At 39.1% G+C, this 144,179-nt stretch overlaps 5 protein-coding genes across 9 annotated transcripts; 3 read left to right on the top strand and 2 right to left on the bottom strand.

Annotated features, from left to right (window-relative positions):
* Window positions 1-34,174: 34,174 nt before the first annotated feature.
* LOC108425069 (transmembrane protein 198-like) lies at window positions 34,175-50,061 on the top strand. Its single transcript, XM_017693455.2, has 5 exons — window positions 34,175-34,445; window positions 42,848-43,220; window positions 45,411-45,989; window positions 47,935-48,068; window positions 49,318-50,061. The coding sequence occupies exons 2-5, from the start codon at window positions 43,067-43,069 to the stop codon at window positions 49,468-49,470; spliced, it is 1,020 nt and encodes a 339-aa protein (XP_017548944.2). The 5' UTR covers window positions 34,175-34,445; window positions 42,848-43,066; the 3' UTR covers window positions 49,471-50,061.
* A 1,153-nt stretch (window positions 50,062-51,214) lies between these two features.
* Window positions 51,215-59,919, bottom strand: LOC108425035 (matrix metalloproteinase-19-like). The gene is made up of 9 exons (XM_017693413.2): window positions 59,723-59,919; window positions 59,430-59,521; window positions 58,218-58,348; window positions 56,211-56,423; window positions 55,584-55,829; window positions 54,806-54,913; window positions 52,532-52,696; window positions 51,932-52,056; window positions 51,215-51,643 (listed from the first exon to the last, which is right to left on the bottom strand). Exons 1-9 carry the CDS (start codon window positions 59,801-59,803, stop codon window positions 51,404-51,406), a joined length of 1,401 nt encoding a protein of 466 aa, XP_017548902.2. The 5' UTR covers window positions 59,804-59,919; the 3' UTR covers window positions 51,215-51,403.
* A 5,790-nt stretch (window positions 59,920-65,709) lies between these two features.
* Window positions 65,710-71,847, bottom strand: pym1 (PYM homolog 1, exon junction complex associated factor). The gene is made up of 3 exons (XM_017693454.2): window positions 71,782-71,847; window positions 69,571-69,664; window positions 65,710-67,063 (listed from the first exon to the last, which is right to left on the bottom strand). Exons 1-3 carry the CDS (start codon window positions 71,810-71,812, stop codon window positions 66,559-66,561), a joined length of 630 nt encoding a protein of 209 aa, XP_017548943.1. The 5' UTR covers window positions 71,813-71,847; the 3' UTR covers window positions 65,710-66,558.
* Window positions 71,848-73,397: 1,550 nt separating this feature from the next.
* On the top strand, window positions 73,398-99,070 carry spats2 (spermatogenesis associated serine rich 2). Of its 3 annotated transcripts, none has more exons than XM_017693410.2 (13): window positions 73,398-73,509; window positions 79,227-79,306; window positions 86,515-86,594; window positions 87,460-87,568; window positions 89,225-89,274; window positions 89,862-90,099; window positions 91,081-91,290; window positions 93,247-93,382; window positions 94,895-94,953; window positions 97,195-97,304; window positions 97,703-97,805; window positions 97,881-98,047; window positions 98,199-99,070. In XM_017693410.2, exons 2-13 carry the CDS (start codon window positions 79,282-79,284, stop codon window positions 98,469-98,471), a joined length of 1,560 nt encoding a protein of 519 aa, XP_017548899.1. In that variant the 5' UTR covers window positions 73,398-73,509; window positions 79,227-79,281; the 3' UTR covers window positions 98,472-99,070. The 3 variants fall into 3 exon arrangements, with proteins under 3 accessions (XP_017548899.1, XP_017548900.1, XP_037391604.1); XM_017693411.2 differs by lacking the exon at window positions 73,398-73,509 and adding an exon at window positions 74,275-74,341; XM_037535707.1 differs by lacking the exon at window positions 73,398-73,509 and adding an exon at window positions 78,107-78,291.
* Window positions 99,071-106,027: 6,957 nt separating this feature from the next.
* On the top strand, window positions 106,028-122,641 carry zgc:136971 (S9 family peptidase). Of its 3 annotated transcripts, none has more exons than XM_017693451.2 (22): window positions 106,028-106,308; window positions 107,100-107,232; window positions 107,501-107,627; window positions 109,779-109,866; window positions 110,146-110,221; window positions 110,347-110,486; window positions 111,290-111,424; window positions 111,510-111,601; window positions 111,683-111,720; window positions 112,688-112,809; window positions 113,018-113,078; window positions 113,346-113,440; window positions 114,616-114,685; window positions 118,100-118,188; window positions 119,301-119,430; window positions 119,552-119,635; window positions 119,751-119,831; window positions 120,023-120,111; window positions 120,675-120,868; window positions 121,650-121,752; window positions 121,861-121,967; window positions 122,099-122,641. In XM_017693451.2, the coding sequence occupies exons 2-22, from the start codon at window positions 107,106-107,108 to the stop codon at window positions 122,205-122,207; spliced, it is 2,157 nt and encodes a 718-aa protein (XP_017548940.1). In that variant the 5' UTR covers window positions 106,028-106,308; window positions 107,100-107,105; the 3' UTR covers window positions 122,208-122,641. The 3 variants fall into 3 exon arrangements, with proteins under 3 accessions (XP_017548940.1, XP_037391782.1, XP_017548942.1); XM_037535885.1 differs by lacking the exon at window positions 106,028-106,308 and adding an exon at window positions 106,344-106,756; XM_017693453.2 differs by lacking the exon at window positions 106,028-106,308 and having other exon boundaries at window positions 109,756-109,866.
* Window positions 122,642-144,179: the final 21,538 nt, after the last annotated feature.

The following is a 144,179-nucleotide window of genomic DNA, read 5'->3' as shown; positions in this document are numbered from 1 at the left end:
TGAACCCAACTGAGAACTTGTGGGCAATTCTTAAACGGGAGATTTACAGTGAAGGAAAACAGTACACCTCTCTGAACAGGGTCTGGGAGGCTGTGGTTGCTGCTGCACAAAAAGTTGATCGTCAACAGATCAAGAAACTGACAGACTCCATGAATGGAAGGCTTATCACTGTTATTGAAAAGAAGGGTGGCTGTATTGATCACTGTTTTTTTTTTATATGTCAGAAATGTTTATGGGAAAGTTTTGAGTTGTTTGTTTATAATTCTCACTTGAACATATGAAAATAAAAAACGTGAGATGGGAAAACGTGTGTTTTTCATTTAGCAGCGTAATAATTCTGCACAATAATAGTTGCCCAATAATTGTGCACATATAGATTCTCCTTAGAATGCCAAAAACTCACTTTTACTTTCGTAAGCATTCATGTTTGAGGTTTATTAACATTTTGGATTAACCCAGAGCACTGTAGTTGGTCATTAATAAAAATAATCCTCAAAAATAAGACTTGCTAATTATTGTGCACACAGTGTATAAGCAACGTTAACATGTCACACTTTTTACCACAACTCATTTACATATCGCTCTCATCATCAATTGTTTCATTCAGGGGCATGTTCACCCCCTTCTCAAACCCCAATGCAGCTATACAGTATACGAGAGAGATCGAAAGAGAAAGAGAGACAGAGAGAGAGAGGGGGAGAGAGCAAGACAGATGTGTAAGTGCATGATACCTTCATAAAAAGCCAAATCCACTTAATGCTGTTTTTGAAAAATGTTTACTGTTTTTTGTGCCTCATTGGTCTCAGGTTGGTCAGTGTAACATCCTGTCCTGCTTTGTCCTTGTATTTTTCTCATTTACCTTCCATTGTGTCTCTGGCCATGTGCTTCTGTTTTTATTCTGGATTTCCTGCTCCTCCCTTGCTCCAGCCACTTTTCTTTGCCCCTCACCTGTGTCTGATCTGTTGCTCTGCCCTGTAATTGTTCCCAGGTGTTCATTGTTCAATGACTGGATGGACTGAGGAGTGAATGGTACATTTTGAAACTTTAAGGATGTTTACATATTCAAAGCCATGATGATATGAGCCTTTCAATAACCTAAATACAATCTATAGCCAAACCATTGTGCATGACTGACCATCACACCTATCTGAGCTTGTTAGAAAATCCACTCCAAAACCTCCAAAAAAAATGGGGATTAACTTGGAGTTGGCCCCTGCTTTTCTATGAAGGCTTTCCATGAGATTTTGGAGTACATCTGTGGGAATTTGTGTCCATTCAGTCATAAATCTTTGTGCAATCAGGCAGACTTATTTCATGAGAAGACATGGTCAAGTGATATTGCTGTTTATCCCAAAATGTGCTCAGTGAGGTGGTAGTCAGGGCTCTGTGTAGGCCACTGGAGTTCCTCCACACCAAACTCAGATTCTTCCATCATACTGGCAGTTAATGAAGAATCACTCCAGAGAATACATTTCCACAACCTCAGAGTCCAATGGAACCCCATTCCTGTTGGCAGTGGCATAGCAATAGTGATCTTAGGCTTAAGTGGGGGGTACTCTTGTGCTAATGTTGCCTTTAGAGGCAGTTTGTAACTCTGTAGTAAGTGATTTAACAGGGAACAGGTGATTTCTTATTCTACACGCTTCAGCACTCATTGGCCCCACTCTGTGATCTTGCATGGTCCATCGCTTCATGGCTGAGCTGTTGATGCTCCTGGATGCCTTCATTTCACAATAGCAGTGTTTACAGTTGAGTGATGCAGATGTAGCAGGGCAGAAGTTGATGTGTGGCGAAGGTGGCATCCTGTGACAATGTAACATTTCAAGTCACTGAGCTCTTCAGTACAACCCATTCAACTTCCAGTGCCTGTGTTTGTCTATGGAGACTCTATGGCTGTGTGCTTGATTTTATCCACTTGCTAGTGTGATGAGTGTGGCTGAACCACCTGAGCACAAAGAAATTTGGAGGCGTGTCCACATTTAGCCCATATAGTGTGCTTGATATATTAAACAAAACATGTAAAATACCTTTTGGTGTCTCTTTTGCAGTATTTAAATCAAATTTAAATCAATAATCAAAATAAATGTATACAAATGAACAAAAAGCATTAACATAACAAGTGATTCCAAACTTTTGAACAGTAGTACATGTGTAGAGTCCTCTCCTGTGGAGTATTTCTCCGTGTCCACGCATACAGCACTATATATAAGCTGATAGTATGTCTGTCTGGGAATCTATTGCTCTATTACATATGACCAGTGGTCAAGTGCAACTACTGTGCTGTAGTGTCTCTGTTCAGCACTCTGGTGTGCGTGCGTGTGTGCGTGTGTGTGTGTGTGTGAACAGGGTCATGAGAGTAGCGCTTCTCCATGATTAACAACCCCAACCGCCTCGCTCATCTCAGTGGCGATTGGAGGGGACCGGCACGTCCTTATCCGCCCGCGCCTTGGCCACAGAGCACAAGATAAACCTCCGCCCCAGTGACAGCCCCGTCAACCGTCTCATAGCAACAGCCTCTTTTAGCTCCCTCATCATCCCTGCCATTGTGATGCTAATAAACAAGCTGAACAAAGTCCTCCTCTTCTCTTCTGAGAAGGAAATAAAGTAGCGTTAGTCAGTGATACAAAGAAACTTGGCAAAAAAGGGGAAAATCAGAACAGAACCCTTGGAGAGGTTAATTATTAATATTAAAATGTTTGTGTGAGTGGTGTGTGAGAGGGCTCTTGAATCAGGGCTGATGCGCCAGGCAGGAACAGTGTGTCTGCTGTGTTCTGAGCTGAGTCTTTTCATTCGTCTTGCTATGGATGGCTAGAGGAAGGAAATAGATCGGATTAGAAAAACAACTCCAAAAATCGGTACCTACCCCTAGGGTCCCTATGAAGTGCTTAGAGAGAGAAGCATTCACGCACCGAACTGGAGAGAGAAAACTGGTTAAAACTGAATTGGGAAATAAACAAATGTAAATATTAAAGGGACCATGTCATATTTTTTTTACACTTGTGACATTTGTGTGGTTTTGTATGGTTTCAAAAATTAAAGAAACCCCTTCGTTTGTCTGATTTCCAGTCAAAACCCATTAAGTACAAGTTAATTTTTCAGTGAAAAAAAGCAGAAAGCATAGCATCGCTGTCCAAAGAAAAACATGTATCTCCATTTTTTGTGATTTTCACTCTTCCACATCATGTGAGCACAGCAGCCATTCTTTACATTGTGTTAAACTTTCATGATGAATGGGCCAATAAAAATGCACCAAAATTACTTTTAATTACTTTTTAATTAAACAGAAGCCTCAACAGCTAAATATAATATGTAAATAAAATATAAATAAATATAAGTAAAGCTTAGTTTCCATATATGGACGGTGTGGACTGGAGACTGAATGGCATGTTTTGAAGCTTCAACAATATTTTTATTCTATATTGAAAACCAAGAAAAATTAGATTTTCCATGATAATGGCCCTTTAAGTGAAATACTGAGAGGTTGCTTTGCCTAAAAGCACTTTTAGCTCAGTTATAATAAAGAAAAAGTACATTACAGCTGTGAGACACCCACCCAAAAAAATGTTGTTTCAAGATTTCATTAAAAGACATTTATTATTAAACCATTTCATGCTGCAGGGAAAACACTGGTAAATTATGTTATAGGTAATTCATCAAGAACTGTCTGTTCTTAGTCACACATTGCTAGCCAATTAAAACCTTTTTGCTGGCATCTGAAGGATTGAACAATGTGTTTAATTTGCTTCAGCATTTTATTTGCCAGCCAGAACTAATTTCCATGGACAGCCGTAATGCACTGTACTCTTACCCCAGCTGGAGAAGCATCATTCTTATCTGTTTTCTGCAGGAGCGGTTGGGTCTGCCTCAGTATATTAGGACAAAAGAGAGAGCAACAAGCATAAAAATGATGAATACAAAGTGGACCTGGAGCGTTCCACAATTTTTTCATAACTGTCATTTATCATTGTAATAAATGGTGGCAGGTGAGAGATTACTAAATGGCTTTGATGTATTATGGAACATTACTGTATTGCATGTGACTTGCTGATTAGTATGGATTTATTCATATTATAACTAACTCACACATTTATTATCCTTTCAACAACCACATTAAAGCACAGAGACTGGGTTTACACAGTAATTGTCATGCATGCAACTTTAGTTGCTTGAAACTTACATGCAACTAAATTGCACTTGAGTTGCATAATGTAAAACATTTTGTGACTTGTTTGAAACTCAGCCATTAATAAAGGCAAGTGAATAAATGCCATTGTTTCAGTGTAATACACATACATAAGTACAGTGTTTGACATCTCAAGCCAACTGATGTAAACCGAGGCTCATTATAAATACAGTGATATGTAAATCATATGTTTAAATGATCAAGAACATGCAGCCATTTCTGAGGATTACATCCAAGCAAATTTGGTGAAAGACAGAAAGAACCTTATAATACCAATTTTATTTTGGGATTATATTGGCATTTTCAGGAAAGAACCTTTTACTATTTTAAATACAGACACTACAATGCTTGTGGTAAAAAAATATCCCCACAGTATCAATACATATGCAGTACACTGTTTGACATCCATTTTATTTTCAAATAAATGTACAGGTTTCGTGAGTCACCTCTGTATCATAAGCTTGTTGAACATGAGCCATCGCTTGTTAAATAACTGCTTCTAGCTTGAATAAATCTATATTTTAAATTAGTTGATCATATGGCAATGTTACTACCCTTTCACTTAATTTTTGCTACTATGATTTCTTACTAAATTGTTTAAAAGTCTAAAGGCTCACTTAACTATGCTTTGTAGCAAAGCTAAGCCCTGTAAACCATAGATATACGTACAAAGATGCTTATTTGGGTTTAGCCAGGTATGTCAATCACACCACCCTATTTGTATTTACTTTTGCGATATACTTTTATGACAGCTGCTTTAATATTAATATTCAGAAATGTTTATATCTAGATCATAAACATGCTGACTGTTATTTTCTCTGTTCTCTTTGTTTCTGTTTGCTCAGGAGAGATCCCATCACTGCCTTTAAGCATCAGATCAATGTCAATTTTAATATTACTTCACTGGGACACTTCCTATGGCTCAATCAGCTTCTTTATTTAAATTTTGTTAGGTCTCGTATGGCCACCTGATGTAAACCGAGGCTCATTACAAATATAGTGACGTAAATTATACGTTTAAATTATATACAACATGCAGACATTTGTGAGGATTACATCCAAACAAATTTGGTGATAACACCCACTTAGAATGCCATTTTCAAGAAAGAACCATTTACTTTTTTAAATACAGACACTACAATGTTTGTCGCAAAAAATATCACAGTAACAATAAACAGCATTAAATTCTTGACTATATGCACAATTTTTGACAAAAATGGTCAGCTAGGACCTTATAATTTACAAACTTAAGTATGTAGAAGAGAATGCTCATTTTGCTAATGGAGTAATATAATGTGTTATGTGCAACATTGTTTTTGAATATCTTTGTGTTATCTGTAGATTTCACAGAAATTAAGTTGCATGCAACTTGCAACTAGTTGCATTAAAGGGTAACACTTTACTCTAGGGTACTATTTATAAGGCTACATGGCACCTATATAAGCTTGTCATGAGAAGTGGCATAACCCAACATAAACGTTCATAAATATTTATTCCAATAGGTCATTTGCTGTTAACATTACATCTGCCAATTTTGATCAAAGTTATCAAAAGTAGCCTGTATGACAGATGATGACTATTGGAATAATCAATTACAAACATTTATGCAGGGTTATGTCGGTTGTCATGACAAGCTTAATTTAGGTGCCATGTAGCCTTACGAACAGTAGCCTTACAGTAAAGTGTTATTCATTAAAGTCTCACCTTGTAAAGCCAACCTAAAGTACACTACACACCAAATGTGTGCAGCATGTAAACATTCTAATACATTTGCTTTCAATGCTGATGTTCAGAAGCAGGCAGTGATTCCAAGGACTGTTCCATTTTGTCATTGCTAAAGTAAATTAAAGCCATATCAAAACCACATAATGCCAGATTAGACAACATATGCCTTGGAATTTTCACAGATAAAGGAAGAAAGTCAGTCTTTCAGATAAACAGACAAATACTAATGGCATGTTATCTTAGCTAATGGTATTCAATTTTTCACCTTGTATCTTTAGGTTGTGTGGAGGTGGTGCAAAAAGTGGTAAATTATGTTGAAAGACATATTTCTTTAAATGTGTATGAGTAGACTGTAAAAATGTGATGCTACACAGCTGCTGCTACACAGTGATGCTATATGATGCTACATGGTGTGGCTCAATGCACTTTATACCTGCTAAATGATGCTACTTGGCACAGCTCAGTATACTTTGTATCTGCTAAGTGATGCTACTTGGCACAGCTCAGCAGATACTTTGTATCTGCCATGTGGTGCAAGGTGGCATGGCTCAGTGCACTTTTTATCTGCAATGTGGGGCGTGGTTTAATGCATCCGATCTTAGGCCTGAAGAGGAATTTTAAATTCTGTTCTTTTTATAAAGCAGCCACACTAACTAGATTTCTTCCTAAACATGAATATCATATTCTTATTATTTTGTCCTCCAACTGTAATGATATGAGTGCTGTATCCCTATCCAATCAGAGCTATTTGCCCTGCACTGCCAGAACTTCCATATTTCTTATTCCAATTTTACTAAGGACCCTTTGTAAAAGGCTTAGCATCCACGGCGTGTCCAGACAGCAAAATTATCTTTCATCTAGTACAAAAGGTTCTCAGCTGCTTATAATGGCTAGATTATATAGCTGATTTGATTATGATGAGCGATATTTTTCTCTGGCTTGGTTGTGTTTAATTTACCCAAAAAGCCTATGTGTTCCAGAACTCACAGCAAAGCTGTCTGGTTAGAGAGCTGAAGCCCTGTTGTTTGTTTGCGTGTAATGCATCTCTGGCTCTTCTGGTAAAATCTCATAGTATTTTGTATTTCTATTTGATCCAGTAATATTAAACATATTCCCTTTGGCTTCCAGTACTTACCACTTTTTAAATAATGCAGTTAGTCATAGATCTTGTTTTTAGCATTATTCCAAAAGCATAATGTGGATAAAGCTGTCTCAGTATTTAAAAATCCCACATCTGTTCTTCTTCATATTGTGTCAACATAGAATGATAAACTGTCTAAAAAGACCATAAATACATATAATATGCTAATATCTTATTAGATTACCGTACATTAATGTTTGCTCTTAAGCTACCGTTTTAAAGACACAGGGGGTTTGTTACGAAAGTGATAAAATGCATATACATATTTGTAAGTTATCTTTCAGGCTCAGTTAGATAACAGAGAATGTACAACTGTCTCAGATATTGTCTTTTTTGGTTTATAGTTCTTTATTAAACTTTTATTTTGGTAACATTGTATTGAAATGGAATGAATTCAATAAAACTGAAATTACAGAACTAATGCAGCGATTGACTGAGGTGGTTCCCCCTCTCCTGGGTTTTACTATTTTGCCAGTTTTCCTACTTAAAATTGTTGTCCATCTGAACTTTGTGTTCTTTACTCAGAAGGTATCCACACACTGTTGGTGAATGCAGCTACTAGAAGGTGCACCTACTGCATGTTGGCTAATTATATCATAAGATTTATTAAGCTCATGTATATGCTTTGCTAAATCAAATCAAGTTGCCACACACACACTTGTTTTTACACTAAAATTAGTATTCACTAAATATTTACACCCTATCTTAAAGCATGTGTAAGGACTGATGAAACCAGCATGAATCACATGGATATCACCCATAAGACAAAAACATACCAAACTAGAAAGGGCTAATTGCTAAAGCCACTTTTGTGCCATGTTTTTACTACTTCATTAGTTTAACTTGCATCTTTAAATATGAAACTATCATCCACAGCTCCAATTCAGGGAGACCACAGCTAATATCCAAAGCTCCAATTCAGAAAGACCACAGCTATATACCCAGCTCCAATTTAGTAAGATCCATAGCTAATACCCAAAGCTACAGTTCAATGAGACCATTGCATATGACCAAAGCTAAAGTTCAATGACATCATAGCTAATGTACAAAGCTCCAGTTCAGTAAAACCATAGCTAATGTACAAAGCTCCAGGTTAGTGAGATCACAGCTACTTTTAAGTGGGTAGAATCTGAAAACTGGTGCTACCCTGCCCCAGCCTCACTAATGTGTGAACAAACAGAAGAAATTGATTTCAGAAGAAGCACTGGATGAGCAGCTGTCTAGAAACTTTTGGACATATAGTATGTCTTGGGTATCAAGGTTTTGGCTTTTACAGACCATCTTACAATCTCTAAAATTGAATTGTATGATGGCATTGCATATTTCAAGCCTTCCATTTAAGAAATACATTTGAAAGTAAATTCAAACTATAGGAAAATGACACAAAGGGAGAAAGAGATAAAAGAAGATTCAGTAAAAGCCGCCATATCCAAACACAAAGATACACCTGCCATTGTTCATGTGAATGGAAGTTGAAGAAGAGTGATTCACCTTAGTGTTGTTGTTACTCCCTGTTAGCACTTAGATTGAGCTTGTTAGTGTTGTTATGCTGATGAGAATGGAGTAGCTCAGAGGACCAATCACCTCACTGAAAATGGACTGTGGGAGTCACATGATAAGAGCATAGCCCACAGAAAAGTATGTATGTGTGTGTGCACAGATTAGCAGGGGAAAAACATGAATAGAGTTGGAACACTCATGAATCTCAAACGCTTGCTCTTGAGGTAAAATCATGGACAAGGTTATTACAGAGCCCATGTTACAGGAAAGGACAAAAACAATATGAAACCATAATATATATGAATATAGTCCTATAAAAAACTTTTTTGTGATGCAGTCGTATTTGATATGTCTCATTTGATTTGTGATTCTATTCTTATTCACATACAGTGCCTTTATTTGTATATTTGTCACACTTAATTGGTTGACAACCTGAGCAAACACAAAATACAGTTTTTAAAAAACGTTACCCAACACCAACTGACCCTATGTGAAAAATAACTTGCCCCCTTAGTAATTCAATCAACCAATTAATTAAATTTCATTGATAACTGGGATCAAATCAAACTAAACTCACCAAGGCTTGATTACTGCCAGCACTAAAGCTAAACATCACTTAAGTAGAACTCAGTAATGTGAAGGAAACTAAAAGGTCTTGCTGCAATCAAAAAAAATTCTGAGAGGGATAAGACAGAAGGTTATTGAGATATATCACTCTGGAAAGAGCTACAGAGTCATTTCTAAGTTTTGGGACTCCAGCAAACCATGCTGAGAGCTGTTGTCTCCAAATGGAGAAAACTTGGAACAGTGTTGAATCTTCCCACCAGGTTCCTGGCATCGGCAAATGCCTTCGGTGGCAACTTGCCAGAGGCAGCACCAGCGCTCCAGAAATCATGTAGTGGGTCTGTGTGCCTGCAGTCCTTATTCATTAAACTATCCTACTCATTACCTTTTCATCAACAATCAACAATTTTGAGTAACCATAATCAGGATATGTTCTTAGAACTGGTTGATATATATAAAAAATATTGTGTTGTTTAAAAATAATAAACATCTAGTTAAAAAATTGGGATTATTGATTAGATCACCACCCAATTGACCTCCCCTCACACCCCCTCACACCCACACCCGCACTCTAAAATTCAGCCATGGATATGTGTGGAAAACAACTATATTTTTGCTTTTAAATTATCTAAACATATTAGCTGAATGGTGAATACCACACTAAGAAACACGGGACAATGGGACACGCTGGGGTAATACCCAGGTTTTTGGCACTTTCTCCTTTGTGATAAGGAAAGCTAGAATAGCATGTTGGTGAAGTACCTGGAATTTATTGCTGATTGTTCAAAATGAGAGTGCAAAGGTTCAAATGTTTCAAATGTTAAAACTGAGAAATTTTAGGGTTTTTTTGTTTGTTTGTTTGTTTTTAATATATGCCCTTTTTGTATTTGATGCCTGCAAAGTGTTTTAAAAAAAGTTGGGATGGGGGGGCAACAAAAGACAAAATGATATTTATCAAAATGAAAAAGTTGTGGGGTTCACCACTCTGTGGAAGACTACACAGCCAAACAATTCAAGAATAATGTTTCTCAATGTAAAACAGCAAGGGACTTGGAGATTTCATCATCTACAGTATATAATACTGTATCATTTAAAGATTCAGAGAACTTGGAGAAATCTCTGACAAGGCTGAAAACCAGTACTAGTTATTGCTGATAGTTCAAAATGAGAGTGTAAAGGACAAAAAGGGGAAAAAAGAGCATTTTGCATCATGGCATCATACAACAATGCACTACAGTAATCATAATAAAGTGCCCTCAAGGTCAAACCTCCACACATACACAATATCAGAAATAAAAGCTTTTACTTACCTACTTTATGAAGATCTGTGGTCCAAATTCAATCAGTTTTGTTTATGCTTTTTTTTTTCAAAACACAACTCAGTCAAAATGTTACTTGCATGCCAGTCCCCATTTCTGACCTGACCATTTTATAGTTACAGCACTTTACTCGTTCTGTAAGGAAGTAGCATATTTCTACTCTATTTTTTGTGACAGACACACGTGGTTGTCTTATATCAGTGTTTGAAAGGCAGAATGCAGGCAACAACTTAATGATTAGGCTGTGAGAAACGTGTTTTCCTGCTGTATTTTGTGGCCGATTTTAATTTAATATTAAATGCAATGGTCACTGTGAGTGTTACAGGAAACCTCTTAAATCCTAAGCTATATTTCTTGGTGTTCCAGTTCTTTCTACCCGAGAGCCATATTTTCCAGAAATCTCAGCAACAATAACAATCAAAAGATTAGTAATGTATGTGTTCAGTAATTTTAGCAGTACATCATGCATGGCTGTCATAGAGTGGGGTTGTATTTCAAGCTGATGCATGAGGCTGAAACTACTCATATGGAGAGTTTCAGAGTAAAATTGTTTTTCAAGCATCATTAGCATGCATAGTATGCAATATCAGAAAAGGGCATTTCAGGAGTGTGCTGCTATCTTGTCTGATGCTACGCATACTTGCCTTTTCCCTTTCATTTTGAGCAATGCTCGTCTGCTGCAGTTTTTGGCCTTATGCTGCAAACTAATAATTTTTGGCATTTTTTGTTGAAGTTGAATGTGCTGACAACAAAATCACACAAAAATCATCAATGGAAATCAAATTTATTAACCAATGGACGCCTGGATTTGGAGTCACACACAAAATTAAAGTGGAAAAACACACGACAGGCTGATCCAACTTTGATGTAATGTCCTTAAAACAAGTCAAAATGAGGCTCAGTATTGTATGTGGCCTCCATGTGTCTGTATGACCTCCCTACAATGCCTGGGCATGCTCCTGATGAGGTGGCGGATGGTCTCCTGAGGGATCTCGTCCCAGACCTGGACAAAAGCATCCGCCAACTCCTGGACAGTCTGTGGTGCAACGTGGCGTTGGTGGATGGAGCGAGACATGATGTCCCAGATGTGCTCAATCGGATTCATGTCTGGGGAACGGGCGGGCCAGTCCATCAATGCCTTCATCTTGCAGGAACTGCTGACACACTCCAGCCACATGAGGTCTAGCATTGTCCTGCATTAGGAGGAACCCAGGGCCAACCGCATCAGCATATGGACTCACAAGGGGTCTGAGGAACTCATCTCACTACCTAATGGCAGTCAGGCTACCTCTGGCGAGCATATGGCTGTGCAGCCCTCCAAAGAAATGCCACCCCACACCATTACTGACCCACTGCCAAACCAGTCATGCTGAAGGATGTTGCAGGCAGCAGATCGTTCTCCACGGTGTCTCCAGACTCTGTCACCTCTGTTCCGTGTGCTCAGTGTGAACCTGCTTTCATCTGTGAAGAGCACAGGGCGCCAGTGGCGAATTTGCCAATCCTGGTGTTCTCTGGCAAATGCCAAGCGTCCTGCACGGTGTTGGGCTGTGAGCACAACCCCCATCTGTGGACGTCGGGCCCTCATACCATCCTCATGGAGTTGGTTTCTAACCGTTTGTGCAGACACATGCACATTTGTGGCCTGCTGGAGGTCATTTTGCAGGGCTCTGGCAGTGCTTCTCCTGTTCCTCCTTGCACAAAGGCGGAGGTAGCAGTCCTCCACATCTCCTGGTGCACTGGCCTGTCTCCTGGTAGCGCCTCCAGGCTCTGGACACTACGCTGACAGACACAGCAAACCTTCTTGCCACAGCTCGCATTGATGTGCCATCCTGGATGAGCTGCACTACCTGAGCCACTTGTGTGGGTTGTAGAGTCCGTCTCATGTTACCACGAGAATGAAAGCACCACCAACATTCAAAAGTGACCAAAACATTAATGCAGCATTAATGCGCATGACATGGGTGATTTGCACATCTGCGAAGGCACCATTAATGCTGAACGATATATACAGGTTTTGGAGCAAATTACAAAATCCTTTTTAGGAAAGTCCTTGCTTATTTCAGCTTATTTCAGATTTCTGTTTATATTACAATACCTTTGCTCAGCAATAAAAGGGTCTGGGTGCTAAACCGGCCTGCTTGCAGTCCAGATATGATACCCATTAAAAAAAATTGGGTACATTATGAAATGAAAAATACAATAAAGGAGGCCCTGAATTGTTGAGCAACTGAAATCCTATATCAAGCAGGAATGCTTCTCTTTCAAAATTGTAAACACGTATACATGCCCCCTTCACAATTTTTAAAAAAATGTGTTGCTGGCATCAAATTCAAAATTAGCATATATTTTTCAAACAACAATGACATTTCTCAGTTTCAACATTTGATATGTTGTCTTTTTATGTTGTACTATTTTCAGTTAAATATTAGGTTTAAATAATTTCATTATTGCATTCTGTTTTATTTCAATTTTGTGTCCCAACTTCTTTGGAAATGGGGTTGTATCATATACAAAATAGTCAAAAGATTACACCCTCAGCACTCTCAACCAAGAACAGATTCCACCAAAATATATTTTCCCATATGCTGGCCTAAGGCCATCTTCTTCTAAAGCAGTATCTATGACGGAAATAGCAAAACCGGTCTCAGATCAGTGGCTCTTGGACCACAGTGGTGATCCATCAGCTCAGTGACAGCACTGTTTGCTGATCTGAGGGAAAATTAGACAGGTAAAATATGGCCACTCTATGTCATGGGTGGTGAGTAGGGAACTGTTTTTTTACCTAGCCAGCAGTTTTGGAATCTGCTATTGAAAGATCTCCATAGGTTCGATATTCACCCTCCGTAGAGAATTTTCATTTCTCTCTTTGTTGCTGGTGAAGCCACTCATCGCTCTCCTGCCATGGGAGATATATCTCAGGCATAAATAACACCCTAGAGTGCTGCTTCCCTTTAACATCCCTTATGGGACAGAAACCCACAGGCTGAAGACCGGATTGTTCTTCACAGCAAAACAAGGCCAAGCAACACATGGCATAGCAATCCAATTGTGACATTTCACAGCACAAGTATCAAGTTCAGGAGAACCTTTTCCAGAATATACAGAATATAGAATGGAAATGGCAAATTACAATGCTGTTACAGTTTTTTAACAATTTTCATATTCAACTTGTGATGGTATAGGCAAGGGTTGGCAACCCAAATGTTAAAAAGAGCCATTTTGTCTATTCAATAAAAATCAAACCACCTTGGGAGCCACTACATTTTATGCCCATTTTAGCATCTTGGCTATAAATATGTTTTGTATGAACTAATGCGCTAGAGTATGCCAACAAATAAAAAATAAAAAAAAAAAGAAAAGAAAAAAACACAGACTTGCTTTGTTCTGCATTAAGCTGTAGCTCAGCTATATCTGCTTTTCTCACATTTTCAGAAGACTTTTCCCCATTGTAAAACATCTCACATTTTTTATGAGGCTGAAGTCAGCTTCTTATTCGCCAGCAGTTACATTCTTGCATCTCAGGCACCATTTAAGGTGGAACAGGAAAATTTGAACCAAAAAATGACTTCACCTTCATGACTTTTAGTGTTTGACAGTTTGTCATTGTAGATTAAATGTATCAGAAAACTAGCTGGAGGGATTATGAATGCAAGAAAGTAAATTTTCATCTGATTATGGATGTTTGTCTTAAATCTTTCTCTTTACTGTTTCATTAGTGAATGACTAACTAAGACTGCTGTTATATTATGATGTGTAGGGGTAGGTGAATTTCAAAACAGGACAACAAAAACAAACCTCTGGAAAACACATGAGCAGGCAACCAACACATGAGGATATCTCATACAAAGTCACTGGATGCTTCAAAGTAAGCTATTGTATACCTTTTAAATTAGCTTCACAAACTTTAAAAGTCTTTAGTAGGTCACTCAAAATCTTTGTCTTGACTTGAACTTGATTTGTTCATGTTTTGGCCTTGACACAGCAAAACTTTCATGGAACATATTGTATGGCAACTTCATTTTCCTGTAACTGGCTATTTCATTTACAACTTGACAGCTATCCAAAGCAATTGTACAACAATTAAAGTTGCACACAACACATTCAGTTACTCCACTAGTAAGACAAATTAGCAGCTTTTGATACACCATATGGTTATCACTATAAGGTCACTATAAGGTCTGTACTATATATTTGAGTTTTTGTTTGTTTTGTTGCATGTTAAGCATTTGAAAATGTAAGGAGCCATTATGTTTACAACCTAATTGATGTCTCACTTATTCTTACCTAGAAGCACAGCAGGTTCATCAAGAACTGTATCTCAGTGTCCTTTGCTGTATTAATTTTCCTCCTTTGGATCCCAAATGAATCTGAGGTCTGTCTAAAATTAGTGGACACTGAACAGGTGACATCAGTGTCTGAAAGTATATCATTGAATGTGATAACGTGATGTGTTTTTGCTGTTTTAATTGTCTCATAAAACGTATTCCACAAAGTTGAGGCATTTGCATCAGTTGCAGCTGAATTTCAAGTGAGGTGTAGGACACTTTACGTTATGCAACTTAAAGGACATTTAGTAGAAATCTTTTGCTGTGATATGAATTTAATGAGGGTATTTTTATAGTGAGTCTTTCTCTTTAGAAACAAAAAAACATGTTTTTTTACCATGTGTTTATCATTCATTAACATCAAAATGAATAGAAATAAGTCAGAAATACATACTCGAACATGCTTTATTGATACTGAATGCAAATTGAATATATATGTGATTCATTGTGTAATTAATAATGTGATTGTGATGTAATAATGTTATTTTAATGTTAAATTATATAGCCAAACCATCCCTAGACATCTAAAACTGCTAAAAACCTAGTTGAAGTATATGACCATGTTCATAAGACAGGGGGACAAAGGAGTATTTTATATTGGAGGATTCTACAACACAGTATGTCTAGTTCCACTCAGTAGTTACTGAGAGAGAGAGAGAGAGAGAGAGAGAGAGAGAGAGAGAGAGAGAGAGAGAGAGAGAGAGACAGAGACAGAACTATCATTATGGGGGTCGGCCACTGTGCAGACTTAATGCTCCATGACAGGTCGATTTGGACTCTGATTTGGAAGGTACTTTGGACAGGGATTTCTGAATTAGAGACATACAGTGCAAGACTGCAATCCAGATAAGAAAGTGTCCACTGTCACATGCAATCTGCTCCTGCTCACTGACCTCTGTCATGTTAGATGCATCATTAAACCCCCAGTCAACCTGCCAAACAGATGAGGAAACATCTGATGTGAGACTTTTGGTTTGAGATTGCTTTCATTTATCAGATTTTTTTTCCCATTCCATTTTTTTTAATTACATGCTTTCTGTTTTTTAAACCTCCAAACAGATGCTGGTATGAGGTTCTGCTAATTTAGCTTCATTTTTCTTCAGTTTATGTATCTCATCTTTCCTGTCAAACCCAAATGCAGTTTGCATTCTGTCCACTCAGGGTTTGGAAATAGACAAGCTGCAGAATTGCACGAACACAAATTTCCACGTTCTTATTTTTATAATATAATATAATATAATATAATATAATATAATATAATATAATATAATATAATATAATATACCTCTCCATGGATCACCACCTTATCGTGGTGGAGAGGTTTGTGTGCTTGAAGGACCCTAGGAGCTATGTTGTCTGGAGCAAAAGCTCCTGGTAGGGTCTCCCATGGCAAACTGGTCCTAGGTGACAGGCCAGACAAAGTGTGATCCATAACCACCCCTATGAGGACAACAAAGCAGGACTTGTGTACCCTGCCTGGATCAGGGTTACCGGGGCCCCACCCTGGAGCCAGGCCTGGGGGAGGGGCTCGCCAGCGAGCGTCTGGTGGCCGGGCATTCACTCATGGTGCCCGGCCGGGCCCAGCCCGAAGGAGCTACATGAGTCCCCCCTCCCATCGACCCACCACCGATGGGAGGGGCAGTAGTAGGGGTGCGGTGCATTGTGGATCGGGCAGTGTCCGAAGGCGTGGGCCTTGGCGTTCTGATCCTCGGTTGCTGAAACTGGCTTTTGGAACTTGGAACGTTACCTCACTGGCGGGGAAGGAGCCTGAGTTGGTGCGCGAGGTCGAGAGATACCGGCTAGATATAGTCGGGCTCACCTCAACACACAGCTTGGGCTCTGGGTCCAATCTCCTTGAGAGAGGCTGGACTTTTTTCTTTTCTGGAGTTGCCCATGGTGAGAGGCGGCGGGCAGGTGTGGGCTTTCTCATAGCCCCTCGACTCGGCGCCTGTATGTTGGGGTTTTCCCCGGTGGACGAGAGGGTAGCTTCCCTACGCCTTCGGGTTGGGGAACGGGTCCTGACTGTTGTCTGTGCTTATGCACCGAACAGCAGTTCAGAATACCCAGCCTTCATAGAGTCCTTGGAAGGAGTGCTTGAAAGTGCTCCTCCTGGAGACTCGATTGTCCTACTGGGGGACTTCAACACTCACGTGGGCAACGACAGTAAGACCTGGAGTGGTGTGATTGGGAGGAATGGCCTCTCTGATCTGAACCCGAGTGGTGTTCAGTTTTTGGACTTCTGTGCAAACCACAGTTTGTCCATAACGAACACCATGTTTGTACACAAGGATGTCCATAAGTGCACATGGCACCAGGACACCCTAGGCCGCAGTTCAATGATTGACTTTGTAGTCGTGTCAGCGGACTTGCGGCCATGTGTACTGGACACTCGGGTAAAGAGAGGAGCTGAGCTGTCAACTGATCACCACCTGGTGGTGAGTTGGATCAGGTGGTGGGGGAAGATGCCAGTCAGACCAGGCAAACCCAAACGTATAGTGAGGGTTTGCTGGGAACGTCTGGCAGAAGAACCTGTCAGATTGATCTTCAACTCACACCTCCGTCAGAACTTTGACCAGATATCGGGGGAGGTGGGGGACATTGACTCAGAATGGGCCATGTTCCGCTCCTCCATTGTTGAAGCGGCTGACTGTAGCTGTGGTCGCAAGGTAGTTGGTGCCTGTCGGGGCGGTAATCCTCGAACCCGGTGGTGGACACCCCAGGTGAGAGATGCCGTCAAGCTGAAGAAGGAGTCCTACCGGACATGGTTGGCCTGTAGGACACCAGAGGCAGCTGGCAGGTATCGACAGGCCAAGCGATCTGCGGCTTCAGTCGTTGCCAAGGCAAAAACCCGGGTGTGGGAAGAGTTCGGTGAGGCCTTGGAAAGTGACTTTAAGTCGGCTCTGAAAAGATTCTGGCAAACCGTCAGGCGACTCGGAAAGGGAAAGCAGTGTGCCACTAGCACTGTATATAGTGGAGATGGTGTGCTGCTGACTTCGACTGAAGACGTCATTGGGCGGTGGAAGGAATACTTTGAGGACCTTCTCAATCCCACCAACACGTTCTCCAGTGAGGAGGCAGAGTCTGGGGACACGGGAATAGGCTTGTCCATTACTGAGGCCGAAGTCGCTAAGGTAGTTAAAAAGCTCCTTGGCGGCAGGGCTGCAGGGGTGGATGAGATCCGTCCCGAGTTCCTCAAGGCTCTGGATGTTGTGGGGCTGTCTTGGCTGACACGCCTTTTCAACATTGCGTGGACATCGGGGGTGGCGCCACTTGATTGGCAGACTGGGGTGGTGGTGCCTCTTTTTAAAAAGGGGGACCGGAGGGTGTGTTCCAACTACAGGGGAATCACACTCCTCAGCCTCCCTGGTAAGGTCTATGCAAGGGTACTGGAGAAGAGAGTCCGGCTTATAGTCGAACCTCGGATTCAGGAGGAGCAGTGCGGGTTCCGCCCTGGTCGTGGAACACTGGACCAACTCTTTACCCTCTCCAGGATTCTCAAGGGTTCATGGGAGTTTGCCCAACCAGTCCACATGTGCTTTGTGGATTTGGAGAAGGCATTCGACTGTGTTCCCCGGGGTATTCTGTGGGAGGTGCTTCGGGAGTACGGGGTACATGGCTCTTTGCTACGAGCCATTCAGGCCCTGTACAAACAAAGCAGGAGCTTGGTTCGCATGGCCGGCAGTAAGTCAGACTTTTTCCCAGTGAGAGTTGGACTCCGTCAGGGCTGCCCTTTGTCACCGATTCTATTCATAATTTTTATGGATAGAATTTCTAGGCGCAGTCAGGGGATGGAGGGTGTCCGGTTTGGTGACCTCAGGGTCACATCGCTGCTGTTTGCAGATGATGTGGTCCTATTGGGGACATCAGGCCGTGAACTTCAGCTTTCACTGGATCGGTTTGCAGCCGAGTGTGAAGCGGCCGGGATGAGGATCAGTACCTCCAAATCCGAGGCCATGGTTCTCACGCGGGAAAGGGTGGAGAGCCCTCTCTGGGTCGGGGATGAGCTCTTGCCTCAAGTGGAGGAGTTTAAGTATCTCGGGGTCTTGTTCACGAGTGATGGTACAAGGGAGCGGGAGATTGACAGGCGGATTGGTGCTGGGTCAGCAGTGATGCGGGCTCTTTACCGGTCTGTTGTGGTAAAGAAAGAGCTGAGCCATAAGGCAAGGCTCTCGATTTACTGGTCGATCTATGTTCCCACCCTCACCTATGGTCATGAGCTTTGGGTAATGACCGAAAGAACGAGCTCGCGAATACAAGCGGCTGAAATGAGTTTCCTCCGCAGGGTGGCTGCACTCTCCCTTAGAGATAGGGTGAGAAGTTCGGTCATCCGGGAGGGACTCGGAGTAGAGCCGCTGCTTCTTCACGCCAGTTGAGGTGGTTCGGGCATCTTGTTAGGATGCCTCCTGGACGCCTCCCTTGGGAGGTGTCACAGGCAAGTCCACCGGGGAGGAGACCCTGGGGTAGACCCAGGACACGCTGGCGTGACTATATCGCCCAGCTGGCCTGGGAGCGCCTCGGAATCCCTCCCAGGGAGCTAGTGGAAGTGGCTGGGGAAAGGGAGGTCTGGGCTTCATTGCTCAGGATGCTGCCCCCACGACCCGAACCCCCGAAAAGCGGAAGATGATGGATGGATGGATGGATGGATGGATAATATAATATAATATAATATAATATAATATAATATAATATAATATAATATAATATAATATAATATAATATAATGTAAAGTATACAAACCCAATTCCAAAAAAAGTTGGCATAGTAGGAAAATATAAATTAAAACATATATGAATGATTTGCAAATCCTTTTTGACCTGTATTCATTTGAAAACAACCAGTTTCAATTTTCAACTAATTATCTCCACTGTTTATTGTGTGTGTATATATATATACAATAAACAGTGGAGATAACTAGTTGAAAATTGAAAATGGTTATTTATATATATATATATATATATATACACACACACACACTTATTTCTGAATTTCATGCCTGCAACATGTTCCAGAAAAGATAGGACAAGCATGTTTACCACTGTGTTACACTACCTTTCCTTTTAACAACATTCAATAATTATTTAGAAACTGAGGACACCGATTATTGTAGCTGGCCTAATATAACACATCAACTGCTGAATAATCTATTGCGTATCATAGTGTGCCATACGTTTTCAAAAGGTGACAGAACTAGACTGCAAATCAGGCAGTTCAGCGTTTGAACTCTCTTACGCGGAAGCACATGTAGGATGTTGCTTGGCCTTATCCTGCTGAAACAAGCAAGGCCAGTCCTGAAAAAGATATCAGTAAGATACAGGAATCTCACTAATACCCTCATACCACATCAGACGCTGGCTATTGAACTTTTGCTAGTAACAATCAGAGTGGTCCTTTTTAACTTTAGTCTGGAGGACACAACATCCATTATTTCCAAAAATATTTTGAAGGTGCCCTGCGATGGACTGGCGACCTGTCCAGGGTGTATCCTGCCTTCCGCCCAAAGACTGCTGGGATAGGCTCCAGCACCCCCCGCGACCCTGACAGAGAAGCGGCTTAGAAAATGGATGGATGGATGGATATTTTGAAGGGACTTGTCTCATTTCCATTTTGTGTCAGTTCATTTCAGGTGAGCTGTAGAAATTGGCAGCATTTCTGGATGTTGTTGATGTATGGCTTCTACTTTGCATAGTAGAGTCATAACTTGCATTTGTTGATACAGCAGGAAACTGTGTTTACTCACAAGAGTTTTACGAAGTATTCCCAAGCCTATGTGGTTACATTCTTTACTGAAGCATGTCATGTTTTTGTTGTGTTGTTATTGCAGTGCTGTCTCAAAGACCAAAGGTCAACACCATTTCACCTGTGCAATACTCAATACCAAACTGTACTGTTCATATGTGTAATAATAATAATTGTGTGCAATAACTCAGAGGTGCAATAATTTGAATTGCTTTATACAAGATGTTTCATTATTATTATCACAGCCACTGACACTTTGCTGTATTCATAAGAACTTAAATCTCATGTGCATATTGCAAATTTCTCTTTTTGTTTTAAATTATTAAAGTGTTTATTCTTTTACATAAATGGTTGCAAATGTAAAAACTGCAATTTCCCTCTGGGATCAATAAAGTGTTGATTCTGATTCTGATTAATAACAAAATACCACTCAAACAATATAGAAAATGTATATTTAATTTTATCTATTCATTAAAGGAAATATCTATGTACTTATTTATTTTTACAGTTGGGCCCATGTAATCCTAGTTGCCCTACTGGAATCAGTCATCTGGATATACACTTGATAACAACATTAGGGTTGAAATTTTGTTATCAAGGCAAACCCATTTGGATGTGTCACTCTGAAGAGATCAAGGCTGTTTCCTCTTCGCTTCACCCCAACACCATGCACCACCAGTTTCAGGAGGAAACTCATTTCAAAAAGGACTTTTTTTCCACCTAATAAATCATATAACTACCAGTGGTGTATTTCAGACTATGATGGATAGAGAATGATGGATGTCAGTCAGGTGTTTTCCATCTGTGTAGGGTGCTTAATCAGATTCCACAGTGAGTCCAGAGCAACATAGAATTTTGTGGTGTGTTTCTCCTGCTCCTGAGGGGAATGCTAGCACTTTATTTAACTATCATGAACCTCTACTGAGGGGGTTGAGAGACACAGCACAGGGGCCTTGAGAAAAAGAAAATGCACAGATTAACTGCTTCAAACTCTGAATACAGTGGGAATAAAGGGTATTTTGAAGATGCCAAAGAAGAACTACTGTTGGTTCCATAAAGAAACGTTCAATGCATGGTTCTTTCATAGGGTTCATATCCAGGGCCAGTTTAAGATTCTGTGGTGTACTTGAACATTAGAACTGTAGCACCCTATCCCTGCAAACCCAACAATAATAATTTAAGATTGGATGAAAAGGTCTTGGTTTTCCTGAAGGCTGAACTGAGTTACATCCTCAGCTAAGACCTTGAAGAGTCTTATGCTGCATTAGGAATCAGTCTCAGCCTATCACAGAAATAGGTCACTATATAGTGTGCCAACCATTTTGTAGTGTTGTTTGAGATTGCAAACTTCAGTCTATATATAGTTCACTTTTGATCATCCATAATGCATCGCAAATTTTAGTGTACAGTCATACACTACAAATTCAATGTATTCCAGAATGCAGTGGTAGCTTAATAAAGTAGGTCTAAGAGTGGTAGGAGTTTGGAATGAGACAGGTATCCTCAGAGCAGGAACACACATAGACAGCAGAGGGAGCAATATGGTAATTCTATCTACAAATGTAAGTCAATATTATTTTTACTAACAAAAATAAAAATAATTCCCAAAGAAAAATGCTTTTTTGTCACATTTTCTTATCACCTAGGATGCCTGATTTCTGAGTTAAACACTCATCAGAAGAAAGAGCTTAAGATAAGCATTTGAAGATGTTCTGGAGATAAATTAAAAGATTTAAGATTTTCTGCACTGATAGATACTGATAAGATTTCTGAGATGTTGAAGAGAGCTATATAGATAAAAAAATAAAAGCAGGGGTCTGTTATTTACACAATACTTGAACAGTGAATAGCAAAATAAAACAAGATTGCATATTGAGAAATGACCTTTTGGTGCCTCCCGAGTCAATTCAAATGCTATATAGTTAATAATGAATGGGTGAACCATTCTGAACACAGCTTTAGACGGATCAGGGATGCCAATGAGAGGGAGAAATCACTATAAAATGCCAAAATGTGTTACACACAGAAGCCACTGTGTGCCCAATTTACGCAGTCATGCTTTTTGGGTATTTATGGATAGATGACTGTTATTATGTGTGAATAGATTTAACATGAACTGAATGTTTTAAGCTAGCAGTCAACTAGGCCACCCATACGGCAGATCTGGTCATATGATGGAATTCATTTTTGAATTCATTTTTGCGACGTCACAAAAACTAGGACATTTTCATGCTGTTTATCTGCTTATTATGTAGTAGTTTAGCCCCACCCATTCATGCTGACATTATAAAGACCCAGGCACACTAGCATTTGCTACTGAAATTTTCACAGTTTTTCAAAGTGTGTGTGAAACTGCCTGTGAAACTTTGGTGAACTTTGACACACAAATTTGCGTCTTTGACCAAAAGCATTAGTCCTTTGGCTGTATTTGGATAGAGCAGCGATGAAGATCCAAATTGGAGAAAATGCTAATTTAAACAGCATCTAAGCACATCCCTTTTTACTTCTGCTCCATTGGCTATAAATAAACACACAAAAGAACAGAGAGTGTATGATACAAAGTCAGATACAAGACTCTATTATTAACTTTACTTTTGTGTTTTTACTGTTGGCTTGTTAACTGCAATGTTAGCTCCTTGGCTGACCACAGCTGCTTACTCCACTGCCGCCAATCATGTCAGGTATCTATTATTTTTTTGATACAGATCAGAAAAATTATGTTCAAAGGTTTTATTTACAGTAGGCAAGTTAGTCGGCTTACTAACTACTATGTTAGCACTTTGAACTACTCCACAGTGTAGGAAAGGTGCTATGCCAATAAACTTGCCTGGCCTTGCCTTGTCTATGTTAGCTCCACAGCTAACCACAGCTGCACACAAGTCACTCCACTGCTATCAACCATGGCAGTTATCTACACTGTTTTGCTACAGAGAATAGCATAGTGTGCAGCACTATACTCTCACAAGCACATAATCTCTATTTACATTCAGTTTTGTGTTTTTACTGTTTATGGTTAGCGAGTAAGCTAGTTTACTAACTAGTGAAACATAAGGCAGCCAATATAAACAGAGATCATTTAAATACAATTGCCTGTAAAAATGGACACCCCTGGTCAAACGTCATGTTGGTTTTCTAACAGAGAATATACTTCTGCACATTTTAATGCATATTTCACATGTATTTACTGAATTTAACATATTGGAGGAAAATAAAGCAAAATATTTGGCCTGTGCAACAGTTACAGCACATTTTATATTTTATGTTTTTCCAATGTGTTAAAATCTACAAATAAATAGAAACTGTGCTAAATCTGCTAGTTTGCAGATTTGCAATGCCACATTTAAGTGTGTTCCCTGTAGAAGATGTGTTAACTTATTTCCACTCAGAAAATCAAACTGTATATTTACATAGGACTGTAGATCAGTCTTAAAAGCACAGCCTGTAATATATTCTAAGTGATAAAGAGGGTTTGAAGAGTGGTCATATAAAAATGAACTTCAAAGAGAAACAATAAAATACAAGGAAATATAGAGTAGAATGTGGCCCCTGTAAAAGGACCACTTTTATAAGGTTTTGGATCTATATAAAAAAAATCTTAGAACTATACATCTAAGCCTTCATCTTTAGGAGTGTAATAGAAGTTGTAGTCATGACAGAGTTAATAGTAGTAGTTGGAAAAATACCTAAAAACATTATTCAAGCACTGGCTCCCTCTCGGATCTTGGGCGAACCGATGGCTGCAAGCTCCAATTAACTTTATTATCACTGTATCTCTCAATATCTACCCAATTATCCATCGGGAATATTAAAAAGCAGCTATTATAATAAAAGGATGATAAGGTTTCATTGTATTTCATGTCTTCTACATTAGAGATCACAGAGAAAAGCTTTCTTACAACACAAAACAGCCTCTGTGGCACTGGCATTAGCCTTCATATCTTTCACAGAGAGAGAGAGATAGAGAGAAAGAGAGACACAGAAAGAGAGTGAGAGAGAGAGTGAATAGATCTTAATGGTTTTGCTTTGACATAGTAGTATCCCTGTCCTCGCATCATCCATTATGCTTGTGTAACCTTTAGTCTGAAATGAAGACTAATTTGATCTCTTTGGTCGGTTCTCGACGGCGTGGTTTACGCTGGCTGGACTGTCGTGGGTTACAGGCTCTTGCATTACAGACTGCTGCTTACAAAGCTTCAGAGCCTTCACAGTATTCACGACCAAACCCAGCCTTTTAAAACTGCACTCCACTTTGCTTTCCTCTGATATGATGCCAGAGTGTTCCGCTCTTGGATTAAAAGCATTAAGGCGGCTCTATCTCTCTGTTTGGATTCATTTTCTCTTCTTCTTCTTCTTCTTCTTTTTTCACTGTGTTCCTGTTTGTGTGAATTCGAGGTGAAAGAGAACATCGAGGAAATTGTATTTCCTTGCAAACTCCACTTGTCTTCTTGCTAGGGATTTTGTAGAGATAGAAAAATGGTTCATTAATATTTGATCATGTAAATGCACCACTGAGATTTGAATTTCACGTTTAATCAGGTCCCTTGTGGAATAATTTTTACCAGCGCTTCTTTTTGTCTGCAGGCTATTTCTAACGAAAATGAGAGCGCAGGAAAAAAGATATATATTAAATATTCCTGTCTGTCTGTCTCTCTCTCCCTCTGTTTTCTTTAACTGTCTGTCTCTTTCTCTAATTGTCTCTCACTTTTGTCCCCCCCGTCTCTGTTTGTTTTCTCTCTCTCTCTCTCTCTCTCTCTCTCCTTCTTTTCCTTTTTTTCTTCTTTCCTTCTCTTGCTCAGTTCCTCCCTCCCTCTTCCCTCTCTTGCTTCTCTCACTTTCCATCTCCCTCTTCTCTTTTTCTTAATCTCTCTCATCATATATCTCTTCTCTTCTTTTTTCTTTCTTTTTCTTTTTTCTCCATTTCCTTTCTTGTCTTTTCCCTCTTTTCCTTCCCTTCACACTTCCTCTCTCTCTCTTTCTCTCTCTCCTTCTCTTTCTCACTTTTTTCTCTTTCCTTCTCTTGTTCAGTTTCTCCCCTCCCTCTTCCCCATCCCACTTCTCATGCTGTCCAGCTCCCTCTTCTTTTTCTTCCTCTCTTTCATCATATTTCTCTCACACTTTTATTTTTCTTTTCTCTCTCTCCTCTCTTCTCTCTTTTTCCCCTGTGGACCAGAACAAACACCATTGTAAGAATTATTTTCTTTGACTTCTCAAGTGCATTTACCATCCTCTCATTCTAGAGAGACAATGGAGAAAATGCAGGTGGACAAGTCTATGATTGCATGGGTCTTGGACTACCTGTCTGGAAGACCCCAGTATGTGCAGTTGGGAATTTGGGAAAGTGTCCTGCTTGACAACAAACTGGACTGGGAAGCCAACACAGAGGCTGTGTAAAGGAAGGGATGAGCAGTCTCTGCTTTTTAAGAAGGCTCGGGTCCTTTAATCTGTGCACCAAGATGTTAGCGATCTTTTACCAGTCTGTTGTTGCAGGTGCTGTCTTCTTTGGGATGCTCACTGGATGGTTTTGAGGGGGTGGTTGAAAGGAGGTCACTTAATAAACTCACTGCTATCCTGAACAATACATCACACCCCCTCCATGACCTACTGGTCATACAGCAGAGCACCTTCAGCTACAGATTAATTCAGCTCCTCTGTAGTAAGGAACGGTACAGGGGATCATTTGTACCAACAGCGATCACACTATACAACACCTCGTCACTGTGCCGGGACATTATTGTACATACAGGACAGGCTCACTGGGCACCAACTGGACATTACTACATCTGTCCACTATTACTATGCACTACCACTTTGACCATGCATCTATAAATGTCATATTGTGCAACATTTACATTGGCTTTTGTTTACAATACATAGTCACTTGTCATTGGAAGGGACATTCACCACCATCTATCTATCTATCTATCTATCTATCTATCTATCTATCTATCTATCTATCTATCTATCTATCTATCTATCTATCTATCTATCTATCTATCTATCTATTTATCTATCCGCCCATCCATCTAACCTCTTCTATTCTCTTTTCCTTGTCTTTTCTCTGTATCTCTTTCCCTTCCTCTTTTCTCTCTCTTTCTCTCTCTCTCTGTCTCTCTCTTTCTCAAACATGTTCTCCCAGTGACACACAGCATATCTCAACAACACATCAGATTATTGAACTTCAAACTATTAATAATAATAATAATAAAAGTTCAATTTATATAGTGCCTTTCACAAACCCAAGGACGCTTATAATAGATCCAAATCACTCAATACTGCCATGACTAATACCAATACAAAGGACCCGACAATTAACCAAGAGGTTTGGGGTTTGATTTAATCATGCACTGCATTCATAAGCTGAATGTTGTTCAATATGACTACCCCTCATATCATCATACCTATATCAACACCAGCCACCTACAGTTCATTTTTTGAAAGATGAAAGATTAAGTATTAAGTAAGCTTGTGTAACAGAACAAGATCATTTACATACAATTGCCTGTAAAAATGGACACATGATGATCTTCAGAGATAGACCATACTTCTGCATATTTTAATGTATATTTCAACAGATGCAGATACTTGAAATACAACATGTTCAAATTCCTTTTGGTGTCTGATTTCCAATAGTTTCTTTGGTGTCTGGTGTCTAATAGTATGCATGACCTGTACCTGCAGCTTCTATAGAAATGTAGGGACACCTGGTGGTGATATTTGGTACTGCAGTTCAAGAAAAGTAAATTCATTGTACATCACTGTTATGATCTGTTAAAGTCACTATCAGAACCCATTGACTGCAGATGTGCTTGTGGCCTGAAGTCCCCTGAAGTCATTCAGAGTGATGTGAAATCCTCAGTTCTGTTAAAACTTCCTGAGGAAGAATTATTCACAGCAGTCATAGGAACCAAATGTTTGGAGTAGCTGATGCCTCTAAAAGCTATCTCATCGAAAGGTAATACATGAAATGGTTATAAATGCATTGCATAAGACATGTTTTACTACAGTTTTGACATAAGGATTTGACCAAAATATATTTTTTGGTATAATTATATGAATATATTTATTCATAGTGGAAAGGTATACTATATTTCTAAAACGATTCGCTCGTCTGGCTTCACATGCATATGAACTTGAGTGACATCCCATTCTTAATCCATAGGGTTTAATATGATGTCAGCCCACCCTTTGCAGCTATAACAGCTTCAACTCTTCTGGGAAGGCTTTCCACAAGGTTTAGGAGTGTGTTTATGGGAATTTTTTACGACTCTTCCAGAAGCACATTTGTGAGGTCAGACACTGATGTTGGATGAGAAGGCCTGGCTCACAGTCTCCGCTCTAATTCATCCCAAAGGGGTTCTATCAGGTTGAGGTCAGGACTCTGTGCAGGCCAGTCAAGTTCTTTCACATCAAACTCACTTCGGTCTGCCAGACTTAGGTACAGACGTGTGATGTGTACCCCACTGGTAAAGAACTCTTCCTCAGGAATAACCTGCAACTACTGTCACTTTAACTGTAGCACATGTTTACAATTGCACTATTGCACTTTACTACTCATTTCTGCTGCAGATAATCATGTTCCCGGCAAGGCACAGCACTATCCATCCATACCACTGTAATTTATACATTTATACATTGCGTTGTTTCTTGATTTAATATATATGGTTGTATATATACTCTTTTGTATTTTTTTAATGTTATATCTGGCATTCTTAAGCGAGGAGCAAAGTAAGCTTTTCATTGTATATAAGGAAACTTGTTTCCTCTGTACAAATGACAATAAACACTTTGAACTCACTCATCCATGTCTTTATGCACCTTGCTTTGTGCACTGGTGCACAGTCATGTTGGAGCAGGAAGGGGTCATCCCCAAACTGTTCCAACAAAGTTGGGAGCATGAAATTGTCCAAAATCTCTTGGCCTGCTGAAGCATTAAGAGTTCCTTTCACTGGAACTAAAGGGTTGTGCCCAAATCCTGAAAAACAACCCCACACCATAACCCCTTCACCAAACTTTACTCTTTACAATGCAGTCAGACAAGTTCCGTTGTCCTGGCAACCGCAAAATCCAGTGTCCAGTGTCGGTGCTTTACATCACTGCATTCAACGCTTTGTATTGCACTTGGTGATGTAAGGATGACTTGGATGTAGCTGCTCGGCCATGGAAACCCATTCCATGAAGATCTCTACGCTGTTCTTGAGCTATTCTGAAGGCCACATGAAGTTTGGAGGTCTGCAAAACCTACTTTGCTTTCTGTGTAAGTCAATGGAACCAGAATTTTTTCCAAATAATTTTGACTTTCTTACTGGCCCAGCTGATCACACTCCGCCTCTCTCTCTCTTGAGTCCTGCCAGTTTCTCAGCTCCATTGTCATCAAGTCCGTTCTGTCCTTCTGATCCTGGATTAGTGAAGCCTTCAGGCTTTAGGACAGCTTCCTCTATGACAGTGCTTTTCTGCTTTATGCTAAGATCAGTAGCAGGGTCAGATTAGGAAGGCTCAGAGTTGATGCATCTCCTCTGGTCTTGGGTTGCAGGGCTTAACCAATTTCTTCCATTTCCTTTTCCTCTCCATGTGCTGCCATCTCACTCTCTCTCTCTTCTCTTTTTTTATATCCTAATTTGACCATCTGCGTCCTCCACTGTTTTCCCCTCCTTCATCTCTCTGTGCATCTCCATTTTCCTTCATTCATAGCTTAGTCTCTCAAGCCTATACTCATTACTGTTTCCACTTTTTTCTGTCCCTTTTTCTCTTTCTTCTCCTCCATCTCTTTCTCCATTTCACAAACAGTTTCTTGGTCTTTCCATTCTTCCTCATTTTTCAAGCTTGTTTCTTTTCTCTATCCTCAACCAGATATCTCCTCTTTTGTTCAGTCTTGTTTTCATGCTTTGCTTCCTCCAACTTTCTCTCCATCTCTTTCTCCATTTCTAGAGCTTTTTCTTTTAACCCTGTTTTGTGATCTTTCCATTCTTCCTCATGTTTCAAATTTGTCTTTGCTTTCTCTTCATCACATTTTCTTCCTTCAATGTTGTTTTTTCTCCTTTTCCATATCTTGCTTTCTTTCACTCTCCATCTCTTTCTTTCTTCTCTCCATCTCTTTCCATTTCTTCAGAAATTTGCTGCTAATTTCAGCTGATGATCTTTCCATTTCTTCTCCTTTCTCTTTTCTGCCATTTCTTTCTCCTCTCCAAGCTTTCTCTTTAACTCTTTCAGTTTCTCTAACCCACATTCTCCCTTTTCTCTTTCTCTCTCTCTCTCTCTCTCTCTCTCTCTCTCTCTCCATCCATTTCTCCTCCAGCTCTCTAAGCTGTTCTTTCTTCATTTCATCAAGCTATTTTATTCCAGCTTGTCTTTCTTTTTACCCTCTCTCACTTTTCCATCTTCTCTCTTTCTATCACTCTCTCTCTCTCAGGCTTTCCTCCTCTTTGCATATGTTTTGTTTCTCAAACTTTGATCTTTTGTTTTCATGCATTTCTACAATTCTACAATTCTAATTCCCTCCATTTTTCAGTCTCTGTCTTTGTCTTTGTCTTTTCTCTCATGTAAGTCCTTTTGCATCCTTATATAGGTCTTTTTAAAATTCTTCTCCATTTCTTTCAGCACATTAAAACTTTCAGTGGTTTACAAAGTACACAAATCATGTACTTGAGTTAAAGTAGAAATACCCAAGGTAAAATATTACTCCAGTAAAACTAGAAGTTCCTCCCTTTAGACCGCCATTTGAGTAAAAGTAAAAGTGTTTTCCCTCAAATGTACTTAAGTATAAGTAAAAGTAAAAGAACTGAAAGAGTAATTATGGCTCTAATGTCCTGTTATCATTTTTGTAACAAGACTCGCTTCATTAATTCAGTTTACATGAAAATACTCCAGTGTCTCTCTTGGTAAACCAAATATTTTAATATTCATTAATTAGTCATTAATTAGTGACGCTGATGTCTATTAAAATTATCATAAGCACAAAACATTGAAGACAAACAATTTCCTTTAGGTAGAACTGAGCGGCTCTGAAATAACCTTTTGAAAACAAGCAAAGTTTCAGTTTAAGATTTATTTGCAACTTAGTTACAATTTTCCTTTACTATATTGATCTGTAGGTCTCTGTTCACAAACATAAACTAGCCAAAACTAATTTACTATAAAATGAAACAACTGCATATGTGTACATATTTCTATATTGGGGTCTATTTACACAAAGTTAGGTTAGTTCATCATTTATGTTGAACAGACATTTCCAAAATTTTACGCTGCTGCGCTGACCGTGTGCTTGCACTGGGTCCGTATGACCGACAGGTCAAAACAAGCTCAAAACTAAGTGCCGCTTTGCCCTGATTGGTGTTCTTCCTTCACATTTTTTTGTCATTTAGACGTGTTACGTTTTTTATGCACACATAAACCAAAAGGAACAACAGATTTTGCAAAATGTAGTGGAGTAAAAAGTAAGATATTTGACTTTGAAATGTAGTGGAGTCGCACAAAATGGAAAAACCTCAGTAAAGTACAGATACATGGAAAAACTACTTAAGTACACTAACTATTTACATTTACTTCCACACTGACACTGTCCACCACTGAATACCTTCAAACTTCTTCTGCTCTCTGCATCGCTCCATACAAGCCTTTCTCTCTTTCCTTCCTTATCTTTTCAGTCTCCCTTTTCAGAGTGTCCTCCCTCTCTTTCCATCTGAAATCTCTCTCCCTCTCTTTCTATCTGCAGGCTTTCTCCCTTAGAGTCTGCATTATATCTCTCGTTTCCTAGTATTTTCTCTTTCACTTTCTTCACCTTTGTTCCCTCTCTCTGCAACTCAGATTTCCATCTCTTGCTCTCTCAGTATCTTCTAAAGTCCTCTGATTTGCTGAAAATCAGCCCTTCGAGGTATACAGACAGATTTTTTAAATCACTGTAATTTTAAAGATTTTTACCATCATTGCGAAAACTGTTACTGTTACTGTTAAATAACAGGTTTTGTCTGGCACCCCTTTGCCCCCTTTTTAACAGATTTTTTGGTTTTCTATTATGTTTCATTGAGTAAGAGCTATCAAACTAATTACACAGTTATGCCATTTTCTTTTATTCAGGCAACTTGCTCAGCAGTAGGCAGTGCCATTACATACAAAGCGCTTTTCCTTCATTTCAGTTAAAATAAAAAACAAATGAGTGTCTTTAAACAAGGTTATTTTGTTCGTAGGCTTTGTTCGGACAGGTAGCTCACATCAAATTTTTTGACATTTCCTTTTTGTGCAGTACAAACTTTCAAAGGCAGTTTGAATGGCAAAAAGTTACACATTTAAAAATGATAGTTTTTCAAAGCTTCTTTAGTAAAGCAAATGGTTCTATATAGCACCATGTACACACAAAGAACCCTCTGCATTATTAAAATTGATGGAGAATGAAAACGGTTCTATATAGCACTAAAAAGGAATCTTCTTTTGGTACAGCTTTGATATTTTAATCTTCTTTTGGTCAACAATAGTTGAAGAACCCACTTTTTAAACAGCATAGAGGAAATTTGGCTTTTTCCAATCACATTCAAGCCAAATCTGATTTAATTTTCGCAAGCTAATGCTAACACTAACTCTCCCCCTTGAGCTACAGGAAAAGGAATATTAAGTTTTAATGATTGCGTACCCTGATAATGGCATCAGATATCCATGACAACACATGCTTTACTATAATTTATAGAAATGGTGCATAGTAAATCTCAGATTCCTACGTCTTTACTAATCCAACATGACAGCGAAGCTACACATGAGTTTTTATATGTAATGTTGCTAATTGTAAAATGATTGTAAATTAGGATAGAGTATTGTTTCTTGAGATATTATTTTGCTTTACAATATCCTGTATGTACTTTTTCAGGATGAATGGATTTCAAAATCTCAAGACTATTGTAAAACAATGTCTCAGGCATCACATTACCTTCCTGTGATGTAGCTTTTAGAGACATTAAACTCTTCAGACCTCTGGTTTCTATCATCACCACTGTGAACAGTTTTAACTCAGTAAGTTTTTCTAATAATATTTTGTTGACAACTGTAAATTTTGTATATAAAAATCTTCATCAAAATGCTGTATATTTATTTGTAACAAGGAAAGGTGTTATAGGTCTTCTATGTGTAAAGTGCAAATTCACCAATGTACAGCATTAAAAAAAGAAAGTTAATCAAAGAGGTGTTTATAGAAATCTATAATATACATATGTATAGCTAAAAACTCACAGCAAGGAGGTCCTGGGTTTGATTCCCCAGCCGGGTGACCACGGTGCATGTTCTTTGGACATGCTAAACTGCCCCTAGCTGTGAGTGTGTGTGTGTGTGTGAATGTGTATGTCAGTCTGTCTGCCCTGCGATGGACTGGCGACCTGTCCTACCTTCCGCCCAATGACCGCTGGGATAGGCTCCAGCATCCCCGTGACCCTGAGAGAGAAGCGGCTTTGAAAATGTGTGCGTGTATATTTTACACATTTATTGTTTCTTTTTATCTGACTTAGTTGTCTCTGGTGACTAGGCAACATTGTGGTTTAATTAACATCATAAGAATGTTCTCTTTATCAATCGACATTTTCTGTCAGCCTCTGGGCTTAAAGCAAGGGCTTGTTGAATAACACTGCACACGTTGTGACCCCTAGTTCCTATCACCACGACTCGAATCAGTACATTTCTCTGCAATTAGCTATTTTACATCAAACCACTCTTTTTATTTTAATCTCAGTGATTAAATTATTATGCAGATTTTTTTTTGATTGGTAGAATCCTGCTTTAAGGGTTTAAGCATCATTTTGGCTGAATTGTCATTTTCCTCTCTATCCAACACCACCAGCAGATCTACATATGTCTTCTGTTTCTTTACATGTAATGTTAACAATAGTAAATATATGTAATGCTGATGATGGTAAAATACTGGTAAATCTAGAAACAAGCTTTACTGGGGACTACTTTGCCTTATTACACCTTACATGTATCTCTCCACCATAAATGGATTTTAAAAGTAGGTTACATTGCTATTAAGTTTATCTTAAACTACGGACATCAGGCAGTGTATTCATAACCAGTTCAAGTAAAAATGGTTTACGTCTTACCAACTGGTTTATGGAGGAATATGGAGAAATCGGTGGAGTTGCCCTTTGAGGAGAATTTAACTGAGGATTCAAAATTAAACGAGTACGTTGCTATGACAACGCGCGGCACTCATATGGTGATTGGTGGAGCCTCTCCGAAATACCGCTTTTTACAGGACTGTAACGGACTTGAGGTTGCCAAGACACAAAACTCCCTACAGCAGAGTTGACTTAAAAAGCCTAAAGCTTACTTGTATAGAAATACTGCTGTTTCAATGAAACAAGGACTCAGGAAAAAGTAAGAGCAGCTGGGCTAACAGTCAGCTTTAGCAGAAGTGAGAAATAAAGCTCATAAAGCTCCTCAGCCTACGGAGTTAAATAAAGTTAAAATTACCTTTGTGGAAATGTAGCAGAAAGATAAACTAGGAGCTCGTGTATGCCTTAAGCTGAACGCAGATAAACACAGAATGACGTGTAAACTAAAATACTTGGCACAGAAAATCTGTAATAAGTCCAATCTTTAGTTTTCTTTAATTAGGCTTAGTTAACCGCTGCTGAAGAGTAGCTCGGAATCCAGTTTGCTCAGAACTTGGCAACCCTACCTCGAGGGAGCGCACGCGACCCCGTGTTAAGGCTCTAGCAGATGGCCACGCGATGATGTCAGTTGTCAGCTGGCCAGTGTTCAGGGAGACGCGGGTTTGAGTCTGAAAGGGTGCGAAAGCTGCCGTCTGGGCCACTCTGGCTGTTACACCCGCCACCAGCAGCAGTTTCGCATAATCCGAGAATGTTTTTGTAGTTTTCGTAATCCCCGCGCTCGTGTTTGGCATCGCGCGTTAAAGTTCAGATCGTAAACTGCTGTTAAACTCAGTGGCTTTCATGATAAGCAGCGTTTCGAGGTTCTAGGTAAGTGTTCTGTTTCTTTTTATTAAAACTCTTTAATGTACTGTGTTATCGAATAGGAGTAAGATTAATTTTAATGCTTAAAACAATGGGGTTTAAAGGGAAAGTCCACCTATTTTTCTAAATTTCTGCTTATCTAAGTCTTTGAGATGTAAACAAAACCATTCAAAGTGGCTTAATGTGAAAAGTCGATTTGTTCACACTGCTGGTGATAGGAACCAGACGTCTGAGGAGTTTAATGCCTCTAAAAGTTATAACATTAAGTGGTTACAAATGCACCGCTTGATTCCTGAGGCACTGTTTTATTCATGGTGGAGAGATACATGACCCCCCCCCACCCACCCACACCCCACCACCACCACCACCACCACTGTAAAGAAATTGTTGGCAAGTTTCTTGAGAATGGAGTATTTCACATTAAACCACTCTGAATGACAGCTCAAAGACTGTTATGCATAAACTTTGAAAAGATTGGTGGAATTCCCCTTAAACCTAACTTTGAACTAACTAGGGCTGTTGAACTAAAACAAAGTTGGGGAGTTTGTGTGCTTTGCTAATTCTCGTGTAGGGCAAAAGATTTCAGTAAGTCCTGCGCTACACTAAAGTGAAAACGTTATAGGCTGCAGCTTGTAAGATCTAGCCTGTAAGGTCCCTGCGTTTCCATGAAGGACTTATTCCACTGATTACAGCAGTAGGAGCAGCTTTGTGCATTGTGGGAAAGTGTGTTGCCTTCTGTCTTTGCTGTAAGCCTCCAGCAGCAGGCTGTTTGTGAGATACAGGGTCAGCCCTTACTAATACTCTGGCTAAGTCCATTTGCTGAGCACACGTGGAGACACTTGGAAAGCCTATTAATTTGGAGGTGAAGTCTGCATGCAGGTTGCTGGGCAGCTGTGTGGATGATGAAGAGATAAACAATCAACACAGTACTGTCTTGTTGGCACCTTCATTGGGTATCTGAGGTGCTGGATGTAGTTCCGAAGGTGCAGTGTAGTAGTTTTGCTGCTTTGTACTCAAAAACCTTTGCGCTCAAAATGTTTGAAATAAAACAATACAGACTCTCAGCTTTAGAAGGGTACACCCATATTGAGTGAACTGTGTGGGAATTTGAGACAGGGTGCTCCCTTTTGAATAGACCAACAATAATTGGACAATTGAAACCGAAAGGTTTAGAGGTAATTCTAGATTTGGCATTTGCATCTGGAGTCTGTGGCATTGCCTCTCGGGGACCCATATCAGGGACGAGTGATGGAAAGAAAAAAGTGTGGAGAAGACTCTTTTGATTGTATTGTCCTGCAAAATTCTGCGCATTCAGAAATACAGGTGACAGAAGGTGCTCTTTGGAGCAGTGCCATGGAAGAAGCACTTTTAATGGGTGATTCATTCAGGAACCATTTTTATTAACTGGATGTGACGTAAGGTACTTAAAAGATTCTTTTCCAATAAGCCATTGAAATTGTATTGTCATTCTGTTGTCATCATCATGCCCATGTTAGAAATGTGTCTAAGCTGGATCTCTCTGTGGCAAAAATTATTGAGATCATTGAAAATCACTGCTGTTATGCCCTGTGGTAAACAAAATCATTATAAACCCAATACATTTTGTCCTATGTGCATGTCACTGGATCCTCTGAATTTTAAGATTGTTAAGAGGTCAAAATATGAACCTTGCTACATCAGTGCTAAGAGTTGCTAAGATGGGCATGATGCTGACTATGACAGACCAATTTAATATCATTGTTTGAGAACGTATGGCAGCAACACAGTGGTAGGATGAATTACTTTAAGAAGAAGCACCTTAACTGTGCTGACCTAAACAAATGCTGAAAAACTGATTTAGATGGTCATTCACTTTGCAGGGGACAGTGACCCAGAATATATATTACTAAAGCAACTTTTCAGGGACAAAAAGCAGAACTGAAATTTATTGCATGATAGACTGTGGGAGATTATCCAACATCTGGTGATATCTGTGTATTGGTGGATCAGAACAGAGCTCATTTACATGTATCAGTCATACAATCCCAGCCTGTTAATTCTAAGGATTAAAGAAGAGTTGGAAATTGGTCATATGAAATAATTTATGCTTGATTTTGGCAAACAAAACTACACATATGTTATAAGTAATAAACCTTAGGGAAAAAAGTAAAGTCCAAGATGTGTATAAGATATGGGCCCTTTAATTTATCTAGTTATGTTTAGTTTGTTAAAATGCAGGTATTATGTGTAAAATAGATATAATTCCTACAAGGTTTATCATGTTCTTCTTGGTAAAAAAAAAGCATTGAGCTTAATTTTAATAAAAACAATTGCATTTAAATCACAAATTGTAAAGGGTGCTGGAGCCTCAGTGCTCATCAGGCAAAGGAAGGATCCCAGAAGGATAAGTGACTTAGAAGAAGATGGATGGATGGATGGATGGATGGATGGATGGATGGATGGATGGATTCATTTAAATCACAATCACAATATTCGTGAGACAAATAACAATTAGATATTTTGCCCAAATTGTTTAGCCATGGGATTGGTATTAAAGGGGGTTCTTCTACCAAAGGGGATTCTTCAGATTCTGTATTAAATTAAATGTCTAAGATGAAAACAAAGTCATTCAAAGTGGTTTGATGTAAAATGATCCATTCTAGAGAAACTAACCATGTCACAATTGTTACAGTGCTGATAATAGGAACCAGACATCTGAAGAGCTGCCTTTAAAACCTACCTAATAAAAGATTTTGGCCTAAAACATGTTTGTTGTTTTAATACATATATGGCAGAGAGGTGTATGTAGGGCACTATATGACAAAACAGTACCTGATAAAAACTTATTTTTGCAAGTTTATCACTGTTCAGTCATTACTGGATAGTAAATAACATGTCTGTATTCGTGTTGCAGACATTGCGACCCCAGGTTCCTATCACCACCACTGGAAAGAAATACATTACAATGACTAAATAGTACAGACATTTTGATGTAAATCTAAGTTTTAAAATGAAGCCCTAAAGAGGGGTCAGAATCGAAGGTTCATACACCAAGTACTTATACTTACTATTACTGTCAAAATAAAATCTCACATCTCTGAAAATCCATCCATCCATCCATCCATCCATCCATCCATCCATCCATCCATCCATCCATCCATCCATCCATCCATCCATCTTCTAAGCCATTTCGCCGTAAGAAAGGGTGAAAAAAATGTATGTATGTTAATTAAATAAGATTTTATCAATCAAAATTGTATTTTTATTAGTTTTTATATGTTTAAAGTAAAAAATATATATGTTATGAGGTTTAGTTATGAGAGAAAAGGATGGATTTAAGCCATATTGCATTCCTGACACTATGTTGTTGTAATGACTCATGTATGATTATATGGTGCTGCCCTGCATGTGAAGTTCTCATGTGAAATTTTCTATTTATATTGTTTCTGCCACTGCAGTGGAAGTATAGCGGAGCTGACTGTGGTTAATGGAGGAATGTGGCCTCATGAGATGCCTGTCATCATACTACTGTCAATAGACCAACTCAGTTTGAAGCTACAGTTTATTGAGCTTGGCAGAAGGAGTCAGTTTATATGTTCACTGTTTGTAGTTAATCAAGCATTCTAAAGCCCCCACATCTACTGATGTTGATCTCTAATGAGCCTTCAAGGATGTCATTCAAGGACACTGACAATATGCTGGAGTAAAGCAGTGAGCTGAATAGTTTCATCTTTGAGAAGGGGATTGAGAAATTAGGCTACATTTAATATGGGTGATGTCTCTGATGAATTTGATGGGTTAAAACAATCATGTTAAATTCATATAGTTTGTTATATAGTCCATTTTAACGTGGTACACAAGTGTTTTTACAAATATTTAATAACAACACAACTTCCTTATAAATTAAAGGCGGTAGAACTGTGAACATGTCCAGTGAAAATACTTGAATTGGGCAGTGCGTGAAGAAATAAGCAACAGTTTGTATGGGTCTAAATATGTTTACCATGTTAGACCTTTCCCTGTAGTGATGCATCTTATGCACAGACATCATGAAATGGTACTGTTTCTTAGTCTTCAGTCACTGTAATTTTGCAATGGTGCATTTTTAATAAACCATCTAGAACAGTGGTCATCAGCCCTGATCCTGGACATCTCCTTTCCTCTGCAGTCTAGTCCTGAGCACAATCTGCCACACCTGCTTCAGCTAATTAACTCCTTCAGAAGTCCTTGATTGGCTGGATCAGCTGTATTAGTGTTAGGTAAAGAAGGGAGCAGAACATTAAAATGCTGGTTGGAGCAAACTCTGCAGGAAAGTGGAGCTCCAGACGGAGAGTTGGTGACCACTGTTCTAGAGCAATATCATTTAGAAAAAAATCTTTATCCTAAAGACTTTTTTTCTTCTGCCCTGATCAGGTGCCCACTGCTCGCCAGCCTTCTGGACTGGCTTGACCACCATTTAGCTTCTTGCTGTACAACGCTGTGCAACCCCCACATACTGCTGCTGCTGCATAATCATAAACGAATCAAATTAACCAGTGCCCCGCCTGTTCTTCCCGCTTTGTACCATAATACTATAATACTTTATGCTAACAATGTTTGCTATCTGACTAGAGGAGTATGGGTTCCCATTCTAAGTCTTGGTTCCTCTCAAGGTTTCTTCCTCTTGCCCTTAGGGAGTTTTCCCTTGCCACCGTCGCCACTTGCTTGCTTACGGGGGCTTTTTCTTTTCTTTTTCATTCTGTAATATTGATTGTTCTGTAAAGCTGCTGTGTGACTTTGCTTGCTTGCTTGTATGTACCTCTCTGTCAAGATTAGATTTTTAAAAATAAGTTTTAGGCCAAAATTTTATTTTAAAGCATTCATAAATAATGTCAAGTTTCAGGCAACATATCGCCACTGTCCAAAGAAAAACATGTATCTCCATTTTTGTTGATTTTTAGTTTTATATATTATTTGAACACAGTGGCTGTCCTTTACATCAAAAAATGATCATGATGATTGGATCTATAGAAGTGTATCTTCACATTGACTTACATAAAGGGTACGATTTTTGACTTACATAAAGACGATTTTTGCTCTCTCCTGTAAAGTTACTATTTTATGCATATATGTTATGCATATGCATAACAAATTAATGTCATAGCTTTCTGTGAGGGACCTTTTAGAAGCATTAAACGATTCAGATGTCTGGTTCCTATGACCATCACAATGAACAGTTTTGACTCTGTACGTTTCTCTAGGATAGAGGATGGAATGGTTCAATTCTGCAGAAAATTTTATAAAATCACTAGAGTTCTCCTTTAGGGGCTTAACCTCCTGGTTATGCAAACTTGGCATGATATGTGTTTGCAGTGTAAATTCTTGAAGGTGATCCCTCAGCATGTCTATTTACCTAAAACACTAGCTAGAACCTACTTCATGTAGCAATTTTAGGTATTGGGCAACATGATTTTCCAAATATTAACGGACTCAAGCCTAATGGTCATTGCTGGACCATGGCTGCATGCCCAGTGGAGAGTGTGTGTGAGATTTTAGGGGCTCTGATGGGAGCGAGGCATCAGCATGCACACACACATGCTTTGCTGGCCTCCTCTGCTTTTGTGGAGCTTCATCCCCAAACAAACCATTTCTCAAAGGAGTAGCCATGGTAGGGAATGCCTTGACAACTGTGGGAAGAGTTTATGACATGCAGACTGGGCCCACTCAGTTGGAAAAGTAGGCTTATTATAAAATGATTTTTATGCTATATGTGCACTGTGATTAGGAAAATTATGGTTATGATCTGACACACATTAAATGGGATATTTAAAATGTATTTTGGGGTTTTCTAATGGCTTGCTGTATAAGCCATGGTTCTCTGCCTAGTAGAGGCCACAAGCTTTTAATGGTAAGGGTGGGTAAGGGTACCTATTTTACAGTACCATTGTATGTGAATGAATGGAACGTGTAAATGTAGTAGAATAGGGGGCATACATGTTTACTATACAGGATATTATTTTAACAAGCTATTTTTATCTCAAAACCAAAATACAATTCCTGTCAGTAAAGTATCCTCGAGAGGTTGGGCATCTGACTCAACATTCTTGGACATACAGTACATTAAGTCTTGATTACAGAAAGGAGACGGATGTCTTCTGAAGGGGTCAGGAATATGCATGGTGCAACATTTATTCCTGATCAGCCATTAACCCCTTAAAAGGCCAAGGCCTGGCTGCAGGCCCAAGGTTTAATTACTCACTTCTATAATCTCAGAATAGCTCAGCCTGTTTGCATTGGTGTCCCTGTCTTTACTGAATTATAAGCTTTAGGATGCAATAAGTCTGGGATTTTAAGGAGTTAAGATCTTGAAGATAGATATGGGAAAATCATCTGCGTTGTTACGTTAAGAGATATAAAGACATTTAGAATGTAGACAAATATCATTTTCTTTAATTGCGTGTAGTATTTTTTTTTCTGAAATATATTGCAATAAATCCATACATAGGTTTCAACTTCACTGAAATATAGGTATTTAAGCATAGGCAATTATATAAAATGCCTTAAGCTTTTTATATTGAGCAAAACAAGCATTCATACATGTCCACACTTTGCCTTTATTACAGCTTTATTACAGCTTTTAGTCTTTTAAAGAAACTTGCTCTCAGGTTTTCCCCAAAGAAATGTCCAAAGTTCAGTCTTAGAAATTAGTTGCATTCTGGTGGTCAATCTGTTCTTGTAAAAATACCCAGAGCTTGTTTCAGTTGCAAAGTTTCCTTTTCTCAGTAACAGCTTTTTGACAGCTACACATCTTTTCAGACTCATAGTGTTGAGTTGTCTTCTCACAGTGGAAGGATGGACAGAAACACCTGTAGATTTTTTCAGATCTGAAGCTTGATTTTCTCCTCTCTCTCAAAGATGAAAGTGTTAAGTACTGTTTTTCTGATTGTGACAGTTAATCAGATTGTAACCAGGTCTGTTAGGAGTCCCATTTTCTCTATATCTTTTAATAATGTTTTGAACTCTGATTTTGGAATCTCCTGTTCTTATTTTCTACCTTCCAAGTGGATTGTTTGTATCTCTTCCGAAGTATCTCTTGAAAAATAATAAGCTTTTACTGAGTAGATGTTTTTACTGGACAATAATCTCTGACTTTAGCACAGTAGAGTACATGAATGGTAACCTAATGTAAAGACTTAATGTGTCCAGTCTTCAAACAAAAAGGAGGGTATCTCAGTGTTTTTAGAAAGCATGCGCTGTGGCATAGTAGATTGGAGCTGTTTGTCATTGAAGACTGTGAAAGTGAAGCAGTTTGCCATATGTGCAGAACAATGAGAGTAGACGAAACACACGGCATTCAAACAGACCTCGCTTCCTCAACCTGCATCCTGTGTTTGGGGGAAGACAAGGCAGTGAGTGGTGAGAGAGTGACTGAAGGGGTTGGGGGGCTGGAGGGGGAATCCTGCTTCCCTCAGCCCTGCCAGAAGGGAAGTTTTGGAGAAAGGGGAATGGCTACAGGTGTTTCCAGTGCTCATAACTATCTGCTGTGGTACGTTACATGTTGTAGTCTGATCATTAGAAAGATGTAAAGACTCCATATCATACAGTTTTCTTGTATTTTTATATTTTTTCATCTGCAGTCCTACATCCAGTCAAATTACATGTTTTGTTGCTTTGCTAAGTGTAAATAATGTATCACATCCTCTACAAGGAACAAACTTAAATGTAAAGGTATTTTTTTTTATTTATGTAGTTAGTTGGTTATTGAAAATTTTAGTGTTCAATTTCTATTTATTTGCTGACTTTAACATATTTGGGAGAAAATGGAAACACAAAGTGTTGAAAATGTGCCATAATGTTTGCACAGGTCATGTTTTTCTTAAATGTTAAATTCAGCAAGTCAACAAAATATGTCAATTGAATTCAAATCAGGCTGATTTTTGCAGCCTGGATTCCGCTTATGGGCAGTGAAAGGTAGACTGTAAAACTTTAACTGTATTTCCATACTAAAAAGTTAGGATTTAAAATTAGGAAAGTTGGGTTTTCCATGATATGGCTCTTTTAAAATATGTGATGGGGAAATGTCTGCTCTAAAGAATGGCTGAGAGAGGAAAGAATGAAAAAACAAAGCGGAAGCTTTCCTTTTCAATGCCAAGCTCTTTCAGCTTTTCTCTGTGTTGATAAAAATGTAAGGATATGAACTTGAAGATGCACACAAAACACCCATTCATGAAAAGCTCCGTGTTACAGCACAGCTAGGTTTAAACAAGAAGTGCTTCTGCTTTTGATCAATATAGCTCTTCCCTTTTCCATTCATAATTAAGCATGACTAAAATAATTGCTGTACCTCTCTGTAATTAAAAACCTTGACAATAGGTATTTATCATTAACTGGATATGTGCATTAAGACCCGAGATATATTTGGAAAGTAACTTTCTCCTTCGCTCTTTTAGGTGATTTGGACCCACAGCTGTGCATCTGGCCTGAAAAGCAGTGGCTTAATAATCTGAAGAACTGAGGGGCTGTAATGGACTGAAGCAGGACACTGTATCCAAATAAACCTCTGAATTTCTGTCAGGTTTTACTTCTTTGAACAATGTTCACAGGTGGCCTTAAGTTTCCAGTGAGAGGCTAACCCTCTGTTTTGCGTCAGACCGAACTCTGGTGTCGATATGGTGGACCCCTCTGTCTTCATAACAGAAAGCGTGAGGCCCACCCTGGCAACGACCGACAGCTGTGTGCTGGAGGTCAGGAAGAATTATGAGGTCATCCCATCAGTAGCCTGCTCCATGTGCTTCATGCTGGGAGTTGTCTACTGCTTCTTTGGTGAGTCAGTAGTGGTGATGGCCATCTGAGAAACCTCGCCCCATAAACTCACACACCCACAGTCTTTTGCTGACCATGTGAAATTACAAATGTAGTTTAAACCTTCTGTTGTTTGGTTAATATGAGTCCATGGGACAGTTAATAGAACTAAAGTAGCGTAGATTTTGTTCTTTTGCTATGTTTTTCAAAACAAAACAAAACATTGCATACATTTTACTGCATCGAGATATCGTTTTATGTTCACATTCCATAAAATATGGTAATAATAATGACCCTCTATTTTCATCAATTGTAACAAATTTTTGCATCAAAACCGAATGGCAATGGCACAGCCCTGCAATTTTTTCAAACTCTAAAAAAAAAAAAAAACTATTAACCACAAATATTGTTTATACTGCAATAATTGAGATAACGAATAGTTGTTAGCCATTTTAAAAATGTGTAATTTATGATTGTCCTGGTAAAGTCAATGTTGTGAATGAATATAAGCAATTCATTCATTGCCATGTAGAGAACACAAGGGTTAAACTGAGATTAAAGGGCCAAACATTAGCCAAACCTTAAGTTAAAAATAAAAATTTGTGACATATGACTTCTCTCGCTTACTCTCTTTTCCTGTGTAGATGGATTCTACCTGTACATTTTAATCTCAATTTAACTAATCTTAAATTAACTATACATTTTTTTTTCATTTCTCTATTGACATTCAGCGATAAACATGTAATCCCTCTTTGAAAGTGAATTAAGATAGGCATCACATACCTATTAACCTGTGTGAGGAAGCCACCCAGGGTAAAAGACCCTGATCAAATAATAGGGACAGTTCCAGTCTCAGTACATTTACTAAGCTTTTGTTTTTGAGCAGAAAAAAGTTATATGAAATATGAAAATCGAACTTGAGGGAGAAGCGGCTTAGAAAATGGATGGATGAAAATCAAACGTTTTACTCTTTGAGTTAATAAGCTCCCCCACAAAGGACAAAGACCCCTTAAGCATATTAATCCAGAAATATAATTTACTTAGATTGTCATCATAAAGACAGGGTTGTTTACTGGACTTTCACTGGATAGCTTGCGTTAGTGTTACACGCTGGCTGTAGTGATCATTGGCTAGAATTTGGCAACATTTTTAGCCGTCTTGCTGCAGATCTGTTTGTGTGAGTTTTGCTAGTCACCACCACATCTGATCTCTTCTGTCATGTCTTTATAATCATTTAAACTTATATGTTGAATGCAAAAACAAACATTGTTTATGATAGTAAACATTACATTTTATCAGAACAACAACAACAATATAGTTATATATAAAACTGACATTTCAGATGTTTATATCTTTCTGGCATTTGTTTATGACAAATTGATAGAGGCCTACATTTAATTTTAAAACATAACACATTAAATGTTTTTTTCTCACTGTGCACAGGTTTATGTATCATTATCATCCACTACAGTGTTCCTAAGGGGGCATTTTCCTTCATTTTCATCAATACCTTATTTATTATATGATGTAATATACTTTGTGTTACGGTTATTTTCATTAACAGTTAGGGTTAATAGAGGTTACATTTCTATGTGACATGAAACACATGAGCTGATTTTATTTAATCTGTTAATTTTAGCTAAATTGTAAACATCATGTTTGTCAGTAGGCCTACACATAAACTCAGCAAGGATGTCCTCAGTGGTGGTTCTTCCAAAAAAGTATTGAACTGAGAAACCCAGTTGGAAGCCATATTCTGTTTCCGTAAGCAGCCCATGCTGACTACCGCCTATTGTGGACCTTGTCTTTTTTATAAACTGTACTTCCTGTTTTCTGGATTTCTGCTCAGGGGTTTTATACAGTAACTGAAGAAGGGGACACTACAGTCCTCTCAGAGTAGTGGCCTTTTTACTCTTTCACTAAGCACTTTTATTTACTGACTACTCACTTTTCACAGTCACAGACAGCGCACTAACTTATTTAACCATGTTGATTACTAGCATGAGGGCTTTATAAATAGACACTGTCTGCTAAACCACCTCCTGGAGATGTACCTTCTTACAGTAAAGAATGTAAGGGATGTTATGGCTAATGATGTGAAATGTTATGGCTTCTTATATAGACCTCAGTCATTTCTCAAGTCAAGGATAAGCAGTCATCTCAAAGTCTGAGACTTCTAGCATCAACTGTGTCCTGTTCTATTTTGTGCAGGGTACCGCTGCTTTAAGATGGTGATGTTCTTGTCAGGCCTGGCGTTTGGGACTGGTGTTGGTTACCTGCTGTGCCTACGGGAACAGTTGTTGGACTCACCGCTAGATGCAGAGACGCGGGCAGGCATCTCTCTGGGCATCGGCTTGCTGGGTGGACTGGTGACTGTTTTGGTGCGCTGTGTGGGTCTCTTCCTCACCGGCCTCCAGCTGGGTCTCTTGATCTCTGTTTCCACATTAGTGGCAACTGGACAGTACTACCCCATCTTCAATCCAGTGTGGGTTCCTGTGGGCTCAGTCTTGGGCACAAGCGTGTTCTTTGCTGTGCTAACACTGTGCTGGCAGAAAGCCATGACAATTGTTGCTACAGCGACGCTGGGAGCCGCCATTATAACAGCATGTGTGGATTACTGCGTGGAGACGCCAATGGCAGTGTTGCGGGCATATGTGGGGCTGCTGACTGACCAGCAGGGGACAATGTGCTGGTATAGCTGGGCAATGGTGGGTGTATGGCCTGCAGTAGCTGCTCTGGGAATACTGGTGCAGCGCAAACTCACAGCTAAAGGACTCTCACACTCTGAGGGTAAGAGCAAGGGTAACAGCTAAATGAGAAATTACATGATGAAAGAATCCTGATAAAGCTGAGAATAACTATGTGCTACTGTATTTCCTAATCCTGGTCTATGAGTAACTGTAAACTTCACAATTTAGTGTTTAGCCCATTCTATCACACTCATTTTAACCTTAATTATTGTTAATGGAATTCTCAATCAATCTTCAGTTCAATCGTTTTGCAGCACCTCTAACAAGTTGTTGATTATCATGGACAATAATTTCCTTGTAATTAGAACACACTCCAGGACTTGCCCAAGGGCTTTTAAGCAGTTTTCAGTTCAGTGACTGTATGGAAATAGACTCAGATATTTTTTTCCCAAATAATAATATAAACATATTTCTCTGTAACACTGTTATGAGATTCTCTAGGACACTCTCTGCATGTGATATGTTGGGGAGTGAAAGTGGAGAGGTGAGAACCCCATTTGTGAAAACAATTCATACCTCTCCTCAAAGACTGCCAGTCCAGGATTAAACAGACAGCACAACAGCAGCTTTATTGATATTAGGGGAAAAACTGCCTCAGTAAAAAAATAGCATTTATACATAATAAAACACTTTTATAAAGACTCCACTGCTTAATTCCACTCTTAAAGGTTTATTCTTCAAGGGTTCTTTAGTAAAGACAGTGGTTATATATAGAACCATAAACACTAAAGGATCATTTGCATGCTTAAATGGTTCTTTACTTGGTGAAAACAGTTTTACATATAGCACCGAAAAGGGTTCTTCTATTGTTACAAGCTTGACATTGTGACAATAGCAGAATGCTTTTTGGTGCTGTATAGAACCATTTTCAGAAATGGTTGGAACGCTCCTAAGAATTCAGTAACAAAAATTAAAATCAGCAAATGCAATGAAGCTGATGTGTAGTAAATATTGGCCTAAATAATAGTCAGGTGTTGGGTGTGTTATAGCAGGGGATACACTAAAATATGTAGCTCTGGGGAAGTAAAGTAGCAGGATTATGAAATCTTGCAGTACAAAGTTCAGCATAGAGTGGCACTTTGTGGGTAATTTGCCCATTAAACTACAATTATGTAGTTATTGTGAAATCACCTGGGAAAAGACAAGAAATCATAAGCAAACGCATGATATTTTAATGTCAAACACACATGAACACCTGTGGATCATCAGAGAGACTCATCAAAAGACTCATCAAAGAATCTGAGATGATTATTCTAATGTCTTACAGCACTCATTTGCTGATTGCACTGCTTGTAGCTAGGAATTCTTGATTCTGATGTAGTGGGTGTGCTCCTGAATGGAACACATTATATTATAATCATTTGTGATATTATGTGACATTTATATAATGGCTGTTATGCAAAATAATGTGCTGTCCTATTAAGGATCTTGCAGGTAGCCTATGTGTATGAAAATGTATCCACAATGTTGCTGATGTGAAATCAACTGATCCCTGGGCTCTACATTGAATTTCTAAATATAGTTTCTTTGAAAAACAGTTAATCACAAATGATCACTGATGCTCAGATATTTGCTCACATATCTGCTCAAAGACTCCTTGATAATGAGCTGATGAAATAGTCGGGTGTTTTGTGGAGTAGGGAAGTCACAAAAATGTGCAGTGCAGGGGTCCACTCTAGTGGGAAAGACTAGCTTAAACCTAAGCTTTAACATATCAGTTACAGGAAAAACCAAAAATGCTCAGGAAGAGCAGTCTGAAGAGTGAAGGTACATTAGCAGTGTTTAGAAAAACAAGATTGTTATCCAAGTATATTGTGTCTGAATTATAAGTTATTTTTAGGGATTTGATCCACATTTTCCTAAAGTTTCTCCCCCACCTCAGCAAATACAAGTGACTATAGAAACATTTACTGTCTACCTGGTCGTGGTGTAACACTGATTCGTCTCTCTCTCTCTCTCTCTCTCTCTCTCTCTCTCACTGACAGTGATTGTGAGTGGTAAACAGAAGCAGGTTCAGCTGATGAGAATCAGAGAGAAAGATGCCCGTCGGCGACCAGAAGGAACATACCGCCGAAGACCCCCACCCCTCAAACGCTACGCAGGAGACGTGCTCGCCCCGGTAACCAACTCTTACTTTCTCACTGCAGTTTCAACATCACTAAACTATTTATTTCACCCAACAAAGAACATGTTCTTTAGCCTCTGCATGTTGATTGATACTTTTTTTGTTGGTTTTTCGGCCATTCCTGCCTGACAGATCTATGATTTTTCTCATTCCCTCTTTTTGGCAACAGTCAAAATGTTGATGTATCTAAAAATAATGATGTATTTTCTCAAAATTATTGACTTGCTATTAATGTTAAAGTAATGATTTGTTGTCACAATAGTTACTTTCATGAAATTGAATAATTCATGAACAGAGTCATTATTTCTAGGTACTATGTAATAAGTAAATATGTTAAGAATTTGTGTTGTTTTGAGACATTAAGTAAATATTTTGAGAAAATAGGTTATGTCCATATATGGACATCAATATTTTAAAAAAAGTCATCATTTTGAGACATTAAGTATAATTTTCAAGAAAATTTCAGAAATTATTTCAAAATACTAGGTCAATATTTTGACATACTGCTACCAGAAACTGAAGAAAAAAATGTACATACATACAAATTCAATGGCTGAACTCGCATTATGTATTATGTATAATAGCATTATGCTGCCACATGGTGGCTGACTTATAATATTGCATCCAGAATCTTCCCAGAATACATATAGTACCACTAGAGAAAATGCACTTATTTTCCAGTCTTCTTTAATTTAATACAACACTTTTCATTACAACTGAATGGTGGAATGTTTAAAATTTTAGTGTAATTTTTTTTGTGTGTGTGTTTGTCCATTTGTAAAAAAGGCCTCAAAATGGTCAGTGTCTTGAAAGTGCTTTAATTTGAGAAGAAATGTAAACTTCTTGACATTTCATGTTTCTTCATCGTTTCATTTGTCATAACTTCATAATTTAAGTTTCAGGATTAAATAAAAACAATCCTAGATTTTCCCTGCCATCTCAGACTTTTGGATACCACTGTATACATGCAAATGCACATTTTATATATATATATATATATATATATATATATATATATATATATATAAAATTGCATGATATTATTGCCATATATACCACCCCTCTCCCAATGAAGTACACAGATATGTGATTGTACAGGCTTTAATAATACCTTCAAAGCCATTGCCTTTTTCTCTAATGACTGTTGCTCAGAGCAAACAAAGCAACACTCAAAAAAAGTGACAGTACAATTTTTAAATGCTTTGTCTTATTTATCTTATTACTATCTCTGTCTTTCTGCCAGAGCTACCTGGCCAGCCTGCGTGAGCGGCAGATGAGCACAGGGTCGTCTATGAGCAGCCTGAGCACAGTCCACCACACCATGATCGACTTTGATTACGAGACTGGATCCATGGTGCCTCTGACAGGCTCGTCATCTGCAGTGCTCAGAGTGTGAACACACAGACAGATGCACACACATACAGGCCTCAGACCCAGGAACCTTTATTTTTATGCACTGTAGATTCTGGGGACGATTCCCTAGAGTTAATTTCCAGCTAAAGTAAACAGACTGGAGGAGTGCTACAGAGACCATGTGTAGACCACAGGGACAAAAGAAGAGAGTCTGTGGAGTCTGCAGTGTCAGATCTGCAGTAAAAACAACACTAGATCTCCTCAGGACTGCATGCATTAATGGCAAGAAGCACAAATACTAACTTAAATCTCAAACACTAACCAGTACTTCAAATCAAGAGCAGTTAGGGATTAGTACTAAATGATGCTAACTTGTATTCAGGTTCAAAAGTGCTGTCTAAGCTGATAAACTGGAAACTGTATTCTGTATTTCAACAGATATTTGGTTTCAAGCCATTATATCACCTTATATCTCTGACCTCAACTGTGAATAAGGTGCTTCATAACCACTTTTCTTCGCTTTCTCTGGGGAACTGGTGAAATTTACACAGCTGTATCCCCTTGTGGCTGTATGAATATATTTACCCATCTAGAATGATTTATTTGACACACAAATAAAACAGTGCTACTCTTATATCAGTGTTCTTGAGTTTCATGACTTCCTGTAGGGTCAGCTTTACATGAACATCCATTAGGAAACATCTAGGATTGCACATTTAATGCATGAGCTCTGCTATGAGTGTTATGACCTAAAGCGGACATAATCCAAAACGTAGCATTATAGTGACAAAGCATAGACCATTAGCATAGCTCAGCTTCAGCCTTTTCTTGTAACAGTATCTAACTCATTTTTGTATGTTAGAGGTCATGAGTGTACTGAAGGCCACTGAGATTGACTTTATCTTGCTGGCAGTGAAAACAGTGGTAAACACTAAATTCATAACAGGACACCCTGCATAAACAACCATCCCTCCAATGTTTTAAAAAGAACAGTCTTTTTCACTTAACATTTCCAACAGGGACATCCTACAGATACAGTCCCGTTTGAGTTAGTAAACGAAAGGATCTGAATTGATTACATATTTAGTAAATAGAAGACTGCGTACAGAATACATTTTAGGTTAGTTGAATAAAATCTAGATAATATTAATCTGACAAAGGGCCAAGGCAGTTTTGACAGTCAAGACATAATGACCGTGTACAGTACTGGGCCAATGTCACAGATCGTCCTTCATTTATTTTATTAAAAATGGGTGGTCAAAATGGCCATTAAGTACAAGCAATATTTCTGAGGAGTTTATGTATAAGACTTTCCATTTGCATGAGGAAGGGGGAAGCTGAAAGAAAACATATTGAGAAAAAAATGGGACTCATAACAACCGTGCAAGATCACCAAAGCTCAACTCAATGGTAAGGATATGTAGCTTAAAAAGCCGTTACTGAGAAAAGGAACCATATAAATTAAGAAAAAATGCATTAGGCCACCAATATGGAAAATCTGTGATGTGGAACAAGGTTTTGTGGACTAATGATCTGACAAAAATGGAACCAACTTCTAAGACTAAACTTTTAGGCGGAAAAATATCCCAGCATGTTTCTTTGAAAGGCTGAAAACAAGTCTCCTGATCAAAAGGGAAATTTTTTAAAAAGGCAAGGGATGGACACACTAAATACTGAAAAAAATAATTTTAGATTTCATTGTTGGTGATTCTGTGTAATTTTCTGTTAAATATGTTGTCTGCTTTTTTCCCCTGATGCCTGAAAATAAATAACCTCTACTTAATGGCCATTTTGCCTGGAAATAAATGAAATTAAATGTGGTTTCTAACTTTTGCACAGTACTGTACATTCCTAAAATGTAAAATAATACAAGGTCTACAATAAATCTTGGTTAAATTTTCTTAATAATGACTCAAATGTCTTATGAAGGCTAAGTATCAGATTAGTAATATGCATTGCAGCCCTGTAGTTTTTATTTAATTATCACACTGCATCCAGCGCTCTCTCTTGCTGAATGGGTAGCCCTTCTCTATGAAGCCCCTGGGGTTTATACGCCAGTAACGGTCTCCTTTAAACACATAAGTGTAGCCATTAGTCCAGGTGAATGCTGCATCTGGATTGGACGGTAACCCAGTTGCAAGACCCGAGAGATGTTTAGGATAGTGGTTGAATTCTTTGCTGGAGCGCAGTTCATCCCATTGCCACCACACTGAACCCTGAGAGAAAGTGACGAAGACAGAAAACAATAAACCAACTGTTTTATGCTGGTGTGCTGGTCTGGTGCTAGTGCTAACTTTTGCATATATACAGTCCAGTGCAATAACTAAATGTGTCAGTTTCACTTTATACCCAACAATCTCACAGCACACTTTACTATAATATATACACTAGTTAAAACCTAGATCTCCAAGAACATATTCAACATTTTAAGGATTTGCTCCTGTACAAAAGAATGATAATGAACAGATCTGGCCAGGGGCCGTCTGATGGTTGGGGTGGCTTACCTTGATAAAAATGAGTTTTTTATTGGCATTGGAGTAAAAGGCTGAGTCAATGTTTGGAGGTATAATGAGCTGTTTTGGGTAGCCGTGGTCCAATTTAAAGCCAGAATACCTCCATACTTTCTCACCTAAAAGGAAAGGCACTGTTAGAAGGTCAGAGAAATGTGGAACAAGGCAGTCCTGTTTAACTGAACTTAGCACAGCACAGTGTGTGTAATGTTGAATTCAAGTAACTGGGTTCATAGTTTTTGGTAGAATTTTTAAAATGTTGTTACTATGTCTGTTCTAACTTATCAGATGTCAGAAAAATAAATATATAGAGACATTGTGTATCATAAAAAACCTCAAAGTATCATGATTTTTCATTTTGCCATATTGGCCAACTCCAAATCTTGGTTCGTTTCAGGGTTGTTTCTTACTGTTTCAATTGGGACTCAATTCTGTCAAAGAGCTAAATCAGACAAGCTACTTCACTCATTTACAAATATGACTGCTGAATACCTGAATTTGGATTTAGTGCCTGAGGACACACATTTCTATTCAAATTGCACATTATGATGTGCAATCAAATGAACTTGCTGTAGGTGTAAGGTGGTAGTCTACCTTTAAGGAAGTAGGATTTGTTGGTCCTCTGGGAATGCACCGCAGCGTTTAAGTGACCGGGCAGCTCTTTCCAAAGGACTTTAATCCGTGTGGGTGTGTTATAGCCAACATCTGATATTGTCCAGACATGATCTCCACTGAATGCAAATGTCTTGTGGAGAGGCCCTGAATGGGATAAACTTAAATCACTACATATATCATCTCAAAAAGCCATTCAATTCATAATAAATTAGATAATAAATTCTTGAAGCACACTTTTTAAAGGCTGTTCCATTCACTCTCTCACTGTACTAAATTATTATTATTATTGATGTGAATATACAACCCCAATTCCAATAAAGTTGGGATGTTGTGTGAAACATAAATAAAAACAGAATACAATGATTTGCAAATCCTTTTCAACCTATATTCAATTGAATACACAACAAAGACAAGATATTTAATGTTCAAACGGATAAACTTTATTGTTTTTTGCAAATATTCACTCATTTTGAATTTGATGCCTGCAACACGTTCCAAAGAAGTTGGGACAGGGGCAACAAAAGACTGGAAAAGTTGAGGAATGCTCAAAAAACACCTGTTTGGAACATTCCAAAGGTGAATAGGTTAATTGGAAACAGGTGAGTGTCATGATTGGGTATAAAGGGAGCATCCCTGAAAGGCTCAGTCGTTCACAATCGAGGACAGGATGAGGTTCACCACTTTGTGAACAACTGCATGATCAAATAGTCCAGCAGTTTAAGAACAACGTTTCTCAACGTGCAATTCATCATCTACAGTCCATAAGATCATCAAAAGATTCAGAGAATCTGGAGAAATCTCTGCAAGTGAGCAGCAAGGCAGAAAACAACATTGAATACCCGTGACCTTCGATCCCTCAGGCGGCACTGCATTAAAAACCCACATCACTCTGTAATGGATATTATCACATGGGTTCAGGAACACGTCAGAAAACCACTGTCAGTGAACACAGTTTGTCGCTCCATCTACAAGTGCAAGTTAAAACTCTGCCATGCAAAGCGAAAGCCGTATATCAACAACACCCAGAAACACCGCCAGCTTCTCTGGGCCTGGGCTCATCTGAGATGGAGTGATGCAAAGTGGAAAAGTGTCCTGTGGTCTGACGAGTCCACATTTCAAATTGTTTTTGGAAATCATGGACGTCGTGTCCTCCGGGCCAAAGAGGAAAAGGATTGTCCAGATTGTTACCAGCGCAAAGTTCAAAAGCCAGCATCTCTGATGGTGTGGGGGTGTGTTAGTGCCCATGGCCTGGGTAACTGGCACATCTGTGAAGGCACCATTAATGCTGAAAGGTACATACAGGTTTTGGAGCAACATATGCTGCCATCCAAGCAACGTCTTTTTCAGGGACATCCCTGCTTATTTCAGCAAGACAATGCCAAGTCACATTCTGCACATGTTACAACAGCGTGGCTTCGTGGTAAAAGAGTGCGGGTACTAGACTGGCCTGCCTACAGTCCAGACCTGTCTCCCATTGAAAATGTGTGGCGCATTATGAAGCACAAAATATGACAACGGAGACCCCGGACTGCTGAGCAACTGAAGATCTACATCAAGCAAGAATGGGAAAGAATTCCACATACAAAGCTTCAACAATTACTGTCCTCAGTTCCCAAACGCTTATTGAGTTTATCTGTTTGAACATTAAATATCTTGTCTTTGTAGTGTATTCAGTTGAATATAAGTTGAAAAGGATTTGCAAATCATTGTATTCTGTTTTTATTTATGTTTTACACAACGTCCTAACTTCATTGGAATTGGAGTTGTAAATATGAACATAAATATTATATTTATGATAATTAGCCATTCCTAAAAAATATCTATCTATCTATCTATCTATCTATCTATCTATCTATCTATCTATCTATCTATCTATCTATCTATCTATCTATCTATCTATCTTATCTATCTATCTATCTTATCTATCTCTATCTATCTATCTATCTATCTATCTATCTATCTATCTGATGTGACATTAGGGGTGGGTGGTACCAGGATGTATTCAAACATGATGCCAATATTTCAAAATGAAGATGCGTTAAATTTCTATTCCATGTCTAAACAGCTAAATAAACTCCACCTATTTACATTTTAGAGGGCTTCACTGATTGGTGGTGTTGAAACAGGAACATTTCTGTACATATTTCTGTTACCATGACCTCATTTCCACAGAAATATCAGGGACAAGATGTCATATTCAAAGTACACTGTACAGGGTGCAGTTGGATATCTGGTAGATTACATTGTCTTTACCCAGCATTATAGCATCCAGCGAGACAGTGCATGGATCAGGAACAGATAAGTCAGCTGCTGGCTTATTTGGCACTGCAGGGGCCACTAGGGGCTTTTCCACAGGTTTACCTGAACCCAAACAGAAAAGGAAAATAAAGACATGGTGAGTAAAACCTTTTCCTCAAGGCGACAGACTGTGGTTTGAGTCCCTGGCAAACCTGAGCAACTGCACACCACTACACCAACAGACCGCCTTGGGCTAGAGTCTTTAACGGCACATTCGCCTACCACTGTGGTATGATAAACTTGTAAAATACTCTGAATAAGAGCATCTGACAAATGCATAAATGTAAATTGGCTAATACTATCTAATACTTTCAATTACGATTAATATTTTTATGGATATGAAACTAGAATATTTTAAATCACAATGAGTCATTTAAATAATTTAACAGTTTGTGCTTTTGTATCATTTTCATGGAACATAAATGAACAATGCTACTAAGACACTGAAAAACAGCAGTGATATTTCTACCTTCCATCTAAAGAGCCAAAACCCTTTGAAAGCCTGTTGGTTAGACAGGCCAAAAGCTTTTATTAAAAAAAAAAAAACATTGAACTTGTTCTTGGAAATTTGTCAGTTTAAACTAGTACCCAGAAACTCTGTTTATAAGTTCATTAAGTGATTACTGTAAGGATTTTAGGATTATGGCTTATATAAGTGTGTAGATCAGAAGCACTGATCTGGAGATTCTATAATAAATCCAAGTGTGAGATTTGGTCCTGACCCCATTCTCACCATACAGTGCCTGGATACCGCGGATGTCGTCAGGGTGAAGTTTGAAGTCGCCACGGTAACCAGTGTACACAGGGCCCATAAGAGCACTGCGGTATTGGGAATGGCCTAAACCCAAGGCATGGCCAATCTCATGGGCTGCTACAATTCGAAGATTTGACCCAGAGCTCTGTCCCTCAGTCCACCTTTCATCTGCATCGAAGTGCACATTGCCAGACTCTGGACTGTCAGCGTGAGCCAACACCTCACCTGCAAAAACACCACAGCATCTCTGCATTACATTGCACACTGTTTACATGTCAACTGATGAGTGAAATCAGTCAGTTCAGTTTTAGAATGCATTGCCAATATGTTATGTAAATGCTGCTAATATGTTATATAAGAGCAACAGGCATTCCCATCTAAAGCCCTTGAAACCCCTTGAAAAAAAGTTGCTTTAGAAAAGGTTTTATAGGGAAATATGACCTTGAGTCACTTGAAATACTTCACAATTCTGCAGCAGGGACTTAGACAAAGCCTCTACTGCATAAGGAAGCAGTATGACAAGTATCTCTTCAGTAATCCGGTCTTTTCCCTGAACACGAATCACAATCGTCCAGGCCTTTTTCTCATTCTTTCTTTCTCTCTCACCTGGTCCATCAAATGGTACAGGGCAGGATTTGTCTTTCCCATGAAAGTAAATTTTGATGTCAGGGTATCCCTTGGTGACCTCATGGAAGCGAAGAGGCGAGACTTCACTCCAGTACTTGAATGCTGTCTGTATTGCTGTCCGTGTTTTAGCCATTCCCAGATTGGAAGCATGGTTATAGATACGGTAACTCAATTTCTTCTTACGCCAGTGACCTACCAGGGTACAAATCAAATCAGTCACTTGTATCTAAACAGCTGAGGGAATTTCACAAAGCACTTTTCAGTCCTCACTTTTAGCCAAAAGCAATGGCTCAGCCAAAAATAAAGTTTACACAGTATTCTCCTTTTCCCAAATGAGGTTGATCAACCAAGACATGCATGGTGTCTGACATTTCCTTGTAATTTTGCGCTGAAACTACAAAGCTAAATGTTAAATAATGAAACATGTAGCCACTGGTATAACATCATGCAAACTCAACGTCTGAGCCACATCAAGTTGTTAACCTCAAATAGACTTGCTTATGTGGTGTCTGTTACTTTATGATATAATCTATAAATTGACAAAAGTATGGTGAAAATTAGTAAATCAAGATGACTGCTGTTTTTAAGGATAGGCTCCAGCACCCCCCCACGACCCTGATGGAGAAGCAACTTAGAAAATGGATGGATGGATGGATGGATGGATGGATGGATGCTGTTTTTAACTATGTGACATATTCTTGTCCATGTTTATAGATATCAGTGTTAGAGACCTACAGAGCCCTGCCGGTGAGATCCTGTATAAATAAAAAATAATGCGTAGCCATGGGTTAGTAAGGTGTGGGAACAAGATAACTAAGTCATGGCCATGACATAGTAAGGTGTGGGAACAAGATCATTCTGTATTAAGCTGTGGTCAAGGCTTAATCATCTCATTCTCATGCCTTACTAGGTCATGGCCATGCATTAGGATCTCATCCCTATGTCTTACTAAGTCAAGGCCATGCTTTTTATTTATTTATTTATTTTAAACTGGATGTCACCAGCAGAGCTTCATAGAAACCACATTAGCACATCTATTTAAGAATACTTAGCATAGCTTGGGTGAACTGAAAAGTGTGTGATGACTTAAGCAGACAGGTTATATTGTGTTAATCTGGTGGCTAGAAGTTTCCATTCCTTGTTAGTTACTTTAGCCTTGTACATCTACTGCGAAGATTAAGGAGGCAAACATTGGATGCCACCCATGTCCTTGCTGATCAACTACATTTGGAGCAAGGAGGAAAACTGCACAAATACAATTTGGCTTAACTATCACTTTAATTATCTTACTAAGAAACCCTGCTTTGTGAAACATGCCTCTACAAAAGAGCTCCTTTTAACTGTATTCAGAGCAGTGAATTAAGCACCCTCAACAAATATGAATGGGGGACAGTTTGGTATCTGCATCATGCATCGACCAGTACGACCACTAAAAAACGCCAGTGTAATAGTAGCCGCCGAATTAAGTCACAGTCAAGTCAAGTCAAAGTTTATTTCTACAGCACTTTTCACAACAGGTGTTGTCACAAAGCAGCTTTACAGAAAACTCTGGGTCCAAGCCCCCAGGAGTGTGGCCAATGGCGACAGTGGTAAGGAAAAACTCCCTAAGAGCAAGAGGGAAAAACACCGACACCAGACAGCAAACAGCATTAGTACAAAATATTATACTACAAAATGGGGAAACAGGCAGAGCAATGGTTAATTAGATTAGTTTTAGCTCATGCAGCTACAGCAGCATTATTGGGAGGGTCAGTTCATGAGGGTGAGGTTTGCACAGCATTGTAGAGCATGAAGCTCAATAGTGGTCAAACCAGTCCAGAAGGCTAGCAAACAGTGGGCACCCGATCAAAAGCAGAAGAAGCAACAGGAGCAACAGCATCAGACCTCACAGGATGGGGAGTTATTCAAGTAAATCACAAAATGAAATACAGGCTGAGCATTTAAGGTTATGTCAGGTTCTGAAAGCTCCACCAGTGTCCTGCTCACCCAGTATGCGGTATTTGAGGGTCTTGTTGTTAAAGGGGTCCTGAAGGCCACAGCGTGGCTGTTTCATCATGATCAACGTCGCATTATCCAGCCAGCCAGTGACTGGTAGGTCCATCACTTTCTGGAATATTCTAATAAAGGAAAAGAGCTGAGAGAAATTAAATCTCTGAGGTCGTGTCTGTTTGAGGTAATCTAGATCCAGCTTGACCACATTTTCTCTTCAGACAAAAAACAATGTCATATTGTCCTTGCAGAGGTTTGATCTATGTAAGTTCTAGATTCATTCAGAGGCACTAGATCCATGAAAATAAAGGTTTATAAATAGTTCTTCACCCTCACTCTCAGAGTTCTGTATTGCACCAGCAAAAGGTTCTAAAATGTTTTCTATAAACTTTTTAGTGCTAAAAAGGGTCTTTGAAGAGCGACCAGGTTTTCCATCATGGAGAGGGACCATTTAACTGTGCAAAGAACCAATCATTTACTGCTGGAAGTCATAAATCTTAGACACTCTTTGTATTATTTTATAAAAATAATTTTTACGGAGTATAGCGCTGAAGAGACACCATCTGTTTATAGTTTATAGCCCAGATTTGTGGGGGGAAAATTGTGAGTAGACAAAAACATTGTTCAGCTTCTTCTATTAAGGGTTTAAAATTACTTCACCCATCTATTGGACTGGATAGAAGACCGTTACACCTCTCATATGACACACAGTTTTTTAATGTAGCTTATGAATATGAAAGTTATGAAGAATATGACAAAGTGCGTTTTGTAACCACTGGTGGTCTCATAGAGTTTAAGAGGTTAACTGGAACCCTTACAGTTTTGCATTCTTACATTTTTAACACTCAAACGTTTCATCTACAAAAAACGATCCTTTAAAGAAATGTCCTTCGACAGCTTCTGCACACTGTTAATGCACACCTGGACTGAATCTGTGTGAGAGTGAGGCCAAGCCAAGTGCTTCCATTTTCTACCGCCTGTTAAGAGTGATAATTAACTCATTTACAGGAGTAGCCTGATTTTAAGAAAGTTTCTAAGAATGTTATTCCAGTATCATGCAGCCAAACGGGATCATCGTTGATGAGATTGAAGGCAGCTAAAACGTTTTTACAGAATTCTAATTCTGACTGAAGTGGACATTTACAACTTTGTGAAGCAAAGTGAGAGAAAGTGAGCAGAGTGTGGAAAGAGGATGAGTGTGTGCATCACCTAAGTGCCTCGGTTAATTGCTCCAGCTGGCCGTCTTTGTCTTTGGGATGAAGAAGTGATGTAGGCAGATATCCATATTGCTTCAGATAGGCCTGAAAAGGGAAAGATATTTGGAGGTAATCCTTTTTAGAGATCTTTTAAGATTATTAAAAATGTATGGTCCTCCGAAATGCATATTCACTTTAATATCAAACATCAAATTACACAATTTTAGTCACCAATCCAATAGCGGTTCACACTATGGTGAATAGAAACAAGGCAACAAATAAAGAGTTAAAAGTTTCAGGTCTTACTGTGGCCTGCTTCAGTTCCTCTTTGTGCAGTGCAGCATACAGTGGCATCCAAATCAGCACCAGAAAGAGCATGCGGCCCATCTTCAGTGCCCGACCCTTCCAATTATCAGGGAGAAAGTTGACAGTTTCTCAACTGTCACACAATTCCAAAAAGTCAAAGAATGCAAATGACCTCGAGGAAGGAGCCTGAAAACTTGTCTAACTAATTCCTCAACCAGTTCCACTGTGCTGGATGAATGTCGAGCAGCCAGTCCTTGTTTGTGCACAGATTTGTCTCTAAGGGCCTAAATCTGATGTTTGTGTTTGTCCTCCTTTTTGTTTTGCTCGTTCTCCGGCTCTCTGGGGAGCGTATGTTTGTATTTATACCCTTTGACAGGAAAGGCGTTTAGCTTTACCCACTGTGTCTGACATATGCCAAGCCATCCTTTCAGGAGGGCAGGTCCAGCACCCTGACAAATGAAAAAAAGTCCTGCTTTAGCACTGTTAAAGGGCTCTTATCATGGAAAACCCATTCGCTCCTCAGCCCATAGCTTCACATGTGAAAAGTAGCTGCAAAAACAGCCCATTTTGATTTTATAACACTTGCTATGTAAACAACACTATCAATCTTAAAGGCATAGCAACAGAAATATCCTGTTCTAAGGAAGAAAGAGAGGTTGGAATGTGGTGATTCACTTAAAACTTCTATTACATCGCTTTATTATTTTAAAAGAAGGAATGAAGGAGGATTCTCATTCCTTAATGAAAATCGGGAAAACTGCACACTCAGAAAGTCAAAGTTGGTGGGCTTTCCCTTTTAGCACGTTTGTAGACAGATGGAAAATCATTTAATAACTTCCCACACAGCTTACGCAATTTAGACAATAAAACCATGCGCTACAATGAAGAATCCAAATTAAAGCACGGAATTCTACCCCTTCACGTCTCTATATAACAGTCTCTCAAGACCCATAAACCACGCTAATCTGTGGTCAGTTGGACGATCGCCCTTTCTGTCTCACTTATGCTGTTCTGTGGGATATTCTCTAAAACAACAGTTATGTACTACATGACATACCAAAGTCTATAATGCCATTTTGAAACTTTGAAACTGTTTAAGGAAACCAACGACCACAAAGAGTGTGATGTATTTACATATTTTGCTTTGGGTGGATTTTAGAAAAATGCTGCAACTTTGTTTTAAAGGTTCCGGTTATTTCTCCTTGTGTTTAAGTTGAATTGCATTCAATATTAGTGAGTATATGACACAAACAGAAGCGCATATGTAGAACTTTATATCCCTGGTCAAGTGGCACAACTTATTTTCACTCAAAGAATCAACAAAAATGTCATTTGACCAGCGCTGTTCAAACTTTTGCATATCTCTGTATATAAACAGTGAATCAATGTAATATTTTAAATTGTGGTATGAGTTTATGTGCTATGAATGAAATGGGGACACAACTGCAGATGACCAAGCAGTTTCATATATTCCCCACCGCAAAACGACTGATCTTGATCACAAAGCACCTGGTAATTTTCTGATGAGCTGGATCTGGTGTGTTGGGTCAGAGAATACTGGAAGTTGTTTGGGGCAGGCGGACTGCAGAACTTGATCTGAAGTAAGAGGGGTTGTTGGGTCAATAATACTAAAAAGCAGTAAAAGCTGATGCCCATGGTGATATTTTTTGCAACATTCACACAAATGACCTCAAATTTGAGTCTATCCATCCATCCATCCATTTTCTAAGCCGCTTCTCCATCAGGGTCGCGGGGGGGTGCTGGAGCCTATCCCAGCAGTCTTCGGGCGGAAGGCAGGATACACCCTGGACAGGTCGCCAGTCCATCACAGGGCAAACAGACAGACACAGACAGTCACTCACACATTCACACCTAGGGGCAGTTTAGCATGTCCAATTGGCCTCCACACAGAGAGGACCCTGATCACCCGGTCGGGGAATCGAACCCAGGCCCTCCTCGCTGTGAGGCGACAGCACTACCCACCGCCACCGTGCCGCCCCAAATTTGAGTCTATTTGTCCTCTATTCATTTGTTGTAACATGTTTATCTAAAAAAAAACCCTTTCATTCATTCATTGCTTGCTCCACAAAGTTTGATTTTGTCAGTTTAGTGCGTGGCCTGCTGGGACGTGATCTTAGTAACATTTAGTCACTAAAGAAAGTGTTTTCAATGCAGCAACCGAGAATCTCTGATGTTAAAGGAGAGAACCAGCAGCTATAATCATATCCAGTCAGACAGGGTTTGTTCTATGCCATATATCTGCTAATGTCTCTCAGAATATCCTCCATGCCTCTCTGTCATATTTGTGTCACACATCATTTCCTCACATAACTTCTATTTGCTAAGGAAAGTAACACTTAAATAATCTGAAAACGTTGCACTCACAGCTGACAAATAGCATATAGTGCTGTCACGCAGACACCACAACCATCATAACTCAAGTTTAACCATCAAAACACAATGATGAACAGCATCAACAAGCACATCTACCACCAAGGTTTTAGAATAAGGAGAGATATTTCGGAGAGTCTGTGGTTGCATGGTCTTGCAGTCTGTATCTTCCTTCCTCTTAGTCTTCTCATCTTCTGCGACAGGATGATTTTTTTAATTGTTTAAAAAAAGAAAAAAGTGCAGCGGTGGTCACAAATCAGAGTACACAAGTCCTGTTCTTTAACAGAGGAAAGTGTGAGGAATGGTGGGAGTTTGAATGGATAGCTTTTTCCTGTCTTCCTGTCCAGAATATGACATCACCCAGCAGGTTTATGGTAATCACTAGTTCATGTGTCGGCCCTTGGTCGTATAAGGTTAACTCTCCTGTAAAACCCACATCTTGAGTGGAAACAGGAGGAGTCATTCTAGAGGTACTGAGTTTACAGCAGTGTCAGCATGTTTGAAACCCACCTGTTTTCATAAAGCTGGGCTGTGGACCTGGAAACTGATTACTTTACGCAAGAAACAAAATATGACTTCAAATACCTGCTGGTTACATTACTGTGCAACCCTGAGGCCTACATTTTAAGTTTAATTGAAGTGACCCTTATTAGTCCCTCAATGGAGAAAATTCACCAGTGCTTTTAACCCATCCGTGAAGTGAGACACCACATTCACTGTAGTGAGCACATACATACTTACATAAACACCAGTTTTAATGTTCTAGTGCCATATTTCCAATTCTCAGTAAGGGATTCTTGACAGCTACGCATCTTTTCAGACCCATCGTGTTGAGTTGTCTTCCTACAGTGGAAGGATGGACAGAAACACCTGTGCACTTTTCCAAAAGATGAAAGTGAGTATTGGTGGTCTACCAGGCACAGTTTGACGTATGTCAAATGTATTCTTATGCAAGTGGATTATTTTATATCTAATCTCCTGAGAAATATCCCTTTTAGCCATTTTAGATGCAGGTGAGAATGAAATCATAACACCCACAAAACCTTTGGGAGATCCTTTTGTTCAGAGAATACAATTGTAACTTGCTGGTTTTAAGATTAGAAAGATGTAGGAGTTAAAATTCAGTAGAGTGAGCTAATTAAATACTGATGCTGATTTTATATTATACTGTTTTGAAGGCTTTGGTGTAATTTTATGCTAAGAGTTTCCTGCTTTTTCCTGACACTGAAGATTGAATATCTTGTACTTAAAGGTTGTTTTGACTGGAAATTAAATCAACAAGAGTGAGCAGTAACTTTTACACAGTACTTTACATTCCGACATTCAAATGTTTCCCTTTCAATGTATAATACTGGTTTCATCTTTGACTGCTCCATTGATCAGCCATCTGCTATGGCAGTGTTTCTCAAACTGGTACACAGTGACCCCCAGATGCTCCACATTTTGCATATTTGACTCACAATGGACAATGTTTCTGTACACTTACCACAGGTGCAGTTGATTTCTCCACTTCACAATCACTCATGCTAAGCTGTGTGAGGGACATTCCAAACCTCTGAGAGTTGAAAGCTTGCAACAGGACAGCAGAGGCCAAGTCAACTGAGGGGTTAAATCATTCTGCCATTCTTAGATGATGCTCCTCCTGTAACTCACACAAATATTCTCAATTCCCTTTGCTTTCAAGACTCCAAAGAGCTCACAGTAACCCAGAATTACATATTGCACAAAACAGCAGTTGCCAGTATATTAGAAACACCTATCATGTATCTACATTGGTCATTTTAATCAGATATTCCTACCATATAGGTGCAGGGTTTTTTTTTTTTTTACAGTTACTGACAACAGCCCATCTATTGCTGTACTGTCTACCCCATCCATCGAAAAAGACCCACCATACGACTGCCACTGGCCATATATTATTTGTGGGGGTGCATGATGGTATTGGATTCACATTGTTTTGAACAGATAATTGCATATAAATATAAACTGATAGATTTTTTAATTTGGCCAATATTCTACAATTCAAGATTTATTTATCTTACAGCAGAAGAGCAGAATATTTAGACGATGCTGGACTACGGTGCTAAAATATCTGCATTTTATTCATTTGCATACATAATCCTCTACAAAAAAAATATATATTTCACTGTTATGCTAATCCAGAAAGACGTAGATCAAATATTTCTATATTTTATAAATACTCATCTATCAGGATCAGAAAACATGTACATGAATATCAGATACATACATAAGCTAACAATTCCCATATTGGTACAGCCCTAATTATTTAGGTGGTGAGCTGTTCTCAGCAGAGCCATGACATTAGCCAGGTTTTCATCCAGCCGTCGATTTAAGCAAATAACTGACAAGTAGCAACACAGTCATACAATTTAGTTTCCGTCAACTCTGAATCAGACAAACTCTCAATGCAACGTCTGTAAAAACTCTTCTGAAAAACATGGACTGAATTTACAGAAAAACTTTAAAAGGTGCACTATTTTTTTTGGTCAAAATTGAAAGAAGTAGCACTACTAAATCAGGAATAAAAATGCTTAAATATTGTGTGTGCACTGCTGCAAATCGGGCTGAAAGTCTGAAATACCTTAAAAATGGACCACCTCCTACATATTTATGGATTAATGTCACGCTCAGCCCTGCGATGGACTGGCGACCTGTCCAGGGTGTATCCTGCCTTCCGCCTGAAGACTGCTGGGATAGGCTCCAGCATCCCCCCGCGACCCTGACGGAGAGGCGGCTTAGAAAATGGATGGATGGATGGATGTCACGCTCAAACGTTAAAAAAAAGAAGGTCTGGCTTCATGTTTATACTTCAAATGGAAAATCAACATTATACTGATGAAGATATGATGACTAAAGGAGATAATTCACATCCACGGAAACACATGGCCTTAAAGAGTTTTGTTTAAATACTCTGTCAATTCTCTTGCAAGCATCAAATTCATCCACTTGAAGTGGTCTGATTAACACCACGGTTACACAATATTCTATATACTGCAGACAATTACACATTTCCACCAGAGAGGTCTCCAAATCCCCAAAACTTACATAGGGGAGCTTTTAATGTTATGCAGCTTCTTGTTGCTGTTTTGTTTAAATTCATGGCTGTATTTTATATTGCAAGAGCACAGAGAGAGAACATATTTATGTTCTTTTACTTTCTAACATGAAAGATAAAGGCATGCTGCAACTTCTGTGTCAGTTCACTGCTACCAGCTCCGTCCTGTAGTTCCTACGATCACCAAAACAGAAACACCTCAACAGTTATATGACTTTTTTTTTGTTTTTGTTGTGTGCAACTTTTCTGCAAAGTCTGCTGAATATAGTTAAATTGGCCATTTCCACAAACTCTATGTTGATGGAAACATAGCTATCTATATACATGGTAGTGGCATGTTAGCATTGAGCTGGTACGAGTAAATCAGGCACAGCAGCTAATAAACTGGCAAGCGAGTATGTCAAACACCATACAACAGCCTATATGTGCAAACCACATTTGCATTTTTCACAGCACCACCAACTTGCTCTGATAAACCTTGCTCTGGAAAACTGATGGAGAGAAACACAGTTCTCTAAAATAGGGTGGATTTTTTGCCGCTTTAATGTAATAGAATACTACCGTTTAATATTTGACAAATACTAAAGTTTTAAAAAAAAAACAAAAAAAAAAACAAAAACAATACACACACAACATATACAATAAAAAGGACTCCTGAAAGCAAGAAAAAATGACTGGGCTGATGTTTTAAGTACTGTCTTTCTTGTTCAGGCCATAACTATATCCGTTCCATACTTGTTGTGCAAGTAACTTTGGACTCACAATATACTGTATCTTACTGAGACTGGTATGGAGATCACACATTTTAAAACATGAAGAGACCTTCTGAAGCCATTCAAGTCCTTGTGCTCCTCATAGAAATCGATCATCATTGAAGTGGTATTCTGTTCTTTCAGTCAGACATGAGTATGAAGAAATGGTAGTGTGCGCTGCTTTACTGTACAACGTTATAGCTTTGTCAAAGTGGGATCCCTCCATTATTAGAAAAGACACGGTGATCCAATTCCAACTGAGAAAAAGGTCTCAATCTTCTTTCCCCCCAGCCACTTTTCCCCTTTTGGAAAGGTCCAACTTGCAGGGATGCAGAACTGCACTTGAGCCACAGATCATGATTAGTACTGCTCTGGGGAAAAACAAGGTCAAGAGTAATAAGAGCACTATTATTTTTATAAAAGATATTTGCTTATCCCTGCTTCACTGCTTGGCAGAGGGATTGCTTGGGCATTACACCTGGAATCAGGCCAACTGGAACAAATGAAGGTCTAGTCTAGATTCAAAAGTATAGTATATAGTGTCACAGCCTCCAAACAAGACAAATCCACAAAAAAACACCCTCCCTGCTCCCCTCTCCTTTTATGGGCAGTCTGCTTCACAATTCTCCCTCCAGTTGCTTTATCTCATCCCGTAACGCCTGGGCCCGCCCCAGTTTGTCCAACTGATCCTTGGAGGGGTTCTGTAGCTCTCCTGAGTCCAGTTTCTGCTGCAGCTCCTCCACCTGCCGAAGCTTCTTCCGCAGGTTCTTGATCTTCTTGGCTTTCTCAGTGGCTGCGATGGTCGGATCAGCTGGGGCAGCTGTGTTGTTCTGCTCTTCAGATGCTACCGCCACCTTCTCAAGATCTTTCCCCAGATACTCCACCTCCTCAGATGATTCCTGCTGGCCTTGGGCCTGAGCCTGTTGCTGCTGTTTGCGTTTCTCTTTGCGCTTCATGTTGCGCTTAGCTGCTTTGGAGAGTCCGGCAGTCTCGCCCTCTTTGTCTCCTCCCTTAGCCGGCTGCTGTTGGTGCTGCTGCTTAGCCACCACTGCGTCCTCTGGACTCAAGCCAGGGGGGAGGTCAGGTTTACTCTTGAAAAACTTCACATATTTATTCTCGTAGCTGTTCAGAAGAAGGGAAAAAATTAAAAACAGTATGTGACATTTCAGAACTGCATATAAACACACACACACATACATACATATTCACACGTGTGTGTGTGTGTGTGTATGTATATATATATATATATATATATATATATATATATATATATATATATATGCATAATATAAAGCTGAGATTCAAATCACAGATTCACATTCAACCTTTGCCAGTTACAGTACAATCCCTACACCAACCAGCCACCTTATGAAATGGACATCTTTATATTTGCTGCTGTACTGTCCACTCTATTAGACAAGCCTACCTTATTGGTGCAGCTTGTAGATGTACTCTCAGAGACAATAGCTCATCTGTTGCTGCACAGTTTGTGTTGGTCATCCTCTAGTCCATGTGTGTCAGGCTTCAGTTCTCACAGGCCAGAACACTGCAGTTTAGCACACTGCCTAATTAAACCTGCGTTTGCCATTTCTGACCAATTCTGATTGCCCTAGTCATGAGACAGTTGAGTAGCAGCTCAAACATGAGTGAGACATGTCAGCAGCACTGTCATGATGTCAGCTGTGTGGAGTTAATCTAGCTAACAAGATCATGCGTAATAGCCCAGAGTTCCAGTTTGAGTGTCTTAAAATGCCATGTGTACTGTACAGTGTTCCACTGTATGTTTCATACTGGAAATGCAATTATTTCTATGTTAAGCTACAAATTATGGTCTACATTGTTGTTTTTTGCCATTTCCTTGAGGTATAGGTTACACTGAGTGCTGGAACTCCTGCATAAAGATGAAGTTTCATTTTGAATGCCTGAATTATGCTGACCAATCAAAAATGCTGCTAAACGTTGTGTGTCTGAAAACAGTTTAAATGAAAAACAGCAGTATTGCAAGTCATGCTGTGGGCTATAGATTTCTTCCTTTAGGAAAGCAGAATATTTGTTTGAGTACGATGTTATTTAGATGGATAGGTGAAGCAAAGCATCCAGGCAAATGTTCTATTAACATCTGTTGTTAAAGAGAGGGAAAAAGACGGTATCAGACTGGAATCGCTATCAGCAGATACTCAAGGTTGCAGTATCGGTATTGGACATGAAAAGTGGTATAGAGCCACTTCTAGTATAAGTCCCTATCCTAAAAGTGTTATGAACACATGCTAATGTTTCCAATGCTCTATTTTCACTGAAAATTTTCAGTGGAGGTGAAAAACAGGTTCGACTTCAAGTATGACCATTAAGTGCCTGTGTTTCCAAAAAAATCAATTCAGTTTATTCCCCCTAAGTGGCTGACAACAAAAGTTGGGAAAAACGACTTACTGCTGTGGTCAGTGCGATGCTGCTGCTGGCATAATTTTACATTGTTGCTCCATTAAAAGCAATGGAATATCCAGTTTGCAGTGGTCTGTCTACCCCCAACTTGTAAATGCAGCATTACAGCTTAGAATTCCCCATAGAATAGACCAACAGCTATTTAAACATAACACCTATGTGCCAGCATTCGACAGGCAAATTTGCACTGGACACTCAGGGCACCAAGCCAATTGATCTACTGGGCAGAATACAGAATGAGATTTGAGAAGAATTATAGTAACTTTTTTATATGTACAAAAATGCATATATCTCCAAAAAAGGTACCTTTACAAGAGAAGGAAAAATGTTCTTAACTTTTAACAGAAGTAAATGGAGAAATGTTTTTCCAAGTAATTTTGGACTATTTCTGGTTTTGTTCGCACAGAAGCAACATACGTGTGTGTATGCGTGCTGAGGGGCTGTGATTTTGAATGTTGTGCTTTATAAAAGAGTTACCACCAGTAAAGAATAAGCTTGTGATGTCTGGAAAAATATGACATACTTGAGAGGACATCACATTCTCCAAAGACACAAAATTTCCTTCCACTCTACACTGAATTCTTTAAATATATTTAACATAATCTCTTATCTAATAGTTTCCTATGGTCATTACTGGCAATAAAACCAAGTTTTAATCTCTCAGCCATGATGACAAGCTACAAAGAACAGCTCTGTGTATGGAAAGGAGTTGTTACTGTCATACTGTGGAGGTATCTTTAATGTAACAGATGGCGAATCCTGACAGAATATGATTTGAGACGATTTGTTCCGTATCTGACTAAACAGGCTCTGGATCTTGCATTAGAGGGTGAAAATGAGAGGTTTTGTTATCAATGGTGATATTTGTGAATGTGTAGAAATTCAGCAGGTCTACTGGACTGTTAAAAGGAATAATTAAAAAATAAATCAAATAGTAAAATTTAAAATGTAATAATGATAATTTAATTAAATAAATCTTAAATGCAAGTGTCCACTTGGGCTACAGGCTCTTCATTTTTGGTGACAAAGTGAAATGTTGTGGCCAGGGGCACCAGCCAATAGACAATGCTGGCCCCTGCATATGTAATGCCTCTGAAATTTCAAAGGAAATATATAATTTATAAAACTGCATTGCTGTTGAATACAGTTCTATACGTAATTATTCATATGAATCCATGCTTAAAACTTACACCGGCACTTCCTCCTGTGGTACGTATCCCTCCTTCACTCGCCGGGGTTTCCTCCATGTTCCATCTGGCCGCTGTGTAGCAGCAATGTACTTTCCTGTCAGAAAACACAAAAATGTATATATACGAATAGGGAGTATATTATGGTGGTATACACTGGACAAAGACATATATAAAGATATATTTCCAATAAAGTATTACAAAGATCTTGTCTGCCGACCAAGGTTTAGCGAACACAAAAGCATTAATACAAAGGCAGCACCTTTGAAAAGAATGGAGGATCACATTTCCCAGCTTTATTCAAAGTATCCTTCTGCTTAGAACATTTTACGATATTATAGTGGTCTAGAAATTACAGCTTGAAATATTTGTCCAAATTTGATGGGAGCCGACTGCTCAAACTGGGTTTAGACTCCTTTGTGTCAGACTCAAGTCAGGTTCAGCTTTCATGTTCAGGTTCTCACAGCCCACCTACCTGGAGGGATTCACTCATGTTATTGACACAATTTACTGAGGTCCACAAGGCACCTGATCAAGAAAAAATAATAATGTGGCAGAAATAAAACAGTAGACCTATTTTTTTTAAACATTGCAGCCAAAAGGATGATTATTTCTCTGGCCAAAGTTTTTTTTCCCAACACGTTCAATATATTACATGCAACACTTTCATAAACAGAAACCGGGATTTAGGATTAACGTCTTATTCACCTAACAAGCAACAACAACATCTAACAACAAGTTTATCCAGGCTAATTACACTGGCAATGTTGTTCCATAGCACTACTTAATTAATAAATATTTCAAGCGGAATTTAAACTTAATTTCAGACAGTTATTTGACTACATTAAGTTATACTTTATTTTACTTTGCTATGTAATATTGTATTGCTATATATACATAATATACACAATATATACATAATATATGCTATGTATAAGTATTTTTACAACATAAATAACAGTTATTATCGCCATCATTTGCAATATCAGGTTTTATTTGACACAGAGTGATAAAGTGCTGGTTTGGTCAGTTTTAGACAGAATTTTGTTGGGCTTAGGACAGTCTCAAAAATTGATACTATGGTTCTGGTCAGGCTCAGTGCAGATTCAGACCCAAAAGACAATGGTGTGGGTTGGGTTGGATCAGGCCTGGACAAATATATTCTCGACCTACATTTGGATTTTGACCAAAAGTAAAGCTCTACTACAGGGGTGCACAAGTCCAGACCCGGAGGGCCGTGTCCAGCACAGGCGATGCTCCGACACAACGAATTACACTTATCTGTCTATTGATAGGTTAAGTGTGTGCGTGTTTGAGCAGGGAAACCTCCAAACTGTGCTGGACACCAGCCCTCCGGGACCAGAGCTGTGCACCCCTGCTCTACTAGAAATGCAGCTCGTCTAGACTGCAAATATTTTCAGGTGAGGCTCCATTCTCAAAAAGAAGCATTAGGAATGGAAGTGTGGATACATCCCTGCTGATCCACCCACCTCTACTTTGCAAAGACAGCCAAACATGAATCCCTCATACCTTCTCAGGCTGAACACCTGCAGCTTCTGTTTATAGAGTTATACTTGATGATCAGAAACCTTTATTAGTCATGTTCAGTAATGCGTGATTTGAGGTGGAAGGATCGGATTGAGACTCTGACGCTGATTTTGAAAAGGAAAATCTCATAAAACCAGGATGAATGCACGTAAAACACAGCACGGCTGTACCCCACGTTGTGTGATTTGTTTGCAAACCTGGGAATCTGTATGGAGCTGCATGAGACGAAGACTAACCAAACGTTAAACGTCCATGCCTACATGAACAAACAGGCGGAGACAGAAGCTCGCTAGCTAGCTAGCTAACGTTAGCTAAGCAGCCATATAAGTGTTTTTTTTTACTCAGCCTATGCGGGTTTGCTGCAGAGCGTAAAGTTAGCCTGCTAGCTTGCTGCCATAGCTCCTGTTTAACGCATTACTGTGTGTTAAAGCGCTAATGAAGGCGACACGCTGCGTGCTGTGCGACTAACAGCGCGGTCTGGAGGTTCATTCACACCGACAGGCTGCTGAACACGCTGCTGCGGCGCTTCACTGACAGAAAGAAAACACGCTGCGCCAGGTCAAAGCGAATATGCTGTTAAGGCATTTGTGACTGAAATGAAATCTGTACGAGTGTCGAGTTTGCAAGGACAACAGAAATAACCGCTAGTAAAATCATTTAGCTCACCAGACTCATCCGTTACATAGGGAGTCGCCATCTTGCCAGATGCGGGGTTTCCGTTCACATGGCGGAAGACGGGCGAGTGAGGCGTTTCAAAGAGCCGCTCGCAGATTAAAGGAGCTAGAAATCTTCTCATATCCTCCCCGTATTAAACAGTTTCCATTTTCCGTATTAAATCTGTCTGAGAAACACTGAGTGTGGTTACATGCGGTCCAATAAGTGCCGAGAATCAGATTTTCAGTAATTTGGTGTGTTTACCTGCACATACCCTTGGATATCAGACAATATGGAAACTCAGGTCTACGTGACTCAGGCAGTAGCTGGATTTCTGCTTTGCAACCCGCCAGTGAGCTCACAGAGGATGTAATGTAAACATAACATCAACCATCAAGTCGCTTTAGCGGAAGATACGAACACAAGTCATCTAGAAGATGAAGAATATCTGAATCCTTCATTTTGTCAAAGGGTGCAGTTGGCTCCAGCATCCACAACGGCCAGCTAATGCTTTATATGTAATGTTGATAACAAAGAAATATTACTAAATATGAAGAAATATGTTTTCAGCTCCCATGTAGCTTTCCAAGATACATTTTAGGCCAAAATCTCATCTCAGAACTATCATCAAAGAGTTTTACAGGCATGGAATGCTCTGGGTGTCTGGTTTCTATCACCACCGCTGTGAACAATTCCTACTTTCTAAGTTTCTCTGGACTGGAGCATTTCACATCTAACCAATCTAAACGAATTTGTTTACATGTCAATGATTTAATTATACAGAATCTTTGGGGAAAAAATCTATAAAAGTGTATACCATGTGGAAATTCTAGTTAAAAGTGGAGGTATGGAGCCATGTATTGAGTAAAAGTGCAAAAGTATCAAAAGTATTCTGAATCCTTGCTGAAAGACAGACAGCATAGCTGTGGGCTGTGGACAGTTTCATTTTACTTTGATATGAATTTGGTTATATGTTTCTATAAAAATGTAATAATAATAATAATGATAATAATAATAATAATAATAATAATAATAAATACTCTGAGTAAATATGTAAATATGCCAGAGTAAAATCTCCTGGCCTTTGATGACAGGTAATTTGAATGTCTAAATGAAACATTTTTTTTTTTTGTACTTGAAATGTGAGTAAATGTACTCAAGCAAAGCACAAATCTTCCAAAATAATACATAAATACAGCTCTCTCTCTCTCTCTCTCTCTCTCTCTTTATATATATATATATATATATATATATATATATATATATATATATATATATATATATATATATATATATATATTCCCTGTAAAAGGTAGAATTATTTGGGACTTCCACAGCGAAGACTAGCTTCCCTGTACAGTACATGTACAACAGTTTAAATTGTAATATAGTCTCGTCATGGTAACAAGATCAGTTTAATTCCAGCATAGAACCAAGTTTGTTAGCAACTGGCTAACCATCATGAATAAGTACAAAAGACATTCGCTTTAGAAACATTGACCAGACCGGATTCAAGCTTTATTTTATATTTGGCTGCTAGAAGGCCACTACGACGGATTGGTCAGGAGGAGATAAGACGGCGATACATAAGGGGATGCCTAAAGTCCACTGCCTACAGGATCTTCGGAAGTGACGCGACAAGCCGGCTGTAAGGGAGGTGTGAGGGAAAGCGAAGCTCGTACAGTCTACGATCAGACAGACGGCAAAAATTATTCTACAGGTTCCTTCAGAGACTTCCAGGTAGGCGCTTTCCGATATGGACTTTTTATTAGGACTGAAAAAAATCCAACTAAACGTCCCTGATATTGGAATTTCAATCAAACAGGAATTACAAGTAGCTGCCGTGGGCAAATGAATTGAGGATGATTCCTGCGCATAGCATAGTTCAGCAGATCAACCTGCAGCCTATGGGACAAAAAGATGCCTTGCTGGCTATTTGATTTGCTCATTGTATGACATGAATATAAAATCGCTAAAGCTATTCAACTGCGTGGGTTCCAACTCCACTTGCACTGTAGTTGACATCCTTGGAAATTCACGCAAATGGGGTATTCGTGTAGCTACCTCACTAGCAAGCTAACTTGTTAACCTAGCTAAATGAAGAGCTAGCTAGCTGGCAGTTAGCAAATGCATAAGACTAGCCAGCAGCAAACGCGTTGCTAAGATACTAACGGTACCGTGTAACTAGCCGCCGAGGGTGAGCTAGCCAGCCAGCCAGCCACGTAGCCAATTGTCTGTGGCTGTAAAGCTAACGACTGGCTAAATAGTCATAGATATTGCAACGCAGTAATATGCGATGTAAACAATTAGTACAGTCGGCCTATGAAGTCCAGAATCTAGTTAGTGAGCGAAGGTTAGCCATATTAACGGCACCTGCGTGTTGGTTATTGGTTATCTAACTGGGCAGCTAGCTAGCTAAGCTAGCGAGACAACCTATACTACACAGGCTCATAGCTTTGCCGCTTGGCTAGTTTGCGGACTATCTACATTTAATAAAAGGCAATAGACATGTCCAACTGATTGTACCGTTATGTAACTTATGTAGCTACAGTAGGAAGATCATCTAACCAAGGTAACGTCATATTAGTCAATTACCTCCCGGTAAGAGTCATGACTCGTAGCTGTGTTATAAACTGGACACGGTGTATTCTTGTTTCCATTGATAACATTGGCTACTTTGGTCCACATGTATTTACAGCTCATTTTTCTTAGAAAGTAAGCTTTTTCTTATGTGTTTATTATCAGTGATGTGACTTCGAGTGCCATGTTCTAGGCTGAATATTTGCGTGGACAGGGTTGTCTGATAGCAGGCTGGCTAGCTTGGTTTGTTAGCGCCCCTGAAAACGGGGGACTCGTCTTGCAGTGTTTTGGCAGATAATAGCATATCAGCCATTGCTTAGACAAGCAGGATTTCTTCTGAAATCATTCTCAAATGACATAGCAACAATAAAAATACGTTTCCATGTTTAAGCACCGGCTTCAACTAAATATCCACCCTTACAGAAAAGTGTGAAATGCATAACTTGTCAAATGAAATGACTAGCGTTTGTCGCTGTTGAGTTGGCAGTCTGAGTGCTGCAGCAGGCTTATCATGAGCAGGAGTTCATTCTAGAAATCTGTCCTAAAGCTCTTTTCCCGTAATGAGGAGTCATCAGGGTAGTATATTTTTGCAAGCTACTGTCTCGCTGCACAGTTTTTTTAGAAACTGGCTCATAAAACAAGGGGAACTTTGGTCTGTCTTTAATAATGAAGCCTGTCTGTTATGACATATTGGATATAATTGCAAGCAGAGCACATTCCTGCGTCGGGTATACAGTAACTAGACTAAAGCTAACCTGAAACTAAATTAGTCTGAGCATATTGCAGTTTCAGATGCAGACACTTTCAAAACAGATTTCAGTTTTCACTCTTGAAAAAGAAGGTTCTTAGTTCTTTTTTTGTAAAGGCACTGGTTCTGCATAGAACCATGAACACCAAAAGAACCTTTGGATGCTTCATGCTCTTGCTCTTCAGGTTGGTTGAGAATGTGTTGTACCCTCTATATTGGACCAAAAGGGTTCCTCTGTTAGTGTCAAGCTAGTAAGTTTTTATTTTTTTGGTGCCATTTCCCCATACAAAGAACCTTTTAAGCATGCACATGGTGCTTTGAGAGTTCATGGTTCTGTATAGCACCTTTATTATTATTATTATTATTATTATTATTATTATTATTATTATTATTATTATTATTATAAAGAGTTTACCTTAACCTCATGCTTATGATGGTTGAAACTACGGAGTCAGGAAAATCTTAAATAAAACCGCTTAAACATCCCATTTAGAAAAAGCTTTCTTGAGTTATGGTTGATTAGTTTCCCAAGTCATTTCACAGTCCTATTGTAACATTGTGTGTATATGCTTGTCTTCCAGGCCTTATTGGGTGTCTGGTTACTGGCATATTTAGTTGCGGAACTGCAGACGGTGCTTTCTGGTTGCTTATGATCGCTCTCATTCCTTGTTGTTCTACACAAATCCCACCCAGATCTTCACTCTCAATCCCAACAGCTATCGAAGCAGTTAGACATACAACAAAATCTCCTAATGATGATGGATATTGTGATGAATTTGAGCCTGTTTTTTCTAATGTATGTCACATCCATTTAATGGATCCCATAGGACTTTTTGTGCCTCTGTTTAGACTTGCTAATTTTCAAATGGCCCATGCTTTAGTAAATGCTCTGTCCGTCAAGCCCGAACTGGGGTTTTGTTGTGACCAAATTGTTGGAATCATTTACAAGTGGTATTACATTCTGTCCTCCATGTCTGTGATTTATTAGTGGGAGGAAAAAAAATGACTGTTATGAGAGGGATGATTCCACAGCTTTGTGGATCCAGGCAATACTATGTTGCCTTGAATTCAAAGCTACAAAGCCACAACCCATCATATAGGACTGAATTAGATTGTTAAATAAGTGATTCTGTCTTTTGGACTTTTAGTCTAGACAGGTAGATCTAGATAGGTGCATCTGTCAATGTCAGTCATTAGACTAAATCTGTGTCCAGAAAATGGCCACTGTGCCCTAGATTAGAGAAACGGCAATCAATTTCAAAGCCATGTTATTAGATGTGGACCGATTAGCGTATTGCGAAGCTAATACTGGTTGTCCTTTTGCACAGTTGGGTGATACCAATTGCAATCCTTAACTTCCCAAACAAAAACACATTGATCTACAAGGTTTATATTGGTTTAACAACCATAACATTGCATCCTACAGCTTCTGGAGGCTATCTCTCCAGTTCCTTTGTTTTCCTTGAATATTTCAGTGCGCATGTTAGGCGAGGAGCATGCTTGTCATCTCCACGTTTAGGCAGCTCATTGTCTGTCGTGTTATCTGTCTTCGCTAGTTCTGCTACCTTCTGAAACTCGCTGCAGTCGGTTAGATGTACTCTAAATTGTCATGTGGTTAATGATGATAAAATAGTATTTTCTATGCTTCCCTTTTGAGTCAAGTTAGTTTTTCAAACTTTGCAAATATTTATTGGATGTGAGCCAGATGTTTGAAAGAACAAAAAAAAAGTGCACTTGGTGAAATTTGGCTGACATATTTTGCATCATTGATGCTGTGTGCTTATTATCCTGAGTTTTCAGTGCATGTAATGAAACTTTGCTTACATTTTGTATCTCAATTTTGGAATTTCGACAGATTACATATGTAGCCTAACGTCACCTGATTCTGAGATATATAGCTGATCGCTCTTTGCCATGGTATATCATCATTAAAACGCCACACCATGCTTTTCGGTGTGTCTTGACTCTGGCTGTCTTTGTTTTTGTTTGGGAGCTACTAAATTGACGGTCAGGAAGCAAGATAGCTAATCAGTTTTTTAGGCCACTTTAGGCTTGTACTTTTTAATAGATGCATACCAGGAACAAAAAAAAGCTATTTTAATTGTAACTTGTTTAATTCGTAATTATTTGTGGCATTTAACCATCAGCTAAAATTTCCTGATCGTGACTGACCTAGTTCTGTTTTTACACTGAAATGAAAGCTCTGCTCGTGGACTATTGTCCTATTCAACTGCGCACATTCCATTTCTTCTTCACCAGGTGCTCACAGCTCTGCCCCATCGCTCAGGCTAGACTGGCTTCTGTGTGTCCCTTCATGCAGCCTCTAGCAATGCATTCTTTAAATCTACCTCTCTTGCTTCAGGTTGCAGTGGCCCATTTTCAAACGGAAGGGAAGGTACCCCAACCCCCCCCCCCCTTTTTTTTTTTTTTTTTTTTTTGGTCCCCTTCTCGCTTTTTTTCATCTGGTTCATATTACCCACTATCACAGTCTATATCAGCGTTATCCGTCCAACCTACGTATCAGGAGTTCAGCTCCCAGAGGGCTCTTGTACAACATGAATAGTAACATTTTTATCTGGGTAGGTTTCTGCACCTGTAACTTGCGTTGTTAATTATGTCGTCTACGTAAAAGAGATTTGATTAGCGCGCCTCCTCTTTGTTAAACAGCCGGTTCATTTTCCTGTTGCTTTAAATATAGTCTCTGTGTCTGGCGTCACCTGTTTGAATGAGTGCAGGTGTGTGACGTGTGTACAGGTGTGGTGCTGTCTCTGTGCTGGTAGCATGCTGCACCACACACTCTCGCACGTAGAGTTGAGACTCAAGAAGGGCGTGTGTTGGCATAGTTTAAATTTCTCTTCCCAAGGCCACTGCCGGAGAAATAGAAAGTTAAACTCCGTCTCACTTGGCTAATAAAAGCTGCTGGTTGGGACTGGTTTGCTCTGGGAGTAGGTGACGTGGGAAAACACACGCACACGTACTCAGGAGAGTCACTGTCTTTAAGGGTTGAGCAATTAAGCTAAAGGGAGAGTGAGTGTACTGTGCATTGTCAGTTTCAACTTGTTTACGCGCAGATATGTAAAGCTCTGGATGGAAATGGCAGTTTTGCAGTCAATCTGATCGCCTGATGTAATAAGCTTTGCTGATCATGTCATTTATTGCTGCTGTGGAAATCACGAAGACAACTTCAGTGACAGGTCATTTATTTTTCCTTTTTCACTGTCTCTTTCAAATTCCGTTAATCTCTCTTCCCTTTTCAACTCTGCTCTGTTACCATCTGCCTGAATGTCCAACCCAGTGAAATTTGCCTAACGAAACTAAAGGAGCTCATGAGTCAAAGAGTCCGAGCTGTGACTCTGAGCCAAGGACAATATTGAATGCAGATTGTGTGTATGTGTGCCAGACAGACAGTAATTCAACCAAATCTGATTTTCATTATGGCCGTTCTGAGCAAAGGAAATGGGCTCTAAAGAGAAAGTGGATCTGCTTTACTGTGTCGTGCATGCACACACAGGACCAGGTTAAAATGTGAGGGCTTGTCCATCTTTGGAACCCAGCTACAGGATTTCTTTCTGACCCATATGACTCACATGGCTTTGCTTCTGTTATCCAGATTGATATGAATTCATTTTGATAGTTATAACATTGAGACTTAACAGGTTGCTTTTGTGTGCAACAGAAAGAAAATCCTCTGGAATAGTGAAAGAGGAGGAGGTGGACATGTATTTGTTTTCCAGACTCTTCTCGCAGCGTTTTTTGGAATTTATGGAGGGAGGAGAGGGAGTGAGTTTGAGCGTCAAGGAAATTGCCATGTCCAAGTGTGGATGTGGAAGTTTGGCTTTGCTGTCCTTAGGTGACCCTATGCTGTCAGAGGCCTTGTTCTGACACGCAAGCATTTTGCAGAAAGGGAGGCGGGGTGGGGGGGGGAAGAAGTCTGGGAAGAGCTTGGAGAGGGATTACAGAAGGCACCATTTATAACAAAAAAAGAAGAAAAAGGCGACGGGATGGGGGTGGGGGGCGTTCAGTAAATTGAGAAAGCAGCACTGCAGACATTTTCCTATTTTGTGTGCTGAGTAATTTGCGTTCAATAAGTTGACTTTTTTTTTTTTTTCTTTTTTTTAATCTTTTACAGAATACCTGACAAGTCTAAAGACCAAAGTCCACTTAAGGTCTTGTAGAAGTGGATTATGGCAAAGAAGAATAGCCACAAGGGTAAGTGATGTAACCAGTGTCATTTTGTGCTGTACATTTCGTGTGTGTGTGTGTGTGTGTGTGTGTGTGTGTGTGTGTGTGTGTACCCTGTCCACATAGTCTACATCCCTTTCCCAGCTGGCGCAGTCATTTCTCTTAGTGTCATATTTCTTCCAACCTTTCCTTTTCCTGTAGTACAGTATGTAGGTACTGTCAGCCACTGTGCTAATAATAATACGGAGGGGGGGGGTAAATGTTTAACTGCAGTAAACGGAGGCACATTACTCTGTGCTTGTGCCTGTGGTATACAAAGGTATCCACGTTCCTCTCTACACAAAAAGCTTTGCATTCTTTGTGTGACGTGTTGAGTTTTTTTTTTTTTTTTTTTTTTTTTTTTGACGTGTCAGTGCAGCTCATTACCCTCATAAATAGGTGCTCCTTTAGTCATCTCTTTAAAAATAGCACCAGAACTTTTGTCTCTGGCCCCAAGCTGTTTTTAATTTATTTATTAAAAGCACTGAATATACAGCTGTGACTTGAACAACTGTGTAGACTATAGGCATTTAAAACTATACATTCAATTATAGTTGATTCCACCATCCATGTTGACTTTTTTTGACCTGTCAGCAAAACCTATTACTACCATATACTTGCTAAACAAAACCTTGTATCGCCAAAATAGTAACTAGCTGTTCAAGGAAGAAAACATTGACCTAATGCACATAACTTCAAATCTATAGGAAATTATTTTTGTTCTGACAGCAACTCACAGATTTGTATGCATTTTTGTTGTCTTCACAGAAATAAAGGGGTTCTTCTGGCATGACTTTCATGGGTGGCCATATTCCATTGATTATTCTGTTGTCTTTTGGCATCAAACTAGACTGAGCTGAATAGATTCTCTCAGGTTAGGTTCAACCAATGTACAAATTTAACCAGTTATCCAGAGCGTAAGCTTACATAAGCATTACACTAAACAATGCTTAAAGCATAGTATTTAAAGTTTGCTTGAGTTCTGGTGTCAGATAAGCTTACAGTTCAAAGAGAAACCAGGCTGAAAAAAATGCTGTTCAATGCAAGAGTGAACTTTGCTTTATGGCATTCACTAAGCCTGCTTACTGTTAGATGTCATGCATGTTGTTGGGCGTGATTCACCCTGATGTAGGTTATGCATAGTGCTTAAAGGAAGCCCTTGTTCCACAGTTGCAGGGTGGATAACCTGGAAATGCAGGAAGTAAGAACAGTAAAGGTGATGCACGTAATGAAATGGAGATCTGCACATATGCACTGCACTCTGTACACCCTCAGGGCTGTAATCCCTCTTTTATTGCCTTCTTGAGGATCTAAAGCCTTCGCTTTAACTTCACGTGTTCAGCTGTGTACTTTCCTTTTCCTAAACACAGATCTAGGCCTGGCCTTGCCTCAGGCCAGGCTCTCGGTAAAAGCAGGTGAATTTCAGCTCCTTAGGCAGGGTTGGGAAGGTTACGTGGAAAAGTATTTTGTTACAGTTTGCTGATTGAGTAGCCTTGATTTTTGGCCAACCATTATTATCCCACAGGTCCTCTGGGCCAAACAATGTCTTCACCTTCTTTGGTATTGGAGCACTTATTTCAAGTCCACTGGCTTTCCTTCAGATAATGTTTTACCAAAATGTGATGTCATTGTATACTGTCGTTTTCGTGAGTGGAGGAATCAAAGTGTGTTGTACAGTTTGATGTGACAGAGTTTGACAGAAGACTAAACTAAATGTTTATGAAAGACCAGAGTTTCACTGTGTTCCTATTAAAGCTAACTCCTAATGTTTAATTACTTTAGTGTTTAACAGGAGATATGACTGACATTTAAAGTTTACAATGTAAAAGCTGGAAAAACAAATCATATTGGTTGCCATGCATACTGGTCTGAGCATACTAATTGGGAAAAGTGGACCAGCGATAGTTATGTCTGGTTACAAAACAAGCAAAACGAAGAGAAAAGCTTGCAGGTTTTGAGAGTTCTATAGACATTCCAGTGACTCTTGCTTCTCTGAACGCTAGAGTAAGATCTACACATGGCTCGGTACCACCATCTTTTCCCAGTACTGCTATTACAATCTTTTGGCCTATATTGATTTATTTATTTATTTATCTTTCTTTCTTTCTTCTTCAAAACTACTAGGCTCTAAAATGAGCTATTTTTAATTGAAGTACTTGGTGGGCCTTTAATTAAAAAGTTTGAGAACTTGTGGGCTGTCCTGCTCCAACGACTTAACCATTCTACTATCCAGCAGGAAGAAACGGAACGCTAAAAACATGACCTCACACAATGTCAAAGTGAGTGTCTTATTTCAGGCTAGATTAGCTTTTTTCCATCTGATTTCTGGACCACCCATTTTCACGTTATCTAGCCTGTAGCAAAATCCATCCATAATAATATATGCCATCTCTAGCAAGATCAGAAGTGATGGGTGCAAAAATGTATTAAGCTTACTTTGGCTATTGTGGCTCAGCACAGATGGACTGACCACCTCGGAGGTTGCTGGTTTTGTTTGGCAAATATAACGTTTGCATTTACATGCAGCCTGAAGGAGAAATTTGAGTAGTGTCCATGGCAGTCTTGCAGGTAGAGGTGTGTGTGTGTGTGTGTGTGTGTGTGTGTGTGTGTGTGTGTGTGTGTGTGTGTGTGTGTGTGTGTGTGTGTGTGTGTGTGTGGTGGTCAGAGGACTACAGGCTGTACCCTCCCATATCTAATTCAGTTGCATGTTTCCTTTAAGCTGCAATGTGTTTGCAAATGGTCTTTGACCCGCTGAGTGCTGATGTGCGTCATCATAACAGCCTGGCCAGTTTATAGCTGTAACTAGGTGTGCATGTTCCCATATCATCTTATCACTCACTTTTTTAATACACTCAGCATCCTAAAAGAGATGTCTGTTCACCTTGACAGTGTTTCTGGTTTGCCTTTGGAGACTAATTCAATTTATGTAGTTGTACAACTCTTTTCTGGGGCACTTATGGCCAAATTCTTTGCTAATGCTGCATAATTGCTTTTGAGTACTGAAACATGTTTACACTCCTGTTAAAACTTTTGTCTTTTCCGAAATTCTGTAAAGCTGCTTTGTGACAACATCCGTTGTAATAAGCACTATACAAATAAATTAGATGTGATTTATTTATTTTTTTTATACCGGATAAAATGGCACCAAAAACACTTTGGAAGCAAATATAGACATAGATTTTAGTCGTCATTCCTGTGTCATTGAAATCAAGGATTAATACACATAAAACAAGCTTTTTATGCAAGTAATCTAGTCTGCACCAGAGGTTTTGTGACCTTTTGTATCATTTTTAGCTCTGAAGTGCATTTGGGTGTTACTTTCATGTTTTCAGGCTTTGACATACTTTTAGCAAAGTTCATTATATTTTCTTAAAGCAGACTGAGATATACACTATATGGACAAAAGTATTGGGACATGATCACTGAATTCAGGTGTTTCATTCAGTCCCATTGCCACAGGTGTATAAAGAACACCTAACTATGCAGCCTGCCTTTACAAACATTTGTGAAAGGATGGGTTGTTCTAAAGAGCTCACGGAGTTTGAGCGTGGTACTGTAACATGGCACCATTGCAACAAGTCGGTTTGCAAAATTTCTTCCCTCCTAGATATTCCAAGTTTTCAAAGTGGAAGTGTTTAGGAACCACAGCAACTCAGCCACAAAGTGTCATACCATGTATAGTTACTGTTCAATGTCGCCAAGTGATGAGGCACGTAGTGCATAAAAGTTGCCAACACTGCTGTTTCAGGAACTGCAGACTTCCAGACCTCCTCTGGCATTAACCTCAACACAAAGGCTTTATCACCAAGCACAATGCAGATGGAGTGGTGTAAAGCATGCCACCCCAGGACTTTGGAGCAGTGGAAACGTATTCTGTGGAGTGATGAGTCATGCTTCTCTGTCTGGCATTCTGATGGAAAAGTCTGGGTTTGGGGAATGCCAGGAGAACATTACCTGCCTGACTGCATTGTGCCCATTGTAAAGTTTGGTGGAGGAGGGATGATGCTATGGGGTTGTTTTTCATGGGTTGGATTAGTTCCAGTGAAAGGAAATTTTAAAGCTTCAGCATAAGACACTTTGGGTAATTATGCTTTCAGTGTTGTGTGAAGAGTTTGGGGAAGGCCCTTTTCTCTTCCAGCATGACTGAGCCACAGTACACAAATCAAGGTCCATAAAGGCATGGTTGGGTGAGTTTACCCACAGAGCCCTGAACTCAACCCTATTGAACACCTTTGGGATACTAGAACAGAGATTGTGAGCCAGACCTCTTGTCCAACATCAGTGTCTAACCTTACAAATGCTCTTCTGGATGAATGGACACAAATTTCCTCAGACACACTCCAAAATCTTCACAGAGGAGTTGAAGAACAAACTCTGTATTGATGCCTATTGGTTTAGAATCGGATGCCATAAAAGCTACTGCAGCTGTTCCAATACTTTTGTCCATATAGTGTACTTGGATACATTAGGAATACATTGTATTTTTATTTTTTAATCAGTCTTGTGCAGCACTAGCCACTCGCAGTATAAAATCCAGATCTATTTCTCAAATATATTCTTAATGATAAAATGTATAATCTTCTAATTGGGGCACATGAAGGTTGCTATTGCCTGGCCCAGTCTATCACAAATACAACCCATGGTCCATGAGACAAAATCAAGTGCTTTGCTCTTGTTTTATTGCTCAGTTGTCTTTAACAACAGCTTGTGCTTCAAGGGTGAGATGAGTCCAGTTGATATGTCCACTGATATGCTGTTAAAAGAAGAAGGGAAAACCTGCTGTGATGTCAGGCTAGGGCTGTCATGATCATATTTTAGCTGGTGATTGTCATGTAAATAATTTAATTGGCTTTTGTTTTTTCTTGTTCATGGTTTACAGCCATTAAAACAGCCTAAAGTGGCCAAATTAACTGATTTAGCTGACCTTACTTGCTAGCTGTAGAAGTATGCACAGTAGCTAACAGCAGTTGTACTGTCGAATCTACATTCTCGCAAATGTTTAGTTATACAGAATTATGTGTAGAGTTAAGCACACATTACTCTGTACTCTAAACTTGCTAGAGCATTCATTTAGATGCTAGAACTTTTTAAGTCCTTTGATATTTCAATAAATGCATTTGCTGCTTTCTTATATTTACGTTTATTTGCCTTAACCCTGTGCACCCAGTTCATATTTTGTTTGTTGCAGCATAATATGGTTGTGAAAACTAATGACTATGGGAAACGATTGCAGGCAGCTTAAATAATTAAGATTAAACGATTGTGTTGTAATTGTGACCTGCTTAGTGTGGGTCAGATAAAAGCGTTCCCTCCAGCTGCAAACTGAGTCAGGGTTAACTCGTAAGTGGACTGAGATCAACAGTTTTTGGCAGACCCATGTACTGTTTGGTACATACTAGAGTACGAGTGGTGTTCTCATCATTCACTCATCACAGAGGACTGAACTAAAAAATAGTTCGCATCAAACAAAGATGTGAAAGTGCCCAGAGAGTGCGCCTTTCCATGGTTCTGTAACGTTTCTTCAAACGTTTTTATATTTAGTATTACATTCTTTCAGCATTCCAGTAGCTTACTTAGTTATACATGTGCAGTAAATATGGCTTTGTCAGATATCAATTCGTAACCAAACTGGGAATCTGTTTGTTCATTTATTATCTGTGCATTTTTGGGTCTTGGGAATACTAAAGGTCTGTCAGTATTGAATCAAATGGAGTTCTTTTAGTGATTTATCTTGCATACATTTTGCCTATCTATGCATCAGCTTGTTTAGTTACAGACTGCTCTCACTAAAATCTTGTAGCCGTCTAAACATTATGCTTTTTACAAGACAGAACAATGAGTTTGCAAAACCAAACATACATGCTGCTGTGATGACCCTGTTGTTAACAGCTGTTCTGCTATACAAGATATGTGAGCCAGACCAAATGGCAGCAAGTACAGAAACAAGTGTCTGCACTGGTTCATGACTCCTTAAATGCAGGCTGCTTAGCCATCTAGTAACTATGCCTTCATTTTTGTAGCCTACAGTTGTTTGGACTTTTACCAGAAAAAGGTTTTAAATTCTGTATAGAAAACTCTTGTCTTCTTTTAACCTGACTCTGCCTAATCCTTCTTGTTAGTTGTCATGCATTGTTAATGAAATCTTTCTATCTTAAGTGAAAGTTTGCCAGTTTAGGCTAAATTGGATCACAAAATCGGAAATATTTAGTACCTTTTTGCTGTGAGTTCTTGCAGTTTTTAAGAACTTAAACAGGTTGCTGTTTTGGGTATATGTTCTGGTGGGGAAAATTCTGTGTAGGCTTGATTTTATACGTGAAAGTATAGATGTAGATCACTTCATTATGGTAACTGTCTCATTTTGATGTTTTCCATTTACTTTGTTCATATAATGGTGTGGTTATTCAGATGTTGGCCTTATGGACTTGCAACGTCATGTATTTTATAATTTGTCCACCCTTGTGAGGACGTTAGTGCAGCCCTATCCGTGTGTGAGAGAGTGAATGAGAGAGACGGGAAGAGAGAGCCAGAGGGAAGTAGAAAGGGAGAGACGGGGGAGGAGGGAGAGAGGGGACGGCAGGAGGTTTAGGCTGGAATGGAACGGAGTCTGCATTTTGTTGCAGAAGTTGTCTCAGAATGACTGTGGGTAAGTATAGACTGTGCATGGCTATCTTAACTTTTATTTATTTATGTATTTATTCATTTGTTTGTTTGTTTGTTTGTTTGTTTGTTTGTTTGTTTGTTTGTTTGTTTATTTACTTTCTCAACTTCTTTTCTTTTTCAAAAGAGTGATTCATTGTAGTGCAGTATAAACTGGCCACATTTTGTATCACAGATGGAACCTGGTGTGGAATATCTGCTGTTAACAGGGCATTATTTACTGTTTTTACATTCCTTTTTGCAAGTATAGAAAGTTTACATAAAAGATTTAAAGTTAATTTTTTGTGCTAAGTAATCAACTGTAATTTTTAGATTGGCTCCTGATGGTAGTCATTCATTCATTTATTCATTTATTTATTATGTTCCTTCTCTCCCTCTCTCTCCTTCTCTGGGCTGTTCTCTTGACCTACATATTTTGAGGGAAGTCCCCCCGCCCCCTCTACCAAGTCTTGCAGGACTGTCAGGCTCCAAACGGTACAGTTCCAGCAGAACTGTTAACTTGATTTTTGTTTTTCCTCTTTTATTTCTCTTTTTTCCAGACACATCGGGAGTGGTGTTCGACACTCACTCTAAAATGGTGATGTCTCAAGGAGGAACGTTTGAGAGGATGAAGGAAAAGGTAATTTTTTTTTTTTTTCCCTTTTTCTCTCCCTCATCATTTTTCTCTTCTCCTTTCCTCTTTCTGTTTTCTTTCTCTGTTGGAATGCAGTAGAGCCAAAGAGATCGGTGGCATTCTCAAAGCCCATAATCAGCACAAGTCATTGACTTTTTGAGTGTTCTTCGCTCTCTGTAATTGAACTATGTTGTAGTCTCTTTGCTGTTTTTCTCCATGCGCCACTCTTTTTCAGGTCAGTGACTCCATTCTCTTGGCACTGGCCTTCTAAGCATGATAGCGCATAGAAAAACAACCTAAAGGAATGCAGGGTCAGCCCAAACATCAAATAAAGGCTGATTGCCATTATCAAATATTTACTTTGTATGCAGGTTTGATTATTCAGTGAACACTATCTTTTGTTACCCAAAGAGATGCATGCCATTATGCATATTGTTGGCTTGTATTCTATTTTAGAGGCTTGACTGAAACCTTATGAAAGGAGAAGGCATTGCTAAGGTCTGCTGAGTCATGATATAGGCATCAAATTACTCAAAAATGGCACAGATTTTCTTTTAAATGAAACTGCTATATAAAAACACTGGAACATGACACCATCTCATTAAAATAAGCATATTGCTGACTAGATGCTTATTGCAGTAGGACCTAAAGAACAGGCTTTAAGTAGCTGCTAAACATGCATCTAATTTTATTAGTTTTCAGTAACTTTGACGGCCTTCTTGCACCCACACCACACCCAACTTTTTGATGTGTCATTTCCTCCCAGCTGTGGTTCTGCATCTGGACTGCTGCCCTCCACGAACCCTACATGTACACATGCACACTGTACTCTTTGTCTCTGTTTCTTACACATCTGTGTCCTGCTTTCTAGATTAATGCAGTGAGAGCGGTGGTTCCCAACAAGAGCAATAATGAGATTGCTCTGGTTCTGCAACACTTTGAGAACTGCGTGGATCGGGCTGTGCAGGCTTTTGTGGAAGGTACGGTTAATTCCACAGCTCTGCATCCATATGGATCTACTGTCTTGAGTCAGTGCGATCTTGGGTCAGTGCATCTGTTGTGAATCCAAGCATGGTGTGAATGACAATAGTTTGTAGATTTTGTTTTTTGATTGAGATTAGTCTCTTTGCGTGAGTGCCTGTCATGTGCATGCACACACATACGTGTGCAGTGTGCCTACTGTACCTGAGTGAGCACACCCGCCCGCATACAGGTATGGTGGAATGCAGCTTAGGTGTTTTTGGATGAAGGGGGTATTCTCAGTCTCAGCTTCTTAAATAGATTCTTTCCTTCTACTATGTGGCACTGAACTTTAGCTGTGCCAGGTTTCATCAGATAATAGCTAACTTCTTTTTTGGCCATGGGCAGTACAAGAACATAAAGTATTGGCTTTTCAGTTTAATGGTTTGGTCAGATTTGTAGAAGTGGAATTGAACCCTAAATATCAATTTATAAACCTTGTTTGTTTTGTGGAGCATGACTATATACTGGGGTCATGTATTTAAGGTTGTATAGGCTACACAACATTGTGATATTTATTTAGAGCCCTGTAGGGGTGTAATGATACACAGGTTTCAATAGATATTGAAACCCTGGATAATGGCTGTTGCCAATTCAGTATTTTTTCTTCAGAGTGTCACTATGTATTTTAATGAAAATAGTAGTATTCCTGAGTATGGGGGGGGGGGGAACGTGCTGTTGTGAATGTAAAGCCTAAAATACTCGTTTAAAAGTCAAAGGTGTTTGTTTGGATTTCGCATCACTTCTTGGAATCACGTCGTATGTTATCACTTATAGAGATGTCACAAGCAAGGGCTTGAAATTAAGGTCCGGCTTGATGTTTAGATCTCAAAATTTAAAATCAGCACGATGCTGATGAAGATACAATGGTAATAGTAGGTATTGACCTACATTTTTGGAATAACTATTTTTCACCAAGTTTTGTCAGAGTTCTTTGAATACTCTTAGTAAATTGACTAAATTTTAAAAATCAGATTCATCTGCACGGTGCATGAAATTTCTCTGTGCCCATTAAAAATGCTTAGCTTTTAAAATTGAAGTATTTCACTTGAGATAAGCATCTGAAAGTAGGCCATCATGCTCCAACTTCTCAAACACCCTACTACCCCACAGGAAGAAATACATAGCTATACAGAGCTATTTTGAAAAGGGAGCAAAAGCTAAGCTGAAGCTTAAAGCTTTCATCTTGGAAAGAGGAGAAAAACTCAACACCATGAGTCTGAAAGGATGTAAGGCTGTAAAGACGTTGTTTCTGAAAAAATGAAAGACAGGAAATGACATCAAATGGTTATTACATTTTGCATAGTTGCTGTATGTCATGTCGATCACATTTTTATAAACTCTCTGCTCGATTCCCAATGGATGTCTCACAGTTGAACATGGATATTAATGTGTGTGTTGTAACAACCTTAGAACCTTAACTAATGTGTTTAATGATTTACACAGATTTTATTTTGGTAATTAAGAGCTGCTGTTTAGTCACAACCAGCATTTGATATCATGTACATAAGCTATTACATTTTTCACTGTACTTGGCATGACACTGGTGGTTAAAAACAGAACCTCAACAGTAAGTGGTATTTTTAAACTATTTCTGTTTCTTTTTCTACCCGCAGGCAGTGCAGTAGAGATCCTGAAGGAATGGAATGTTACCGGTAAAAAGAAGGTGTGTGTGCCAGCAGAATGGCATATTGAAAGCATGACGGTGCAGGACTGCGTCACAGCATTAATCTGTAGACGCTGTTAGTCTAAATTTAGTGTTAAAAGAATTTGCCCCCACCCGCCCCGGGTTAGTTAACAGCTTTACGTTTTTGTTTCTTTTCAAAATGCACAGCTGTTATGCAGGCTTGCCCTGCTTGGTCAAACTTGTTTCCTACCAGATACTGAAGTTGCCTGTTTTGTCTGTTTATCTGGCAAGCTTTACAAATAATCAAGAAACTACCTATATGAGATCACTAAACGGTTGGTACGTGTAAACTGGTAGAATGATGAATCAGATTTTTGTATGAATGAGACTACTGTACCATGACTTAAAGTAGCCTAGTGGTGATGTTGGCAGACTGTGGAACACTTCAGTTGGAGGAGCACACAAGCGCATTATAAGTCATTGGAATGCTAGATGGAAATGTTTCCAACTGTATGAACTCAGACTTGCAAATGCCCAGAACAGTATTTTCTGATCAGATCTGAAGTAAATGTTTTTTGGCTTTTACTTAGAGATAATGTTAAACTTTTCTTATTGCTAATTGACAGCCCAAGAAGAAAAAGAAGCCTAAACTTCAGCCTGAAGCTCCAGTAGTACCCGCCCCCTCTGAATCAGTTCCACCTCCAGAGGCGGAGTGTGCGGCTGCTGTGAACGGGTACCATGCCAATGGTTCTGCTGGTGCTGATGGGGAGTCGCTGGACTCCTTGAGTGAACAGCTAGATTCTGCCTCTTTGGACGCAGCTGAGCTTGAATCGGAACCTGCTACGCCCGAGCTCTCAATCACAGGTAGTCATGGTGTTCGTCACTCTAAATTGTGTTCTGAGGTACTTTCTTTGTATTTGCATTGTATGTGTTTGCATACATCACTGTTGAATGGCAGTATTATTTCTATTTGAAACTTAAGGACTACACCAGTGCTTTGTTTTGGCCCAGCATATTTTGTCTATTCAGTTGTCAGTAGTAATTGGGAGCATATCATTAGTTACATACATTGCCCAAGTTGCGAAATCAGAGTGTTGAATTTCGAGAACATGCACCCCCAAATTGCTGCTGTTGGAACAAACTTTGTTAAAAGCGACAAAACAAAATGTTAAAATGCCTGTTGTCCTTTATAGTGTGTATAAATTTCATAAATGGACCAAAAGAAATGTTTAGAAATGACTTGCATGGGGTGAAAAGTCTGGTTCCATTGCCTTGCATTAAACTGTGCGTGCGTGCGTCCCCTCCTGTAAAGTTATCATTTTGCAGATACAAGATTTTGTTTTGACAACAGCGATATACATCAGTTATATTTAAGTAATGTTGAAATGCATCTTCTAAGCAAATTGCACAACTTATCTTGCAGGAAAGTTAAATTAAGCAGTTGTTAGCTTACAAACTAGTGAGTTGAAATGTACTGATACCCTTGTCTGACATTTGTAACTAAAATATATTAAAGTAGCTTATTTTCTTATACTTATTTTCTTAAGTAGCTAAAATGTAACTTGATGTGCTTCTATAAAAATAAAATGTTCAAAAAATAAAGTATTTTCAAATGTATTTCCTTAAAATGCATGAAATTTACTTTTAGTATTTTCTGATACTGTTGATATACTATGCATATTATTGGGTAGTGTTTTACCATGTTCCTTCAGTGGTTTTCCAGTGTCTTTCTAATACGTAAGGTATATGACCGCTACACATGGCAGTATAATTACAATGTTATTATATGGTAGTCTGCATTGTTTCGTACTTGAATTTACTCTTCATTCTTTTGTCTTTTCACAGGAGGAGAGGCAGAGTCTCAAAAAAGCTTAACCCCAACTGCTAGTCCAGCCCCGCAAAAAGGCACCAGTAATGCGAGTCGACAAAATCACCACAATTCCCGTGGCGGCAGGTCCCGGCCCAGACCTTCTACTAGTTCTCAAAATGCAACTGTGGCCCCTTCCTTTCCGTCTGATGACAGCCAACAAGGTTCATCTGCAGGCAGAAAGATTGGTAAGAGTGCTGCCATAACAAGCGTTATATTTGAAAGCCCTTTGAAGATACTGCTGTGTCTTTTGTGCTATTATGGAGAACAAATGCTTATTTCTGCAAGTTATAATTCATATGAAAGTCCTTTGTGTATAGAAACCTACCTGGTGTGAAGTCTAAGACTGAGAAAATTTTGGGGCATGCATGTGTACTAATAATAGGTCAGAAAGTGACTGTCTTCTTTTTAATGACCTTTCTCTAATTAACTGTCAGCAATGTAGTGCTAAATATGCTGTGATATTCCCCAAAGACTTGAGTCTCTTTCCATCTTCCCTGTCTTTCAGTCAGCCATCTTATTCCAAGATTTAGATCAGAAAACTGGTATTTTTCACACACTTACTCAGGCACAAAAACCACCATTCTAAATTTAACCAGCCTGAAATATCCAGTTTGTTGCTGATTGAAGTTCACCAGCAATGTTGAACTGAGAGGTTTGGGTGGTTCCAGCATTGTAGTAAATGCCCCTCTGTGTAGGAGGGAACACGTGAAAAGAAATGATTCAAGGCACCAGTTTCTGTTCCTCAAGAAGCTTCTGGTTACTGGAGTTTACTGAACTAGAAGGCACATTAAACTCTTGTAAGACTAGCTAAAATCTTCTAGTTCTTCCCGTTCCTGTTTTCAGTCTGAAAGCCATATTTAATTCCAAGTCTTTTTCTAGACTCTGCAGAGATCTCCTCACAGAGATGCACATGATGACTCTGAAGTTGTTGCACAATTTCCTAAAATACATTAGAGCTGAGAGGCACAAGGAGTGCTGGAATGACTTTTTATTGGTGCTGCTCTTTTGCAGACTTTGGTGTTCAAACAATGCAGTTGGTTTGGATGGTATAATTAATAGAATGCCCAATCTCCACTAAGTGTTGTCACAATTTTGCATTGCAATGTGCCATGATGTATTGTTACGCCCCTAATACTTATCACATGGGCATATAAAGGTGCTTTTTTTTATTTTTTTTTTTATTTATTTTTTTTTTTTTTTATTTATGTATTTATTTAAATACATAATTCCGGACTGCAGCTTGTCTACTGCTGTGCAATGTATTGGCCTTAAGATGGGGGAATGCAAGATACAATTGCTTAAAATTGGGAGGTGGTCTGTGAGAACGCAAACATTTATATTTGAACCGGAGCAGAGTCTGACATCTTCCTGTTGTGAAAATTGACCGGATTGCGTTTCGGGTTGTCTAGGTTACGTGAGGTGTACTGATTCATAGAAGGCATTCAGTTAAATGTTTTCAGTGGTTCTATTATCCACCACGAACCTCAGCCAAGAAACTCGTAAGATCTCACGGGTATCAGAAAGAGCTTCTGTGTGTGTGTGTATATATACTCTCATAAGCCTCAAAGTGGTGAAGTAAAAGATCATGAGAGACTGAGGAAGGCATGGACTATACCCACAGACTCACTGGCACATTGTGCAAGGGAACTGTGTGTCACAACAGGGACTTGAATATCTCTGGCGGTCATCCAACTCCTTTGTTGACCATCTGTATGTAATTCTGTATTCTTTGACGTGTGTGTGTGTGTGTGTGTGTGTGTGTGTGTGTGCTTTTGCATGTGGCTAATTGATTCACTGCTTGACGTAGTAGATTGACCTGACTTCCATCCAGCCCCTGGCATCCTTGTGGATCCATTGTGGATGCTGTGGTCTCATATTAAAATTTGTTTGTTTTATTCCTGTCTTTCTCCTTTTTTCATTAATCCATACACTCCAGTCTCTCTTTTTTATTAATCCCTATATTATTTTAATGGGTTGGTTTTGAAAGTCCCCCTTTAGCTGAACTATATAGGTGTTATTCAGCAGAAAAGTTATGTGAATTAATTGAATAGTCAGCACCAGCAGTATCATTTTAAAGTCTCTCTCTCTCTCTCTCTCTCTCTCTCTTTCTCTCTTTCTCTCTTTCTCTCTTTCTCTCTCAGCATCGAACATTGATCGCTCCATGAAAGATCTACAGCGGTGTACAGCATCTCTGACACGGTATAGAGTGGTGGTGAAGGAGGAGATGGATTCCTCCATCAAGAGGATGAAACAGACCTTTGCTGAACTACAGAGCTGGTAATTTTACTTTGTCACCAGCCAGCATAAACACACCCACAAACGATGCAAACATTATGTTCTGCATGTCAGGTGGTGCTCTGAACTAAGTGGTTTTTGGGGGGGGAATGTTTGTTTGTGCCAATTTTAATTTTTTTGCATAAAATAATTTGCCTATTAGCTTGACAGCTATAATGTCCCGAGTGAAGTGTAAGATTATATGCGTTCCATTATTCAAGTCCTACTTTTAGAGGACTTCATTAGTGGGTTACTCTTTGCTAAAACTGAGATGTGAGGCAACTTTACTGCATCCTTATAATCATTTGGGAAATATAAAATTTGGCAGTCTGTATATTGCTGAAACATTACCATTGACCTACATAGTGGAAAAAAAATTGCCACCCTGGGTATGTCAAATTGACCATTTGTAAATAAGAACATTTTAATAACTACCTAACCAATAGAGACATAGGTGTACAGAGGAATATGTTCCAAATGTAGTTGACTGAAGTGGAGGTAGATGGAAAGTGCCATTGATATCCAGTAAAATTAATACTTATCAGTGTATAATTGTAGTCTGACAGCTCTGACTGTTGCTGTTAGGAAAATTAGTGAATCCTGTGGGATGTGATGGGAATGCTCTGGTTGCTGCTGCTGCTGCTGCATAGAAATCTTAGAGCTGTAATAATACAGTAGTCTACACATTTAATGACCTACTGAATGCATAACCTATGATGTAAACTACATACAGCTTAAACCACTTATTCTGTTTGTGATATGTTCATATTCACTTTAAATTTTGTGGCAATACACATCTCACTCACCATGTACAAAGGATATTTACTTATACCACAGACTAAGGAGGTGAGGTTTGCCTTTCTGTCAAACAGGATGCTAATTATTAAAATGCAGGATCATTTAGAAGTGTTTTTTCTTCATTAACATTCTAGTTGATTATGCAGTGTTTGTAGTTACTGTCAAATCCAGATCACCAAAACAGTTAAAGTATTTGTGTTTAAATCTTTTGAGGATTTTTATTTGGTTCGGAATGAATGAAAACTCAATTATGTGGATCACTGCTTTCCCAATTGAGAGGCTGGAGTCCATTTCAGTGTCTACCTGTACAGCTGATTTGGGGTTGAAAAACAGTGACTAGCTTCTCCTTCTGATAAACAAATGGATCATGGGTATACAAATAGATCATCTGTTTTATTACCTTCTCACTTGCTCTTATAACCTCTTGGTCTGGTTGACCTGCTTTTCCACCTCTCCACTCACTGTAATGTACACACAGGGCATGCAGATGACATCATGCTGACTGGGAGAAGATTTAGATAGTGGAGTCTGTTTTGAAGTGATAGTTTTAGCTGAAAAACAATTACAGTAACTAGTTACATGTCTTAGTTGTTTGTCCCCTTATCACAAATATATCCAAATTGTATTAATCTTAACACCTCTCCTTGTCTTTACTTGGGGGATAATGGTGAAGAAGTACAGTATTATTATACAGTATTATTTTCCTTTGTCTCTAAGTCTCATGGACCGGGAGGTGGCTCTATTGGCTGAGATGGATAAAGTCAAAGCAGAAGCAAGTGAGTATAAATTTTTGTTGTTGTTGTTGTTGTTGTTGTTGTTGTTATTTCTCTTTTGTCTCTTGCTTGCTTGTTTTGCATTGGTGTTGGACAGTATAATGGAAATAAGGATTCTGTTCTGTCAATCTTGTAAACAGCCAAATAAACTCATACCACGCATTCCCATTTTAGTGGGAGGAGGGAGTGTGCGGGGCGCTTTGCAAGAATTCCCTGGAAACGGATATATACAGAGGTGGAATATCGTTCCATAAGCATTCCTTTTTAAAAATTAATGCCTAAGAAAATGTAAGTGGAGCAGTGGCTTGTCGAAGCCTAATGGTGACACGCCACAGAACCCGCTACACATACCATTGTTACTTCAACACAAGTCACTTGACTTTGCACTCTCAGATATGAGTCTTTTAATACCTAAACGTGTAATTTGAACATTAAGTTGGCTAGAACAGAGTCTGTACTGTGGTGCATGGCACTTTTGGCCTGCCAACCTATCATTAGTAACCGAACACCGCAGTACAGGTTTGATTTGGGCTTTCTTTCCCTCTAACACCAGTCACTCAACTCTGCTCTCTCAGATATGAGTTTCTGTTGTCTACGCTTACCATTTAGACAGAATCAAGACTGTGCTGTGGTATGTTGGACTGATTTGGTACTGTATCCTGCTTGCTAAGCTAATGTTAGCTTGTAGGCTACAGGTCCAAATGCTACTCGGCAGGTTCAGTTTTGTCTTTTGGACCCTCCAACATTAGTTACTAGGCTTCACTCCCTCAATTTTGAGTCATTATCATCTAAACCTGTGCCAGCTTCAGTTAGCCAGAGTCTAACCTGACAGTCATTAATGCTAAAATTTGGAGACAATTTGAAGGTATGAATAAAATATACACTGCCCAGCCTCACTCTCCATGAGCGCTGTGGTTGGTCACTCTGAGCACAAATCCTGGCTCTCTCTCCCCAAACTCACAGCATGACCTTAGAGTATGTACCCATAGAGAGTAGAGTAGAGTACCATATTCTCTTAGTCTGACCCATAGAATCAGTGGCCCTTTCTCACTGTATTACTGAGCCAGAACCAGGTGCATCCAGGTGCTTTTTACCATCGGCCTTGCATCGTGGACAATAAGAGACCTTAAAAAAAAAAAGGTAGCATTGCCTTTTAAAATTGATTTTATTGAAAATTATATTCCTGGAAGTGCACAAAATTGCAGTTTATATGCTATGTGGGGGGGTGGGCTTGTGTTACCATTTAGGAATGCATACCTCACAAGGAGGCCATTCTCCTAGACTTCGCCCTAGAAGGCACTATCAGGTGTCTGGTCTCCCTCAATGGCTTTTTTGTGTTTGCGTGCAATTAGGAAACAGCAACCTACAGTAATCCTGCTTTCAGGTTCTACACTCAACTCTTTTCCTTTTCCTTGCTCTTTTGTCAGCCCTCTCCTTTTGAAAAGCCTAAGAGAGATGGCTTCTGGTTTGTATGGTCATCCTACCTACTAGTTACATGTTTCTGTCTGTGTAATGCGTACTGGAGTGCTTACCTTCCCGCTATATGGACTCTCTCCTTCAGACGCTCTCTTGAGTGCTGAGATTTCAGCCAGACTCCAGCAATGCATGTGCATTGTGTTTAGTACCACAGACAACATCAGGCTTCTTGACACACGGCTGCTTCAATTCTGAATCAGTTTTCAAGTATATTGCTGTTTGTCTTACGCTAACCTTGGCCTGACTAGCTGTGTTTTTGAAAAGTGGGCAGCTTTATTGTAAGATAGTAGTGCAAAGCCTGCTGCAAATATGAAGGACTGTATTCAAGCGGATCCAACATCAATGCAAAAGCCTAACACAACAGCTCAACCTACCAATCTATATGGAAGTTGGATTGGTTTGAAATAAGTGGATGCTGATAAAATAATTTTGTGTTTATTGTGGGCCTTTATGAGCTTTCTGTTGTAGTTGAGGGAGACTGAACAGGAGGGTTATTTTGTGCAGAGCAGTAAAAACATAAACAAAATTTGGCACCCACTTCTATTTCAAGCCACTCTTCCATATGGACTAAGCACAATGTCTTTTATTCTTTTTGCTGTTTTTTGTTATTGCATATATTAAACTATTCATATAAATAAAACTAGTCACTATTCAGTATACTATAAAGTACAGTCTGATAGTAAAAGTTCCTACTTTCACCAATATAATGAATTGCCTTAAACTAGTCATGTCTTTGTGTTTGTTAATTGCTTTTTGTGTCTGGTTTAGTGGCCATCTTGGACAAGCGGCAGAAGCGTGCTGAGGAGCTGAAGAGGCTCACTGACAAGTCTGCCTCCATGTCTGAAGAGCAGCTAACGGAACTACGTGCAGACATCAAGGTATGTTTATCTACTGCAGTATAGGAGTGGAGTGGTGGCACTTCCTTCTCAAACTGTCCTGTAATTACATCTCTCAAGCTCTGCTCCAGGTTTTTTATTTTCTGCTACTCATTTGCTCACACAGTTTAAAAAAAAAAAAAAAAAAAAAGTGTGTGTGTGTGTGTGTGTGTGTGTGTGTGTGTGTGTGTGTGGCACACAGAGCTAGTCTGCGTGGGAGAATATCTGTACACTTGTGGGATGAAGCGGTATCGGAATGATATTCAATATTGAGGGCCCCATTGCTCTGACTTTCTAAAATGTCTCTCCTCACTCCATGATCCACTCTCACTGCACCAGTCACATGTGCATACCAGAATATATACTATGACACTTTTCCTCTTCTTTTTTTTTTTCTCCAGCACTTTGTAAGTGAGAGGAAGTATGATGAGGATCTGGGAAAAGCTGTTAAATTCACTTACGAACTGGATCCTCTCAAAGCCAGCATCATGGCATTTGGATCAGGTAGGATGCTGGCATACTTGTGCGAATTTCCTCTTGTTTGTTGGCCTTGTTAACTTTTTGACTTTCCCTTTCTAGTGTACCACCCTCAGACAGGATACTCGAATCGTTCTCGCTGTAGCTCCACTTCTTCATCTGTCACTGGCTCTGCCCCTTTGGAAGGCCCACCTCTTCCTCAGGCTCAGGCTCCGCCTCAGCCTCAGGCCTCTGGTTACACAGGCCGCCCCAATGTCCCTCACAAACAGGTAATGAAAGCACATGTTTATAAGCTGCCATTACATCCACTTCATAGACTTTTGCTGCTCAAATGAACATCCCTCACATGCATCAGCATGCAAAGGCTATCCTGTATTATATTCATCTGTTTACCTCCTTCTCTTTTTCTGTTTGGTTCAGGTGTTCCAGGGTAACCGGCGTATATTTCAGGGTTACCAAGGAGGCCAGCGCCATAATGGAAGTTCATACTATGACCGCAACCCCAACCAGACCAACTATCGCTACCATGGAGACCAGCGTCATCACAGTGACCGTGGCCATGGCGATAGCCCCAACTCACAGTTCTCCAATAGCACGAGAGGCCCCTCCCACCCTTCCACGTCAGCCTATCGGCAGGATCGACCCGCCCATAATGGGCTGCCGCAGAGGCAACCTAGGACCAACTGCCCCTGACACCTTCGGAATGCTTCCCGCTCACCTCCGTTATGTCTCTGTGATCCCTGCCCTTTCCTTCCCGTTCCTACACAAATCCTTTCCTCTCCCACCCTGCCCCTGTGATCACACAGATATTCCATATGGATGAAGAATAGAACTGAAAGTTTACATCTCCTTTTTCCGCTCATTGGTCAAACTGAGCTGTAGTGCCACCTCCCCCTCCATCTCCCATGTTAACTCATTCATTCCTGCTTCATTGCACTTTTCTGTTGTTGTTGTTGTTATTGTAATTATTATTAAAAATTCTTTTTTTGCTTGTTTAGTTTTTTGGACAAAGCTCTTCTGTTGTCATTCTCCTCCCTCTAACCCATTCCATCAGTTGTTGTGCAATGATCTTTGTTTCATTTTTTTTGTTTGGGAGAGGCTTATACTTATTTCTGCTCAGTGACCTAAGAACTTCATTAAGTGGGGGGGGGGGAATCCTTTTAGTCTTAATTTGTAAAATGTTTAGTGCACTTTGTGTTTCTTTAAGCTTTCATTCTGTATTATCCATTTTCATTTTGCAATCCTCTTTCATTTCTCTTTCTATGGCTGATATATGGTGTGTTAACTGTTTCTTAAAGCTTTCTTTTTTTTTTTTTTTTTTTTTTTTTTTTTCTCCAAACAGCATCGTCTCATTCTGTCTTTCACCTTTCCTATCTTTTAATGGATATAGTTTAGCTGTTGGGCGTTAACTTTTGAGATCATTTTAAGATCATCGCTAGATTGCGGTGTTGAATGGTACATACAATAGTAAAAAGCGCTTGTTTTTCTACGCTGACAATAAATGCAGAGAAGCTCACCGTTAGATTCTGTAGGACCTTAAAGAAGTGCTGCTGACTGAGTAAATGCTCATGCAGTCCTTTGTCTGATGCATCTAAGCATGATTGGCCCATGTAATGTTGCCTTATGGCCATGATTTGTGTTTGGCTCTGCTCAATTTTGCTGAGTCTGGGCTTTGGTTGGTTCTCACGTAGTGCAGTTGTGCAATTTCATTATAGGCTCATCCTTGAACTCAGTGCTCACAACCTCGCTCAGCTTTCACCTAAGCAGAAAGGCCGTATTGGAGTCCTAGGCTGTAGTGGAGATGGAGGCTAGGTCTTTGTGAGCGCATTCGAAGTACTTTCCAGCAGTATGCATGCAGCGCATTTATTATACTTGCCTTTGATCACAGTGCAACCTCTTTTTTTTTTTTTTTTTCTTTTTTTTTTTTTTTTAAATATAATGGCGTGCGTGCGGGCGTGTGTGAAAGAACTACGAACTTTTCTGCTTTGTTAGCAGTACACTTCTCACAATCATTTATATATATTATTAATATTATAATATTATATTATACTATACTACCTTGCTATCACTTGACTGCTTCTTGACCTGTACCAAGTCAAGGAATATTCAGCAGAATTTATTTGTATATCATTTACAGTTTGAGTGCATGTCACGTCCATCTGTCTGAAGGTGCTAAAGTGAAATGTAGGATTTTCTCTTTCTCCTTCCTCTTTCCTTTGTGTTTCCACAGTGACTGAACAAAACAATCCAGTGATATACCTCATACCATACTGCTATGACTCTGATGCAGAGAACAGGGCCCTGCTTGCTTTATTCAGATTTGAGACCTAGGTTTTTTTTTTTTTTTTTTATAAATATAAATAACTTGTTTTAACCTCAGTGTCCTCGTAGCATGTCTCGTTCCAGCTCTGTCTCCATCCTTTTTTCTAATGGATGTGTACGATTGCTTCTCTTCCACAATATTTCAGTCGGTCAGAGTTCACAAGAGGTTAAAACTTGCTTGACTGCATCTTTGTGGTTTTCACACATGGTCCCTGAATCTGTCACTTGGTACTGTTACTTGCTGCATGCCTGTTGTGAGTGCAAGTTTGTGTGTGTGTGTGTGTGTGTGTGTGTGTTTTTGTTTTTTTTGGCGTCTGCTTGTGCATTTGTCACTTGGTGGATGACAAAACAGTACCTCTTACTGTCTTCTGTAGCTTTCTGCAGCCCCTGCCCTTTCAATAGCCAGTGAAGCCTCAATTAACCGACATGTGGCCACTTTATTTCTAGTGTAGAGGTTCATTCACATGAAATTCATGTTCTGTTTGAGTGCTTCACCTGGGCCACATCACCAAGGAGGATGTCTGGAACACTTTGTACACCGTTAACTATTTAAAAAAAAAAAAAAAGACAAAAAAATTAGCCATTTTCTGATTTAATGTAAATTTATCACCAAAGAGACACTTTGTCTTCTTGTTCAAGTTACTGCCTTCATGAATTTCACTCTTCTTATTTCTACTTTGCCATTTCCTAATGCGTGACTCCGAATGATAATTTCTATGACAGTTTATATATATATACTCATTCTTCTCTTCCTTCCTCAGCCCTATCTGTACATATGTATCTATATATTTGTTTTGGATGCCCAGGGCCATATGTTTGTGGTTGTATCACTAGGCCTATGGCTTACCTCCAGTTGTAAAGAGAACCTAGATTACTCCAATTCTTCCCAATGTATAATTTTTTTATTTTTTTTTTTTTTTTTTTTTTTTTGGTTTCCAAGTATGAGACAACTGTAAACTCAAGTGCCTTCTGTCGTTCTGCCCCTCCCCCATGTTCCTTGTGCTACCATCTCCAAGTGTGGACCAAAGACATGTTCCAGTCCCTTCTAGACTCTACTTCCCCTCTACATGATCCCTCCCCTGTCTGAGTACAGTACATGCAACACTTGGACCCTTCCCCAGCTCACTGATTGGCACACTTCTCATTTACTATGAATAATAATAAAAAAAAAAAAAAAAACAATTGTTAGCAATTGCAAAATGCTGTTTCCAGACCTTGTATTTTCTGTTTGAAGCGTGAATGGCCTGCAATGCTTTGTCAAAACAGAGATCAATGCATATTTTCCCTAGATGTAGTCGGTCAGCAAAAACATGTTTGACATAAATTAAGTAGTCTGTAACACTGGAGCTACAAGGCTAATGTAGTTTACTGTCTAACAAATTGGCATTGTGTGAAGTGCATGCCTAAATAATCACACATCTATAACATGGACTAAAGTTAGAAGTTTAAATAGGCAAATTGAAGCAAATGTGTAGTTTAGGTATGAATTAGTTTTGCTCACTACTAATCGGCAGGATATGTGTTTCTGTTAAGAGCTAGAATCCTTGTAGCCCCAGTACAAATCTTAAACAAACTTTAGGTGCTAAATGTTGATCAAGTAGATTTCAGGTAGATCGGTTTTTCCAAGAGCTGACATGGAAGTGATTTTGTTCTTGCTGCTACCTGGGTTCTTTACTAGAAGCAAGTAACATTTCAGTGTCTTAAGGGACCTTGCCGTGCTAACTGAAAGGCAAGATATGTTAGCATGCTTTGATGGCAGAAATAGTACTAACTAGAAGAGGGGTGTAAAACTGGGCAAGCATCCACATGACATGTACATGGCAACTAATGTATTATAGGACTGACTGCAAGTGTGAAGAACTGAAGTGAGCTAAATCTACACTGCTATTTCAGAACAGATGCCCAAGTGTATTTAATTTTTTTGGAAGCTGTTCCTTAGCTGAGGTGAGTGTATGTGGGTCAGATCAATAGTGAGAGAGCTGGTTATAGAAGGAGGGGGGGTGTAACTGTAAAAAGGGAGTTTTTAATGAAGTGTAAAGGTGGGGGGGCTGTAACTGTAAAAAGGGCGATTTTAATGAAGTGTAAAGGTACATAATAATCAGTTTTACTTCCTTTTACATCTTGATCTAGTACATATAGTAATCCTGGAGCTGTAGTGAAAAGCTCTGTGCTTTGGCCTAAAAAAACAATTTTGTGTATTTGTAATCAAAGACTGGTAGTTGTGATGTATACAACATGTTTGAGACCAAGGCCAATAAGAAGTTTGGTGCAAGACCAAGTAGGCTAGTAGTGATTGAGTCCAGCTTGGCAAAGGGACCAGACACATTCTTGGGAACATTTGGAGCACCCTGCATTTAACAAATTGAGAGAATGCAGACAGAAACAAGTTTTTCCCCTTTAAAAGGATGCTCTTACCACCCCATTGCACATAAAGACTCGGATGACCTGGGTAGGTTGCGGATAAGGTAGACACTATGACATCTGGTTCCACCACTCTGGAAATCCAAGTCAGCTTCTCAACAGTGCACCATTTCACATTAAACCATTCTGGTTTTGTTTACATCCCTAACATTGAATTATGCAGAAAATTTAAAACATTGGTGGGATTTTAAGTTGATACTGAGATGGCAAGAATTCTTGCTGACTATCGATGATGCGCATGGAGACACTCACTGGCTCTCACCATCTGTCTGTAGCTCTTTTGTTTGTTGCCCTAGAGTGTGCAGGCCTCAGTAGACCAGTCTGAAGGCTTCAGTTGTTATAAAGATCACCCTACTGTTCCTCAGGTTGTTGGTCTCCATGTACTCCTAGCTCATGAGAGAACTGACAAACCCTCCAGGAATACACATCCATCCATGTAGAAAGATACATCCAGTACATGCTAATAACCAGTGTTCATGTTTGTTGGGTCTCTGTAAGTAGGCCTCCAGGGAATTCGCCTCAAGAGCTTTTTGTATTTCCTTGCAGCCACATTTTTTAAGCTCCTTGTTCCTTGTAGTCTGGGTCAAATTTGGACAATTAGAGTAGTTTAACATTAGCAAAGTGTATATTTGCCACTCTAATTAGCATTATTTAAAAAAAAGGCACACGAACTGGAAGTGAAAGTAACCAAACTACTTCGTTGGCTATTTACAGAAACCTGGCTAGAACAGGCTAGCATGTGTGAGTGAATGAAAGCGCAGTCTTTTATATTAGTATGTGAGCATTTAAGCAGGGGAGGGAGTCTGTTCTCTGTCTGTATGTATAAGGAGATAAACACTAATGTAGCATGAAGCCCAGAGCTCCTGTCTCCTGGTGATGTGGCAGGACACGTTCTCAGGAGAGCCATGATGTGTCTTCTGTGTCAGTCCCTCAACAACATACCCAAAACCACACTCAGACACTTTCCCATGGTGTTTTCTAAATATGGAACAATTCAATAGATAATGTTAACAGAGTCTGTGCTTGTGTGGCAGCACCTCTTGGAGTGTATTAAACCACATATGTTAATCTTGTAGGCAAATTCCAAAACTTTCCAGTCCAAAAACTATTTGTCCAAACAGCTCACAAGTATAGAGAGTTAATAATAAGAGAGCCACGATGTTAAACCTTTCACAAATATAGCATAACCCTTTCTGCTCGTTTTATGGAGAGCTCTGTATTAAAATAGCTGTTTTTCAATTCTAGCTTGGGTTGAAATAGTCTAATATTGCTAAAAATGAATAAGTAGCATGTAATGTGTGATAAACATGAATTTCTCTAGTAGGCCAAACATACCCTGGCGACATGCTGTTCTGGCAATATAACTATATATATTGTGTATGTGGTGTGTGTGTATATACACACACACACACACACACACACACACACACACACATATATATATATATATATATAGTTATAATTGTTACTATGTCGTCTGTTTATTTAGAGCGTAGTTATGTAGCTATAATACAAATTTTCACCTCATCATGCAGTATGTGGAAGAAGTGAAGATGCTTAAAAATATATAACATGAAATTAGCATATGTGAGTATCTTATGCCACCTAAATATGAATAATGTTGTCCGTCATACATTATTCAATAGGTGTTAGAGAAAAAAGGGAGTGAAGATGAGTTTGAGTTGAGTTTTCTGACTCTGAAACTGTTTTTTTGTGGGCGGAGCAAGATTGGCCGTTAACGGAAGCGTTACCCAAGATTAGGACCCTCTAGTTGACAGTGAGAGGAGAGAAATATGGGGAAATATGTTCGCCCTTTATTGATCATTAGAACATTACTCAAAGGGTATTCTTGTGTACTATTTGCCTGAAAGAAGAAGGTCTTTAAGGCCAAGGTTTGTTTGCACTGGTTGCACACACAGAGTGAGATAATCTGCCATCACTCTGTAGGCAGCCCGTCAGAAAGGAAATAGAAAAAAATAGACTAGCTGTGTTTTACCATGGACAAAACTAATAACAAATGTAAGGTCAGTAACAAAAAAGCGATTTACAATGGACTTCACACGTGCTGAAATATCTGCCCACCCGAATCAGGTACAGTTTGCTAGCCCTTTAGTCAGCTACGTTAATTTAGCTGTTAACTCTCTTTAATAGCTAATAATTAATAGCTTTAATTAATATTGTACTCGTTATTTTTGCCAGGTGTCCTCCTCTATGTCTTGGTTTTTGGGCTTCTATTTATTGCACTGAACAGACTCCATCTGTTATTGTCACTTGGAATGGGAGATGGAGACTGAACAGCCCAAAGGAATACAGTTGCTCCCCCTGCTGACCAAAATAATTCATAATAGTTAGAATCTTTGAACACTGGCATATACACTATATTTCCAAAAGTATTCGCTTGTCTGCCTTCGCACGCATATGAACTTGAGTGACATCCCATTCTTAAGCCATAGGGTTTGATATAGATGTCAGCTCACCCTTTGCAGCTATAACAGCTTCAACTCTTCTGGGAAGGCTTTCCACAAGTAGTGTGTTTATGGGAATTTTTGACCATTCTTCCAGAAGCGCGTCTGTGAGGTTAACTCCGTTAAAGCGCGCCCACGAAGAAAACGGAGTCACAGACGGTCACTTTGCTGTTGATTTATTCATTTTACATTTTCATTTTAATTTTGTCAGATTTGCAGCCGTTCGCTATGAAAATGAAATACGTTTGCATTTTGATTTTAGTTTTGACGCGTATTCTGCGTTTCATGAATAAAAGCCAAAGCCAAAGTGAAGTTTGTGTTTTCTTTTGTCTGTTAGCGTTCTCATTTTAGATTAGTGAAAACCGTGAAAACCACAATAACGACTAAAATGAAATGATAAATGGCTGTTTTCGATTTATTTTTATTTTTGTCACAAACGGCTCGTGCTCGTGTGAAAAATGAAATTGCAAATGAAGGCATTTCATTTCATTTTCAATTCTGGCAGGATATTTGCGCAGATGTTTGGAAAAAGAAATGGCAAAAAGAGGTTTGCGTTTACATTTGATTGTTTTCATTTTCATTTCCTTTTTGGCAGGATTTGCCTCCCATAATTTGCAAGGGCACGTGAAACATTTGGAAGAGAACGTAAAAAAAGGAGCACAAAACTATTGCGAGGGAACGCAAAATGATTTTGAGGAACTTTTGCAAGGGAGTGCAAAATTATTGGGAATGCAACGTCCACTTTAAACCACTTTAAACCACGCCAAATGTAATAAAAGGACCGCAAGAATAAAATAAATGCACGAAAAATAGGACATGGGCCCTTTAAGTTTCTTTTAAATCTAAAGTATTTAATATTTTATTAAATGTGCTATAAATATACGTCTTGTCTGAATACATAGCTTATCCGTTTCGATGAAGAGGGCAAAAAAAAGGTTCGTAAAATGATTTAATTTTTCGCTCGTTTTTGAGCTAATGGAACATTCCTCTCCCCCCTTCTCGGTTGCAGGAGTGGTGTGGTCCGTGGCGGAAGCGCCGCGGTGCAGTGCGGGGTAAACAGCGCTGAGGAGCGGCTGCTCTGCCTGAGACTCACTTTAATGGTTTAATTCACGTTCAGTTGTCCGTCTTTTAACTTGGCCTGTGCAGACATCCTCTGCATTTCTTTGCGGTTAATATAATCGGTTTCTCAGAGTTGCGCTTGCCTTTCAGCTAATTTAGCGCTGAGCTCTGATAGCTAAGCTGCAGGTGTGAGTGTAGACCACCGCTTTCTGTCGTTTATCTGTTTTTGCGACCTTCTCAGAGGGGAACGTCGTCCTAAATGTGTATGTAAAACTTTATTGTTTTAGGTTCGGAAAGAGAAAAATGTAACCAAGTAGGAAAAATTCCACCGACTTTTCGAAATTCCTGCGTTGTTGAGATGTAAAGAAATTCATTCAGAGAGTATTGACTGATTTCTTTACAGTGGTGATGATGGGAACCACGGGCTGCGACGTCTACAACGCAAATATATCCGTTTTGTTTAATATCCAAAACAATGACCTTTGAAATGAAATTAAGTTTTTATATATAATGTTGAAGATAAGAAAATGGTGGTAAATCTGGCAAAAAAATCTTTTTTCCCTTCCAGTTCCCTGCTTGTCTGCCATGAATGACTGTTTCTTCACTAAAAAAAACAAATAATTTAGGCCATAACCGCTTTGTGATAATGTTCAGTTCATATCCTTTGGACATCTGGTTCCTATCACCACCACTGTGAACAGTTCTGACTCAGTAAGTTTCTCATGACAAAGCATTTAACATCAAACCACTATGAATGGCTTTGTTTATGACTATAAACGGCTAATTTCATGGGCCGAGGACCACCCGAGTTGAGAAGTGAATTCACTTTTAATAGTCCTTAGTTTAAAAATGACCTTTCTTCTGGAAATGACTTCCCTGTGCAGGAAATCAGCTCGGTGTGGGAGAGGTGCAGTCCTTGTTAATGTAAATGTTGAATGTGTATGTAGTGAGCATGCTTAACCTTGAACCTCAGCATGTTGAAGGGATGTTGCAGTGATGTGATCATTTTTCAAAGCTGTTAGATTTTACTCACTTCTTGATGTCTTTCCTATAGGTAGTGATGATCATGATGGAAGGGGTGATTGGAGATGTGTTCAGGAAGTTCAGCAGCTATCCTGTGCCGCTTTCTGCATGTGTCATTGCTGAGCGGAGCAGCACTAACACCCAAAACCTCAACATAATGACCGGTACGCCTTAATGAAGTGTAGTCTTAAAAGTAAAGGTGCCATAAATGCTTCTGTATGCTATGCTATAGAAGTAAAAATTTATGATTTTTTGTAAATGAGATGAGAGTGAAAAAAAGAGCCTCTATGTTAAGTAGAGGTTTTAAGAAGAGCCATTAAATTAATAAAGAACCCCACTGTATTATCTGAAAGTTCTTTAAACCTTTAAAAAGTGTTTCACACTCACTAGTGCTTCTTATTTCCTCCCTCTTTCTCTTTCTCTCTCCTGCAGAGTGGAGTCAGTGTGAGATGAACAGAGGAGTGAGATTGCGCTACTGTCAGCAGTGGTCTCTACAGTGTAATCAAAGGACCCTGGAAAACGCAGTGCCTCTAGGACCATGCATAAACATACATGGAGAGTAAGACACTTGCACACATATACACAGCTCTGTTCATACCTGATGTTAATATCCATCTCAAATGATCTGATTACAAGTGAGCAGCGAGACATACAGTATCTCACTTTTCATGGGAGAACATTATAAAAATGATCTTGGATATAATTTAAAGTAGTCAGTGTACAGCTTGTATAGCAGTATAGATTTACTGTCCTCTGAAAAGAACTCAACACACAGCCATTAATGTCTAAATAGCTGGCAAAATAAATGAGTACACCTCACAGTGAACATGTCCTAATTGTGCTCACTGTCAATATTTTGTGTGACCACCATTATTATCTAGCACTGCCTGAACCCTCTTGGGCATGGAATTCACCAGAGCTGCACAGGTTGCTAATGGAATCCTCCTCCACTCCTCCATGATGACATCACAGAGTTGGTGGATGTTAGACACCTTACGCTCTTCCACCTTAACCTTAAAGGTGCCCCACAGGTGCTCATTTGGGTTTAGGTCTGGAGACATACTTTGCCAGTCGATCACCTTTACCTTCAGCTTCGCAAGGCAGGTGTCATCCTGGAGGTGTGTTTAGGGTCGTTATCGAATTGGAAAACTGCCATGCGGTGAAGTTTCTGAAGGGAGGGGATCATGCTTTGCTTCAGAATGTCACAATATGTTGGAATTCACGTTTCCCTCAATGAACCACAGCTCCCCAGTGCCGGCAGCACTCATGCAGTTCCAGACCATGATGCTACCACCACCACGCTTGACTGTAGGGAAGAAACAGTTGTCTTGGTACTCCTCATCAGGGTGCTGCCACACATGCTGGACACCATCTCAGCCAAACAAGTTTATCTTGGTCTCGTCAGACCACAGGACATGGCTCCAGTAATCAATGTTCTTGGGCTGCTTGTCTTCTGCAAACTCTTTGCGGGCTTTCTTGTGCATCAGCTTCAGAAGAAGCTTCCTTCTGGGACGACAGCCATGCAGACTGAGTTGATACATTGTGGGGCGTATGGTCTGAGCACTTGCAGGCTGACCTCATTCACACCTGGAATCTTGTAACTCTGAGTCACATGACACCAGGGATGGACAACAACACAATTGGGCAAAATTGGGCACAGTTTGGACATGTTCACTCTGAGGTGTACTCACTTGTGTTGCCAGCTATTTAGACATTAAAGGCTATGTGCTGAGCTATTTACTGAGGACAGTAAATTTATACTGCTATACAAGCTGTACACTGACTACTTTAAATTGTAGCAATTCTATTATAAGTTTCATTTCTATAATGTTGTCCCATGAAAATATATAATGAAATATTTGCAGAAATGTGAGGGGTGTACTCACTTTTGTGAGATGCTGTATAGCCATTTACTCCTAATGTTTGTCTTGAAGGGTGCACTTATATATGGCATGTAACATGCTAAACAGACCAGACAAGCAAACAGGTGGTTAACAAGTGTGTAATTCAGGTAAAATTAAGTGAAAATACAATAAATTGATTAAAGAATAAAGAATACTAAAGAGCCATATGAAGGAGCTAAAGAGACCCTAATACAGTAAGATACAGTATGTTACTGTAATCCATTTCATTTGGTTCAATTTAAGTTTAAAGTGCAAGAACCCAGGCTCTTAGTCAAAGACAAATGCTTTCAAGTTGAGGCACAACTTGACCGTGTGTAATGGTAGTGCAACTTATAAACAAGCAAGGCATCAAAGACGGAAGCTACACAGTGTGATGACACTGATTAGGCTGTTTGGTTGGGCCTTGGGATGCTTTTGTGTGATGTGGTCATGTATGTCTCTGGCCACCTCCAAAGATGGTTTGAGTGTTCAGATCACAGTGTGTGTCCCCAAAGCATTGGACTTCATTCACATCTGTACTTAATACTGTGCACATGCCAGGTGTAAACGGGCCCACAGACATTAAAGGAGACACATGTACTAAGACATGCACAGCCAGCATGTCTATGACAGATCACACCATTCTCATAACCTTAGAAAGGGTGAGCAGACTGTTCAATAAGCACACTACAGCATAGTCTTATAAACATGCACACAAATCCAAATACATGGAGGTCATTAAATAACATTAGCAGTTAGCAATATAGTGATCATAATCTGTACATAATTAATGACTCTGCATAGTCTTTATCCTTCTCCGTCTTCAGACTGCTCAGTAGTCACTCCCCTTCCGGAGCACGCAGGGTGGTAATCTGGGAGGCCAACAATCATGGTGTGGGACATCAGTATCTTGAGGTAATTCTGACTTTCCAATCCTTGACCATCAATCAGTTGCGGAGAGACAGGCTTTTTCAGAGTCCTGCATTCCTGCATCTCTTTTTTTTTTTTTTTTCTTTTCTCAAGTTCACTTATGACATTTGTGTGGGGTACTAAAGTGTTTATACCTGTTGTTGACTTTTTCAACTTCTGTTTGTTGCTTAAACAAGCTATTTCTGTTACTGTGCCTCTATGACTAGTGGTTAATGACTTATGTTCTTATTGGCTTAAATGTTCTAATCAAGTGTTACTGTTCAGGTGTGGGGCTGCAATGGACTAGAGAAAAGCTTAGACCTCACGGCCCTCAATAAACATGGAAAAGTCTATGACGATGGTAAGCAACACCTTATATGGCACACTTTTTCCACTTTAATTCTGTTTTTTGCTTGTTTGTTTTTTGGTTTTGGGCATCACTTGATTACATTATGCACATTTAATTGTGTATGCTTGTGTGTGCAGCGCAGTTTGCATGTCTAGCTTGGTCACCATGTGAGGACAAATTGCTGTACGTGGCAGAGAAGAAGAGGGTGGGCCCTTTAGCACAAGCATCATTTTTATCAGCCAATGAGAGCAGAGGTTTGGTGGTGCTTGAGGAAGAGGTAAAACATACTTTTTACTTTTGCATTAAGGAATTTTAACTAAAAGCCAGCAATGTATTGTTTTGTGTAGCCTTTAATCATAAACCTGTGACAGGCTGTGTTAGATATTTGTATTAGTTTGGTACAGCTTTGGTTGAGGTTTAGTAGGGAAGGCTATTCATCATATATAATGTATATTGTATGTATGTCATTGCTGTGACACCAAAGTGTGTAACTTTTTTCCTTTACATAATTAAAAAAAAATAGAAGTTGTGAGAACATTTCATGAATGCATCAGTACAATTGGTCCAAAATATTTGGTCTTGATGTGTTAACATTAGAGGTACAAAACTTGTTCTGAAGATGTTACTGTTGTTGCTGCAAACATGTGCGTTTATTGAGTCCTGCTGAGGTTTGTGGCTGTTTCTTTTCTAAATGAGACACTAAAGTGACTTGTGTGCTAATAGCGCCCCCTGTTGGACAAACCTCAGACTATTAAACAGCAGAGCCACGTCCATGCACTTTACACAGTAAAGAATGAAATGCTTCTCATCGTGACTACAGAAATTCAAATTTAAATAATTTTAGGAAAGCATAATGTCTTATGTTTTCCATCTTTTAGTAGTACATATTTTTAGTAAGCTGTTTATATTAAATTAGTCCTCTAGATCTGTATCAATATGGCAATTACCACATTTGAAGCATCACCAGCATTATTATGTTAATTCAGGAGCACAAATGAAGTGGCAAAATATGTATGAATAAACACTGTCTTTGCTTGCTTGTTGGCAGCAATTATATTCTTGTATTTGTGTTTATTTCAGGACAAGAATGTGTATGTGGAAGACTGGGGGGAGGGTCTCACTGGTAAAAGTGCTCCAGTGCTGTGTGTGGCTGACCTGTCTAAAGGAGAGGTGACTATATGCACTGGAGTCCCACCTCACATATCACCTGGACAGGTGAGCCTCTACCGCTGATTATTCTAATGGTTCAGATAATTCAGTTATGTCACTTTATCGTTCACCTGTAACTGCTCTCCTTTAGGCCTTGTGGGCAGGGGACGGCAACGGTCTGATCTTCTTGGGTTGGTGGCATGAGCCTTTCAGATTAGGCCTGAAGTTCTGCTCTAATCGGAGGTGAGGGGGGGGGAATAATGGTCATCACAGCTTGATGATTTTTGCATATTAGGAATATTAATTACATTTATTTTGTTTCAGATCGGCTCTCTTCTACATTGACTTGAAGGGAAACTGTGGTAAGAAGTGTGAGTGACTGTGTGTTGTGGATACCATATGCACTAGGTCTAGGTAATTTAATTTAACAGATATTATTTTTGTCAGTTTGAAACTGCCAGTGGCCCTTTACATTGTGTTAATGCACATTAACTTAGATCTAAAATCTGATTTTTTTTTTTTTGTTTCTTGTAAAGTTTATTCAGGGTGTTAGGACCATGGTAATACTGTATGTGGGAGAGCAGGGCACAAACATAACACAGGGTAAAATTCACCACAGACATGTAGTAAAACACCTTCAGTGTTCTCATATTCCAAAATTTAGTTGCTATGCCTTGTTACGACTTGGCCTCATAAAACGGTGATCTATACCGCCATATAAATTCAAAATACTTGATAGTAAACAGTTTTGTACATTTTTATACATTTGACAGTCTATTTTCGCTATTCACATATATATGTTCATGCACTTATTTTGATGCATTTAAAGCCTCATCTGATTTAAACAAAATATAACTGAATTAAATAAATTGTTTTTTACAGTAGTTAATTAGACTTTTATTGATTGTTGCAAGTAGTTTGAAAAAATAAACATTTAGGCTCATAATTTGTTCTTTTGTGTTGATGTTTGGTGGTGGTTGTCATTTTATATGGTCACCTTTTTTTCTTTAATTGTAATTGACATCACATTGGGCTTGTTTGGTGCTTTTTTCATTGTTAATTTATTCTTCTGTTGTGTTTTCTTCTCCCTCAAGTTGGCTCTGCTGCTTGTTAGGCCATCATTGTAAATAAGAATGCGTTCATAATGACATACTTGTTTAAATTTACATTACTCTTATTTATCTAATATCTAAAATCAGAATGTTAGGCCGTGCCGCGTTCTCCTCTGCTGTGTGCACTACATCCTGATTATTCAAACGGGATATATTGCATGCTGTAGATGTATCATGAAACTTTTTATATCTCTCTTTGACCATTGACCTGTATTAGAGCTGCTGTCATCTGATTCGGGGTCAGTATTGAGTCCTCGCCTGAGCCCAGACCGTCTCTGGCTTGTCTATCTACAGGGACAAGTGTTTGGTCCACACCACCAGTGTCTCAGCATGATGCTGGTAAATGCACTCTCTCTCTCTCACTTACATACACAAGGGCAAAACTATTCAGAACTCATTGTCAGCAGCTTATTGTTATTGTTCATGCTTGTTCACAGATGCATTCAGAAGCAACAAAGAAAAGAATCTGAAGCTGATGGCTTTTCTAAAAAGTCTCTGTCTCTATTTTCTCTCTGTATTTCTCCATCTCTCTTCATCTTGCTCTCAGTATGACCTGCAGAAAAGGACAGGCTCAGTGTTGGTGGATGTTGTACGAAGAGCAGAGAAAGGTACACACACTCAAATCTCTCTCTCTTGCATTCTTTCTCATCATGCAAATTGCTTTGTAGTCTTGATCATAACTGAGTAGTTCTGAACATGCTGAATATCATATTAACAAATGAAGGAGCTGCCGAGGTTCACAAGGCATACTGCACTGTCAGGTCAGATCTATACATAAGAGTTGTAAGATAGGACAGTAGTTTGTTAAGTAAAACATTTACTTTTGCTATAAAAAAGTCATATGACATAAAAAGTATGTGTGTGTGTGTCTACAGGTCAGTTTGTGGGTGTGTATGATTCACTGCCTCTTCATTGCTGGTCATCAGACAGTGAAGAAATCTTCTTTAGCAGTGCCAGCGAAAACAGTAAGGTATAGACAAGCAAATATTCACCACATCCAAATGATAAACTCAAACACACACACTAAGGGACAGATCCAACCATCGTCTCTCTTCTCTGCATGCTTTCTTTGATACCTGTAGCACCTGCTGTTCTGACACACACATTTATTTTCCTTGGCCTCATAATTGATCATTATAAAACAGATTGTTTGAAAATGTTTTAAAACGTATCTGAGGCACAATAGAAGGCAAAATATTAAAAAAATATTTTTAAAAAAGATCTACGCAGATACAGTTGCATGCAAATGTTTGGGCACCCCTGGTCAAATTTTGTTTATTTTTGGAAAATCAAAAAAAAGAAGAAAAGGTTATCTCATCCTCTACACACTTTTTAAAGCACAACCACTGTTCATTAGCTAAACATAACATATTGAAGGCAAATATAAATCATAAAATGTGGTCAAAAAATGTGGTACATTTTTATGTTTTGTGTTTTTGTTTTTCCCCCACGAAATGTTAAATTTAGCAAATAAACAGAAATTGCACAGTAAAATTAGCTGAAAAATGTCATATTTAAGTGTGTTGTCTGTACAGAATGTGTTACTTTTTCACGTAGAAAATCAACAAAATATGCGAGTGTGTTTGAGTGTGTTCACACTTTTGCATACCACTCAGTGACTGCACACAAGTTATATTATACATTAATGTACTGTAATGTAAAGTTTTTCATTTTATGAAAGCAATGTGCCGCTCGTCGCTCTGTACTCCAGTGCTATTACCCTGCTTAGCGACATGGGAGAACCATTGTGATGCCTGGCTTCGTCTGGGTTATTACTTTAGTGTGACATAGATTTAAAAAAAAAAGACCTACCAGAGTTATGGCACCGTACTGCATGGTTATGAAAGTTATTGTCCTGGTTATTGTTGCCAAATGTACTTAATAAAATCTGTCTGATCAGTTGTGACTTTTTATCCATATGAATTTTGAGTCAAGGTCAAATTTGAGAGTCTGAATGCATCAAGTAAAATAATAAAATGCAACAATGTATGTTTTCTGCACCACAAAGTGAATCACAAAGATAAACACATTCAGACACTTTGGTCAGGATGCCAGAAATAGGAATTCTTATGTTGTTTTCTCAGGTTGTGTTCTAATATTCAAATGATGTGATCTAAAATTAACCCATAATGTCTGGTCTTGTAGTCAGTGTTCTCAGTGGAGAGACGAACTGGAAGAATAACGCCTGTGTATGACTGTAATACAGTATCACCAGGTAGAGTTTTATGTGTATTTGTAAGTGTGTTTGTTACTGCTTGTGTCCTGGGGTCTGTCTAGAAAGGCAAGATTTATTGTTAAACAGCTGTCTTATGACTGTAAATTACATTTTCAACCAAGTTATTTTAACATGGCAATTTATGCTGCTTGCCTGGCCTTTTCCAGGGCAGGTAAAGTTCAGGATTATGGATGGTAAATAAGTCTTGGACCAGTCTAAGGCAAACTTCTAGTCTTTTTTAAGTCCCATTCCTTTCAGTTTGCTACTTCTTAGTGTGGTGTGTGAGAAACCGTCACTTGCACAAAAACAGTGCCTTTTCAGCTGATCAACATGATGTTGTACTTCATAAAAATGAAGAATAAAAAACAACTATAGTTGTAAAAACAACACTGTTAACACAGTGGCTACATACCATTAATCTTTTAAGCAAATTGCAAGTAATAAAATGAAGAAAAAAAATGTTTTGCCATTTTTATGTTTTATTGTTAACATCAAGCTGACATCAAGCTATAATAATGCTCTGTGTAATTTGGCTTACCTGAGTTCCCCATAACCTTCTGATTATTTTTTATTTTATTGCAATTTTTTTGGTCATCAGAATCGTTGTGTGGGAGATCATGTTTCCCTGCTATACAGAGCTGTTTGAGCACTTTGAATTTAGAATGGCTGTAGCCTTTTCAGAAAATCCCTCCCCCTGTAACTGCTGAAAAGGGAAACATTCCTTTCAGAATCATTCATGTCTCTTTCTCGCTCTACCTTACACCTCTCTGCTGTTTGTTTGGTTGTTCTAAGAGACATATTAGGGAAATCTGTTTTACAAAAATGTTATTTTCTGGGAAAAATGCAAAATAATTCCAATTCCAATTTAGCCACATTTCAGTATTGACAAACAATTTGAATCATTATGCACCATTTCTGTTTTCAAAGTTATACACAGACAGTGCTTTAATCAAAATTATTTGGATGGAGACATGGCTAATAGTAGTAGCTGTTTGTTGGCTGTGATTTTGGCTGTAATTACTATACTTCCTTCAATTTAAACATATTCCTCCATTGGCACTTTACACCTCTCCATGTTTCACCTGTTTGGCTGTTCATCTTATGTCATGCTTCCATGTGCACATACACACTGTGATTAATCAAGGCATAAGTATCAAATCCATAGACAACTTGACAGTGAAAGTTGTTAATCCTGACTAATTTGATGGTGTGGACAAGCCTGAGTGTTCATTCTGTGTGTGTGTTTCTGTATGTCTCTTCAGACCAAGAGTTTTCAAGGTCTTGCTGTTGATAGTAGTGAGAGACTTGGACCATAGGCCCTATTGTATGTTGCATGATATCTCTCTACATTTAGAGTCTGTGGCACTTAGTCTGAATAAATGCTTTTCTTAAAGGTCTGAATAAATGCTTTTCTTAATGGTCTTTGAGGTGTGTGTGTGTGTGTATGTGTGTGTGTGTGTGTGTGTGTGTGTATATATATGTGTGTGTGTGTGTATATATATATGTATGTGTGTGTGTGTGTGTGTGTGTGTGTGTATATATATATATATATATATATATATATATATATATATATATATATATATACACACATACATGCATACACACATCTTGGTCGATTCATGGATCAAATTACCTGTTGTGAATTTCGCTGTTAAGCTCTGTGTTGGAGACCAGCAAGTTGTGGAAAAAGTACTGAAACATTAAACAGTTGGACATGTGCATTCAAAAGTTTAGAGAAGGTCACATTAAGTTCACCTGTAAAGGTTAGAGTGCATTTTAGGTTCATCCTGAAATTTCACCCGAAAGCCAAATATCCCTGTTTGTGAGTAGAGTGTGTATGTATATGTGTGTGTGTATATATGTGTGTGTGTGTGTGTGTGTGTGTGTGTGTGTGTGTGTGTGTGTACAACCCCAATTCCAATGGGATATTGTGTAAAACATAAATAAAAACAGAATAAGATGATTTGCAAATGCTTTTCAACCTATATTCAATTGAATGTACTACAAGATATTTAATGTTCAAATGGATAAACTTTGTTGTTTTTTGCAAATATTCACTCATTTTGAATTTGATGCCTGCAACATGTTCCAAAGAAGTTGGGACAGGGGTAACAAAAGACTGGGAAAGTTGAGGAATGCTCAAAAAACACCTGTTTGGAACATTCCAAAGGTGAATAGGTTAATTGGAAACAGGTGAGTGTCATGATTGGGTATAAAGGGAGCATCCCTGAAAGGCTCAGTCGTTCACAAGCAAGGACGGGATGAGATTCACCACTTTGTGAACAACTGCATGAGCAAATAGTCCAACAGCTTAAGAACAACGGTCCTCAATTGCAAGGAATTTAAGGATTTCATCATCTACATTCCATAATATCATCAAAAGATTCAGAGAATCTGGAGGAATCTCTGCAAGTAGCATGGACATCGTGTCTTCTGGGCCAAAGAGGAAAAGGACTGTCCGGATTGTTATCAGCGCAAAGTTCAGTGGGGGTGTGTTAGTGCCCATGGCACGGGTAACTTGCACATCTGTGAAGGCACCATTAATGCTGAAAGGTACATACAGGTTTTGGAGCAACATATGCTGCCATCCAAGCAACGTCTTTTTCAGGGACGTCCCTGCTTATTTCAGCAAGACAATGCCAAGTCACATTCTGCACGTGTTACAACAGCGTGGCTTCGTAGTAAAAGGTGCGGGTACTAGACCGGCCTGCCTGCAGTCCAGACCTGTCTCCCATTGAAAATGGAGCATTATGAAGCGCAAAATATGACAACGGAGCCCCCGGACTGTTGAGCAACTGAAGATGTACATCAAGCAAGAATGGGAAAGAATTCCACCTACAGAGCTTCAACAATTAGTGTCCTCAGTTCCCAAATGCTTATTGAGTGTTGTTAAAAGGAAAGGTGATGTAACACAGTGGTAAACATGCCCCTGTCCCAACTTCTTTGGAATGTGTTGCAGGCATCAAATTCAAAATGAGTGAATATTTGCAAAAAACAAAGTTTATCCATTTGAATTGATATTAAATATCTTGAGTTTCTAGTGTATTCAATTGAATATAGATTGAAACGGATTTGCAAATCGTATTCTGTTTTTATTCGTTTTCGCAGTGTCCCAACTTCATTGGAATTGGGCTTGTATGTATGTATGTATGTATGTATGTATGAATGTATATAATATGTATAATCTGTGTATACACACCCCAGATGTTTTAGAAACTTTGTAATTTTAATTCTGATTGGTATGTCAGCAATTCTGGACTAAAACTTTTTCTTTTGTTGGATTCTTCTCATAAATATTTGGATCTCTTTGATTGAATTATCTCTTGAATTAACACCAAACAAACTGGTTCAGATGTGTTGCTTTTGTTGTGTTAGTCTGTTAATTTTGTGTGTGTTTCTGTATGTTCTTAGAACAAGAGTTTGGGAGTGCCAAGCTGTTGACGGTAATGAAAGACCTGATGGTGATGTCCTGCTCGTCTCCCAACCGCCCTCCTAGTCTGGTACACACATGTTAACTGTAATCCTTAATCTAGGCCTGTCACAATTATGACAATCAGCTGGTCACAGTTATTTGAGCTGATCACAGTTATTTAAACTGGCCATGTTTCTTTTTCCACATTTGGCTTTCACAGTCATGTTTAACTCATCACAAACACAAACAGAATGTCAGCTGGGTGCATTTTCTTGGAAATACGTCTGACTAATGCCCCTATACCTTTTACAGTTAGCAGTTAGTAATGTTTTGATTATTTGAGCTCAAGCTGTGTCTGTCATCAGTCAGGGGCTACTAAATCCCAATCGCATATCTTATTTTTACCCTTTCTGAGTTACAAGGGGCAGTGGTTGAAGTCTCCCCTATGAAATGGCACAACCCTCACATGAGAAAGAACATTACTTCATTAACAGGCAACTAGTGGAGCTGTGTAGGCAACCCTGCCAGTCTAGAGTGATAGCAGAGGAGTTCAGCAAACTCGCTACAATTATTTAATATCGCCCACCCCTAATTCTTCAGTGATATGAAGCTGAAGTCAGCTATTCACTGGCTTCTTGTTCCAGTTATCCTGTTCCACCTTAAATGATGCAGCAGCTCTTGACACCTGAGGTGCCAAAATGTGACTGCTGCACCATTTAAGGTGGAAAGGGAAATTTTGCTAGTTAGCTATAGAGACATCAACATACTACTATTGATTTTTATGCTTGTTCTAAAGAAAATATCCATGATACTTTGAAATGGCATTAAACTAAAACAGTACAATCGCTAGCATAATTGTTTAACAGAGAACATACTTTATATTTGTGAGTTTCTTTGGTCGCTTATATAGCCATCTTGTTGTTTTTTCTTTTTTTCCCCTCATAACACTCCGTTTGGAGTTTGCCTTTGAAAAACCTCTGTTTGGATGGCCATATAGCCCATTTTACTATATCTGTTGTGCATTGTAGTCTTCCCTGTGCCGGTTGTTTATTAACTAGGTAGTCACACAGTTCAGAAACTCACCACTTAAATATGCACTTCTGCCTCTGTGTTATGCTCAATGCACGTGCTGCACATTGTGATACAGTGTAGATTTAATGTTTAAAACTTATTTAAACCACTTTATGTTTCTGTGTGTAGATGGTGAGGTTTGTATCTAACGCAGAGAATAAAGAGTGGATTCACCTGGGTGAAACTGGTATATGTGAGAGATTTGATTGGCAGTCCATTATAATCACGCCCCCACCTGAAGAAGAAAACCATCAGTTCTGTGAGTACCATCGATATGTGTAATGGTGTGCTGCCAAATATGAAACATTCAGTTCAACCCCCCATCCCCCCACCCCCTCCCCAACCGCTCTTTCTTTTAATATCTTTCTCTCTCTTTATAGCTGGACTTAATTTCGGGGCAGTGCTACTGAAACCTGAAAGCACTTCCAAGCGTGTGAAGTTTCCTCTGGTGGTCTTCATACATGGTGCGTATATACACACACACACGCACTTTGGCATTTTATTTTATGGCTACTAATCACATTTTAATGTATTTTTTTTATGTAATGACTTTTCAATGTTGTGTGTGTTTGTTTGCAGGAGGGCCTCATTCTCATTTTGCTGCTGAGTGGAACGTTAATGCTGCAGCTTTGACGAAACTGGGATTCGCTGTGCTAATGGGTGAGTGCACACACCCTTTTCATACTGTTGAACGTGCACATCAGATGTGTCCAATCTGCTTTGATGGAATGAAAGCCACACTGATCCTTTGAGTATAAGACCCTTGGTTTGCATTCTCAGCAGATTCAAATATGTCGCTAACAAAACATTTCTGTCTATCCTTAAATGAATGAATGAATATGTGTGGGTAGTTAACTACAGAGGTTCCACTGGTTTTGGTCAGGACAGCATCGATTCTCTTCTTGGAAACATCGGCAGTCAAGATGTCAGAGATGTGCAGGTGGGTACATACACTTGTCCTTGCTCACCCTGTACTCACTCACCCGTACTCACATTTGCATTGTGGCTGGCGGCAAAAACGAATGCTATGCAAATAGGTTTCTTTTGTTTATGTAGCTGCTTATTTTTAGATCTATGTATTATCTCTTGTGTCTAGTAATAAGTGTTATTATTCTTTTTTTGTTAATTTATCAACATAAAAGATAAATACACACTCACTAACTGTGTTAGCTTAACCATTTGCAGAGCTCTTCATGAGGAGGCCCAGGATTTACATTTACCATCCAATACCATCTTCAGCTATTTGGTCTTTCATTAAATGTAATTAATGCTGGTAAAGGAATATAACAGTTCCTAGCAGTGACTGTATCTGTCATGTTTAGTAATATTTGTTTGTTTTATTTATTTGATTATTTTTATCCTAAGCCATTTTTAGCTGTGCTATATAAGAACATGTTGACAGGTAGTACATTTAAACAAGTGGCAAGTGAAATTACAGTTAATTCGCACATAAACCATTTTCTTGTTGTTATTTCTTCCACTTTCCATGTTCCTTTCACCCAGAGGGCTGTGCTGCACGTCCTACAGAGCAACGCGATTCTTGATGCTGATAGAGTGGCCGTGATGGGTGGGTCTCATGGCGGATTCCTGGCCTGTCACCTGATTGGTCAGTATCCAGAATTCTACAGAGCGTGTGCAGCTCGGAACCCTGTCATCAATGCAGCCACACTGCTGGGAACCAGCGACATCATAGACTGGTAAACATTTATAGCTGACTTCTCAAAATAACCTCCTATAAGAATTTACTTTGGAAAATCATTCTCTCTGTGAGTCATGAGCTGGGCTTAAATTAATGTGAAAATTAGATCCCAGCAGGTCAAGGGCAGGACTGTTAGAGAGCGAAAAGAATGAAAACTACAGGTGCAATTACTGGTCAGTAATTACTTAAACCAGATGTTGATGACTGTGACCAGTTCAGTGTAGGTAATTTATTTTCCTACGTGTCCTTTTCACAAACAATGATGTATATAGATAAATCAAACTACAGAAGTTTACAATCTCTTTGAAACTCTGCCTTTCATTTTAGTAGTATATTAGTTTATGTATTTATCCTTCATTCATCTTAGTTATTGAATTAGTCATATGAAACTTTCTAGCATACATGTGTATTTAAGTCTACATGTTAAATTGATACATGCCTTCAACTGACAATTAATGAAAGAGGTGTGAAATTGTGAAGTTAAAATGTGAAAATGTATATTGTGGAAATGTGATAGTGGGGAGAATAGACATTCTGGTAATTGATATGTCATCATTTTTGCTTTATTCAAAAGCTGCTCAAAAAATATGGGAATATGAAAAGATGAAACCATTTTCAGGAATTAAAATGAATCATGTGCTGATCGTGCTTTTCCACTGATAATGAACAATATCATTCCTTTATTTATTTTATGTTATATTATATTATATTATATTGTAGTTTTGGTATAAGTAGGTTAGGCAGTAGTTAGTAAGTGTTGATTCTGCTGTGATCTACAGGAGATATTCCTCTATTGGTCTGCAGTACTCCTTTGACCAGCTACCCACTCCACAAGCTCTGACCACCATGCTAGAGAAATCACCTATAACACATGCTGCTCAGGTACACTTAGTTGTACTGTCAATGATTCAGAAATTACGTACACGCTGTATATGTTTATCATTTGTTTTTCTGTCTGTTTGTTTGTCTGTATGTGTGTGTTTGGTGAAGATTCGCACTCCAGTGTTGCTCATGTTAGGTGGCAAGGATAAGAGGGTCTCTCCTTACCAAGGCCTGGAGCTTTATAAAGCCCTTAAGAGCAGAAACTCACCTGTCAGGTACACACACACACACACACACACACACACTTTACTACTGAGACAAATTCATATTCTTTCACTAAGTCTCTTCTCTTCTCTTCTCTTCTCTTCTCTTCTCTTCTCTTCTCTTCTCTTCTCTTCTCTTCTAGGTTGTTATGGTATGATGGTGATGGTCATTCTCTATCCAAAGTTGAAACTCAGTCTGACTGTTTCCTCAGTGTGGTACTGTGGTTCAAACAGCACTTAAACATGCACTGAACCCAGCGTAGCACACTTGATTATAAAATGGAAATGTCAGTTGAACAGCATGTTCGGATACATCGCAGGGTCATTCAGAAGCCTGATTGTATGGTTACACCAGCCTAAACATATTTAATATTTACAATAACCACTAGGTGGCAGGTTTAACACAGGCTTGTCATTTCTGGTTAGACAATTTTACAATACAAATGTCACTTCCAAAATTTTGCAAAAACATTGCCTTTTCAGTAAATCTCAGACATTTTGGGATATTTCTCTTGTAATATTATGCTGTGAATTACAAAGACACTGGCAGTTTCTCTTTTTGCTTTAAAAGGCATATAACTATTATATTTTAAACGGATTGTTTATTTAGTCAAGTACAGATCTTTAGCATCACATTAGCCATTGTATTTGGTTGTTTTCATGAAATAAACTTGTGCCAAACAGAACTGTTGATGGTGTAATGGTGTAAGATTGATTGACAGATAGTAGTTGAGTGCAGAATGGGACACTACCCAGAGTTCTGAAACTTCATGTTCTGGTACTGAGGCTAGTAGAAATGTAAATATAAAAGAGAGATAAAAAAGGCAAACATTGAATCAGTGGTCACCCAAGGACTAGTCAAGATTATAGCGCTTGATAAAAATAGTGACCTCTATAGATATTAGGATTGTTTTATTACTCTCATAATGGATGTGTTCAGCATTCCTCATCCTTTAGAGTATGAGCAAGTAAACATAAATCTTTATCATAACATAAACCATAAAGGTTCCTAAATGATTCTTGTCTTGGGCATGCAGATCTAAGAAGCCTGTTATTGGTTTATAAATTTTACCTTATGTAAAGGTTCTTCATGCACACACACAATTTTTGTGAAAGTGTTTCTTTAACAAACGAGCTATTGATTTTTTTTTTTCTTAGAGAACCAAAAATGGGACTTCTATGGCATGTAGTGTGAATTTGTCTTTGTATAATTACCATACTTGCACCTTACTGACATGTTATCATTTTCCTTTGAAATTTCAGCCATTCCTAGCTGTAGCTTGTGTTAAGGGATTTCAGGCTGCAGTCCTTTTTATCAGTGTGCATTTGCAAAGATAGTCTTTTTAGGGTCAGCAACACATTGTAATATTATAAAAACTGTTAATAGGCAAACAAAATAGTTCTGCATTACATTAAACAGTGGAGTCACTGACTGCTAACACCATGTAACACCATGGTAGCACTGTGACTACAAATGAGTGAGCGAGTTCTATAGGCTGCCACACATGCAAGCGCTTTGACAGTAAATCCAGCGCGTTTCACAGATGAGGTAATATACTGTGAAATTCTTTGCTTTCTCCACACTTCTCCTAACCTTCCCAGGACATAAGTAGAGCTTTATCTCCGTCTCATCTTGTTCTAGATCCCTGTATTCCCATCTTTGTACTTTGACGTATTGTAATCTGGCCATTCTGACTGCGTTTGCATTCATTATTTTAGCCCTTAGAAATCTGTTGAAGTTTTCCATGATCAACCGATTTTGCATTAAAGATGAAAAAGGTGTTGGTGATGCCAGTGGCAGTTATTTTATGGTTTCTCTTCTTTTCTCATCCATTGTTTTTTCAAGAAGAGCACTCTTCAGCCCTCATCCTCATTTCTAAAGTGTTGTTTTCTATTGTACTGTGCCCAGGTGCTGTATCGCGGTTTAGATCTAGTCTTTTTTCATCCACTGTTGCCTGGTTTTCATACAACTTTAAGTTTAAGCTTGAGGCTAAAACACTGTAGACTTAATTGAGTTATTTTGTGTAGGATATACACTGGCCAGCCAGTTCACTATGTACACCTCCTTGTATCTACACTCTTTGCGCATTTTATCAGCACTGCTTACAGTATAGGTGCACTTTGAACTTCTACAATAATCTGTTTCTCTGCATACTTTTATTAGCCCCCTTTCACAGTAGTGTTTAAAAACTCCAGCAGCACTGCTGTGTCTGATCCGCTTAGACCAGCACAACACACACTAACTCACCACCACCACATCAGTGTTACTACAGTGCAGAGAATAATCCACCACCCAAATAATACCCGCTCTGTGGTGGTTCTGTGGGGGTCTTGACCACTGAAAAATGGGTAAAAGGGGGGCTAACAGATGGACCACTGTCTGTAATTGTAGAACCACAAAGTGCACCTATATGGCAAAGTAGATAAAATGGACACTGAGTGTAGAAACAAGGAGGTGCAATTAATGAAGTAGTCAGTCAGTCTATAAATAATCTAAAATAAACTGCAATACTGGTTCAAATTAAAATGACCTTTTTATTGTTGGTTCATGTCCATATTTATCTTAACATTCTATTTAAACCACCAAGTTCTTGTTTTCATATTGTCTTTTGCTTGCCTCTTGTACAGATTTGATTGTCACTGTGCACCAGCAGCTGTGAAAAACAATATTAACCAATAAAATCATGTTTCATTTTCCCCTCCCACCACCACCCATCACTGACTGAGAACACTCAGCTGACTCAGAGTTGCTTTTAAAAGAAAATGTCTGATTTCCAATTCATGACTTTAATGAACCTAAATTTGTATCAATTTGTATAATCCTGAAAAGTGAGAAACCAAACACAGTGTTGTTGCTATTCCAACGTGCAAAAACATCTGCAAATGGTGAGATTCTGCTTTTTACACAGTGTTTACTGCTTCACTTTGTTTCCAGAAAATAATACAGATAAGCATTTTTACTTCACATTCCTAATGCAAACTTTATTAAATCTGCTTTACTTATTGCAAGTTCTAGTAGACATAGTTTTGTAGTGTTCTTTGTTTCCATGGCATCTGATGTCTTTTTCAGCAGCTCCTGAGTGACTTTCACCTCTATTGTTGGTTTTGTATATATTTTATTTTTGAGATGTATTTTATATTTGAGATGCGTCAGTATATTTGATAATACAATACTTTGGTTCCAACTTTGCTTGTACATTTCAAATAAATGAGAACTACTTTCTTTATCAATGCCTATTTATTATAATTTACTGTAAAATACTGCAAAATAGGTCAAATTGACTTAAATTATTCTGTGGAGACAAAGAGGAATAGCGAGTGCTCACACTCACCACATACAATACACGTTACAAATGGCCCCTATTAATAACTATGATGTGCTGAAATGGCATGGTTTATTTTAATGGTTAGGCTTAATGCATGATAAATACTGTATTATTTATCATTTATGAAAAAAGCCCAGCAGTCTGAATCCTTTCAGTGCCTGTCTTCCAAGTTCCTGACATATTTATCAGAATGTGAATTCGGTCTGAAATGCCTTTATAAATAGTTTTATGATAAGCTTAATTTATGCTGAGGCGAACTGGACCCAGCGTTGCGTTGGTCAGATCTGTAGAGCTCTGCACCATGTGGTTCTAGTTAGTTAAGTGAGGGGATTTGGCGTTTGTGGATTTGTTCTGTCGTGCAATTACAGTTGGGCCAACAGAGGGTAGTGCTGGACCTCGGCTTGAAAGCATCATTTTTACCAGAGCACAAGTACAGTGCTATGTAGATGCTATGTGCAAGCTTACACTTGCTCCCTCACAGGTACTTGTTACATGAAATGGTTACGAACATGCTCCCTGATGCCGAACATGATGTTTTACAGTAGTTTTGTGATAAAGTTTTAGGCTTAAACACATTTTTTGAAATCAATTCATGCCAGAGAGGTTCATGCAGGGTGTTGCGATGCTCTTTTACCAGGAACATCACATGTGAAAACAGACAAAACACATGTAGGTTCAAAACACGTGGTAATTTTGCATAGTAAATAAAAGGGCTATATTTGTGTTGTAGATGCTGTGACCCCTGGTTCCTGTCAGCGCTGTTGTAAAGAATTCATTAGTTGATGTGTTTCTCTACAATGCAATTTCATATCAAAGCGACTGAATGGTGCTGAAAAATTGGTGGAGGTTCCACTTTAAATATGTATGAGTCTCAGCTGGCTTGTACTCATTTTTGCTTGTATTTTAATTTGGGCTACTTAATGGCCTTTTAGTTCAGAAGATCTGACATTCGGGTAGGGGTGTACACAGGACAAAGTATGTTGGCCTTGGAATATTTTTGTTAACCACAGCATGCAAAAGCAGCTGTTTTCAAAAATGAAATAAAATTTTTGCATAGGCAAAACTGGCTTACACACGGAGTTCCTTATTTGGGTATGTTGATGCACAACCTCATCAGTATATTATGTTGGGAATATAGATTAACTCCCTTACATTGTGAACAGATCACACAGGATTATTATTTATAATGAGTGAATGGTAAAGCACTGTCCATGTATTATTAGCTCTCAGTTTCAGATGTGAACATACCTTAAAGGAGAGATGAATACTACCTTGTCTGTATGTGCTGGCAGTGCTGTGGACACAGATGGAAAAGAATTCTCTGCTGGTGGGGAAGATTTATTCTGGCAGAGTTTTGAATGCAGCTTTTCTGGCAGTGAGGTCATACGTGTCAGACCCTTCAGTGTAAGAATCTGATCTCTGTGTCTGGAATGTATGATATGGAGATGAATAACTCCTCTTGCTGGGGGAGCTGATCATAGATCAGCATTCTTTCACAGAGGCTTGGTACAAAAGGACTCGAATCTCAGATGAAGCCTCTGCACTGTATGAGTAGGAGGAAACTCAAAGCGCTCCTGAGAACTCCTGAGGCTTCTACTCCTACTGCTGCTCTGTGTGCAGCTTGTGTTCTGTGTGTTTATTGTGTTGTGTTTACTCATTTCTGCCTCAAATTCTGGGTTTGTGCTTGATGTTTGCTTGAGTCCCAGTTTGTGTAATCATGTGTGTATGTTTGTGTATGAGAAAGAATGAGAATAATTTTCAAGTTCAAAGTGTTTATTGTCATTTGCACAGAGGAAACAAGTTTCCTTATATACAATGAAAAACTTACTTTGCTCCTCGCTACGAATTGCCAAATATAACATTAAAAATACAAAAGAGTATATATACAAGCATATATATTAATCAAGAAATAACGCACTAAATAGAGGATACTAATAGAGGTTTTAAATTTACAACAGGTTAGGTTACAGTGTATAAATTACAGTGGTATGGATAGTGCTGTGCCTCGCTGGGAACATGATTATCTGCAGCAGAAATGAGTGGTAAAGTGCAATAGTGCAATTGTAAACATGTGCTACAGTAAAGTGACAGTAGGTGCAGGTTATTCCTGAGGAAAGAGTTCTTTACCAGTGGGATACACATCACACGTCTGTACCTAAGTCTGGGCAGACCGAAGTGTGAATAGTTATTTCTGGTTCAGAACTCTGATTGCGGTGGGGAAAAAGGAGTTCTTTAGTCTGGAGGTCTTGCACATCATACTCCTATACCTCCGGCCTGAGGGCAGAGGTTTGAACAGTCCGTGCTGGGGGTGGGTGGGGTCTTTGATGATGGAGGCAGCCTTCCTTTGGACTCTATGGTTGTAGATGTTCTGCAGAGAGTGCAGTGGAGAATTGGTGATCTTCTCTGCAGTCTTCACTACTCTCTGTAGGCATTTACGGTCCATCACGGTGATGCAGCTGGTCAGGAGGCTCTCAATGACGCAGTTGTAGAAGTTGCTGAGGATCACCGGAGACACCCCAAACTTCCTCAGCCTCCTCAAGAAGTACAGCCGCTGTTGAGCCTTTCTGACTAGCTGCTTGGCGTTCAGTGACCATGTGAGGTCCTCACTGATGTGGACACCCAGGTATTTAAAGCTGCTCACCCTCTCCACCTCGAGCTGTTGGATGAAAAGTGGCCGATGAGGTCTCCTCTCCTTCCTCGTGTCCACTATCAGCTCCTTCGTCTTGTCCGTGTTTTCATCACACCATGACACCAGTCATGGTCACCTCCCTCCTGTAGGCTGCTTCATTTCCACCAGTGATATGTCCTATCACTGCTGTGTCGTCAGCAAACTTCAGGATGATGTTGTCCTTGTGGTAGGCGACACAGTCATGGGTGAACAGGGTGTAGAGAATAGGGCTGAGGACGCAGCCCTGGGGGATGCCGATGTAGGTGGTGATGCTGGCTGAAGTCCTATTGCTGATCCTGACAGACTGGGGCCTGCCAGTCAGAAAGTCCAGAAGCCAGTCACAGAGGGTGGGGTGCAGGCCGAGTGTGGAGAGTTTGTGGGTGAGTTTGTGTGGGATGACCGTATTGAAGGCTGAGCTGTAGTCAACAAAGAGCATCCTGATGTAGGAGTCTTTGTTTTCCAGGTGGGAGAGGGAGTAGTGAAGGGCAGCAGCGACTGCGTCCAAGGTGGATCTGTTGTGACGGTAGGCGTACTGCAGGGGGTCCAGCGTGTCCGGTATGCTGTCTTGGATGTGGGCCAGCACCACTCTCTCAAAGCACTTCATAATGATTGGAGCGAGTGCTACTGGTCTGTAGTCATTCAGGCAGGTGGGGGGGGGCTCTTCTTAGGGATGGGGACAATGACTGTCCTTTTGTAGCAGGTGGGAACAATGCTCTGGCTGAGAGAGAGATTGAAAATGGAGGTCAGTACATTAGCCAGCTCGTTCGCACATGCTCTGAGGGCCCGTCCAGGAATCTTGTCTGGTCCTGATGCCTTGTGGGGGTTGATCTTTCAAAAATAATTTTGTCTGTACTTTAGCTTTAGAGTATAAATCTGTTTGACATAAATCTGCCTCACCTGCAGGAACACTGCAGCTCTTCCCCATAGATATCTCCTCTCTCTCTCTCTCTCTCTCTCTCTCTCTCTCTCTCTCTCTCTCTCTCTCTCTCTCTCTCTCTCTCTCTCTCTCTCTCTCTCTCTCTCTCTCTCTCTCTTTGTTTTTCTAAAGCTCTCTAAATTTTAAAAAGTGTGGAAAGAGTGATTGAGCACATTCTTGAGAAATGGAGAGAGAGAAGCAGAAAGTTGGAGAAAAGCAGAAGGTGAGAGAGAAATGAGACATAAGAAATGACAAACATGTAAAAAAAAAAAAAAAGAGAGAGAGAGGTGAGGAGTAACGGCCAGAGAGCAGGAAAGGTGAAGACAATGTTAAGTGTTGCATTGAAGCCAGTCTTCAGCATTCTGTGTGTGTGTGTGTGTTGTGGAAGCTTTAGATTGATAGAATGTTGAGAGAGTGAAAACACTGTTAATGGGGCATTTCTTCATGTAAGTGTGTGTGTGGCTGGTGTGGATGAAGTGTGTGTTTCTTCCAGGTTAAGGAGGTGTGTTAAATACATGAATTATCTACTGGGTGCTCTTGCTTTGACCTGAATGCGTTTGTCATTCCCCCTGTGGTGCAGAGAAAAAGTGTGTGTGTGTGTGTGTGTGTGTGTGTGTAAAAGAGAAAAAAATATAAAAGCTACAATATTAGAGCCAACAAAATACTTTTTATTTATTTATTTTATAACAAAGATCAAAAACATTTTTTGCTACCAAAGTTAAGGTCAAGGTTATGTTTAAGGTTATGTTCAAGGTTATGTTTAAGCTTTCTACAAAATTTAGTGTGTTTATGGGAATTTTTTACTGTTCTTCCAGAAGCGTATTTGTGAGGTCAGACACTGATGTTGTACGAGATGGCCTGGCTCGCAGTCTCCGCTCTAATTCATCCCAAAGGTGTTCTATCGGGTTGATGCTAGGGTTAGGACTGGACTCTGTGCAGGCCAGTCAAGTTCTTCCACGCCAAACTCACTCATCCATGTCTTTATGGACCTTGCTTTGTGCATTGGTGTGCAGTCATGTTGGAAGAGGAAGGGACCATCCCCAAACTGCTCCCACGAAGTTGGGCGCATGAAATTGTCCAGAATCTCTTGGTCTGCTGAAGCATTAAGAGTTCCTTTCACTGGAACTAAGGGGCCGAGCCCAACTCCTGAAAAACAACCCAACACCATAATCCCCCCTTCACCAAACTTTACACTTGGCACAATGCAATCAAGTACTGTTCTCCTGGCAACCGCCAAACCCAGACTCATCCATCCGATTGCCAGACGGAGAAGCATGATTATTCACTCCAGAGAACACATGTCCACTGCTGTAGAGTCAAGTGGTGGCCCTTTACACCACTCCATTCAACGCTTTGCTTTGCGCTTGGTGATTTTAAGGGTTGGATGCAGTGAATACTTTTGGCAAAATAGTGTGTGTGTGTGTGTGTGTGTGTGTGTGTGTGTATGTATATGTATGCCTTTGGGAATTTGTGCATTTGTGCCCATTCAGTCAAAAGAGCATTTGTAAGGTCCGGCATTGATATTGAACAAGTATTAGACAACATTCTAATCCATCCCAAAGGTGTTCATTGAGGTTGAGGTCAGGGCTCTGTGCAGGCCACTTGAGTTCCTCCACACCAAGCACAGCAAACCATGTGTTTATGGACCTTGCTTTGTACACAGGGCCACGGGTGACGCTGTGACAGGAAAGGGCCTTCCCAGATGTCAAACCCAAACCCTGAAACACAGTCCCAGACCATCCTCCAAAAAACTTTACTGTTGGCTCTGTGCATTCTGTTAGGTAGCGTTCTTCTGGCATCCGTGCAGATTCATCCATCAGACTGCCAGATAGTGAAGCATCACTCCAAACAACGCATTTCTACGGCTTGTGGCAGCATGCTTTAGGCTTGTGTGCAGCTGCTCTGCCATGGACACCTATTTCATGAGGCTCTCACCACAGAGTTCTTGTGCTTCAGGGCTCACTTCAGTGGCCCTGCTATGTGAGTTAGCGTAGTCTGGCTGAGCTGTTGTTGAGATGCCTCCATTTCACAAAGATGGCAGCCTGACAGTGCCACATTTCAAATCACTGAGCCCTTTAGTACGAGTCATTCTACTGCTGGTGCTTGTTTATGGAGATTACATGGTTCTGTGCTTGATTTTATATGGTTGTTGGCAATGGGTGTAGCTGAAATACCAGAACTGAATAATTAGGAGGGGTGTACACAATTTTATTTTATTAATTGTTTTATAATTTTATAAGTACCTGCACATATACAGTACATTTATGTCTGACTTCATGTCTTGATATCATATAAATACAACTTTGTGTGTGTGTGTGTGTATGTGTGTGTGTGTGTCTGTGTGTGTGTGTGTAGGGGCAGTAGGAAAAACAGGCTGTTGTATATTTTGGATAATTAGTATAGGAAGCAGCTGCTGAAAGCCGTTCATTCATCTCACCCCTCTCTGCTGTTCTCTCACATGTGGCCTGCTGTGCTACATTCTCTCTCAGTGTAACTGTAATGGATGAGTCCATTAGATGCCCTTTCTGTGGGAGGTCACTGTTCAGTTCCTGACTTGTGAAAGAGGTGTAGGCTGTCAACACACAGCTAGCGCCATCACCCCTAGACCCGCTGAAATGCCTTTTTTTTAGACTCCCTCCTGTCTCTTATTCTGTCTTTGTCCATGTCTTTTCCTTTTTTTCCTTCCTTATCACTCATTTTTGTTGTTCAGTGTAACTCTGTCAGCTGTGGGCACTGAAATACCAGAGGAATATTTAACCACTTTTACAGGACTGACATTTCCTGTCAGCATTTGAGTGTAGAAATTGAGCTTCTTTGGTGAGATTATAAGAATGCTGTGTGTGTGTGTGTGTGTGTGTGTGTGTGTGTGTGTGTACGTACACTCCATGAGAAATAACAAACCCTGTAATGTTATCATCCACTGGCTAATAGCCAGACCCATATGCAGAACCCACAGAGCTGATGAAGTAAAGTTATTCACTGTGCGTGCGTGCATGGATGTGCTCTCACTGCTGACTCACATACAATAAAGAAAAACATTCTATTAGTGACTGAAATGTTTCAGATGTGTTTAGACCAATATCATCAGAATACATGCTGCGCTACAATTCCTCTCATGTTGTATACGGTACTCTGACTGTGCTCTGTGTTGGTCAGTCCATTGTTTTGAGAACACCTTCACCAGATTCATTGTTTAATTTGCAAATATTCTTTATTTCCCTTACTTTACAGCTTCTTGACAGCTACACATCATTTCAGACTCATAGCAGTGAGTTGGTGGAAGGATGGATAGGAATGTCTGTGGATATTTTCAGATCTGACGAAAGAGTGGAGCTTGATTTTCTCCTCTCTCTTAGATGAAAATATTCAGTGCTGTTTATCTGACGACAAGTATTTCGTTGGTCTAACAGGCCCACCAGGGTTTTTTTTCTTATTATTTTCTCTACATCTTTAATAATCTTTTGAACTACCATTTTAGAAACTCCTGCTGTTTAAGTAATTATCCATTGATTTTCCCCTTCCTTCCACCATCTTGTATCTTATCACCTCATGAACATTAATTGTACTGATAAATTATTTGTACTTAATGGCCGGAAATAAAATAGACCAAGTGTGGTCTCTGGCTTGTGCACAGTAGTATATGTAAAATAGAAGCTTACATACCAGACTTATACATCACTGCCCCTATTAATAAACTGATGACTAAGATCAATTTGTCATGATGTATTGTGTGTGTGTGTGTGTGTGTGTGTGTGTGTGTGTGTGTGTGTGTGTGTTTTGTAATGGTTTTTAGCACTTGGCTGTCCCTGGCTGCTTTCTCACTCCCATTTGGCACATGGCCATTTCATTAGTTGATGTCAGTATCAGTGCCATGAATTAAAACCCTTCTTGCCCAATCAGTCACTTTATTGTTATAAAAATGCCACAATTTGTTCTGCAGTGATGGAATTTTATATAATAATAATAATAAAATAGCAATTTTTATGCCATTTTTATGCTTTTATTCACAGTCAAATTGGTGTTTCTATAGTTTTGAAAAAATAAGCAGCCCCTCAGACCAAAAGACCAGAATGATGATTGAAGTGAGAAACACATTTATTTACTTAATTTATTTACTTATTTATTTATAACACTATTAATAATAACACTATTTCAGTAAAAGCCATGCTAAATTGCCCCTAGATGAGAATGTGTGTGAGTGTGTATGTCTGTGATAGACTGGCGACCTGTCCAGGGTGTATCCTGCCCTCTGCCCAGTGGCCACTGGGATAGGCTCCAGGTCTCCCTGCGACCTAGAAGAAGTGGTTTTATAAGTGTGTGTGTGTGTGTGTGTGTGTGTGTGTGTGTGTGTGTGTGTGTGTGTGTGTGTGTGTGTGTGTGTGTGTGTGTGTGTGTGTGTGTGTGTGCGTATGTATTTCAGCTACATATTGACCACTGTATTTGCTTTGTGGATGCTTTCCTTGCATTTAACCCATCTTTACCACGGAATTTCAGTTCTTTAATGCTTCAAACAGCTTTAATCCACAGGGCACTACCCAAAGAAAGGGGAACATTTTTTTCGGTTTGTGTCATAAACAGAGAACATATAAACGCAAAGAAATGTAAAATTTCAAATACAGACCTTGTTGGGTTGAGGTGAGGTCTTTGAAACATAAACATGTTGACCGTAACAAGTGGCCATTTGATGTAATTTGGGGAACTGTTCCCAAATGATGGATTGCAGTACAAAAATACTGCATCTGTGTTTGTATGTGTGGGTGAGTAGCTGCAGTAAAGATACCATTCCCAGCCTCCGGGACCCCAACAAACTTTACTAGTAGGTGTCCTACTTTTATGTCCTAATGAAGTCATTAGAGCCATCCAAACACACCGCAGCACGGCCTGGGACTAAAATAAACCTCAGTTTTAATTAACTTCGCTCTGTGTATGGGTGTGGGTGTGTCCCACAGGAGAAAGGCGCCGGTTGTAATTCCGAGCATGTTGGTGATTATTTTTCTTCTTGTTAACACTGCTTGTTTTCACAGCATAATTTTAGACCTTAGCTTCATCTGTGCTTTGAGAACTTAACTACGAAGAGAAGGTCAGATAAGATGACATCCACATCCTTTTTCTCCCTTATTTCTCTATCGTTCTCGCCATTCCTCCAGAAGTCTACACTTATCTTGGGTCAGATGTGTTTGGTACAGCATGATGGAACATTTTTTAATATTTATGCTGTTGAAAGGGAGTTTTAGTGTGTGTGTGTTTGTGTGTGTGCGCAGATAGTGTCATGCTGAGAGGCTATATGAGTTTGAGCTGAGAATTTTTAAAGAATAAGAGAATGAAACCATATGGAGACGGTCTTAAAGCTAAGCATGTATCATATATACACAGTACTGTGCAAAAGAAAGTTAGTTTTAAAAAGCAATTTATCTTGGCAGTATACATTTATTTCAGTATACAAAATTATATACTATATACTATGTATATATAATATTATATACATTATGTAACTTATTCTAGACTTATTTTTTTTAATGATTTTAGTTAGTCAAATAATCACTACATTGACAGAAAATATTGCTTGTTTTAAGAAATATGCTTGCAATATTATCTGCCATTCTTGTGAGATCATTTGATGATGAAATGACTCAAAAGTTAAAAAAAAAACAAAAAAAAAACATAGATATAAGTTAAATGATCTTATTTTAAGCGCTAAGCAATATATTAAGCTCTAAGCAATTTCAAAATGAGAAATAAGCTCTCAGGCAAAAGATTTGTCCCCTTGTGTGCCATTGCATGAGGATGATCGAACTATAAATACCTGTGTGCAATGGGATGCATTGATTGAGAAAAGAGGGCACAGTACAGGGAATGTTTCATTAGATGCCTGGAAAATGGGTCACAAAGCAGATGTTCATGATTGGCAAATAGGAGTGATTGCATTTGGGCTACCGAAGGCCAGAGCATGAAGGAAGAAGCTGAATTTGCCGATATATCGAAGCGTACGGTCATATGGACCAGCAGTGGCCAAATCACAAGTCTACAAGGAATTCTCATCAGAATAGTGATCGAAAGATTATTCAAAATGTCAGCATAATGGTTTGATGCTAAAGAGAAAGTTATAGTCAGAATTGTTTAGTGTTAGTGATAGGAACCAGACGTCTGTCGCCTTTAATGTCTCTAAAAGCTGCATCTCAGGAATTTATAACTCTGGTTCTTTACAGATATATTTCCTGATGACAAACTTTTTTTTTGGTCTAAAATGGATCTTTTAAAATCCATTTATGGCAAAATAATATTGCAGGCAAAATAATCTTAAAGCAAAACCTCTTTATTTTATGACTTAAAATCTTTGCATTTATCTTAATAAATGAATTGTGTAGAAATTTTGAAAATTTTGAATTCCCCTTGAACAGAAGAGTTACTAAACATTGCAAAAGTACAGCCAAAAATGATCACAGAATTGAATCAGCGCCTCTGTAACCCAGTTTCTGCAGAAACTACATGTTGTGAAAGCTGGACTTTATCGTAGGCTGTTTGGAAATCACTTGTAGCCAAGATATATTCTAAATTCCTAGATGATAAATCCCTGTAGACCCTGCTTGACAACTTCAAGAGTGGGTTCATGAACTCCAGTGTAAAGTCAAGCGTCTTCCATAGCTTTCCCAATCATCACATATAAACATAACTGAATCTCTATGGAACATTTTAGAGCTAAGCAACAGCCAAGAAGATTCCAGCTCCCTCATCCCTCAAAGACCTGAAGGCTTTTCTTTTTGAAGATTTCTGTATCCAGCTGCATACACTTTAGCTCTTGTATGAGGGCATCACGAAGTACCGAAGCTGTTCAGAAAGCGAAGGCTGGCCCTACTGGTTTTTTCTATTAGTTTATCAAGTCCCCTTACCACTGCACATGCAAACATACCTACATGCATACATTGCTTAGTTGATTTTGTAATTGAAAACAAGTTAACACATCCTGCACAAGAACATAACATATGGCATGTTTGTATGTTTAATGGCTTTTAGTGTACAGTTTGTTTGCCATTTAACATATTGAAAAAAATGTCATAACTTTTGCAAAGGCCATGCATTTGATTGTGTATTAAAATGTCTGTTCTCCATAGAGAATTATTATTATAATTATTATTTTCATTTACAAAAAGCAACAAAGCATAATTTCACCAGGGGTGCCAAAAGTTTTACATATGAAACACCACATTTCTTCCCTGCCTTGCCCTCCCTCGCCCTTTGGTACTCTGCCCACACTAAAATATTTAAAAGTCAAGTTTCACATGTTTATCCTAAGATACTCTTATAGTAAGCTCTTTCTTTCACAAACACACTCAGACTGCATTTAAAATAAACATAGCCAAACACGATCAGCCCCGCTGTAATATTTACCACATGCTGCCTGAGCAGCGTTAAAAAATTACAGATTAATGTCCTGTTGGCTGATCTCACAAAAAAGATGGTGTGTATGTAGTACAGTATGTACTGAGTGTCTCATCAATTAAAACAAGTGTTGTTTTGTTAAAGTTACTGACGGGCTATTAATGCTGAAGTTAAAGGGCTTATATCTTATAAATGTTCTTGTATTGTATTTTTATCTGAGTTCTGTTTATGATATTTTGTGTGGTTTTATTCACCCATAATGATTTCATTTACAAGACCATTTCCTAACGTATGATTAAATTACATTGTTTTGTTACTGAGCCTTTAAGATTGATATATGTAAATGATCTCTGTTCTGATTGGCTGTCCTGTATTGAACCCTTTTTTTAAAATTCAAGGCTGAACTACTGATTATAACTTCACAAACGTGGATAAACGTGGTTAATTAGCATTAACAAGCATATACAGACATGCACATTCACAAATAGGGCCGAACCCAGGTCCTTCATGCTGTAGAAAATATGTCACACACATATTTATATATGAAGTATCAGTTGGGCACAAATAGCACACAATTACCAGTATATAGTGTATATAAATATAGTATATATAAATACTGTACATAGGTTTTTATGTTTTTATGACACCACAAACACTATTTTTATTTGTTTATTACTTGATGGATGTATGTATGTATTTATTTATTTATTTATTTAAACTGTTCAATTTCCATGTATAGATGGTGAACTCTTAATTATATTTACATACGAAGTCAAATCCAAGAATGCAATGATATATTGGTTTTCTGTGATATGAGCTCTTTTCTGTTAATTTATGCTGTAGACTTTATAGTCTTGGACAGTGCTCCTCATATTCCAGTGTTATTATGATATCATATTTATACAAAATGTTGAGGTATAACTTTGCAGAAGTGGCCCTAACTATTTCAAATTGGAGGGGAAAAGCCCTCAGAGAAAAGCACACAGCAATGAGCATGGATAACATCCCTCTAGATTTATGAGATAGTAAGCTAACTTTGGGCTTGTCGGAACGTTGCACTGGTTTAAATAAATTACTTTGAGTTCAGGGCAAATTACTGTAAATTGAGTCATTTATGTGCATGTCAGCAGTTCTGGAAGAAGACTTAAAAGGACAGAAATATGTAACAAACTCGTTTAAAGGAGTAAAATATAACAAAATGGCACAGAATAAAACAAAGAAGTTTTATGGCTTGGAGATCTTATTTACTGGTGCAAAATACTGTGAATTTCCCCGCTGTGGGACTAATAAAGGATTATCTTATCTTATGTGGCAGGGCGCAAGTGGAGGGGTTTACTCTTTTTGAAATTACGCCAGATAAATTTGAGGGTCCTCAGGATGTCTGTTGAATTAAACTTGAATTAAAACAGAGCTGGGCTGAGTGAACGAAGACGCGCCACATACACACGGGCTGTATGCAGCAGTGCTCAGTTAGCCTAAATGTTTGCTTTTAAAACCCATAGTGGATCGGGACCAATGGCAGCAAGAAGCCAGGTAAATGTTTACATGGTGACAACATTACTGGCAAAAACGGATGATTATTGGAGGAGAGCTTTATCAGTGTAGATATAAGGTTGAAAAAAGCAGGAGGACATTGTGTACTCTTTATTTTTATTGCATTTATTGCAACACACAGATAAGATTAATAAAATAAAATCTGCCACTGTGAAAAGCAAGAAACTGATATGTGCATCAGAGAATACATCACAGTATTGCTCTTAATGCAAACAAAATGGTAAATTGAGCTACAGGTGCACTTTTTCAGCTAGTTGTCCTGCATGTAGCATCTCAATGTTGCTCCCCCTCATTTGTCAGACCAATTTGGTCCCCTGATCTTATTATATATTGCTAACTAAGATGCATTTCAGGGAGTCTGAAACATGGCAGCTCCACTCAAAATCAAACTGAAATGAATTCAGTGTTGTAAGAAAAGCCTGGGCTCTGCTGTCTCCAGATTAAATGGAGTGATGCCAGTTTGGTGGGCCAGCATGGAGGCAGTATTAAAGTATCCAGATGCTGCAAGGCATTGCGCATTACATCCTCTATTACACTCTGTCTGACAGCTGTGTGATAAAGAGGAGAAAAAAGGTTTGCTCAAGGTTGGTAAATGGTTGTTTTAAGAGTTTTAATGGCTCAGCAGTAGCAGATCTGATTATTATTTTAGGGGGAGTGTGAATAACAATCCTGGAATGTATAAACATCTCCAGTGGAGAGAGGAGAGAGGAGGTGCCCACACCCATATTAATATGGCTGCTACAGGAGCTGATGACCCTGGAGGGTTGAATATTTGCATATTGTGTGTGTTCGCAGAAGGTGGAGATGGGCTCGAAACTTGATTTATATTAAATATTGTATTTTAGTTTCAGATTAGAATTGATCTATCTGGGAATTACCCACAAAATCATTCATTTATCGCGACTGTTGTGGGGTTAGACAAGCCCTATGGAACACAAACTTCAAGACTTAGTTTCTCACAACAACTAAATTTATAATGTAATTCATTTCAAATGATATTTTCTTAAGGATAGAACCCGTGTAGTTAGGAAGGAACTGGTGTAGTTCTTTTATTGTATAATCAATGATATTTGTTGTTTTTAAACCTGGCTAGTTTCAGTTAGCTACAACAACACTGTCAAATGCAATAGTATAGCGTTATAGTGTTTTTAACATTATGTAGTGATGAAATGAATCTAAATTTGTGACCTTATGTTTCCAAATTTTTAAGGTTTAATGAGATTTTTACCAATGTTCTATAAAGCTTGTCCAACCTAGCAACAGTTCCTGTTGTAAGTTGGCTCTCAATGTTCAACCTCCCTCTTTTTCTCTCAGTTCTCTGTCTCCCTGTGTCTCTGTCTGTCTGTCTGTCTCTTTGTCTCTCTACTCGGTCTGTAGTCGGCAACCCAAATGTTTAAAAGAGCCATTTTGTGCTTTCTACAAAAATCAAACCAACTTCAGAGCCACAACATTTTATGTCAACTTTACCATCTTGGCTGTAAATATGTCAGTGTGTGATAATGTATTAGTGTAGACTAAAAAATGTAAATGAAAATGCAGACTTACTTTGCTCTGCTTAAAGCTATAGCTCAGCTATAGCCACTTTTCTCGCATCTCTGGCAGGCAACTTCTCAGCAAAGTAGAATAGTTTCTTGTAAAATATCTCAACATTTGCTTTTTACGAGGTTAAAGTCAGCTTCTCATTCGCCGCTTCTTGTTCAAATTTTCCCGCCTTAAATGGTGCCTGATGCGGCAGAATGTAACTGCTGCACTATTGAAGTTCAATGGGAAAATTCAAATGAGAAGCTGATGAGTGAGAAGCTGACTTCAGCTTCATGTCTTTTAGCGTTTGACAGTTTTTCACAGCAGATTAAATGTATCAGGAAACCAGCTGGAGTGTATATACATGCAAATAAGTCCAATTGTCTCCAGTCTGCACACCAATCTTCAGTTACACCTTAACTCCAGCATTTAAGACCATTTATTTTTGAAACCGTGTTAGAACAATCAGCAGAGCTTTATTTTACTGCAAAGGAGGATAATTTTATTTTTACCTAAAAAATCTAATTCTGCTATGGTGCTGCAACAGGGCAGTAAAAGAGCCGTGTGTTGCTGACCCCTATACTAGGTGAATAAGATCCAGTTGACTGAACTACATGGAATTTTAATGGGACGAAAGAACAGTGACGTCCCTGTGGAACGTTGTTGTGTATTTTGCAGAATATTTTCAAAGCTGGTAAATATACACATCTGTTCAGCTTATCTGTCCAGCACCACCCCACCCCAACTGTGTTTTAAATGCCTTTTGAGAGTTCTGTGCTCAGAGGGACTGTAAGTCAGCCATGTTTGATATTCCAGCCAAAATTCTCTTGGAACAAATGTTGGAGTCTATAGTGTTTATTCTATTTCTATGATTCCTTCTTTTGGAGGGACTTTAGAATACCCTTTACTGAACTCACTAAAGTTATTGGCTGATAGAAAAGTGTGCTCAAGCACTGGACAGCAGTACCCAGGAGCATTTTTAACAGGTCACTGAACGCTGCTCCATTCGTCCGGTCTACATTTATGCATGTCTAGGGTGAGCTTAAGCTCAGCAGGTGAAGGGAAATGTTAGTGATGACTAAACAATCTCAGAGCATTTCTTCAGATACAATAGGGACTCTGGGAGAGGACACAGGGTCTGCAGTGGGACTCAAACCATATTTACAAGCACATTATGGTTAAAACAAAACACACTGATGTGTATTGATGGTAAGTTGAACTGCAGTGCTATCTTGACTGGCCTTACAAGTTTCATGAATGGAGCTTTTCTGCTGTTAATTTTCAAACAAAAGCAAAAATGCAGCATACAGCCAAGGATAAAGTCGCAGTCTGAAGAAAAATGTATATTTCTGTCAAGCTGTCATATCCAATAATGCTTAATTTTAGGAAGATTAATATTTAGCGTTTCAGCAGAGATCAGTTTCCTCTCTGCTTTGTTCAATATTGACATGACTGACTGAAGTCCTGCCCTAGACCATCTCCTTTTATCCAAGACATGGTTTGCACAGTGCGTTCAACTGGTGACCTTTTTCAAAGGATAGTGGAGCAGAATTTTCACACATCATCACCTTGTGTTCTGTTGTTTAACACATTTATCTTATTGACATCAGTGGCAAGAGATGCATTTTAAAGTACCTAAAGTATTTTTCTTAATGGTTCTTTAGTAAAAACAACATATCTTTGCTGTTTGCTGAACCTTGTATCTCCATTTTTGGCATTTTTCAGTTTTTGACATAATTTGAAAGTATCTGCTACTCTTTACATTGTTTGTAAATTTTATGATGAATGGCCTAAAAGAAATGACCCAAGTTAAGTTCTAGTTCCATTGACTTACATTGAAAATAAATGTTTTTTCCTTCTCCTGTAAAGATTTGATAGAGATATAAGGTTTTCTTCTGACAGCAGCGATATATATATATATATAGGAACACTTAAGGAACCATTTGCATACGTGAGTGGTTCTTTGCGATGTTGAGTTGGTGGACAGTACCTTTAAAGAACCTTCTTAAAATGGCTCTATATTGCCCCATAAAGGCATCTGCGGTTGTTACAAACATCATAGAACCTTTGTGCTAAGACTGTACTGTCAAAAGAAATCCTAGCAGGGACTTTCCAACTAATAATGGAGCACAATTTTAGCGTATTACCATATGTTGGTGTCTTCTGTCCATCAGTATACGCATGAAGCGTATATTTATACTGCTGCTAATACAACATCACTGGATAGCTCAACACACTCATAGTTCATAACTCTGACTGCCAGTTCTGTTATGTCAGCTGACAGATGCTCACTTTAGTTAACATTGTGCCAAGTGATGGGGAGTAGAGTCATCCCGTCCCCCAGAGAGCGAGGCTGATTATACTCCTGGCCATGGATGACTTTTTCACTCACTATAACCCAAACATAGGCCCACCATTTAGAAGCACCACTGGGGAGCAAATTTACATTTATGATTATCTGGCAGAAGCTTTGGAAAAAATGAAAAAAACCTGTGGCCATGTTTTTTGTTTCCTCATTCAAAGAAGTTCACACCAGGCTTGTTCTTAGGATCACACATGCACGAATATACACTCACTGGACACTTTATCAGGTACACCTTGCTAGTAAAAGGTTGGACCCCCTTTTGCCTTCAGAACTGCCTTAATTCTTCATGACATACTTTACTTTCAACAAGGTGTTGGAAACATTCCTCAGAGATTTTGGTTGGTTATTTGAGATACTGTTGTCTTTCTATCTCGAACCGCCATTTTCGTTCAACACAACTGACCACTCACTGAATATTTTCTCTTTTTTCTGACCGTTCTCTGTAAACCCTAGAGATGGTTGTGTGTGAAAATCCCAGTAGATCAGCAGTTTCTGAAATACTCAGACCAGCCCGTCTGGCACCAACAACCGCGCCTTGTTCAAAGTCACTTAAATCCCCTTTCTTCCCCGTTCTGATGCTCGGTCTGCACTTCAGCAAGTTGTCTTGACCACCTCTATGGCCATGTGATTGGCTAATTGGCTATTTGTGTTATCAAGCAACTGAACAGGTGTACCTAATAAAGTGACTGGTGTGTGTGTGTGTGTGTGTGTGTGTGTGTGTATGTAGGTCATTGTAGACCCACAACATGAACATATCACTGTTGTCGGAACAAAACCTTGTATCTCCAAAATGGCAATTTTACAGGAGAAGGAAAAAACATACATGACTTTCAATGTAAGTCAATGGAACCAGATTTTTACCAGGTCATTTTGGGCTGTTTATTTTGATTTGTCCTTCACAAAATGTACACACAATGTAAAAGACAACAGACATTTTCAAATTTTGTCAAAAACTGAATATCGACAAAAATGGAGATGCAAGGTTTTGTTCTGACAATAGCGATATGATGATCATGGCTGGCCCAAAATACACACACACACACACACACTGTCTGCATACTTTCTTGGAGTTCTAATTGTCAAAGACATGCTCCATGGGTCACGTCTCCATTCAGGCTGTTTGGGGACAGGATTGCCATTTGTGGAATTCCTCAGTGTGTGTCCTGTTTGATCCTTCTAAAGGAGCTTCACAGGATTCTTTTTCTGAGAGAGAGAGAGAGAGAGAGAGAGAGAGAGATTAAATGATAGTATATTGAATAGCTGTGCATTGACAAGAAAGATAACATTAATTAACATTACTTAGTTTAGCAACATTAGTAAAGAGGAAAAACAGGACAGTGAGGTGAGTAGGTTAGGAAAAAAAAATACAGAAGGGGGAAAATACAAAGGCCAAACACTCACACGCACACACACTATGTACTGAACCCCTCTGTTCCCTCTGCCCCCCCCCCAAAATGTTGTTCTTTCTATCTGTCTCCATTCAGAGAGGAGCTTGGAAAAACACCCAATTCACTTAATACTCCAACAAGGAGCGCTCAGTCAGGATAAAGCAGTGAGGAGGAGGGCAGCCTGGCAGAGCGATGAGGAGCTGAAGTGTTCACAATTAACCATAAAGAGAGGAAGAACAAGTAGAAGAAGAAGAGAGACGAGAACAAAATGTGTTTAATTGTACAATATAAGATAATAAGTAAGACATTTCTTTAAAGGAAAATCTCAGGGCAGGAACTCACCTTAACATTCACCTTCACAATAAGTAATGCATTACTTTAAATAACATTGGTAAAACAGTCATAAAAAGAATAATAAATGATAACAAAAGAAAAAAGATAAATAAAAGATCAAATAAACTCAACTACTTTGCTATATGTACCAAATGCACTGCTTTCTAAAAAATAAAGTCACAAAGGGCTTTTTTTTGGTTGCATGAACAACCATTGAACAACCACTATTGGTTCCCTACAGAGGCTTTCAATTGGCGGTTCCTTAAGGATCCATTTTTGTTATTACTGTAAATGAGATGTAAGTGTGAAGAACCTTCCACATAATGTACAGGTTCTTTACATCCATTTTGGAATCACTTTAATGATCTTTATATAGATTGAAACCCACTTGTTCTTCGCTCTCTTGCTCTTGCTCGCTCTCTCTCTCTCTCTCTCTCTCTCTCTCTCTCTCTCTCTCTCTCTCTCTCTCTCTCTCTCTCTCTCTCTCTCTCTCTCTCTCTCTCTCTCTCTCTCTCTCTCTCTCTCTCTCTCGCTCGCTCGCTTGCTCTCTCTCAGATTCTGCTTGGTTGATCTGTTAAGAACAGGAACTGTGGGCTAGCCTGTATTGTCACCATCCTCTCACCTGCTGTTTCTTTCTTCTTCTCTATTACTTCGTCTTTTCAGTCTCTCATTTCCTCATTGAAAGTCACTCACACACTGTGCATGGTCTCAGGATCAAACACACACACACACACACACACACACACACACACACACACACACACCATGCGAGACCC

The sequence above is a fragment of the Pygocentrus nattereri genome, chromosome 28, assembly GCF_015220715.1.
Source record: "Pygocentrus nattereri isolate fPygNat1 chromosome 28, fPygNat1.pri, whole genome shotgun sequence".
In the NCBI taxonomy this organism is placed as follows: domain Eukaryota; kingdom Metazoa; phylum Chordata; class Actinopteri; order Characiformes; family Serrasalmidae; genus Pygocentrus; species Pygocentrus nattereri.
The sequence above is the reverse complement of the archived record's forward strand: the minus strand, read 5'-3'. Positions and strand labels throughout refer to the sequence as shown.

Coding starts and splice junctions, on each gene's coding strand:
- LOC108425069 (XM_017693455.2), top strand. CDS start 43,067: ATGGTGGACCCCTCTGTCTTCATAACAGAAAGCGTGAGGCCCACCCTG. Junction 43,221..45,410: donor AGTTGTCTACTGCTTCTTTG/GTGAGTCAGTAG, acceptor TATTTTGTGCAG/GGTACCGCTGCTTTAAGATG. Junction 45,990..47,934: donor AGGACTCTCACACTCTGAGG/GTAAGAGCAAGG, acceptor TCTCACTGACAG/TGATTGTGAGTGGTAAACAG.
- LOC108425035 (XM_017693413.2), bottom strand. CDS start 59,803: ATGGGCCGCATGCTCTTTCTGGTGCTGATTTGGATGCCACTGTATGCT. Junction 58,349..59,429: donor CAATTAACCGAGGCACTTAG/GTGATGCACACA, acceptor TTCCTTTATTAG/AATATTCCAGAAAGTGATGG. Junction 52,057..52,531: donor CAAATCCTACTTCCTTAAAG/GTAGACTACCAC, acceptor CTTTCCTTTTAG/GTGAGAAAGTATGGAGGTAT.
- pym1 (XM_017693454.2), bottom strand. CDS start 71,812: ATGGCGACTCCCTATGTAACGGATGAGTCTG. Junction 69,665..71,781: donor CTATGTAACGGATGAGTCTG/GTGAGCTAAATG, acceptor GTTTTCTGACAG/GAAAGTACATTGCTGCTACA. Junction 67,064..69,570: donor CCACAGGAGGAAGTGCCGGT/GTAAGTTTTAAG, acceptor TCTTCTGAACAG/CTACGAGAATAAATATGTGA.
- spats2 (XM_017693410.2), top strand. CDS start 79,282: ATGGCAAAGAAGAATAGCCACAAGG. Junction 87,569..89,224: donor TGTGCAGGCTTTTGTGGAAG/GTACGGTTAATT, acceptor TTCTACCCGCAG/GCAGTGCAGTAGAGATCCTG. Junction 98,048..98,198: donor CCAATGTCCCTCACAAACAG/GTAATGAAAGCA, acceptor TGTTTGGTTCAG/GTGTTCCAGGGTAACCGGCG.
- zgc:136971 (XM_017693451.2), top strand. CDS start 107,106: ATGATCATGATGGAAGGGGTGATTGGAGATGTGTTCAGGAAGTTCAGC. Junction 119,431..119,551: donor AGAAGAAAACCATCAGTTCT/GTGAGTACCATC, acceptor CTCTCTTTATAG/CTGGACTTAATTTCGGGGCA. Junction 120,869..121,649: donor ACCAGCGACATCATAGACTG/GTAAACATTTAT, acceptor TGTGATCTACAG/GAGATATTCCTCTATTGGTC.